This window comes from Pistacia vera, unplaced genomic scaffold (assembly GCF_008641045.1).
Source record: "Pistacia vera cultivar Batoury unplaced genomic scaffold, PisVer_v2 Contig42, whole genome shotgun sequence".
Taxonomy (NCBI): domain Eukaryota; kingdom Viridiplantae; phylum Streptophyta; class Magnoliopsida; order Sapindales; family Anacardiaceae; genus Pistacia; species Pistacia vera.
Window position 1 is genome coordinate 260,666 of NW_022196246.1, and position 137,568 is coordinate 398,233.

At 34.4% G+C, this 137,568-nt stretch overlaps 17 protein-coding genes and 1 long non-coding RNA gene across 23 annotated transcripts; 6 read left to right on the plus strand and 12 right to left on the minus strand.

The window, feature by feature from the left end:
* Positions 1-1,024: 1,024 nt before the first annotated feature.
* Positions 1,025-4,374, minus strand: LOC116142842 (PH, RCC1 and FYVE domains-containing protein 1). Its single transcript, XM_031428257.1, has 6 exons — positions 4,157-4,374; positions 3,348-4,069; positions 2,334-2,543; positions 2,029-2,139; positions 1,094-1,454; positions 1,025-1,050 (listed from the first exon to the last, which is right to left on the minus strand). Exons 2-6 carry the CDS (start codon positions 3,684-3,686, stop codon positions 1,025-1,027), a joined length of 1,047 nt encoding a protein of 348 aa, XP_031284117.1. The 5' UTR covers positions 3,687-4,069; positions 4,157-4,374.
* Positions 4,375-5,459: 1,085 nt separating this feature from the next.
* Positions 5,460-7,632, plus strand: LOC116142865. 2 transcript variants are annotated; one of them, XM_031428274.1, is made up of 4 exons: positions 5,460-5,805; positions 5,941-5,991; positions 6,333-6,384; positions 6,953-7,632. In XM_031428274.1, exons 1-4 carry the CDS (start codon positions 5,686-5,688, stop codon positions 7,177-7,179), a joined length of 450 nt encoding a protein of 149 aa, XP_031284134.1. In that variant the 5' UTR covers positions 5,460-5,685; the 3' UTR covers positions 7,180-7,632. The 2 variants fall into 2 exon arrangements, with proteins under 2 accessions (XP_031284134.1, XP_031284133.1); XM_031428273.1 differs by having other exon boundaries at positions 5,468-5,805; positions 6,950-7,627.
* A 705-nt stretch (positions 7,633-8,337) lies between these two features.
* On the minus strand, positions 8,338-9,393 carry LOC116142796. The gene is made up of 2 exons (XR_004130047.1): positions 9,242-9,393; positions 8,338-8,596 (listed from the first exon to the last, which is right to left on the minus strand). It is a non-coding gene; the product is annotated as an uncharacterized LOC116142796 (long non-coding RNA).
* A 632-nt stretch (positions 9,394-10,025) lies between these two features.
* Positions 10,026-11,305, plus strand: LOC116142843. The gene is made up of 3 exons (XM_031428258.1): positions 10,026-10,031; positions 10,143-10,194; positions 10,760-11,305. The coding sequence occupies exons 1-3, from the start codon at positions 10,026-10,028 to the stop codon at positions 10,987-10,989; spliced, it is 288 nt and encodes a 95-aa protein (XP_031284118.1). The 3' UTR covers positions 10,990-11,305.
* Positions 11,306-12,165: 860 nt separating this feature from the next.
* Positions 12,166-23,004, minus strand: LOC116142864 (plant intracellular Ras-group-related LRR protein 6). The gene is made up of 21 exons (XM_031428271.1): positions 22,862-23,004; positions 22,493-22,556; positions 22,193-22,329; positions 21,997-22,083; positions 21,427-21,502; positions 21,168-21,242; positions 20,950-21,019; positions 20,772-20,849; positions 20,609-20,669; positions 20,417-20,495; positions 19,546-19,636; positions 19,343-19,403; positions 19,192-19,259; positions 19,028-19,095; positions 18,235-18,372; positions 14,839-14,943; positions 14,338-14,462; positions 14,152-14,248; positions 13,762-13,836; positions 13,052-13,107; positions 12,166-12,406 (listed from the first exon to the last, which is right to left on the minus strand). The coding sequence occupies exons 1-21, from the start codon at positions 22,924-22,926 to the stop codon at positions 12,331-12,333; spliced, it is 1,752 nt and encodes a 583-aa protein (XP_031284131.1). The 5' UTR covers positions 22,927-23,004; the 3' UTR covers positions 12,166-12,330.
* A 5,645-nt stretch (positions 23,005-28,649) lies between these two features.
* LOC116142835 (nuclear/nucleolar GTPase 2) lies at positions 28,650-33,254 on the plus strand. The gene is made up of 11 exons (XM_031428250.1): positions 28,650-28,918; positions 29,242-29,375; positions 29,781-29,910; positions 30,016-30,176; positions 30,571-30,672; positions 30,759-30,863; positions 31,162-31,290; positions 31,442-31,582; positions 31,719-31,819; positions 32,218-32,275; positions 32,552-33,254. Exons 1-11 carry the CDS (start codon positions 28,690-28,692, stop codon positions 32,933-32,935), a joined length of 1,674 nt encoding a protein of 557 aa, XP_031284110.1. The 5' UTR covers positions 28,650-28,689; the 3' UTR covers positions 32,936-33,254.
* A 7,212-nt stretch (positions 33,255-40,466) lies between these two features.
* Positions 40,467-47,551, plus strand: LOC116142795 (MLO-like protein 11). The gene is made up of 15 exons (XM_031428200.1): positions 40,467-41,260; positions 41,985-42,042; positions 42,144-42,379; positions 42,691-42,807; positions 43,475-43,535; positions 43,738-43,829; positions 44,529-44,603; positions 45,092-45,177; positions 45,303-45,352; positions 45,629-45,669; positions 45,817-45,987; positions 46,088-46,123; positions 46,523-46,590; positions 46,682-46,742; positions 46,902-47,551. The coding sequence occupies exons 1-15, from the start codon at positions 41,132-41,134 to the stop codon at positions 47,289-47,291; spliced, it is 1,671 nt and encodes a 556-aa protein (XP_031284060.1). The 5' UTR covers positions 40,467-41,131; the 3' UTR covers positions 47,292-47,551.
* Positions 47,552-53,665: 6,114 nt separating this feature from the next.
* LOC116142868 lies at positions 53,666-55,928 on the minus strand. The gene is made up of 3 exons (XM_031428279.1): positions 55,878-55,928; positions 54,061-54,142; positions 53,666-53,922 (listed from the first exon to the last, which is right to left on the minus strand). The coding sequence occupies exons 2-3, from the start codon at positions 54,134-54,136 to the stop codon at positions 53,819-53,821; spliced, it is 180 nt and encodes a 59-aa protein (XP_031284139.1). The 5' UTR covers positions 54,137-54,142; positions 55,878-55,928; the 3' UTR covers positions 53,666-53,818.
* A 698-nt stretch (positions 55,929-56,626) lies between these two features.
* LOC116142867 (choline transporter protein 1) lies at positions 56,627-63,699 on the minus strand. Of its 3 annotated transcripts, XM_031428277.1 has the most exons (12): positions 63,318-63,698; positions 62,112-62,470; positions 61,749-61,894; positions 61,068-61,251; positions 60,396-60,469; positions 60,200-60,313; positions 58,965-59,321; positions 58,505-58,765; positions 58,321-58,404; positions 57,466-57,609; positions 56,827-57,034; positions 56,627-56,645 (listed from the first exon to the last, which is right to left on the minus strand). In XM_031428277.1, the coding sequence occupies exons 1-11, from the start codon at positions 63,503-63,505 to the stop codon at positions 56,849-56,851; spliced, it is 2,097 nt and encodes a 698-aa protein (XP_031284137.1). In that variant the 5' UTR covers positions 63,506-63,698; the 3' UTR covers positions 56,627-56,645; positions 56,827-56,848. The 3 variants fall into 3 exon arrangements, with proteins under 3 accessions (XP_031284137.1, XP_031284136.1, XP_031284138.1); XM_031428276.1 differs by lacking the exon at positions 56,627-56,645 and having other exon boundaries at positions 56,733-57,034; XM_031428278.1 differs by lacking the exons at positions 56,627-56,645; positions 58,321-58,404 and having other exon boundaries at positions 56,733-57,034; positions 57,466-57,693; positions 63,318-63,699.
* Positions 63,700-73,875: 10,176 nt separating this feature from the next.
* Positions 73,876-75,261, minus strand: LOC116142844 (aspartyl protease AED1-like). Its single transcript, XM_031428259.1, has 3 exons — positions 75,191-75,261; positions 74,549-74,625; positions 73,876-74,390 (listed from the first exon to the last, which is right to left on the minus strand). Exons 1-3 carry the CDS (start codon positions 75,259-75,261, stop codon positions 73,876-73,878), a joined length of 663 nt encoding a protein of 220 aa, XP_031284119.1.
* On the minus strand, positions 75,066-78,569 carry LOC116142813 (vicilin-like seed storage protein At2g18540). Its single transcript, XM_031428221.1, has 8 exons — positions 78,050-78,569; positions 77,736-77,781; positions 77,308-77,357; positions 77,170-77,211; positions 76,663-76,776; positions 75,871-75,949; positions 75,698-75,769; positions 75,066-75,606 (listed from the first exon to the last, which is right to left on the minus strand). The coding sequence occupies exons 1-8, from the start codon at positions 78,538-78,540 to the stop codon at positions 75,559-75,561; spliced, it is 942 nt and encodes a 313-aa protein (XP_031284081.1). The 5' UTR covers positions 78,541-78,569; the 3' UTR covers positions 75,066-75,558.
* A 410-nt stretch (positions 78,570-78,979) lies between these two features.
* LOC116142837 (pentatricopeptide repeat-containing protein At4g21705, mitochondrial-like) lies at positions 78,980-81,597 on the minus strand. Of its 2 annotated transcripts, none has more exons than XM_031428252.1 (2): positions 81,261-81,597; positions 78,980-80,391 (listed from the first exon to the last, which is right to left on the minus strand). In XM_031428252.1, exons 1-2 carry the CDS (start codon positions 81,507-81,509, stop codon positions 79,171-79,173), a joined length of 1,470 nt encoding a protein of 489 aa, XP_031284112.1. In that variant the 5' UTR covers positions 81,510-81,597; the 3' UTR covers positions 78,980-79,170. The 2 variants fall into 2 exon arrangements, with proteins under 2 accessions (XP_031284112.1, XP_031284113.1); XM_031428253.1 differs by lacking the exon at positions 81,261-81,597 and adding an exon at positions 80,754-80,935.
* Positions 81,598-82,134: 537 nt separating this feature from the next.
* Positions 82,135-83,936, minus strand: LOC116142793 (expansin-A12). The gene is made up of 3 exons (XM_031428199.1): positions 83,372-83,936; positions 82,756-83,065; positions 82,135-82,534 (listed from the first exon to the last, which is right to left on the minus strand). The coding sequence occupies exons 1-3, from the start codon at positions 83,517-83,519 to the stop codon at positions 82,219-82,221; spliced, it is 774 nt and encodes a 257-aa protein (XP_031284059.1). The 5' UTR covers positions 83,520-83,936; the 3' UTR covers positions 82,135-82,218.
* Positions 83,937-86,314: 2,378 nt separating this feature from the next.
* Positions 86,315-87,787, minus strand: LOC116142821 (F-box/FBD/LRR-repeat protein At4g26340-like). Its single transcript, XM_031428232.1, has 2 exons — positions 86,851-87,787; positions 86,315-86,748 (listed from the first exon to the last, which is right to left on the minus strand). Exons 1-2 carry the CDS (start codon positions 87,625-87,627, stop codon positions 86,332-86,334), a joined length of 1,194 nt encoding a protein of 397 aa, XP_031284092.1. The 5' UTR covers positions 87,628-87,787; the 3' UTR covers positions 86,315-86,331.
* A 149-nt stretch (positions 87,788-87,936) lies between these two features.
* On the minus strand, positions 87,937-89,649 carry LOC116142822 (E3 ubiquitin-protein ligase RMA3-like). Its single transcript, XM_031428233.1, has one exon. It carries the CDS (start codon positions 88,910-88,912, stop codon positions 88,124-88,126), a length of 789 nt encoding a protein of 262 aa, XP_031284093.1. The 5' UTR covers positions 88,913-89,649; the 3' UTR covers positions 87,937-88,123.
* Positions 89,650-96,543: 6,894 nt separating this feature from the next.
* LOC116142823 (thioredoxin) lies at positions 96,544-97,907 on the minus strand. Its single transcript, XM_031428234.1, has 2 exons — positions 97,553-97,907; positions 96,544-97,080 (listed from the first exon to the last, which is right to left on the minus strand). Exons 1-2 carry the CDS (start codon positions 97,794-97,796, stop codon positions 96,767-96,769), a joined length of 558 nt encoding a protein of 185 aa, XP_031284094.1. The 5' UTR covers positions 97,797-97,907; the 3' UTR covers positions 96,544-96,766.
* Positions 97,908-108,859: 10,952 nt separating this feature from the next.
* Positions 108,860-109,435, plus strand: LOC116142845 (dynein light chain, cytoplasmic-like). Its single transcript, XM_031428260.1, has 2 exons — positions 108,860-109,156; positions 109,277-109,435. Exons 1-2 carry the CDS (start codon positions 108,860-108,862, stop codon positions 109,433-109,435), a joined length of 456 nt encoding a protein of 151 aa, XP_031284120.1.
* A 2,226-nt stretch (positions 109,436-111,661) lies between these two features.
* Positions 111,662-114,916, plus strand: LOC116142829 (3-deoxy-manno-octulosonate cytidylyltransferase, mitochondrial). 2 transcript variants are annotated; one of them, XM_031428241.1, is made up of 8 exons: positions 111,662-111,984; positions 112,264-112,309; positions 112,831-112,917; positions 112,983-113,107; positions 113,364-113,509; positions 113,635-113,686; positions 113,818-113,928; positions 114,718-114,916. In XM_031428241.1, exons 1-8 carry the CDS (start codon positions 111,757-111,759, stop codon positions 114,808-114,810), a joined length of 888 nt encoding a protein of 295 aa, XP_031284101.1. In that variant the 5' UTR covers positions 111,662-111,756; the 3' UTR covers positions 114,811-114,916. The 2 variants fall into 2 exon arrangements, with proteins under 2 accessions (XP_031284101.1, XP_031284102.1); XM_031428242.1 differs by having other exon boundaries at positions 113,370-113,509.
* Positions 114,917-137,568: the final 22,652 nt, after the last annotated feature.

Consider the following 137,568-nt stretch of genomic DNA (forward strand, 5'->3'; position numbering starts at 1 on the left):
ATAACTTTGTCATATGTAAGCCCAAGGCTACCAAACCCCATCCACCCAAAGCCATAAACAGAACCATTATCAACCAGAACAAACGTTTTCCTCTTTCTTGCACACACCTACAAGATGAAATAAAACAATCCCAATAAAGTGGCATTAAAGAGTAGAATAGAGTAGCATTGAAGGCAAATCTTCTAATTCTTACATGGACAGAATTCTTTTTCAGATAACAAACCAATAATTCATAACAATTAAATGCTACCAATAAATACCTTTTAGGTTCAATAGTGAATTTTTTTTTAATAACAATGCTTTTTTCCGACCCAGCTGTTTAATTTTATAATCATAACAAGAAAGCGGAAAAGGTGAATTCAGTTATGATGTTTGAATGCACCTATATACCTGATTCTGATTATGGGCTCAATGGTTAACCAAAGTTTTGATAACTACACTTTTTCTGATCCAGTTGTGTAATTTTATAATCAAAAACAGAAATTGGTAAAGGACTTCAATTTGATGTTTAAATGAACACAGAACCAATAAATTAGGAATCACAACTTTGGTCTGATAAATGCTGCAGACCTTGGTCCACTTGACAAGATCATGAAGGCACAAAGGTGGACCAACAGTAACAGATGAAAGAGAATATATCAAAAACACTAGTGGAGACGGAGACACATTTTGTGGGAACCTGATGCTGGGAGGAAAAAGGCCCCTCCCGATGTATTTGACACTGAAACTGGAAGGAATGAAAGCACAATTTTCATTCTTGCCCTAATTCCTACAAATTAAGTGTGTCCTATTACAATCGCTAGAATATTGCATTTGTGTTAATAAACAACATGCAGGAAAGCTACTAGGTATTCTCTTTCGTCAGGAATGATATACTGGATGAATGAACCTAACCTGGATAGCTAGTTGGCTCTTAAGGCTGCTCAAGAGTTCTGGAATAGTCTTATCAATCTCATCACCATGGCCTAGAGCACCACAGTAACCTTTGCCCCAAGTATATACCTGCAACCACCAAAAACCAAAGTCAGATATTCACCAAATCCAAACAAACTAAAGAAAGAAAAGATCTCAGGGAAAAAACTAACAAATCCACTGGAATCAAGCGCCACTGCATGCTCATCACCAGCAGAGACACGGACCACATGAATGCCCTTTCTCTTAAATGTCTGGACCACACGTGGTTGGAACTCATTATGCTGTTCTCCATGTCCAAGACAAAAATTAGAACCAGAACCAAACGAGTAAACTTCCCCATTTCCAGTTACAGCCAGGACATAACTTGGACCAGCAGCAATCTGAACTACAGAGCCAACTTCCTCAATCGATGCAATGCTTCTGGGTGTTGGCCTGTCTACAGTGTCACCATGACCAAGCTGGCCGTGTGTGTTGGACCCACATGTGTAGACATGACCTTGTCTTGTTAGGAACACAGTGAAATTAAGCCCTGCAGCAACCTGAAACAACTTCTAGGTTTTAGTATAGACTGAAATCATTGTGAGTGAAAACACTAACTTAGCCAATATCATGTCCCCTAAAAAAACTAAATTCTGTACTGGAAGGCCTAAAATCCACCATAAAATCATAATTAAAATTCAGTCACACTTCTAATCACGTCTTCAGTATGAGAAAAGAAAAAAAAAAAAAAAAAAAAGGTGATAACAGAATAAATCAAACAGGCCTTAAAACATTAGATAAGGTTCAATGTATCATAAAAAGATGTGGCTTTTGAAACCTACAGGCAGACAACCACTAGGACAGAGCTAAGAAAATACAGCATCAATTAAAGACAAAACAATCATGATCATTAAATAAGGACATAATGCACTCATGACACTATATAAAGGTCAATAGTTCCCACCAATTATAACATTTCCTCTTATTAGCTGGTATATAGAAGCAAGGAGAAATACAAACACGTCTGCAGACCCAATAAGGATAGAGCCAACATGTATGACATCTACAATTTTCAAACTATAATAACATATAACCAATATATCTACAAGAAAACAGAACTGATATGAACTCTACCTGCTTGCAAGGAACTCCCTTCAGTGCTTCAACACGCCTAGGCCTAAATATGGGACGGCTTGTATCTCTATGACCACAACAATAGGATGAATTATCTCCACATGTAAAAACCTGTGCCAATAATGGGATATATCATATGATTGGGTGAGGTACTATTCGAATGAAACTTTGTCAAACGATAGCAAATGGAGCAGAAAAGGCAATATTAGAAAAAGAATTCAGCTTCATAAGAACAATAACAAAGAATTAACTTAATTCTTGCTTTAAAATTTTCACATATAGTGGCCGAAAAATGAGTTACAAACCTCTCCAGATTGCAAAATGAAAGCGGCATGATTTTGGGTGGCTGAGACTTGGACCACATTTGCTGCATATGGAAAATTAATCCGTGCCAATGCTCCACATTGTGTTGTTTCAGGACCATGACCAAGAACACCACATAAACTGGAACCACAAGAGTAAACTGATGAATTGCTGATCAGCAATGTGTGATACCTTCCAGTTGTAATCTGCATCTGCTGATAAAAAGCAACAATTTAATATAACTTTCTGTAACCATCAATCAAACGTGGAAAAACTTCAATTCATTGGTCTTTTTTATTCTGTTTGGGGAGAAGCACAAGAAAATTAAACATCTGATTGATGTGGATCATAAAATTAGAAAAAATAAAAAGGGTCCTCCTATCTTGAAAACCCATGGGATATATTTTCAAGTAAGCAGCTACAAAAATCCTTTCTTAACAGATGATGTAGTATTATTTTTGCAACTTCTGTTTTCTAGTCCCGCAACAATAATCTGTATGGAATGATAAATTATTATGTTAATTATTCACAATCCTTCTTCTTCTTCTTTTTTTCTGATAAATTCCCTTTACTTTATTCTAACCAAGAACAAGATTACAATGCAACAATAATCTGTACGGAATGATAAATTATTATGTTAATTATTCACAATCCTTCTTCTTCTTCTTTTTTTCTGATAAATTCCCTTTACTTTATTCTAACCAAGAACAAGATTACAATGTTCCTGCTCATGAATACCACAAAGCACAAAGGTAGGATACAAGATATTGAGAGTAAGACGGTAGCTTATTAGTTAATTTTTAACACAAAACAGGAACAAATATGTAAGACCATAAATAGCATATTCCTCTTTATCACTCGAGTTTGCATAACTATAACTGCAATCCTAAAATATGAGGATATTAATAATATAAGTAAACTGGTATTTTGTATTTAAATCCTCATTTTCTAGATAAAGTTATAATTCATTAATTCATAAATCAGAAAAGCAAAAGCAAATATCAAAGAAATAGTACATTGCCTGCTGAGGTTTCAACCATGTCAGAAGAATGCTCCACAGACTGCAAGAACCTCAACACACGCTTCCAATTCTCATTACACCGATCAAAGAGCTCTTTCTGCACTTTCCAACTCATCCCCGCATATATGATATGTGATGCACAAAGCTGAAACGCCGCAAAATCCACCAATGACCGGAATTTATGGGGGTACAACCCATGACTCCCTCCAAAAAGTTTAGAACTCAACTCTAGACATACTAGATCAACTGCACTAAGCCGCCCCCTTATCAAAATCTCAAAAATCAAATGAGAGGGCAAATCCTCAATCGAAGCAGACCTAAACCGATCAGCCATTTGTCACAAACTTTAACTCGACTCCACACAAAACCCCCTAATACTTTTATCCTTCAATCTCCAAAGTTGACAACTAATCTGCTTAAATGAGCTCTAAATTTCAAACTTTCAACAATAACAATACAACCAAAGAATAAGTAAATTTGAGACCAAACTAAGACAGTTACAGACAACAACTATAAGTCAAAAGATCAAATTTTCAGAAGAAATCTAAGACAATTTAAACAACATATAAAAAACACATCCAAGGGCAGAAAATTATACGAAATTGAGCTCAATTGGCACACTGATCGGAAATAATAAATCATCAGAAGAGACCAATCGCAATTCACAACCCAATCCCCAATAAATTGTCGTACATTCAACGAAATTCAGACACTCCCCTGCAGATTCAGCACAAATAACTCAATCAATCACATATTAATACAGCTATTACTGTAATCCCATTAATAAAAATATCGAAACTTTACCAATAAAAAGCAATAATTGTCAACTTTTCGGTGCCGATCTCAGCTTTTTAGCTCTTGCTTTCACCGAAAAATGGGAAATGAAGATTAAAAAATCGGGAATTCAATTTGAAAAAGTTAGGGTTTATAGATTATTAGCTGTCGTTTGAATTGGCAAATGAGAAGGAATCTGTGTGGACTTTAGTAAGTTTCTGTGAGAAAAGTTCTCTTGGCGTGTTTCGTTGATTCGACTCGTCGTCGTTTTATTTGTTTATTTAATTTGCAGGATTTTCAACCCCTCTTAAGGTTTAATCAAATACAATGTCCCCCTGTAATTTCATAAACAACAAAAATCCTCCAATTGTTATTTAATCGCTAGTATCTCGTTAGAGTTTATAACATGGTGAATTAATAAATATTTACTTAAAAGTAATGTTACAACCATCGATGGTAGTGTACTGAATGACGTAGTAAAATCCTGACCATTGATTAATATTAAGTTAAAACTAATCAACGGTCAGAATTTTGTTACGTCATTCGGTGCACTACTGTCGGTGGTTGTATTATTTTCCTTTACTTAATTGTCTTTGTACCATTTATTTAACATCAAATAATTAATGGTAGGTTGTTCTACATACTTTTCGACAACCCGACTTATGCCACCTGTCTATACCCCATACCAAGATCCAGTAGTTAGTATCATCGCACGTGTTAATCCCATAGAAGATGACTTCACCAACAAGCTCATCAGTATTAAGCATAAGTGTTCAGACATAAGTATAGACGGAGTTGACTTAGATCTAGATTACGGGGATTATGCGTGTAATATACCCCGTAATAACTACTCCTAACCATTGTTAGACATGTATAAAAGAGAGACATCACCTCTATTTTGGAGGATTCATCGTTCATGCAAGCACAGGAAACCACTTAGAAAAAGAGTTTAAAAACCTCTTGTTTACTCTTGGTTGTGGATTTTTTAATCCAATCTTAGCTAGTTATTTATATTCACGCATACATCCAACCCTATCCGCCATGGTCGATTGGGTATCTTTGGTTGTTACGAGTTTTTGTAACAACATAGAGTATTTCTGTTATTTCTCTAACTACAGGGGACATTTGGTAATATGACTATATATGAGGGAAATTATTGTAATTAACCCTTCTCTTAACTGCGTTGTGTACTTGTGTTCTGTCAGAGAATGGAGTGACACGTGGCGGAAAGAAAAGGAGAGTTAAGTCACAGCTACTGTTTCAAAGACCGGGAGAGAGGCGTAAGCGTGAGAGTAAAGAAAAACTTTGCACACGCGATTTGGAATAACCAGTGACGTGACTTCGACTGTTGAAGATTTGGCGCGTGTACTTAACTTTTAGATTTTTCATTTTATATTTCTTAAAAAATTAAAGGTGGATAAACCCTAAACCCCTAATCTGCCGCAAACCGCCGGCGAAACACCACTCTATCTCAACGCCTGTATCGCCGGAGAGCTCAACGGCTGGCCGCCTGGAATCTGTAGTGGTCTCGAGAAAGTAATTGTTTGTTTGTATAGGTAATGAAGGCGGATGCAATGCAGCATGGTGATGATGAGGAAGAAGAAGAATTTGTTTTGCTTGATCTCGATGATTTACCTGAGGAATTTGATATTCCCCCAAACGCGCCCTATGTGCTCTCTGTAAGTTAATCTGATAGATTTTTTGGAGAAAATTTTCCAAATACTTTATGTGCTATGTTATTGTCTGTTAATTATACAGTAGTGAATTCTTTATGTTTGACCATTTTATTATGATGGATTTCAATTGCATTGCAGGGGCTGGACACTTTGAATCCAGTATTGATCATTGATGGCAAGTTGAAACTAGTGAGTTGATGATGGCTTTGCTAAGTTCTGTGTTGTGCTTTTTGTTATCTTTCTCTCGTTGAACCAAGAATCAGATTACAAATTTAATTAATTATTTAGGATTGAAATAAAATCATACATCTAATATTGTTATGGAATGTCAAACTATTGAGGAAGGACCTGAGAACTTGATGAAAATTAGTGAAATTTAGATTCTTGGTTTTGTTTAGAAGTTAGGCTTGTTGATGGAAGTATTTACCTACTGTGGATTACTTTATCCATAATTTATGAATTAACATTTCTTCTATCAAAAAATAAAAAATAATTGTGAATAACGAGCTCTTGGTCACCACTCTTTACAGATTGGAGAATATGAAGAAACAATTGGAACATGCTTTGTTTTCTCCGAAAATGGTAAGAAACATTTCATTTTATAGTTTATGCATTTCCTTTTATTCTACTATGTAAATTGAATTTACTAAGGGTTTTTATCAGTTATATTAACATTACAATCTAATTTAAGACAAACCAAATTTCCTTCTTAGATGTGGTATCTTTAGGTTATTATTTGTTTTGATTGAGCTACCAAGGAGTGGAAGGCTTCTGTGTTTTAGTTACTACTTCCCTTTGTTCTTTGGGAAGACAAAAGTGACATTGTATAATTGAACTACAGAATCGTGAAATTCCTGCAGCGTGAGAACATTAACTGCCAGAAGAAATTTCTATCCTTGGTTCCAATTAGTTTCTGAATATAAGTAGTCCCTAGTAGAAGCAGAGTCACTGTACTGGTTCATTTTGTAATCTATATATCATTGCTCAAGCAGGTGTCTCCAGTAGATGAACTAGTATTGATTTATGGGTTGATTAACTCCCAACATGTTTTGAAGTAGTGGGTCCGTAAACACTTATCTTGAATTGGTCACTTTATCTTGTTTGTTCAAGTGTTAATGTGCTATTATATTTATGTTTATCTTTGTAGAAGCTGCCCCTGAGGTTCATGAAGTAACAGGACCATCAGAGGAAAACCTCTTTGCTGGCAAACGTATAGTAGATTCAGATCAAACTCCTAGAAAGCAATTGGAACCAGTTGCTCACCTGCATAAGATTCTTAAGTTCAGAATATTTGTTGATGATGATGATGTTCAAGGTGCGACTCCTGAACCAAGAATTGAAATTGAAGAAGGGAAAACCTCAACCCCTACTCAATGATATTTAACATGCATTCTTCCTAGCGAATAGAAAGTAGTTGACTAGATTCAAGCATATTCATGCTCAGAAGTTGCACAGTAATTTTGACAATTAACATGATATATCCCATAGTAACTAGGTTTTGTGTGCTGCAATCACTCACTCTCTATGGTATATATAACTCTAGTCTAAGATAGGAGGTTTCTGCTGTATAGCTGATTGTCCATGCAGATCTTTTTAGTCAGTTGTGAACCTCAATGTCTACGATATTGCCATGAGTTGAACGTTATTGAAATCCACATGTAAAGTTTTATGAGTTGGAAATTTGTGTACTATGATGTCCTCGCAATTGATCACTTCCTTTACTCCAGATAGTTCTTGTTTGGTGTACCACTATCTTCATTTTCAGGTCTCAGCTGATTTTCTTCCCAGCGCTGATTCCTAATTCAGTTATTGAATGAAGCAGATTTAAGATGGTGAACACATAAAAGTTTTGATTAAATTCAGTTAGTGAAGTATACAATAAATGTCAAATGGGAGGAATAAATCTTGTCATTTTTAATGCAAATAATTCCAAAGCAGAATGAAATACTGGAGGAATATAAAAAAAAGCAGAAATACGATGTGAAGGCTTCTAGAAGACTAGAACCCTTTAGGCAAGAAAGTATCTGCAGGCAAAACGCCATACAATAATGATTTGCTTACAATTGAATCATACGGTCAGATAAAAATTGCACAAAATTTATATAAAATGATTACTCTATAGAAAAAAATGACAAAAAAAATTATGTAAAAGGATTACTATGTCTTTTGATTTTTGGCTAGTTGTATGATTCGGTTATATGACTCAGTTGTAAACAAGCATTATTCAACGCTACAACTTTGATTTCACCTCAAATACTCAAATAATGCAGTCCCACAAATTTCACCCATAATGATTAAGAAGTACCATAATTTCACCCCAAATGAGGTAATTATGGAATCAAATGAACCTTTACTTGTCAAATAGAACCCGTACTCTTGTTAGTTAAGAAGGAAGGTCTATCTTTAAAACATGGCATTCTAATGAAAATGTGTCAGTAAATTTGCCATCACCGAAGAGTATGAAATAAAAACCAGAAAGCCAGAGGAAGGGGAAGAAGATTGGATGTCACACAAACAGAGGAGGGAACCGAGCTATAAAACCAATGAGTGTATGTCATTGAAAACCAGAATGATAGAATTCCTCTTTTACTCGTTACAAACCTTTAACACTCAAGTGGAACAAGCATATGATCTGTTTCAAATTAAAGTTTCAATCAGAAAACGTATAAAATACAAATGTTGACCCAACCAAACGAAGTGAAGAGAAAGATGATCAGATTATTGCTCTGGAAGTTTGTCCTTCAAATATTTGAGAACCGCTTTGGTGCCTCTGTCCAAAATCGTCCTCTGGATGCTACAGAAAAGACAAAAGATGAAGATAATAAAAATTAGGACGGTTTATCATTCTGCTTGAGTTACCAGTAAATTCCTATATGTCATCTTTCCGAAGTTCACATATTAAAATTATTTCAACCATGTCAAATGTACATATTACTGGGTTTCATTTGATTTTACTAGGCCATATTTTCACTTCATTCGACTCTGGCTCACAGTCATTTTCAATTGGAAAGTTCCGGTATGCTTTGTATACGCTGCTATAGATGTCGGGGGAAAGTAAAAGTATACATAAAAGAGTAATTTACAACCCACGGAAAGTGAAAGTATCCATGAAAGAGTGATTTACAATCCAGGGAAATCAATTTATCTTTTCTACAAATCAAAATGCCAATCCTATTGAAAGTACGACATTAATTCTATCAAGTCGGTGATTGTGGCCATTAATTTGATTTTTCTTCAAGATGTTTTCCAATATGTTTTTGCTTCCTTGTGATCTTTCTAATGAAACTCATAAATTGATTATAAAATGCTAGTCTACACATCAAAAGTCCAATGAAATTTCACCCTGCACTAAAGATAAAATGTACGATCTCATTTTCATGAGAACTTTAACAAATTTAAAAAAAAATAAAAAACAACAACATGGTGATTAGTAGCATACCTTCTCAGTGGATTTCCATCAAGTCTCAAAGCCTGGAGGCTGGGTTCTAGTAAACCCTGGTGAAACAAAAGGAAAAAAGAAGAAAATCTTTAGCATATTTAATGAAATCGAATATGCACAACATATCATGTGATTTAGTAGATTATCCACCACAAAAGATTCTTAAAGATATATTGCACAATTTCTTAACAGATTAGAAGAAGCAGAAGGCAAAAAGTTAAAAGTTTGATTAATATAGTAGAAAATCTTTCAAGTAATCAGCTACTCATTAGGAGTCGAGTAAACTAAACCAACTGCCATACTACCAACTGTATCAAATCTTTTGACAAATGAGAATGAAGAGAATTTAGTTATCTCATCAAAAAAGAAAGCAGAGTTCAAACTGCAGGCCAAGGGGCTTTATAGGACCTAAAGCAGCTTTCATCATATTTCACTTTGCATGATGTGAAGATCAACTTCCCATTACTAATGCAGCAACATGTCTCCTATCCACGAGGTTTTAATGAGGGTTGTGAAAACAATAACCGTTGCATTGTCACAGTTATGACAGTTCCTGTTTTGCTAAATAGTTATCAGATGCCTTGTAATGTGAACACATTCCTTCACTCTTTTGGGTTAGTGCGGTGACATTGCCATTTTACATATTATCAACCAGTGTTTTTCTATAACCAATCAACATCTAATATTGTTATGGAATGTCAAACTATTGAGGAAGGACCTGAGAACTTGATGAAAATTAGTGAAATTTAGATTCTTGGTTTTGTTTAGAAGTTAAGACTTGTTGATGGAAGTATTTACCTACTGTGGATTCCTTTATCCATAATTTATGAATTAACATTTCTTCTATCAAAAAATAAAAAATAATTGTGAATAACGAGCTCTTGGTCACCACTCTTTACAGATTGGAGAATATGAAGAAACAATTGGAACATGCTTTGTTTTCTCCGAAAATGGTAAGAAACATTTCATTTTATAGTTTATGCATTTCCTTTTATTCTACTATGTAAATTGAATTTACTAAGGGTTTTTATCAGTTATATTAACATTACAATCTAATTTAAGACAAACCAAATTTCCTTCTTAGATGTGGTATCTTTAGGTTATTATTTGTTTTGATTGAGCTACCAAGGAGTGGAAGGCTTCTGTGTTTTAGTTACTACTTCCCTTTGTTCTTTGGGAAGACAAAAGTGACATTGTATAATTGAACTACAGAATCGTGAAATTCCTGCAGCGTGAGAACATTAACTGCCAGAAGAAATTTCTATCCTTGGTTCCAATTAGTTTCTGAATATAAGTAGTCCCTAGTAGAAGCAGAGTCACTGTACTGGTTCATTTTGTAATCTATATATCATTGCTCAAGCAGGTGTCTCCAGTAGATGAACTAGTATTGATTTATGGGTTGATTAACTCCCAACATGTTTTGAAGTAGTGGGTCCGTAAACACTTATCTTGAATTGGTCACTTTATCTTGTTTGTTCAAGTGTTAATGTGCTATTATATTTATGTTTATCTTTGTAGAAGCTGCCCCTGAGGTTCATGAAGTAACAGGACCATCAGAGGAAAACCTCTTTGCTGGCAAACGTATAGTAGATTCAGATCAAACTCCTAGAAAGCAATTGGAACCAGTTGCTCACCTGCATAAGATTCTTAAGTTCAGAATATTTGTTGATGATGATGATGTTCAAGGTGCGACTCCTGAACCAAGAATTGAAATTGAAGAAGGGAAAACTTCAAACCCTACTCAATGATATTTAACATGCATTCTTCCTAGCGAATAGAAAGTAGTTGACTAGATTCAAGCATATTCATGCTCAGAAGTTGCACAGTAATTTTGACAATTAACATGATATATCCCATAGTAACTAGGTTTTGTGTGCTGCAATCACTCACTCTCTATGGTATATATAACTCTAGTCTAAGATAGGAGGTTTCTGCTGTATAGCTGATTGTCCATGCAGATCTTTTTAGTCAGTTGTGAACCTCAATGTCTACGATATTGCCATGAGTTGAACGTTATTGAAATCCACATGTAAAGTTTTATGAGTTGGAAATTTGTGTACTATGATGTCCTAACAATTGATCACTTCCTTTACTCCAGATAGTTCTTGTTTGGTGTACCACTATCTTCATTTTCAGGTCTCAGCTGATTTTCTTCCCAGCGCTGATTCTTAATTCAGTTATTGACTGAAGCAGATTTAACATGGTGAACACATAAAAGTTTTGATTAAATTCAGTTAGTGAAGTATACAATAAATGTCAATGGAAGGAATAAATCTTGTCATTTTTAATGCAAATAATTCCAAAGCAGAATGAAATATTGAAGGAATATAAAAAAAAAGCAGAAATACGATGTGAAGGCTTCTAGAAGACTAGAACCCTTTAGTCAAGAAAGTATCTGCAGGCAAAACGCTATACAATAATGATTTGCTTACAATTGAATCATACGGTCAGATAAAAATTGCACAAAATTTATATAAAATGATTACTCTATAGAAAAAAATGACAAAAAAAATTATGTAAAAGGATTACTATGTCTTTTGATTTTTGGCTAGTTGTATGATTCGGTTATATGACTCAGTTGTAAACAAGCATTATTCAACGCTACAACTTTGATTTCACCTCAAATACTCAAATAATGCAGTCCCACAAATTTCACCCATAATGATTAAGAAGTACCATAGTTTCACCCCAAATGAGGTAATTATGGAATCAAATGAACCTTTACTTGTCTAATAGAACCCATACTCTTGCTAGTTAAGAAGGAAGGTCTATCTTTAAAACATGGCATTCTAATGAAAATGTGTCAGTAAATTTGCCATCACCGAAGAGTATGAAATAAAAACCAGAAAGCCAGAGGAAGGGGAAGAAGATTGGATGTCACACAAACAGAGGAGGGAACCGAGCTGTAAAGCCAATAAGTGTATGTCATTGAAAACCAGAATGATAGAATTCCTCTTTTACTCGTTACAAACCTTTAACACTCAAGTGGAACAAGCATATGATCTGTTTCAAATTAAAGTTTCAATCAGAAAACGTATAAAATACAAATGTTGACCCAACCAAACGAAGTGAAGAGAAAGATGATCAGATTATTGCTCTGGAAGTTTGTCCTTCAAATATTTGAGAACCGCTTTGGTGCCTCTGTCCAAAATCGTCCTCTGGATGCTACAGAAAAGACAAAAGATGAAGATAATAAAAATTAGGACGGTTTATCATTCTGCTTGAGTTACCAGTAAATTCCTATATGTCATCTTTCCGAAGTTCACATATTAAAATTATTTCAACCATGTCAAATGTACATATTACTGGGTTTCATTTGATTTTACTAGGCCATATTTTCACTTCATTCGACTCTGGCTCACAGTCATTTTCAATTGGAAAGTTCCGGTATGCTTTGTATACGCTGCTATAGATGTCGGGGGAAAGTAAAAGTATACATAAAAGAGTAATTTACAACCCACGGAAAGTGAAAGTATCCATGAAAGAGTGATTTACAATCCAGGGAAATCAATTTATCTTTTCTACAAATCAAAATGCCAATCCTATTGAAAGTACGACATTAATTCTATCAAGTCGGTGATTGTGGCCATTAATTTGATTTTTCTTCAAGATGTTTTCCAATATGTTTTTGCTTCCTTGTGATCTTTCTAATGAAACTCATAAATTGATTATAAAATGCTAGTCTACACATCAAAAGTCCAATGAAATTTCACCCTGCACTAAAGATAAAATGTACGATCTCATTTTCATGAGAACTTTAACAAATTTAAAAAAAAATAAAAAACAACAACATGGTGATTAGTAGCATACCTTCTCAGTGGATTTCCATCAAGTCTCAAAGCCTGGAGGCTGGGTTCTAGTAAACCCTGGTGAAACAAAAGGAAAAAAGAAGAAAATCTTTAGCATATTTAATGAAATCGAATATGCACAACATATCATGTGATTTAGTAGATTATCCACCACAAAAGATTCTTAAAGATATATTGCACAATTTCTTAACAGATTAGAAGAAGCAGAAGGCAAAAAGTTAAAAGTTTGATTAATATAGTAGAAAATCTTTCAAGTAATCAGCTACTCATTAGGAGTCGAGTAAACTAAACCAACTGCCATACTACCAACTGTATCAAATCTTTTGACAAATGAGAATGAAGAGAATTTAGTTATCTCATCAAAAAAGAAAGCAGAGTTCAAACTGCAGGCCAAGGGGCTTTATAGGACCTAAAGCAGCTTTCATCATATTTCACTTTGCATGATGTGAAGATCAACTTCCCATTACTAATGCAGCAACATGTCTCCTATCCACGAGGTTTTAATGAGGGTTGTGAAAACAATAACCGTTGCATTGTCACAGATATGGCAGTTCCTGTTTTGCTAAATAGTTATCAGATGCCTTGTAATGTGAACACATTCCTTCACTCTTTTGGGTTAGTGCGGTGACATTGCCATTTTACATATTATCAACCAGCGTTTTTCTATAACCAATAAAATAAAATAAAAAGTGAGAAATTCCATATACTGACCAGCTCCGGGGGAAGTGCAGAAATGTTATTGTCAGACAGGTCAAGCTCAGTAAGTGAAGTAAGGTTTTTCAACCCCTGCATAAAAAAATTAACAAACGTTTTCAAGGATTCCAATGGCATTCAGTGCCCCAAAAAGAGATAAAATTGAAAAAGACTTCATTGGGGATAAGGATTATGAACTGAAGATATTTGCAAGAATAAACAGTCAACCAGGGTCTAAAAATACAGAATATTAGACTATACAGTCATAACACTCAATAAAATTACTAAAAATTGACTTGAGTGAAATGAAAGAATTCCTAAATCAATACTGAGGCATCAATTTCTAATGCTTTTAAGAAGCACAAAATTAAACAGTCGAAAGATCTTCGAACAGATAAGTAACGTTACCTCAGGAATTGATTGAAGTGAATTTTGACTCAAGTCAAGGATCCGCAACTGCTGTAAGCTCAGTATATCTGATGGAATTTCACGAAGCTGGACTCGTCTGTGAAGTCACTAGAGCATATAAATACCCTAAAAATTGGAGATGTATGGCACGTATGTCTATACAGGCCATATTTGCAGCTTACTGACCTCAGGTAAAGCTCCTGCAACAGCGGTAAGCTGGAAAATGCTGGATTCTCCGGCAATGAAGCTACATTATAACTCAGATCTAAGATCTGAAGCATAGGAACTACTTTAAATCCATCTGCTGGAACCTATAGATCAAGTAGCCACACCAAACCAAAATCAGTAGCAGAAAGATGCTTCCAATTACATGCATAAGAATCAGGAATAGATTTGAGTTCTGTCCTCAATTTGAAAAAAATAACCTGGTCGATGTGAACGTTGCCTAAACAGTGAATAAGATGAAGAAAGATAACTACAATACAACGATTGATTGCTCCAGTTCTAAATTTCTCGTTGAAAGAACGTTCTCATGAGAATTTGTAATTTACAAAGCCTATCAAGTTTGGCAGAACATTTAAACTTGCAAAGATAGAAACAGATCAAGCAACATGCCAGTATCATGTTTGACTGCATCACCTTGTTTTATTTGGTATAAGAAAGAATCATCAGTTAGATCTACTTTACCTGTCTCAGAGGATTATTGTCCATCTTCAGCCACGAAAGTTTAGAAAGTGACATCAAAATTGCAGCTGGCCAATCTTTAATCTTGTTCCGAGATAAAATCAAACTCTGCACATCCAGATAAATATCAATATAGATTAAGCTGTGGTTTCAGATCATCAGAAAGGTTTGTTACAGTACACAAACTCCTGCCCAACTCAACCCCCAGGCAATGGCTATCAGTTACTGATTATTAATGACTGAAGTACCAAATGCAGGTGTATATTGCAACAGATAAATAAACAAAGAATTATTTAGCTATATATGAACAAAAGAAAACAATATTTGGTAACAGAAAAGAATTAACCAACTGCTCACACCTATATTTATAAGAAATGGAGTCTGTTAAATATTAAAAAAGCCCTATAAATTTATCTAACGGGATGGTGAAGCAGATGCTTTTTTCTCCAGATACTGTAGACATCAAACAAAAAAAGCTTCCAAATTGCCTTTTTACCTTCCTACCATATTAAAAACTCAAAAAAATAATGTTTTGAAAAATTATTAAACCTTAGAAGTTAGACCCAGATCCTAACAGTATAGGACTGAAAAAAAAGGCTTAAATAAAGGAGTTTGACAAAATCCATGGCTTTCTGGTGTTAACTTACTAATTACTAGAAATTTAGGCTAAAACCAACAGAGATAGCAGTCACTGAAGCAGTATTCAGACTGAACTAAGGAAAGCAAACAGTGACTAGATAAAAAAAAAAAAAATCACCTGCAGGGAGACACACGAGGAAAGTTCAGGTGGCAGCTCTTGAATGGAATTCCGAGAAAGATCAAGTTTAATGATTTCACCTGATTCCCATACTTCTGATGGGACAGCACTCAAATTCATACCTTCCAAAGAAAGTTCCTGGATGTATAAAATTTGTAACCTCAATTTACAGATATAAAAATTAAATGCAACGTGAAGTTTGAGTTGTCAGCAAAGATAACAGTTATATAAAATAAGGAGGAAGAAGAATGTTGCGCATAATCAGCAAAACTCGACAATAGAACTTAAATGCAACTTTGGATGCCTCAATTTGCCATGTCTCACACTCAAAAAGTGAAATAAGCCATCACATCCAATTTAACACAGCTTCAAATACCATGAATAGCGTGCTATGGATGTCAACATCATTAATGATGCTGGCCAGTCAAATAAAAACAAAGAAAGAATGAATATTTCCTTTAGTGCCATGTAAGATTAGATTTAGGATCTACACCAACTACCAGGTCTATTTATACCACTGAACACCTAACCAAAGCCAAAGATTCTCTGGTATATGTGAATGGCAAGTGATGAATAATCTTTCCACAGAAAGGTCAAAGTTGGTTGACTCTGTTAATTTTACCCTGTTTAGTCATGAATAATGTTCTACTCAAACCCACAAAACAACTCAGATTTCGCTTACATCACGTGAAACAATACAACATTGAGCCTTAGGAAAGCTTAAGTTTTCTCAGAAAAGAAATCCAAGAAAAAAAAAATAATAACAAACAAAAGAAATTACAATGAGCAGTACCTTTGAGGTAATAGACAATCGAGTTGCCATGGCAAGCACATCTTCTTTAGCTGTACTGGCTTCAGAATCTGCAGGAGAAGCTTGGACTTATAATTCAAATGAAATAAATTGATTACTATAGGAAGACTAGATAGGATGAGATTTTTTGATAAAAACAAAGATACCTTCACTCTCCGAAAGTCTACTTCGAAGAAACTTCAGTAAAGCAGGTGTAGGTCCAGAAACCAATGAGCTGGTAAGTTCAGAGTTGTCAGTTGGGAAAATAGGTACTAACAGAAGCATCTAACATAACAAAAGACAAACAAAGGTTCACACCTTCTCAAAGTTCTCAAAGGATTGCCCACAAGCAACAGTTTCCGCAGACTAGTCATTTTACCTACACAATGGATAAATTACTCATTACATATTTATCATGGGAGACATAAAAAATTTGTCATCTATTTGTTAAGCTAATGAATAATAAGTTATACACATATATTATAAACATAGAGATTCCTATATTAACTTGCTAACCTTACCAAGCTCAGGAGGCAATCCAGTCAATGAATTATTAGAAAGATCCAGGACTGAAAGACGCAATCGGCATGCCTCCACTGGGTACTCCTTCAACTGCATGGATATGACTACTTAAAACTTCCTCAAACATGAAAAATTAGTATTGAGCAAGAAAGAATGAATGACAGGTTTGGGAACAGTAAGCTCTTCATGAGGTCAAGCATGTTCCTAAACTTGAAAAATCACAGGCATATAACAAAATCCAGAATTCTGTTTGATTTTTTATATGGGATCTTACTGAGCCAATCAAATCATGGTAAACCATTAGGGATCAAAAACCCATCGAACCCAGTTGACCTGTTGCACCAGCAAATTTAGACTAGATCGCAAAATTAACTTCTACCAACTGATTAATCTTTTATTTCACAGATTTTTCCTCATATTCCAAGAGAAAGATTAGAAAACCAGAAATCCCACAGTTGAGACATTAGTATTTACCATAGAAGCAGTCAAGTGTAACAGTCAAATATTAGTTTACAAGCATTTATTCTATTTAAATTTAAAGTTTGACTATCACAGTTAATAGTTATATGTTGCTACTCTAAATCTTGATACTACAACAATAAGTTTTAAATAAATTATTATTACTAGACTCTTTTACTTAGTTTTCTGATTCTTTATATTCTCTGTGTACATATTTTATTTTAGAAACAAAGACTTTTATGTATTCGACCTAATTATTATGCCTAACCGTTGGTTCATAAATTAAAACACTTAACCATTGACCAATCCCTTGGTTGGATCAGCACCCAGTTCCAGTCTCATGCAGTTAGGGTTGTCGGAAATACATTTCAGAAAAAAAAAAAAAAAGAAAAAAAAAAAAGAACTGGATACCTGGTTTGAATGAAGATCGAATGTCCCCAACTTCGAAAGCATCCCTATCTCCCCTGGTAATGTAGACAATGCATTATTCCTGAAAATTTGAGGTCCCATATGCGAAATGAATGTCAGAGGTGAATATTTTTAAGAGAATACTCTTATCCTCGAAAATCTAAACATGTCTTTGAAACGATGTTAGAACATAACCCCATATAGAATTCCATAAGGGCACTGCAGCCAGATATTGAAGTTGGGATTGAAGAAATTCCTGCATAACTCATACACGAAGAGTTATCAGGAGGGTTGAAGGAAATAAGTTGATCATACTCATATATGAATATTTAGCATACTAGTTCTTTCATTTACTCACTGTTCTGATGAAGATCAAGACGAATGAGCCTTGAAAGCCTCCCGATGGTTTCTGGAATACCAGCGCAAACAGTGACTAGATAAAAAAAAAAAAAAAAAAAATCACCTGGAGGGAGACACACGAGGAAAGTTCAGGTGGCAGCTCTTGAATGGAATTCCGAGAAAGATCAAGTTTAATGATTTCACCTGATTCCCATACTTCTGATGGGACAGCACTCAAATTCATCCCTTCCAAAGAAAGTTCCTGGATGTATAAAATTTGTAACCTCAATTTACAGATATAAAAATTAAATGCAACGTGAAGTTTGAGCTGTCAGCCAAGATAACAGTTATATAAAATAAGGAGGAAGAAGAATGTTGCACATAATCAGCAGAACTCGACAATAGAACTTAAATGCAACTTTGGATGCCTCAATTTGCCATGTCTCACACTCAAAAAGTGAAATAAGCCATCACATCCAATTTAACACAGCTTCAAATACCATGAATAGCGTGCTATGGATGTCAACATCATTAATGATGCTGGCCAGTCAAATAAAAACAAAGAAAGAATGAATATTTCCTTTAGTGCCATGTAAGATTAGATTTAGGATCTACACCAACTACCAGGTCTATTTATACCACTGAACACCTAACCAAAGCCAAAGATTCTCTGGTATATGTGAATGGCAAGTGATGAATAATCTTTCCACAGAAAGGTCAAAGTTGGTTGACTCTGTTAATTTTACCCTGTTTAGTCATGAATAATGTTCTACTCAAACCCACAAAACAACTCAGATTTCGCTTACATCACGTGAAACAATACAACATTGAGCCTTAGGAAAGCTTAAGTTTTCTCAGAAAAGAAATCCAAGAAAAAAAAAATAATAACAAACAAAAGAAATTACAATGAGCAGTACCTTTGAGGTAATAGACAATCGAGTTGCCATGGCAAGCACATCTTCTTTAGCTGTACTGGCTTCAGAATCTGCAGGAGAAGCTTGGACTTATAATTCAAATGAAATAAATTGATTACTATAGGAAGACTAGATAGGATGAGATTTTTTGATAAAAACAAAGATACCTTCACTCTCCGAAAGTCTACTTCGAAGAAACTTCAGTAAAGCAGGTGTAGGTCCAGAAACCAATGAGCTGGTAAGTTCAGAGTTGTCAGTTGGGAAAATAGGTACTAACAGAAGCATCTAACATAACAAAAGACAAACAAAGGTTCACACCTTCTCAAAGTTCTCAAAGGATTGCCCACAAGCAACAGTTTCCGCAGACTAGTCATTTTACCTACACAATGGATAAATTACTCATTACATATTTATCATGGGAGACATAAAAAATTTGTCATCTATTTGTTAAGCTAATGAATAATAAGTTATACACATATATTATAAACATAGAGATTCCTATATTAACTTGCTAACCTTACCAAGCTCAGGAGGCAATCCAGTCAATGAATTATTAGAAAGATCCAGGACTGAAAGACGCAATCGGCATGCCTCCACTGGGTACTCCTTCAACTGCATGGATATGACTACTTAAAACTTCCTCAAACATGAAAAATTAGTATTGAGCAAGAAAGAATGAATGACAGGTTTGGGAACAGTAAGCTCTTCATGAGGTCAAGCATGTTCCTAAACTTGAAAAATCACAGGCATATAACAAAATCCAGAATTCTGTTTGATTTTTTATATGGGATCTTACTGAGCCAATCAAATCATGGTAAACCATTAGGGATCAAAAACCCATCGAACCCAGTTGACCTGTTGCACCAGCAAATTTAGACTAGATCGCAAAATTAACTTCTACCAACTGATTAATCTTTTATTTCACAGATTTTTCCTCATATTCCAAGAGAAAGATTAGAAAACCAGAAATCCCACAGTTGAGACATTAGTATTTACCATAGAAGCAGTCAAGTGTAACAGTCAAATATTAGTTTACAAGCATTTATTCTATTTAAATTTAAAGTTTGACTATCACAGTTAATAGTTATATGTTGCTACTCTAAATCTTGATACTACAACAATAAGTTTTAAATAAATTATTATTACTAGACTCTTTTACTTAGTTTTCTGATTCTTTATATTCTCTGTGTACATATTTTATTTTAGAAACAAAGACTTTTATGTATTCGACCTAATTATTATGCCTAACCGTTGGTTCATAAATTAAAACACTTAACCATTGACCAATCCCTTGGTTGGATCAGCACCCAGTTCCAGTCTCATGCAGTTAGGGTTGTCGGAAATACATTTCAGAAAAAAAAAAAAAAAGAAAAAAAAAAAAGAACTGGATACCTGGTTTGAATGAAGATCGAATGTCCCCAACTTCGAAAGCATCCCTATCTCCCCTGGTAATGTAGACAATGCATTATTCCTGAAAATTTGAGGTCCCATATGCGAAATGAATGTCAGATGTGAATATTTTTAAGAGAATACTCTTATCCTCGAAAATCTAAACATGTCTTTGAAACGATGTTAGAACATAACCCCATATAGAATTCCATAAGGGCACTGCAGCCAGATATTGAAGTTGGGATTGAAGAAATTCCTGCATAACTCATACACGAAGAGTTATCAGGAGGGTTGAAGGAAATAAGTTGATCATACTCATATATGAATATTTAGCATACTAGTTCTTTCATTTACTCACTGTTCTGATGAAGATCAAGACGAATGAGCCTGGAAAGCCTCCCAATGGTTTCTGGAATACCAGTCAGCAAATTTTTTGCTGCACAGATAGCACCCATTTCAAAATTGCTTTTGGTGTAAAAATAGGAACTGAATATTATTGAACCATGTAACAAAATAGCAAAGTTGCAGATAATTACAAGCAATGAGTTCTGTAAGCATGGACCAGGATGCAATCACATTGTCAGGTAAAGTTGTTAGTTTGTTACCCTGACATCAGAAAGAACAAGCATTTCATAATCTTCTATCATAGATTACACATATGAGCCCCAAGTACATCAAACCATAATTAACTAGAAATGAGACAAAAAATAAGGGAGAGACAAAGGGAGAAGCTACAAATAGATCTTGCTAATACCTCTACATCCAGTTTTCTCAATTTTGTACAGTTCGCTAGATCTTCTGGCAAGCTGGTTATAAAATTGTTCGACGCCTGGGAAAAAATTAAACGCAGCACATCATCGTAAGCTATCCCTGTGACTCCTAAAAACGAGCATGATATATTTTTTGTCATTTCTAACTACATACCAAGATTTAACAATATCAAAAAAGTAATAGGACAGCCCATTAACAACCAGATAACCTCACACTCCTCACTCCATCATGATACACATTACCTTGAAATCAGATAAATCTAAACATCTTCCAAGTGAGCTTGGTAATTCTTTAAGCTGATTGCTCGAACAATCAAACCTAGAGATCACATAAAATTGAAACAATCAAACACTGAAGTTAAAAATCCAACTCTATGTTCATTAATTTGAGCTCCCAAAACAGATTAAAAGTATAAACAGATAAAAAGAACTTAAAAGTGCTATAAATTACTAAAATTAAAAACCATCACAACTTATAAGGAACACCACATCATTTTCAATGTCTAAGAAGTCCTTAAAATTGCCAACATTTAACAACTGTCTCTCCTTCTCTGGTCCATGATAAGGAACTGGTTTAGCATACGATTTGCAACATAACCAAAACATTAAATCTCTTGAAACCCAGACACATTACACAGATGTTTCTACTTATCTTCTAAGCTTACAGAACGGAATTTTCAATATACAATTTCATATCAAGAGTACCCATAGTAATACAAAAATAATATTTTAGTGCCATGCTAGACTTTCTTTCGATCATCTATACTGAAATAGATAACCCAATCGAAGAGAGGAAAAAAGGAAATTGCATACTTGACAAGTGAAGTTGCTGATCCAATCTCGTCAGGTATTTTGTGTATTGAGTTAAAGGAAACATCTAAGGATTTAAGCAAGTGAAGCCTGTTCAATATACAGAAAAGAAATCAAACATTATACATTCAACCAACATTTAAACCAGCAGAACATTTTCTATAAGTAAAACAGTTAAACAAGTTTCAAGAAAACTCACTCTCCTATTGCAGCCGGAAGTTCAGAAAGTTGGTTGTGGCTAACATTCAGCACAGTAAGTAGAGGCAAATTTCTCAGGTCCTCTTTCAATGCTTCAATACTATTATGAGCCAATATCAGCTTCTGTAAATCCACAGCCTACAAATAACCAATTCAACCATTACTCTCGTTTCTATACACATTAAATTTGCCCACAAAACTTCATCTAACAAGTGAACCGAAACTTGAAATCTTCATTTCACAGAGCAATATTAAAAATAATAATAATAATAATTAAAAAATATGAATAAATAACAAATACCTCCCACCACTTGTCACCCTCTCCAGCAGTATCCAAATTTTGATATACCTCATTCGGTACATCCCTGACAATTGAAACAAAAATTACAAATATATCACTAAAGGAATTGAGTAGATTATAAACATTAAAATTTCAATCACTACTAAAAAAATTCTACAATCTTAACAAGTCTAATGCTGCTTTAAAAACTACTAAAATGATTCAAAACATCAACTGCAGTTTTTTTTTTAATCTAAAATGGCGACATAATGAAGGGCCAAATTTCCATCACCATAACTCACTTCACTGCCCTGCATTCTTCATGTTAAACAAAATTTATGAATATTAGAGTGATGAATTAAGGGAAAGAAAATGAAGATTGAGAGTTGCCTGAGAGCGCGATTTGATAAGTTGAGAGAACCGGAGGTTCGAGCAGCTTTGAGTATCCGATCCATTCTCGGTTAGTTTAAGATTCTCCGACACGAAGACATTTGAACTGTATTAACTCAGTTTCAGATCTGCATGACAAGTAATCTAATTCAATGCACTCCCTTAGTTGTTTCAAAATTGTAATAATAGAAAACAGATGAGTGTCTTTTCACTCAATCTCTCTAAATAAATTTTTATTTCTTTTTAATAGATTTCTGAAATATTGTATAAAACCTCAAATTGTTTCTAATTAATTAAAAATAAACCGAGAAATTTTAGTTCACAAGATAATAAAAGCTGGTTTGATTGTGATTACACGGCTAAAAATTATCTTAAATTCATTAACGCTTTTGAAATCTGGTAAATTAGTTATATCTCAAAATGCTTTTTTCATAATTTTCTATTATAGACTATTTGTAAGAGTAAACGACATGTTTCATAAATGTCAAGTTCTCACCCTTTTATAAATTCCAATTCTTAACACTGTTATGACTGTTACAGATAAAGAGGTGCTATTACCAAATTACCCTCCCACTTGTATAAGATTCAAACTTCATCCCCTTCCGGAACACGCTGCTTTTCTCTACTCTCCCCGCCTCCCTTTTTTCTTTTTCTCCCCAAGAAAATTCTCTTTCTCAAAGAAAACAGAAAAGATTGAGACCGGACCTTTTCATCTCCCCTGAACTCTATCTTGCCAAATCGCGCAAGGTAACTAATGATACCAAATTGTTAAGGTAATTTTTAAAGAAACAAGCTCGTCTGTACATTATATGAAAAACCCTTTCACACCCTGGTTAGGCTCTGGTTTAATTGATTAACTGGTGTTATGCCTCAAAAGTCAAGCCTATGTCAGCACAATTAAGTCTCTTTGTAACCAGCTACCAAGCCCAATCTCCAAAGATATTCTCACCAACTTTATCTCATTTCAAAGAGATGAATGACGAGAGCTTCCATGTGTCAAGGCAGTTTGCAAAAGCTCTCATTGCATTGAGTGCAAATGTGAATAAATGGATTTTCTCTTCCCGAAGAAGGGAGGCTGGTGGCTGGGCTGAGATTGTAGCTGCAATTCTTTCTCTCTGTAAAAACACTGTATTTCTTCATCTTTGTATGCCTTACGGGCAAATTCATAGAAATAGGGAGAGATCAAATAAAATAACAGTGGATGTAGGAGTCGCTTGTTGCATCCGAACCACTATAAAAACCCCCTCTTGCCAATCTTTCATTTATATTTTCTGCAAAATATATAATCTCAGCTCCATATTCAAATCTCATGGATCCATCACGTGTGATTCTTAAGTCCGCTTAGCGCTTCTCACGTGCGAGTCGTTGGCGTCCAAAATCAAGCGTCAACAACTGTGAATCGAGTCAGGCATTAGAAATCCAGCTACAGCTTTAAAGGCTTTAGGAGCTTGATTTTAGGAAAGAAAGAACCCAAGCTTATGCTGAATCGAGATAGCAAGCTACCTTGGTCTTCTTTAAGTTCCAGAGATTCAGATCAAGGGCTTTAGCAGTTCTATGAGGCTAATTCAATTCAGTCTTTTGAAGCATTGAAATAACCTCTTCCCAACCTCTGCTTTTTATGGCTTGTTTGCTGCAAGTAGTTTTCTCTTTTTGTTAAAAATTCTGCTACAATTGAGAAAAGAATTTGCTTAGGTAAGAAGAAAGAATCAAAAGAAGGATTACACTCGGCCGGAGGCGATTTGACCGGAATCGCACCAGGTCGCATCTCCCTTCTTCTTTTTTGTCATCTCCCCCTCCTCTCGCCTTCATCTTCTTCATCTCCCATTCGGCCAAATCGCATCCGACCGGGTGAGATTCCGACCGATTTCCGCCGTCGGATGCGATTTGGCTGGAGTTCATTTATCCGTGCGCCAACCGAGAGAAAATCCCTTCTCCACCATCACCAAAAATAACCAACAGCAACATACAAATCAAGATAACCCAAATAAATCAAGATCATCACATTTGCCACTTACCCTCGCCATTAACCACCAGAGAAACCCAGCCACCGCCTTTCTCCATTTGAAACTCAATTTTGCCACCATTCCAATAACTGAAGAAAATAGTATAAACAAGCGCATTTGATAGAGAAGAGATAGGCATCAAGTTCTGAAGCAAAAAAAACTTTTTATTTCTTCACATAGGCAGATACAAAAGAAACTGTAGATATAGAGAATAAACAGAGAGTCACGAAGAAGAAAAAGTGTAGAGAGAGAGGGAGAAAACGATAGGAACAAAGAGGGAGAGAGAGCACGGTGGAGGAAACGAGAGTGCATGGAATCGGAATCTGGCATTTAGTAAATGAAAATATTAAAATATAATAAATGACAATTTTAGCTTTAACTATTGAAAGAAACGAAACTCTGTTAAATTTAAGGGTGAAAATTAAAATTTATGAAACCAGGGGTGGGAACTTGACATTTCACTAAACCTTGGTGTGAACCATCGTTTACTCTTTTTATAAAGAAATATTTATTTAAAATATCTTTTTAAGAGTTAAATTAAAATCTAACCTCCCTAAATTGGTTTAATAAATAAAACTTTTCACCTCATTTCTTTTTATTTTTACACTTTCCACTCTAACAATTAGAAAAAGTAATTTTAATATTCGAGTGTTAAGAGTCTAATCAACTTTAGAAGTCTAACACTAGAGTCGACTTTAGTGTTAGAGTAAAAGAAATTTATTTTTTTAATTAAAATAATTTTTATATACATTTATTATTCTTATATAAATATATTTTATTTCTTAATTTCTTTAATAAAATATAATTAATTTATTTATTGTTAGTTTAAAAAAATTATGAAATTTAATTTCTAATAATTATTTAGAGAATAAAATCGTTGTTATGCCTCAAAAGTCAACCTATGTCAGCCAATTAATGTCTCTTTGTACCAGCTACCAGCCCACATCTCCAAAATATTCTCACCAACTTTACTCATTTCAAAGAGATGAATGACGAGAGCCTTCCATGTGTCAGGCAGTTTGCAAAAGCTCTCATTGCATTGAGTGCAATATTGAATAAATGGATTTTCTCTTCCCGAGAAGGGAGGCTGGTGCTGGGCAACTCTATCTTGCCAAATCGCGCAAGGCAACTAATGAAACCAAATTGTTAAGGTAATTTTTAAAGAAACAAGCTCGTTTGTCACATATATATGAAAAATTCTTTCACACCCTGGTTAGGCTCTGGTTTAATGTGATTAACTGTGAATCGAGTCAGGCATTAGAAATCCAGCTACGGGCTTTAAAGGCTTTAGTAGCTTGATTTTAGGAAAGAAAGAACCCAAGCTTATGCTGAATCGAGATAGCGAGCTACCTTGGTCTTCTTTAAGTTCCAGAGATTTAGATGAATGGCTTTAGCAGTTCTATGAGGCTAATTCAATTCAGTCTTTTGAAGCTGTGAAATAACCTCTTCCCAACCTCTGCTTCTTATAGCTTGTGTGCTGCAAGTAGTTTTCTCTTTTTGTTAAAAATTCTGCTACAATAGAGAAAAGAATTTGCTCAGGTAAGAAGAAAGAATCAAAAGAGGAATCACACTCGGCCGGATGCGATTTGGCCGCAATCGTACCCGGTCGCATCTCCCTTCTTCTTTTTTGTCATCTCCCCCTCCTCCTCTCGTCTTCATCTTCTTCATCTCCCATCCAGCCAAATCGCATCTGACCGGGTGAGATTCCGAGCAATTTCAGCCGTCGGATGCGATTTGGCCGGAATTCATTTATCCGTGCGCAAACCGAGAGAAAATCCCTACTCCACCATCACAAAAAATAACCAACAACAACATACAAATCAAGATAACCCAAATAAATCAAGATCATCACATTTGCCACTTACCGTCGCCATTAACCACCACAGAAAACCAGCCACCGCCTTTCTCCATTTAAAACTCAATTTTGTCACCATTCCAATAACTGAAGAAAATAGTATAAACAAGCGCATTTGATAAAGAAGAGATAGGCATCAAGTTCTAAAGCAAAAAAACTTTTTTTCCTTCACATAGGCAGATACAAAAGAAACTGTAGATATTGAGAATAAACAGAGAGTGACAAAGAAGAAAGAGTGTAGAGAGAGGGAGAAAACGACAGGAACAAAGGGAGAGAGAGCATGGTGGAGGAAAAGAGAGTGCACAGAATCAGAATCTGGAATTTAGTAAATGAAAATATTAAAATATAATAAATGACTATTTTAGCCTTTAACTGATAAAAGGAACGAAAATCTGTTAATTTAAGGGTGGGGATTTAGAATTTATGAAACCAGGTGAGAACTTGGTATTTCGCTAAACGTTAGGTGAAAAATGTACTTTACTCTTTTTATAAAGAAATATTTATTTAAGATATCTTTTTAAGAGTTAAATTAAAATCTAACCTCCTTAAATTGGTTTAATAAATAACACTTTTCATCTCATTTCTTTTTATTTTTACACTGTCCACCCTAACAATTAGAAAAAGTAATTTTGGGTGCGTTTGGTTCATTATTTTGGATAGGATTTTGGGGATAGTTGGATAGGGGAGTATTACGAGGTAAAATTTTAAAATTTATGAAAAAACCCCCAAGGTTTGTTAAATTAATAAACACCCCAATATATTAAAATATTGTAAAATGACAAAAACACTCCTACCACCCGCAGTGCCAGATTCTGGTCACTACCGTCAGAATCTGACAGAAAATTGGATAACCACACATACCCGATCGGATTTGGTGGGTATTCAATCGATATGACCTTTTCCGGCCATATCCATGGACTTTTTCGGCCATATCCACCATGGATATGGCCGGAAAAGGCCAGATCTAAGGTTGAATGTGGCCGTCGACGGCCGAGAAATTCCATTTTGGCCGTCAGTGATGGCCAAAGATATGGTCGTCGTTGTCTGTCAACGATGGCCAGATCCACTGTAGATCTGGCCATTACCGGCTATTTCCAGTGGTGGTGTGACTATTGTGAGAGAGTTCGGCTACCACCAGCGGTGGTTGCCGGAATCTGGCAAGTATTGGTGGACGGGGGTTTTTTTGTTAATTTTTAAACTTTTTTGGGGTATTTATGAAATTAATAAACTTATGAGATCTAAAAGTAATTAAAAAATAGACTAATATTTCTGGAATAATGTGCTAAATAATATTTGAAGAATAAGATTGAGAATACGGGTATATATACGAGTCGGTAGAGTCTAATCAACTTTAGAAGCCTAGCACTAGTCCGACTTTAGTGTTAGAGTAAAAGAATTTTTTTTAATTAAAATAATTTTTATATACATTTATTATTCTTATATAAATATATTTTATTTCTTAATTTCTTTAATAAAATATAATTAATTTATTTATTGTTAGTTTAAAAAAATTATGAAATTTAATTTCTAATACTTATTTAGAGAATAAAATCACTTTAAGGATAGAGTTGTTAACGGAAAAAACAGAGAAAAAGTTGGATGAAATATCTTATTTATTAAACTAATTTAAAAAAAAAATCATATTTTAATTTGTCAAAAACACAAAAAAAAAAAAAAAACCTTTTAAATAGTTTTTTATTTTATAAATCTTATACATTAAAGCTTATTTCGTAATTTAACTAAAAAAATTCGTAAAATTTTCGGCTACGTTCTTCAATTTCGGGTTGTAAGCTCAACCCGATAAACTGAAGAAAAATAGAGAAGCCCAATTCGAAGTCCAAAAGTAGAAATTGGGCCAACGTTCAACAGACCCAAATCCGATCCAGCCGCATACAAATATCATTCACCGAACACCGTCTTCTCCCTCTTCAAAAACCCTAATTTTGTAGGGTGGGGTAAAGTACGCAGAGATGGTGAAGACGAAAGAGAAGAAAGTCAATGTGTCGGGTAAGCCGAAGCACTCGCTCGATGCGAACCGGACGGATGGGAAAACGGGCAGCCGTAGCGCCTCTACGGTTCGCCGCCTCAAGATGTACAATACGAGGCCAAAACGCGACCGTAAAGGAAAAGTTTTGAAGCATGAGTTACAGTCTAAGGAGTTGCCCAACACTCGCATACAACCTGACCGCCGTTGGTTTGGTAAGTCCAGTTACTATGCACTATTTTGTCAGTTATTTATAATTTATGTAAAAAGTGTTTTTTTTTTAGAAACGCTTTTCGGTTTATAAGCTTTCTGAAAAAAGCACTAATGTAGTGTAGTGTTCATGCTGAAGGAACTTCCAAGTTGATGCATAGCAGCTAAACAGTATAAAATGAATATGTGAAAACGCTTTTAGTGGTTTCAAAAGCACTTTGAAATGCTAATTTCATTGCTAGCTAGTATAGATGCTTCTGATTTATAGTATGTCAAAATGCTGATTGCGGACGGTTCTTTTATCCAATTTTGCCTTTTTTTCTTTTAGGGAATACACGTGTTGTAAATCAGAAAGAGCTTGAATTCTTTCGCGAGGAGCTCCAAAGCCGAATGTCAAGTAGCTATAATGTCATTTTGAGGGAGAAAAAGTTGCCATTTTCTCTCCTGAACGATCACCAGAAGGTACGAATCTGTTACTCTAGGAGTTCCTAAAATATCATTTTAGTCCTTCTGGTATCTTGTTTTCAATATCTTAACCCATTGTTCATTCAAGGTTGAGATGTATAGATGTGTTAGGAGATGGAACCCCATGACTTATAAGTTTATGAAGCTGTGCAAGATGCATTTGTCTAGTCTAAATATGGTTAATAAACATTTTCCCAATTTTGACGGTTCATGAGTTAAGAGTTCTCGGTAATATATGGGAAGCTAGTATGATTAAGTTGGCAGTCAGGAGATATCTAATGTTAATATTCTAATGTGTTATTTTCTCAAATGGATGTTGATATAGAGCACAGTTTGAGTTTGAAAGTTTCTTATTGTCATTTGCTTATTTGTTTTTCTTTCCTTCTTGATTGATGTGTACAGCAAGCCAGAGTTCACCTTCTTGATACTGAGCCTTTTAAAGATGCATTTGGACCAAAAGGAAAGAGAAAGCGTCCAAAGCTATTGGCAACAGATTATGACTCTTTAGTTAAGAGAGCTGATGGTTCTCAAGGTAAATCATTGTTGCTATTATCACTGTGTTGTTTCTTTTCATTTTCTTGATCTCAAAGCTTAAATTATTTTGCAATTCATGAATTTGGTTTTTTTAACTCTGTAGATGCCTTTGAGCAGAAGTATGGTGCTAGTACATCTGCAGAAGGAAATGAGGGAGATGGATTTAGGGATCTGGTTCGGCATACAATGTTTGAGAAGGGTCAAAGTAAGCGTATATGGGGTGAACTGTACAAAGTAATAGATTCATCAGATGTTGTTGTTCAGGTGATGTTTCTTCTGCTTCTTTTTTTTATAATTAATTTAAAAAAGAGAAAGCAAGTGAATTATTTGTGCATGTTACATGAGTTCATTAACTTGCAATTTGTTAGGACATGATATTAAACTTTGGAGGTCCTTTTGGTTTTTTTCTGTGAACTCATGATACGCAATAGTTGTAATTGTATCTTGTAGAAGATATTGCTACCAATAGGTGAGAACATTTGTTTGCCCATTTAAACAATTTTACTTGTTCTAGATAATCAAAATAATTAGATATTTCTCAAGCTGATCCATGAGATGATGAGGGGATGAGCAACCAGAATTTTTCTGCTGTAGCTACAAGAGATCATAAATAAATATGAAACCTGTTTTCCATCTATTTTTATCTTTTCTGTTGCAGGTTTTGGATGCCAGAGATCCTCAAGGTACTAGATGTTATCATTTAGAGAGGCATTTGAAGGAGCATTGCAAGCATAAACACATGATTCTTCTGTTAAACAAGGTCAGTTACAAATTTCATATTCATTTGAGATTCTCAGTATTTCCCTTTTTTCCCTTGAGTTTTTGTTAAAATCTCTCTTTTGACAGTGTGATCTTATTCCTGCTTGGGCTACGAAAGGATGGCTTAGAGTATTATCCAAGGAATATCCGAGTTTAGCCTTTCATGCTAGCATCAATAAGTCTTTTGGCAAGGTAAATTGAATGTATTCATTTAATTTTGATGTATACTAGTCATACTACTACTATTATATGGGAATCTCCCATGTCCTTCCACTTCTTGGAATACTGTGATTCCCATCATTCCAAGCATCTGTGTAGTGATTAAATTGAACTTGCTTTCAATTCTATATCCCATTGAGAATTGAATGCAGGGTGAAGACTTTGCACAAAAAGCTTGCTTCTTGCACAATGTTACTCTTTATGGTGTTGCTTCATCTTTTGTTTCTGATCTTGAAGTTGCTTTCCTAATTTTTAACCTCTGTTTGTTCAGGGTTCTCTGCTATCAGTCTTGAGACAATTTGCCCGCTTAAAGAGTGACAAGCAGGCTATATCTGTTGGTTTTGTTGGGTATCCCAATGTTGGAAAGTCGTCAGTTATCAACACACTGCGTACAAAGAATGTAACAGTCCTCTTCTCTTCTAAAGCTTCTGATGTATTAGTCTTTGTAGTGGTGGGAATTGCTTTATATTCTGTCCAATGGTGATTTGGTGTGTGATGGTAATCCGGTTCAATTATTGATAAATTTGTTTCTTTAATTCTCTTTTTACAAGGTATGCAAGGTTGCTCCTATTCCGGGGGAGACTAAGGTGTGGCAGTATATAACACTCACAAAAAGGATCTTCTTGATTGACTGTCCTGGAGTTGTTTATCAGAGTAAAGACACTGAAACAGATATTGTACTAAAGGGAGTGGTAAGTTTCCTTGTATTTGTTTAATCCAATCAAATTAAAAATGTAGTATCCCTTGTTTCTTTGTTTGTTTTGTTGAAGTGTTTTGTGCTGTATAAGTTATGCGTATTTAATTTTGGACGATTTTTGCCCTTTCAAGGTCCGTGTAACAAATTTGGAGGATGCTGCTGAACACATAGGAGAAGTCTTAAAACGTGTCAAGAAGGAGCACCTCAAGAGAGCATATAAGATAGCAGACTGGTAAGCTTCGTTTTTGTCTATAATTGGAGTTATTAGTATTTGTGTTTCATTCTTCATGAAATTTCCAGAGCATTAAGGCTTTTCCTTGCGTTTTCTTCTATGCATTAGATGTACACTTTTTGTTGAAACTTGATTGGGAAAATAATAAAACTAAACCTTGCCATAATATGTGAGAAAACTGGCCTAGTCCATTTCTTACTATGTTTTCTCTGTGATATTTTGATAATTGTAAGTTTTTAAATGGTCTTGGTTTGTGTGAACCATAATTATGACTTTTAGCAAACAATGCAGAGTCCCAAATTTTCATTTTACCGTAATATGATAACTATTTTCAGTTGATTTAATCTTTTGAAGAGTTGCAATATAGAAAACTAACCTTTGTTTATTTCTTTTGTCAGGAAAGACGAAAACGATTTTCTACTTCAGCTCTGCAAATCAACTGGTAAGCTTTTGAAGGTATGTTTCCCCATCTTTATTCTAGATATTGATTTCAGAATTTATGATTATACCATCTGAAAGTTTTGGTAAAACCCTCGATTAGGATTGCATCTAGGGAGTCTCCTCTTTATCAATTTTTCTTTTTCAAAAACTTAAAGCTGTATTCATCCATGGTGGTTTTATGCATGTCATTCAAAAATATCTTGTCACAAAAATATAACTAGGAGATTATGGATTAAGTAAAACCATCAGCATTTTCACTGGCTTGAGTTCATATTTGATATGGGTGTCCAGGGTGGTGAACCTGATGTAATGACAGCGGCAAAGATGATCCTTCATGACTGGCAGAGAGGTAAGATTCCTTTCTTTGTTCCGCCTCCACGACAAGATGAATCCACGGATGAACCCAATGTGTATGGGATAACTGAGGAGGCAGTTGCAGATAGTAATCAAGCATCTGCGGCTCTCAAAGTCATCAATTCTGTGATGTTGTCCCAGCAGGAAAAAAGTGTTCCTGTTCAGAAGGATCTCTTCAGTGAGGATGAATTGAATGTTGAACTTGAGACAGCAAATCATCCTCAAGCTAGCGATGATGACACTGATGATCATCCTGCAGCCTCTAACGATGAAGATCAGCTTTCATCTTCTGACACTGAAATAGATGAAGATCAGCCTTAAACAAGTGACTCCTAGATTGCTGTCCTAGCAAACAGATGAAAAAGCCTGAGAAAACCGGGTTATTTTTATATGAAAAAGAAAATGGAAAATTCAGTTTTGTAATCTTTTCTTTTTTAATATTTAATTTTAAATTAAGTGAAATTGCTAGTATTCCAAGTGAGTTGTTAGTTTATAGGCGTTCTCATCAAGCCCAAAGCTAAATTAGAGAGACTTGTGTCTTCGTTTCCTTTCGTGAGTTTGGTTGAGCCATTGGGTTCTAGCAAAAAGTGTAGACAAATTTGAGTATTTATAAAGTAATTCCATAAAACCCTTTTCATGATGGATTTTTGGTAGCAATAATATTTTGTTTATGACTGGGTTATACAAACGATAAAAAATTTGCATAAAATTTATGTAAAATGATTATTCTGTTTTGTGTTTTTTTTATAGTTTGTATAATTTAGCTGTATGATTCAGTTATAAGCATAATATTATTTTTTAGAGGAGATTATTGTTGTAAATTCATCGTAAAGGCCTTTTCATGATGGTTTTACGATAACAAACTACCGTCTTGTAAGTGTATGATGACATTCAATATCTGCCGTTCCATTAATATATAAATGACATTCATTATCATACCTCTGAAGCATGCTCTAAAAAGGAAAAACCATCCATGTGAGAGAACTGGAGCTATTACATCCTACAAACAGCAACCCTCAAAAGTCTTTTCAAAGAGCTGCAAATAGTGGGTGGCGCGGAGATTGAAATCAATGGTTTAGGTAAGCTGAGTCAGTCACAGCTGGGTTCTGCTAATTTACATGCAAATTAAAGCTGGTGGCGATAATGTCGTTGTAGCTGAACAGAAGAAACAGCCTGATCCTGGGGACCTGTAGATACAAAAAGAGGGTCACAGTTATATGTGCTAAGTTTTGCATGGGCGGCAGCTACTGTGTTCTTGTCAATTGTCACCATCTTCAATTTAGCTTTTTAGACAAAATTTCACTTGGTCAATCGACACTGCATACAAGTGCACATTGTAGNAGCATTTATAAAGTAATTCCATAAAACCCTTTTCATGACGGATTAACGGTAATAATAATGTTTTGTTTATGATTGAGTCATTGTACAAAATTTATGGAAAATTATTATTTTGTTTTTGGTTTTTTGTTTATTTGTATGATTTAATTGTATGGAAACATAACGGGTGCGTTTGGTTTATTATTTTGGGTAGGATTTTGGGGATGGTATTGGATAATTGGATAAGGGAGTATTATGCGATAAAATTTAAAAATTTATGAAAAAGCCTCCAAGGTTTGCTAATTTAATAAATACCTTAATATATTAAAATATTGTAAAATGACAAAAACATCGTTACCACCTATAGTGTCAGATTCCGGTCACCACCGTCGGAATCTGACCGGAAAATAGAAATGGCCACACATACCTGTCGGATCTAGACTGTATTCGATCAGTATGGCCTTTTCTGGCCTTATCCACCACGGACCTGGTCGGAAAAGGCCAGATCTAAGGGAGGATGTGGCCTTCGAAGGCCGAAAAAGGCCATCTTTGGCCGAAAGCGACGGCCAAAGATATGGCCGTCGTTGTCTGTCAACGATGGCCAAGAACGGATCTGGCTAGAAAATGCCAGATCTGGCCATCATCGGCAATTTTTGGTGGTGTTGTGACTGTTTTGATAGATTCCGGCTATCACCGACGGTGGTTGTCAGAATCTGGCAAGTATTGGCAGATGAGGGTGTTTTTGTTAGTTTTTAAACTTTTTTTCTAGGGGGTATTTAATGAAATTAATAAACTTATAAGGTCTAAAAATAATTTAAAAAAATAGACTAATATTTTGATAATAACGTACCAAACAATATTTGAAGAATAGGATCCAGAATATGGATAAAAACAATAAGTTAAACGCACCAATATTATTTGTATGGTAGATTATTTTAAAAGCCTTCTCATGACGGGTGTACGGTAACAAACTACCGTCTTGTAAGTGTACGATGATATTCAATATCTGCCGTTCCATTAATGTATAAATGACATTCATTATCGTACCTCTGAAGCATGCTCTAAAAAGGAAAAGCTATCCATGTGAGAGAACTGGAGCTGTTACATCCTACAAACAGCAACCCTCAAAAGTCTTTTCAAAGAGCTGCAAATAATGGGTGGCACGGAGGTTCAAATCAATGGTTAGGTAAGTTGAGTCAGTCACAGCTGGGTTCTGCTAAGTTACATGCAAATTAAAGCTGGTGGCGATAAATGTCGTTGTAGCTGAACAGAAGAAGCAGCCTGATCCTGGGGACCTGTAGATACAAAAAGAGGGTCACAGTTATATGTGCTAAGTTTTGCATGGGCGGCAGCTACTGTGTTCTTGTCAATTGTCACCATCTTCAATTTAGCTTTTTAGACAAAATTTCACTTGGTCAATCGACACTGCATACAAGTGCACATTGTAGAGTCATTTCAGATCGATAATTAGAAACTTGTTTAGATTCCCTCTGTTGAAGAAATGGAAATCCAACTACCATTTCCGCAGTGGATTGAATAATATTGATAGGGAAAGTTTTAGGACCCTTTAATGAAGACCATCCAGATATATAGTAAATCATAAAATGATTCAATTTAAGTAAAAAGTACAAATGCTCATGGGTCTCCTTCGTTGAAGCAAACAAAGATTTAATGGCCATAATCCTCCGCGAGGTTTGATTGAATAACATAAATATCCCTAATGTTTTTAAAAAGAACATAAATAAATGATAAGAGGGTAATTTAGTAAATATTTATTAACTCGTAATAATATATTTTATAATAATTTAGTGAAAGTTTACAAACAATAGAGATTTTTGTTATTATATCTGTTGATGCTTGATTTTGATACCAACTAAACGCACGTGTGAAATGTTGAATTAACTCAGAAGACACACGCGAATGAGGGTATGAGAATGGATAAGAAATGGAGAATAATATTTAAAGTGGTTCGGATGCTTAAACAAGCGACTCCTACGTCCATTGATATTGTATTAATATACTGAGGTTAGGTCGCGTTCAGTGAGCTGATCTAAAAGTGATTACAAAGAGAAAATGAGTATGCTATTCTAAAGAGAATTTAGCTAATCCCATAAATGGGAGATGAGTCATTTATTTATAGTGGGATGAATTGAGGTAATGATTAATAAATCATGGAGTGGGTCAGATTGCCGTCCACATCCTTTCTTGTGCCCCGTTATTCACCTATTCGAGTGATTTGCTGGAGTCTTGCAGGGATTGGACACGTGTATCACCTCCAGCCTTTCACCAGCCTGACGCACACCTACTGCACTGGCAGGAGCACGCCTCTTGCGTCAGCGCACGACGTGGCTGCATCTGAACGGCTGCTGGACTTACCTAAGCTCTGACTACTTACGCTAACAGGGCTTTGGTCAGCCCTACTTTTTCAAGCATAACAATATCAAATTTCAATAAGTTTATAGTTTTTAACTTTATAATAAATCATAACATATTTCTATCTAATCATATTTATTAATTATCAATTAAGCGTATTATATAAAACAAAATTATATGTTGTGATCTCATAGATTTTTTTAACTAATCCCTGGCTCTCTGTGGTCCATTGAATATCCTATAAGTCTAATGGGTCAAATAAGTTACAAATGTGCTAGGCTTAGACGAATACTTTGTAGGACTCGAACACAAGATCTCTGGATAACCTATCTAGATGGTTAAAATATTGTCATCCGACCATAAGGCTAGTGATTTGATTATAGAAATCTTATTGAACAAAAATTGTGATATTCTTCCTTCATTGATAATAGTTTTGGCTCCGTTTGGTTCAAAATTTAGGGGTTTTGGGAAAAGTTTTTTGAAAAAAGTTAAAAAAAAAATTGAATTGGGCGGGTATTACGATGTAGAATTTATAAAATAATAAAATACCCTTTATGTTTGTTTTTTTACAAAATACCCCCTATAATAAAACATTAAAAGTTAACAAAAATACCCCTAACCCACCCTCAAACACCCCCAGCCGGCGACCACCACCGGAGGTGGCCGGAGTCGCCTTATGGGCGCATGACCGGTTGGATCTTGCCGGTCATGCACCGATATGGCCTTTTCCGGCCAGATCCACCGTGGATCTGGCCGGAAAAGGCTAGATCGGCGCACTACCGCCAGATTCAACCGGTAGTGCGCCATCCTACCAGATTCCGGCCATTTTTCGGTAGTGGTGGCCGGAATCTGGTAAATGTGGATTGTTGGGGTGTTTTTATAATTTTAAAAAAAATATTTAGGGGTATTTAATTAAATTAACAAATTTAGAGGGTTTAAAAAAAAATTAAATAATATTGAAAATAGTATTCCCAAAAATGAGAGATTTTGGGTATTTTACTGTTTAACTTTTTTGGGAATACCAAGAGTAGTATTCCCAATCTTGAACCAAACGGAGCCTTTGCTTTTTTGAAGAGTATTATGATAGTCTAAAAAAAAGGGTTTCAGATTAATTAATGTTTAATGAAGGGAATTAAGAGTAATGTTACATTTCTTAAATAAAGAAAGGCCAAATTAAAATATGCACAAGCGGCTAGGTAATCGTTCACTGAGTTGCATTGCATGTGGAATACATTGTATCATGTGTTGTGGTTGTTAAGAACAATAATATGCAACTAATATATTATTAATTATGAGTAAATGACTTTTTCCCACCCAAGGTTTCCCTTAATGACACTTTTTCATCCAAAAAGTTTTAAAATACCACTTTTTCACCCAAAGTTAATATTCTGTTACTATCTAAAACCGATTCTAACGACGAAAATTCTCTCCATCACCACCATTTGAAACTTTGGTCTCCTCTCTATAAAACCCCTCTCACTCCGGTACTTAATTTCTCACTGATTTCTAACCATCACAAAGCTAAGATTTTCTATTCTTAGCTAATTTTCGGTTGATTCCACGGCGAATATTCAATTAGTGATCACCATTTAATCCACTAGCATTTACTTTACAAACCCGTCTAACCTTGGCTCATAGTAACTCGTCAAACGTCAACTGAAAAAATAAAATTTATTTTCGGTATTAACAAAATATAAACTTTGGATGAAAATAAATTGGTATTTAGAAACTTTTTGGGTTAAAAAACATCATTCTGGCTCGTTTACTTTATTAATTATATAGGGCGGAACCCATTTTGCTTTTTTTTTATTTTTTATTTTTTATTTTTTTTTATGTTTATGTTTAATTAATTAATTTGGTTTTGATGGGTGGAAGTGGGTTCAATTCAAGGCGCCAATCTCTCCTTTATATGCGTATAGAAACTAGAAACAAGACATAATAATTAAATTGGTATTGATTTCACTTTGAATTTTTTTCCGCAAATTAATGAGCTTTCCAATTTTCAATGTCTCATTTATACCACCAAATTAGGAAGCCATCAACTTCATCAAACCCACCTTTAATTAAGAGATTAAAACATATAATTAATTACTTAAAACTTTTTAGTAACTTGTAAATTAGTTAACCCACTTGAATTAATCATCATTTATCAACTAATTACTCTTTAATGATGTCATTTTGCTTGTGCTTTACTTTTAAGTTTTTTCTTATAACAGGGCGGTTGGTTAATTTTTTTCCTTTTGGTGATCAGGGTGTTCGAGTCAATTTGTGCACGTCTTAATTATATCTTATGACCCTTTGAACACCATACAAACCTAAAGGGTCAAGTGAGTCACAATGTGATAGGTGATCTCACTATTCGAACCCAAAAAGTTAATTAAAGCAGTAAACCTTCTTTTGACTACTAGGCTAACCCCTTGGTTGTGGTTGGTATTTTCTCATTAAATTAAAATGAAAATTAATTTGATTATGTGGGTCTAAACCAAACTTTATAATACCAACATTAATTCAATAGGTAGAAAATTAATAAATGAAAATATGAATTTGATATTCTTGCATTGAATAAACCACTTAGTCAACACCATGTGTTCGCAATACTATTAAAACAATACCCACTTATAAATTACAATAAATACGTTTAAAGTTAATATCAATCTATTTTTTCTTCTTTTACTTAAAATTATGATACTAATAAATAATCATGTATTAAATATAATTCATTGGTTTATAAGCTAACTAATTGACATAAAAATATATTAGTAAATAATCACTAGATGTCTTGATAGTAAAAGAGTAAAATAAAATTTTACGAACTCATGAGTTTGAATCCTCTTATACACTAATAAGGGTGATCCTTACAATTCTTATCCAATCAATAGTGATTAGGTTTCAGAGATTTAATTGAGGTATAAAAAAGTTATTCTTAAAAAAAAAAAAAAAAAAAAAAAAAAAAGTAACAAAATAAAATTAAAGAAAGAATGATTCACACACTTTTAAAAGTAGAAGAGATATATTAAACAACTAAGTATCGCTAATTGCATGGCACGTGGAATGATTAGTGATGGTTATTTATTTTTGATTATGATTAACAATAATTTTGGCGTGGAATCCCAATTTTGCTTTTTTGATTAAAAGTGATGTTTAAAGAGGTTTCTTTAATTAATTAGCATATGATTTGACCAACTTGAATGTGACTTGTAGTATTTTAATACGTTAATTTCTCCTTAAAGTACGTCTAGAAAATTATATTCTATAGTCCATACTGCATTTAAATTATTAATACTCACTTTTATTGTCAAATTATTAATTTATTATAAAGTCCAAAAGAATTAATTCAATTCATACCCATCCATTCACACATTTGTTTATCCTTGACGTCCCATGCTATGGGTTAAATTAAATTTGCTTTAATTAAAATCTAATTTTTTTAATATACATACTTTTTCTTTTATCTTTTTTTTTTTTTTTATATTTTGTTTCAATATTATCCTAACCTAATAGGACAAAATATATACATGTTAAGTGGACTTTGACTTTTTAAGGATTAATCTTACCAGCATATCACATGTTACATTTTGCAAGCTCCTCTTGTGACACCGTTTTTATTTTTTTATTTTTAATAATTAAAATCTTTTTATACACTGATTGCGGCCTCTGCATGCGATGCCGCTTACGTCATACATGTAATAATTTTAATATATAATTTGTTAACTTAAAAAAATATTTAGGACTTCGTATACCTAATAATTATTCACAATTTTTAATTATAAATATTTGTATACATTATGAATTAGGATTTTATTATTTTCTTATAAATATACAATAGGAATTAAAGTTTTATTTTATAATTTAATTGAGGTATGTATAAATTGAACAAAAAAGAAAAACCTCCAGCATCATTATAAAAAAATATTAAAGTTGATTTTATTAGTAATAATATTTAATTGTTGAATATTTTTGTTTGAATCTAGTGAGATTCTAGTGCGTCGGGTCACTGCATGTTCCTAGTTACGCATAAAAAGCGGTGATTTTTTATTCTAAATATTAATTTATACTTAGATACCCGCTATAAAACGACGTCGTTATACATCGTCCCTGTCAATTGCGTTTTTATTATTCAGGACTTTCTCGTGTACGTTGTAAACAGCTAAAAACAGCCAACTGGAGTAGGAAGAGATCTCTGTAACTCTGACTTACCACAAAAATTATTATTTAAAAAAAAAAGAACTCTGAGATTCTTCCAGTGAAGGTTCATTGCGCTTTTTACTCTTTTTCTTTTTTGAATTAAATAATACGTAAATTCAGAGAAAAACTCTGCGGTATTGCTTTTTAGAAACATTTTCTTTACAGCAAAGTCTACACTTCTCTAACCTCACACATGTTCTTCAAACAACTGTGCTCAGTTTTGAACCTAGAATCTTTCACCTTGGAATCTCATTTCTGTCTTGTTCCAAGTTCCAAGACCAATCTGATGTGAATGTAGCAGGTTCAAGCTCACATGAGATTGAGTTCATGTCCAAGAACTGCAAAAAGAGCTGTCTTGAAGGAAGAAGCAGATGGCTGTTTAATTTTGTGAAGACTGGAAGATAAAGAGTTAATAGTGGTAGTTAATAGTACACAGATCGAAGTTAATTTCAGAGACACAAAGTGACGTCGTTTTTGCGCGTTTTCTCTTGCTGTAAACGCGTTTCAAGTTTCTTTCGGTGCTCAAGCTCACATTTTTTGTTGTAAGAAAGCTATTTTTTTGGAGGGTGTAGGGGAAAATAGTGTTTTTTGGCTGTGAGATTTGAGGAAAATATAGCGGTTTTTTAGTAGGATTTGTTTAGAATGGAAGTGGATAATAACAAGGAATTGCGTTCATTGGCTTTAACGCCAACATGGTCTGTTGCTACTGTGTTGACCATCTTTGTGGTTGTTTCTTTGCTTGTGGAGCGCTCAATCCACCGCCTAAGCAATGTAAGTAGTTTTATTTATATCACTTAAGCATGTGTTTATGGTTAAGTTTGTTATTTTGTTCTTATATTTTTCATTGTGAAGAATTTAAATTGGGTTTGCTTTGTTTTGTTGACTTCTCTGTGGAGCTGGAGGGTCTTTGTTGAATCTAAATATACCAATTTTTAGGGCTTTACTTTGTTGCTAATATTAGGTTGAAGTGTTAAATCTTGTTTTATATCTTTTGTTTTCTCTGTGTCATAATTCTCCATTTTAGAAATTGAACTTTTGTGGTATCCTTCACTGTTTATAGGCTAGAAGAGTGTTTTGTCAAAATAGATTCAGAGTCGCTATAAATTTCTTTAGTTAGTAGGAATCTTTCAATCTTTAATTTTTGCATGATAAATTATATTTTGAAGTTTTTGTTATGTTTTTGATGTACTTTGGCTGTCAAATTTTTGACAATGTTTAACCTCTTTCTTTCCTTGTGGGATTTGTGTTTTGTTCTGCTTGGTTTTGTTCTGCTTGGATTGGAAGCGCCGTTGGGTAACAATTCCACTTTGATTGATTACTTTGAATGTAGGTTTTGGGGATGGATTATGCTGAAAAGTTTTGGTTTTCAATAATTTTTCCTCATTATTTCAACCATTGGATTGTTGCATTTGTTTGACTGCAGAACTGATAATGCTAAAACTGGAAATTTGTTATGTCCATTCTTATTTGAAATTATGCTCTTTGTCTGTCACAGTGGTTGCGGAAAACTAATAGAAAGCCTTTGCTGTCAGCTGTGGAGAAAATGAAAGAAGGTATGTTGCATTGACTTGTATACAAATCTTTATAAGAGAACTTTGTATGCATAGTATTATTATTATTTAAAAGCTTATTTTTGGTGAACTTCTATCTTCAGAGATGATGCTGCTTGGATTCATTTCACTCCTTTTAACAGCCACCTCAGCCACAATAGCAAATATCTGCATTCCATCAAAGTTTTATGATAGTAAATTTGCTCCATGCTCCAGAGCTGAGATTGATGAAGAAACTGAAGATTTATCTTCTGATGGCCGTAAACTGTTGACGAGTTTTCTTTTTCCTCATCCATATAGGAGAATGTTGAATGGATTGAATCAGAACACCTGCAAAAAGGCATGTGACTTATTCATAAAAACTAAAATCACAAACTCTTTTAACTTCAGTGTTCTATCCTTTAATACTTGTCTTTGTGAAGAGAAATTGTCAATAAACTTTATCAATGGAATTACCTAAACTCCTCGTGGCCTTTATTCAAATGACCGTTTAAGGTTCAAAGGCTGGTAATAGTGGTCGTGATAATGATGATACAAAAGGAAGTTTTATGTTTCTCTTTGACTAATTTTATAGTTTTTTTAAATATTTATCAATGTTTCTGCTTACATTTGACATGATTTATGGTAATTCTAAACTTGTTTTTTGTGCAGGGGTATGAGCCATTTGTTTCATATGAAGGTCTTGAGCAGTTGCACCGCTTCATCTTTGTCATGGCAGTCACACATGTATCTTACAGCTGCTTAACTATGTTGTTGGCAATTGTGAAGGTTCGATATATTTACTGTGATCAGGGTGAACCTAGCGAAGAAGTTTTCCTTTACAGTTGCAAATATTTTTTGTCTGGTTACTGTTTGGTGGACATATCAATGCTTTGTTCTGTGTAAATTTTATGTTGCATTTTAGAATGTCAATTTTTCATGTCCATCTTACCTTAATAAATAATGAGAATGGATGATTTTATTATTTGCATAGTTCTGAACTTTAGGCTTTCTCTATATTGTTTCTCATGTGGTGGCTCATCTAAACATAAGACTGGAAACTTCTAGAGAGCCACCTTCTGCTTAGATTTGTGATAAAAAAATAGTGAAGTGATATTAAAAAGTTCCTCTGATTGAGGAAAATGCAAATGGTTCTCAACGAAAAAGCAATCATCTAATCAAGTTTACATGTATGTATTGTTCTGATTATTTGAAAGGAAAGAGTTTCTATGACCCAAGTTCTCAATCAAATGCTGATGGAACAATATGCTTATATTGCAAGCTGCATCTTGTCGTATTTTATGTCCCCTAAATCTAGTATTTGGTTGTCTGTATGCTATGAACCAAAACATTTTTGGCCCTTTCAGTGGCTGGTTACTCAAACTTGAAATCAAATCCTCATGTTTATTTATTTTTTGAACTAACAGTTCAATCCTTTTTTTTTTTTCTGAAACAGATTCACAGTTGGAGATTATGGGAGGATAAGGCTCATATGGATCAGCATGATTGTTCAACTGGTAAGCTTCTATGCAATTTTAAAACTGTCAGCTCTGACTATTTCCTTTTGCTGTTACGGTCCTGTGATGAATTTCTCATATAGTTGCTTGCTTGAGTCCCATGCTTTTAATTTATACCTATTAAGAGAACTACTGCTGTGCTAGAATTTGCATATGGCATTGCTTGATTTCATTAATCCATCTATACTCTTTTCTGTAACAGAAATTAGAGAGATGACAATGCGGAGGCAAACTACCTTTGTCAGATATCACACATCAAATCCTTTAGTCAGGAATGGTTTACTTATCTGGGTGGTAGGTGCATAACCTCTGTTCTTTCTTCATTTACTTACACTTTGTTTAGTTTTGTAATTTTTTTTTTTTTTTTTTACTTATTATTTACAACTTTCAGTCCTGGAGTGTCAATGGCATTCAGTTATAATTTACTTGCACTCTGAATTGGAGGAGGGATTTGCAGGAAACTGAGTACACTGGGTAGCCCTAAAATTAAAAAAAAATTCCTGGCTAAATTTTTGCTAAAAAAACTGTATAGCATGTAGAGATGATTGAGATAAGAAGAATAGGAATTTGCTCTAGGATATTGGAAGGAGAAGGATATCTTCAGCACATATACTAATCATTAAGATTCTGTAAACTTCCAGCATCCTGCAAATAGATTTTCACCACCAACCAGATGCTTTAGAAGTGCATTTGAAGGGTTAATGGAGGGGATAACATGATTGGATCTACTAAAGAAGTATGAAGAGCAAAGAGAAAAGAGAGAAAGACAGTAATGTGAATGCTGACTTCCATACACAGTAGTCAATCCATTAACTTTCAGAAATCCAACTACATTCTTAAGTGGATCTGAGAAGTGTATTATACATTTTTGCTCATCTCTTACCTTGTCCAACTGAAAGGATGTATATCGTTTTGTCATCTATTGTCAAACCTTAAAGTGATTCCATTGGTATTGTAAGTTTTACTGAGATTGATGTTTTTGTCAACTTGCAGACCTGCTTCTTCCGGCAATTTGGACGTTCAGTTGTTCGTGCTGATTACCTTACTCTTCGCAAGGGCTTCATTACGGTGTGTAATTTGCTCACTTGCTGGAAACATATATTCCTCTAGAATTATTTTGCTATGATTCTTTTTGGATGTTTATGGACCTGTTTTCCATTAGGATTGTCCATGATTGTATTACAAACTCTTTTATCTGTCCACTTCATATTGTATGATGGTATCTGTGTGTTTATGGTGCTCCATAATTACTATCTTTTTTGGTATATAAAGAAAAACTACAGTGGCACATATACACACAAAATATATTTCAAAGTTCGAAGAAATCAGCGAAAAGGCAAAACACATACTCATTTATGCAAACAAATGTTTATGTAAAATTTGTAAAAAATTGTGGAAATCTGATTTTCAAGGTAGAATATCTTCTAGTTTCCAAACTTATTCGCCTTTAAAAAATTGGAATGAAGAAAACGAATCATGGAATTTTTACTTTCCTTTTACTTGCAACATCTCTGCCTTATAAATATTAACTCTTTTGTTTTTCTTTTTAATGTCAGAATCACAACCTCAGTCCAAAATATGATTTTCACAGCTATATGATTCGTTCTATGGAAGAAGAATTCCAAAGGATTGTTGGTGTGAGGTGAGGAGCACATTCAAATTTCTGATTATTTTTGTTATCGTATGATGATCAACATATGTGTTTCTTAAGTCTATACCTTTTACATTTTGCTTTCAGTAATGCCCCTTTTTTTCAATCTCTTGCAGTGGCCCCCTGTGGGGTTTTGTTGTTGCTTTCATGCTGTTCAACGTTAAAGGTATGCCATTATCTATGGAAAATGAGGCTGTGAGAGTTTGTTCTTATGCTTGCTTGGTTTTTGTTGCTTTTACATTATTATTTTCTCAATTGCTGCTGTCTGTGGCTCACTTCGACCACAGATATGAACTGCAGTTATATCTAGATAAAGAAATTGCAGTTCCCGTCTTATTCTATATCCAATTTTTTATTTTTTATTTTTTTAATGTATGGTCAAATTATATTTGGTCATCTTTAACTGTAACTCATGATTCATTGGTTCTAAACCATACTGCAGGGTCTAATCTCTATTTCTGGATTGCCATCATTCCTATCACTGTAAGTATACGAGCCAGATTTAGTTTTACAATTCTCTAGCCGTAGCTAGAGTGACTATGAAAAAGAAATTGACCTAGTTGAAAACTTTTTTGATGGCTTCATGATCTCTCATGCTTTGTTATTCTGATTTGGTATGCATGTGTGCAGCTTGTTCTCCTTGTGGGCACAAAGCTACAGCATGTGATTGCGACCTTGGCATTGGAGAATGTTGGCATAACTGGATTCTTTGCAGGAGCAAAGCTGAAACCAAGAGATGAACTTTTCTGGTTCAATAAGCCAGAACTATTGTTGTCTTTGATTCATTTCATTCTCTTCCAGGTTGTGAAAGTATTAGAACTTGTAAATGTGTTATTATTATTTTTTTGTAACGGTTTTCCTTGTTATGTGCATGGAGAAACTAACATGCTTCTTTTGGCAGAATGCATTTGAGCTGGCTTCATTTTTTTGGTTCTGGGTATATCCTCTTCCATGACTTTATTTGTATCATTTGAACTGTTGGAGATTACTTTTCTAATACCTGCTTTTTATACCAAGTTTACTCAATTACCAAGTTTTCTGCTCAACATTAGCAAACCTCAAATTGACTTAAAAAATAATTTCTACTATTAGTTAGAAGAGAATTTATTGGTGTCATACTAGGTCCCTGAACTTGTGTTGCTTTTTTTACCAGTTTGTATTTAACAAATTATGGCAATTTCAAAATAGTTATAGGAAGATATGTTTTAAGTACTTGATGAACAAGATGGGATCAGAAAGCTGGATAAGATTTTTCCGATTTCTGATAAAATAAATATGCAAGGATATAGGATATGTGCATTTTAACTAAGCTGTCTTTTTGTTGATGCATTTGCAGTGGCAGTTTGGCTATAATTCATGCTTTATTCACGATCATTTTCTGGTCTACTTACGACTTATTTTGGGGTATGATTTGATTCTAGACAGCTGTAATTTGTTATAAATGTACCATATATCAGCAGTTATGGACCTTACATCCCATGCTCTTATCTTGTAGATTTGCTGGACAGTTCCTCTGCAGCTACAGTACCCTGCCCCTCTATGCATTGGTTACACAGGTATTAAGATTAATAGTAACTAGTTCTCCCTCTGGAAACAAAGATACCAAAGTCAAAATGTATCATAAGCAAGAACTTAACCACAGTTAGTTTACTGCTTGATGGCCAATCGAAGTGATTTTTTAATGACATTGCATAATGTGTTGCCATATCTTTCAGATGGGAACAAACTATAAGGCGGCGTTGATTCCACAAAGGATTAGGGAGACAATCCATGGATGGAAGAAAGAAGCTAGGAGGAAGAGAAGGCACGGTCTTTTCCCCGATGATTCAACTATACATACAGACACAAGCACAGTGATGTCGTTAGAAGAATATGATCATCAATTGATCGATATTCCTGAAACTGCCCATGGCACTGGCAATGAAATTGAGTTACAACCTCACAACGATTCTACAACTCGCCCACCAGTTGCCAACGAGACATCAAGCAGAATCGGTACACCTCTCCTTCGACCCTCAGCATCTATTTCTTCAACGGCTACACCACCGGGTTTTCTAACAGAAGGTATTTCAAGATCATATTCTATGCCCGCTAGAAGAGAATGATAGAATATCGAGTATCGACGAAACAAAATAGAAAAAAGAATACATGTCTTGTGTACTTAGGCTTTAAATCGAACTGGGAAAGCAGCAGGTATAGTTTCTGTCTAAAGCACTCAACAATTTTTCTCTTCCTCTCTTTCCCAGATATTACGGCAGGTTAAGGGTCATTTAGAATACTCCTAGGATATAAGTTGTAACTACAATCTTGCAAATACTGAAATGTAACATATAGTGGTAATTATACAAGTTCTTAGATTCCTACATTTCCATCAAATCTTCTTTATCTTTCTTTAACAAATGTTTTTTTCTCATTCCATCTATGATTTAAGTCACATTCTACATCAAATTGGTGGCAAAATATAACGTGTGAAGTTGAGAGTCTTGAGACAATGGAATGATTTATAGCAGAAAGTGAAAGCTCAACCTGAGTGAGTTTATTATTTCAACTTATTAAAAACTACATATTATTTATAGAACTAAATGTTCCTGGAATGGGATAGTCTTAAACATGAGATCCATCCTCTCCTCGTGGGTTTGAAGAGTTTGAGCTGGGATTTTTAGGCATGGGCATGGGCATGAACTCAATTTCCCCTCCATTTTGAGGCTGTGCTGGGTCGATTTCAATGGTGGAGGCATTACTGATACCACAACCAGTATTAGTTCCATAACTTGTAACGGTACCAGTACCCATGCCTCCAGCTGACCCAGTTCCATTTCCTGAAACAAATACAGTACCACCTGAAACAAACACAGTTCCATTTCCTGAAACAAATACAGTACCACCTGAAACAAACCCAGTTCCAGTCTCTGACCCATTTCCATCAGCTTTCTCAATCATTGCATCAACACCATCTATTTTTTCCTTATCATTATTGATGACATCAAAACTATCTATTTTTTCCTTATCATTATTGATTACATCAACACTATCTATTTTCTCTTTATCATTGTTGATGACACCATCCCTATCTTGTTTTATTTTACCATCATTCAAGAGAACCCTGTGAGCAAAACTGTAGCTCAAGCATAGCAACACGAGAAGGCAATGGGTCAAATTTTGAGTTGTAGCCATTTTTTGCAAACTTTGTGCTTTGCATAATTTGCTTTTACGGGTATAAATGATTTTACAACGTGGTGGAGGAGAAAGAGAGTGAAGCACAAAACTACTCTCCTGATTTTGTTGTTAAAATCCAGGGTCATGGAGCTCGCATGTTGAACGTTTACGTGCGTGTTGTGATTGTTTCAATATATTTAGCCAAAGACAATTCCTTTAGCTTCTTTTACGTTCATGTGTTTGAGTGATGATGCCAACTGTTTCTGCAGGAATTCTTTTTCAATTCTGAAATTTATATGTTAAGGTTTTAGCTAGCATGGCAATGGGGCGGGGAATGACGGGGATTCCCCATCCTGCCCATGGGGAATTTTAGAGGCTCATCCTCACCCGTTAAGTTTTACATAACATCAATTATGAAACAAACAAATGAACAAACTATTTGAGCCAAAGAATAGTTAATTTCTTTCAACTTGAGATTCCCACATGACAAACACTAATTTAATCGTCTAAACTTAAGCTAAGGCATTGCGTTTGTCCAAATACAGACTCATTATGTTTTGATCAATTACACCAACTGAAAAACAAAACAAAAACTGTTTAGCATTGCATAATTTTTCAAAAATACTCATTATATATATATAAGAACAGGCAGCGGGGAAGGGCACTCCCCGCCCAAGCCCTACCCATCCTCAGGATGGGATTAAAACTCGTCCTTACCCGCCCCTATCCCCCAAAAAGGAAATCCTGGCGAAGAGACAACCTTGGAATTCCGCGCCCATTGCCATGCCTAGTTTTAGTTGAGTTAACAACTTTTTCCCACCCGAACAAAAGCTTATACCACTTTCCCACCTCATGCTTTTAAATATCATTTTAGTATCCAAAGCACAATTTTATTAGTAATTTCATATAGGAGGTAAGATGTCAAAGTAGTAATAAGTGAGGGCAGAATAGTCAACAAACATTTTGCAATTGAAATTAAAACTTAAAATTTCAAGACAGCGAACGCAAGGGCAGCGATCAAGACCCACGAATGACGAGTAATCAAGTACCAGGTTTTGATGGGTTTATAAGAGGAAGATCGGAGGTTAAAAGTTGGTGGAAGATTGATTTTCCAGCCGGAATAGGCAGAATCGTGCAAAAACAGTGAAACCCTAGGTGGGAGAGCAAGTAGGCGTGCAATTGGCGTGGGAAGGTTAGGGGTTTTAGAGATGGGAACCATGCAGTGAGTTGATTGTGGTCTCAAAAGGGATTTCCGAGTCGTAATCGAAAAAAAGGAAAAGATCATGCGAACCACAGTGCTTTTTAGGTCATTTCGTTACCTAAATCGTCCCTGTCACCACCAATCGACTCTCTGGATCTTCCTCTCCAAAAGCCCCATGTGCACCCTAACGTGTCACCATCATCCCTGTCGTGCACGCACGCTTGGCTAGAGAGTTGTTGAGGAATTCCCTAAACACCTGGTGGGCATGAATGGAGGTGTTTGTGGCGGGGGGGGCAAATGGTGGCCAATAATACACAACACCACAATTAAGCAACCAGGGGTGGCTACGGAGAGTGTGGGGTTGAGGGTGGAAACGGTGAGTGAGGGCGGCCGATGGAGGGTTGGTTTTCTAGTGGGGATGAATGGGGTTTGAGTGGTGGCTTTCAGGTTAAATTTTTAGTGAGAAAACAGTCGAATTGGTTCTGCAAAGGAGGGAGAAACCGAACCAGAAAGAGGTTTGTTTTCCGATGAATGGAGGGTGTAGAGGGGTTTTTTTCTTTCTAAATTACTGTATTTCCCACTCAAACCATGTGAAAACATAATATTTGGTAGGGTGTTCAAAGAACTAGTTGGAACCAGATCGGCGGGTACCCTGGGTTTGGTTCCAATTCCTACCCAGAATCAGTCGTCAAGGGTAGGTTCCGGTTCCAAATTTTTGGAACCAACTGTGCGGTTCCGGTTCCTATAGTTAGACCGACCGAAACCAGGAACCGGAACCGAGACTATATAATAAAATTAAAGATTGGGGTTAATAAAAACATTTGTGAAAAAGTAATATAAATACATTTATATTTATATTTCATAATATTTAAAGTAAGTTGGTTTGCCTTTTGAGAATCTACCTTTACAAAGTAATGGAGTTGTAATTTTGAATTTATAATTTGTAATTTTATTTTTGTTAACAAGTGCCAGGTGGGGGGGTATTTGTAAGTTTTTAAGAGTTTTTTTGCCATTTTAAAAACTTTTGAGGGGTCATGTAACTTTGAGGGTACCCAGAACCGAATCGGAACCATTGTTACAGGTTCTGGTTCTGAGTACTAAAACCGGAACCGTTGGTTTCGGTTCTGGTTCCAAATTTTAAGAAACTGTCGGTTCCGGTTCTGGTTCCTTAAAAAAATGTAGGGTACCCGGAATCGAAACCTCTAATATTTGGGTAATACAAGTGTATTTTAAAAGTTGAGGATGAGAAAGTGTCATTAAACTTTTTTGGGTGGGAAAAAGACATTAACTTAGTTTTAGCTGCAGTTAAGTTTTGCAATGAGCGAGTAACATAGACCTCCTTCAAGTCTAGTGAAATAACCAATGCTCCCAAAGGTTTGCAAAGTAACAAAATCCCTCAGTTTTCAATAAGTACCATTTTACCCTCACATGTAGCATACTTTCACAATAATCATACTTAAAAGAAATCTTACAAAGATTTTCAAACAAAGTGAGGTGGTAAAAAATAATGTAAAGTGAAATAAAGTCAAACCATTAATTCACTCTCCATTCATTTTTTGTCATATCTTTTGTATGAAGATCTTTGTAAATTTTTTAAGTGTAGTATTACTCTATACTTCTTGATTAAAATGAAAATCTTATGAATTTAAAAATGACAAGTAATTTTTGTATATTTTTTTATTCCTTTTTATTCACAGTTTTTATATAAATTTATAGTTTCTATTTTTTTCTTTTATGATTATTATTTTAATAATATATGCCTGACAGTTGATAAATTTTGTATTGAAAAGTGTGCTAAAAGTGAGGATAAAATGGTGCTTATCCAAATAAAATTGTGTCATAATTTGTTTCTCACAACATTTCTTAAAAATTGGAGTGTTTTGTTACAACATAAACCTTGGGTATGAAGGAGTATTATCACTCGTTTTAATATGATGGGTTTACTTATGTACCATAGACTTGCAAAAGGGTTATACCACGGTGCATCCGTACTGTTTAAAACATACTGACTTGAGAAAATGGCGCTGTATCCGTTGGGCTCGTACTCTTTACGCCCAGACCGTACTTGCCATTCGTCTGTTTTGCTAGGTTAGTTACCAGATGCATAACCAAAAACATTATTTGAAGTCACTTTGCATAAAATGGTGGTAAAATAGAACTATAACCTTGAGAAATGGAATGATTTAATTTCACTATTGAATCATAAATTGTAGCAGAAATGAAGCTCAGACTCTAATTATTGAGTGACTTTATTCAATTTTTTTCAAATAAAAAGTACAATTTATTCAGAGCTAAATATCTTGACTGAACTCAGTCAGTCCTAAACATGGGATTCACCCTTGGGCTGGGCTTGCCCAATTCCCCATCATTTTGGCAAGGAATGCAAGGGGGGTTGGCCACAACCGGTGTTGGATTAGCAGGAATGGGAAGGGTTTGGGACAGGGAAATGGATAGGGACGGGGAATAGAGATAGGGATAGGAAAATTAGGAATGGGATGTTAGGAATAGGGATAGGAAAATTAGGGACAGGGATATTAGGAATAGGGATAGTGGGGATAGGCTGATTAGGACAAGTATTTTGATGTGGGCAGTCTGTGTTAATACCAGTACCAGTACCAGTACCCGTTCCTGTTCCATACCTGTACCACTTCCAAAGCCTGTACCAGTACCGAACCTGCTCCAAAACCTATACCGGTACAGTGCCACTTCCACCCCAGTACGATACCACTCCAGTACCATACCAAACCTGTACCTGTACCAGTACCATACCAGTCCCAGAACCGATACCACTCCGAAACCTGGACCAGCACCTGTACCTGACCGGTGCCGGTTCCTGACCCAAATCCAGTACCACCAGAACCAAATCCAGTCCCAGTTCCTACCCAACTCCAACCACTTTCTCAATGTCCACATCGCCACTATCTACTTTTTCTTTACCAGCATTGATGACACCAGCAGTATCAGCTTTTAGTTTATCATTCAAAAGAACTCTGTGAGCAAAACTGAAGCTTAAGCATAGTAATAACAAGAAACTCGTAAAGGCAAATTTTTCTGGTGGAGCCATTTTTTGCCAAGTTTGCTGCTTTGCATTGCTCTGAGTGTAACTTTTATCAAGCTATAAATAGATTTCACAATGTACCGGAGAGGAGGAGAAAATAGAGTGAAGCACAAAACTCCTTGTCATGGTTTGTTGTTGGAATCTGGAATCATGGAGCTTCTGTGAAGAGTGATTTATGAGCTTCTTTTACGTTCATGGTGAGTAAGTGATGACGCCAACTGGTTTTGCAGGAACTTCGTTTCGGCTTCCGAAATTTATTTTGTAAAACATGTAAGCTCTAAACCCTCCAGAAGTTTTGCCACATGTATTAATCGCATCCATTTCTTCGCATGGATTTATTATATTATAATATTTTAAGTAAACTGCTTCTTTTTAAATCAAACCTGAGCTTTTTTTAAGAGATAACGGCTTTTCCTGCATCAAATAATGCCTTAATTACACTTTTTCACCAGGTACCTTTAAAAATACTTTTATATATAAAATATTATTTTATGAATAAAGAGCAAACTCAGTTTAAATAGATAGAGCTTTTGAAGAAGAAAAACTAATAAGTCTTTTGACAGTGAAAGGTTAAATTTTAATAGTTCGGATTGATTAAAATTTGACTTAGAAAAAACAGTTACACAAATCCTAATCGCTTGATTTTCAACAATTGAAAGGGTCTTCGAAAGTAAGGTTTTAAAAGATGTTACTGAGTGATGATTAGGAAAGAAAATAATGGTATTGGAGGGGTCTTCCAAAGTAGGGTTTTGAAAGATCTTAGTGAGTGATAATTAAAGAAAAGAACGATAATAATATGAAATCGCAACTATGACGGCATCGAAAACATAATATAAATTTAGATAATAAAATGGTTTTTAAAAAATATGTGTGTGGAAAAATGTCACTATGCCATTATTTAGGTTGAAAAAGTCGTTTATTCTTTCTTTTTAACATTTAATATCGTTTTGCTTTTTTTAACACGCGATGTTATATGATAAAAATAAAATAGCAAAAACTTATTGGAAGTTTTAATTCTAAACCATTAGGCAGTATGATGGCTCTATTTCATCAAATTTGTTTGGGAACATTTATCCTGATTTCCATTGGGAATTCCGAAGAACAAATAAACAAAAGCCTTTTACATGAAAAAAAAGGACCCCCAGTTTGAAATATTGGGTAGTTCTTTAAAAAGTTGTTACAAAAAAAAGTTCATTCAAATTTAGGAACATCCACCTTTAAACTTCATCTCCAGCGCCTTCTGCTTCAGCTGCTTCTAGACTTTCAGCCAACATTCGGTGTCTGTTCTGCGTTTGTCTCTCTACAGCAACCATATACAGACCTATACAAATAACAACAAATATCTATCATCAAATTCAATAGCATGTGGAAGAGTAAAAACACAAGAAATTTTAATCATTTGTCAGTTAAACAAAATATGTTAGGCAAGAATCTGACAAGAAAGGTTATCGAGACATACCAATTGCACTTCCAATTGCACAGGCCCAGAGAATCCTCATGGACCATTTATCTCCAATAACTCCCCTGGTTCCCATTTCTAGCTGCAAATATCCATCCAAGTCTGTTCAGTGTAATGACATTCTAAACTTAAACAACAATTTAAATCTGATAAAAAAGTACATGCTAATGGATCAAAAGGAAATAACAATCTTGTATGCTTCGCGCTTAAACTTTCCAACACTATTAAGTGTAGTAATGTGGCACTGGGGTTACAGAAGACATGTGCAGCTGTTCCACCATGTAATCAGTTAGAAATGCATTCAAGATGTGTGCAGTTTTAACTTTTAAATCAGTCGGCAATGAAGCTTTCACAAATTTGTTCAGCCTACCATTTGAGCCTTGGTCTAAGTGAAAAGGGCTTAACCTCAAGAATGAACACAGGAACCAATCTAAGCAAGTATTTCCTGAAATACGATATTCCTGGCAAAAGGCATGGAAAGCATTTCTAATTGGTGTTCTCACTGTCACATTAATGAAAAAACTTCAAAACCCTGAACAAGAAGTTACAGTGGGAGAACCAGCATACAATGTTTCCAACTTCAAATGGTCATATCCAAGTTGCTTTTAAATTCCAATTTTATCAACTGTTCCTTTCTCCCAAAACTGCTCTGTCATGGTTCATAGCAAGAGTTGTAAATAAATGTCATGAATACAACCTGCTGCCATCAATGGACATGGCCAAGAAGTCCATTCACCAGTTGCTAATTCCCAATTGAGACATGCAGCCCTCAAAGTTAGTCCATAAGGCCAAAATGACAGTTGCTGAGAGGCAGATGGTTAACACCATGCTTTAAATGTATCAACTAGGAAAGTAAGTCATTACTGGCAGTGAGCTTCTAAATAAGTAATTTCTGTCCTACAATATTCAGTGGAATAAAATGGTGGTGAAAATGATCTTGGCCCTTCTATATGTAAAAGAGCATAATAGGTTAGAGATTGCAGGCTGCAAATTTCATAGAGAAGAACAGCTGATAGAGCAGAATTTTTTCGTGGGTGTACGGATGTTCGACAAGGTTGGTCCTAAAGTACAATGGTCGCACATTTTTCTTGAAAATGAGCCATCAGGTCAATTACATCCAGTGAATAAATAATACTAATAAGTTAGATTTCATGAATACTCAGCATTTCCTGGGACGCTTTTCTTTCCAAGAAAAGCCATACAATTTAATAATCCACAATAATTCAAGGGAATGAAAATCTCAATCTGTTGAATGGAACACTGGGTTTGCATTCAAATTTTAAGGTCTCTTTGCCCAACAAATCAAAATAACTCAATATTCAGCACACACCATCTTAAAATTTCAAACTAATATATAGTTGAAAGAAACAACAATAAATCATCATTTCACATAAAAAAGAAAATGTTACACTTAAATTATACTTTAAATGGCACCTAAAATCAATTAAGGAGGAACATATCGCCTAAAAGATCGTTCCTTCAGATTTTCCAACTACGCTCACTAAATTTACTTTAAAGACAAGTATCTAGTTAATTTATATTGTTTCCAGAAACATACTGAAACAAACAAGTACAACACGAACTAGAGCAAATAGAAACTACCAAAATATAATCAAAAGAGCAGAAAGAAAGAATCAGCAAATTGAGTTTTTTTTTTTTTTTTTTTCCTTCTTGACAAGAAACTATGAAAGTTATATCAATTCATAAGTAGAACCGAGCCGAACCCAATTCTATAACAATAAAAACCATCTTATTTTCAAACATTCATAAGATATGAGATCAATTTCAAAAAAAAGAGAGTGGAGTCGGGAGTGTACCTTAGAAACAAGAGTTCAATACTCTTCTGCTTCAATTAACCGTACCGCTGCTAACCATAGAGGAAGTGAGAGGTGGTTTTTCGTGTTTATATATTTTTAACGGGCCTGGGCCAGCGGACGGACCCAGCCCAGGGCAATCGAACGTGCTTAATTCGAGACCCAAGTAACGAGTCAAGTACATTTTGGTCCTTGAGGTTTGGCTTTAGTTTTCAAGGTCCAGTAGAATCTAAAAGTAACACTTAGGTCCTTATTAATTATCAACTATTTGTAGAATTTATGTAAAAAGTCTAAAGTATCCCTAAATATTTTTTTTATATAATTAACAGAATTCCTCTAAATTTTTAACAAAAATGTCAATTAAGGGTTTTTTTCTTTTAAATAATCCTCGTAATTTTTTAATGTCAATTACATGAGACAAGATTAGGAGTAGTTTGAGCAAAAAGAGATTTATGAACTCTTGACTTCGAGTCTCTCTAAACACTAATAAGGGTGGTCATTAAAACTTTTATTCAACTGACAATTCTAAGATCTCGAGAGATTTATTAAGTAAACAGTTTGACTAACTTTGACTTATGTGGACATAAAGTCATAAACTTTGGAATAAGGTTCGTCTTGTCTTGTTGCCATGTCTTTGGAATCCTCAAGGACAAATTCTAGCTCCGTTGAGGTTCAGGTTCAGCTCAGCTGTATGCAACTTGACCTTTCTTGGGGATTAGCTCTTGAATGATCAAATTGTAGCATTTTGCTTTCAAATTGCAGACAGATTTACTTCTTTTTGTTTTTTGCAAAAGAACATGAAATAACATACAGGGAAGGATTAAAAAAGGCATGGAATGTAGAAATAGCTATAGAAAATGAACAAAATGATGCAAATGCAATAGCATTGCTAATATAAATAGGTTCCTGAATTCTATTAATTATATGTAATAAAGGAAAAAAAAAATTATACATTGATTTTATCTTCAAAAGGGTCATTGAGTTAGTCTCTGCATCTCATTTTGGTCATTGAGGGTTTCAATGAGAAGTGGAGGAGCATATTGAGCTGTGCCTTGGTGCTCTTCTGAGTCCTGGCAGAACGAAAGGATGATTGTATCAATTGACATCTCCACCACTCCGAAGAACAGAGTCGCCACAACATAGCCAAGACCCCAGCAAACCTGTTTAACAAGCCAACATTCAAATTATTAGAACCTAGTTTTAGTCATCAACACTGTAAAACTTATTCATGAGTCAAGGATTTTAAAAGTTCTCAGATGAGAATTGGACACCAAACATCATCCCGATCTGTACTTAAGCACAGTTTACACCTGCAACAGCTACAATTTCCATGCTGGCAAATCAAGTCAAGAACATTTTTGTGTTGAATTAACCTATGGTGTTTAGATAAGATTATTGAAGAGAAACTATGAAGCATGGCAGACATATTTAAGCTCAATTTTGCTTTTCTATTCTTAGATATACATTCTTCAATATATCTTTCAATCGTCTACTCAAATAGGCCTCCGGTTAGATTGCCTTTCTTCATTGGTTCAAGAAACACAAATTAAATTAGAATGTATCACATTTAGGATTGAATTCTAAAACTTACCAACACAGGAAACAACGGGGAGGATATCTTGTTATGAGCAGATCTGTATTTGTGGGTATCCAACATGAGGAAAGCAAAAACAGCACTCGAGAGGCTGACACACAATTTCCCAAGAAATAGAATAACATCTCCAATCACATTCACCCGCCCTATGCGAAGGATGTTATTCATGATCAATTCTGTTGCAATAGCAGAAGCCCTACAGAAGCTTTTTCCCGTAATAGCAATCTACAGCAATCAGGAACAAACGGTCAAGCAACCAACAGAAATGGGCATACAACAAAAAAAAAAAAAAAGAAAAAAAAAAAAGACTTTTTTCCGAGATTACCATTATATAGGCATTGCGGTTCACGGATTTGATGGTCCATTCTATGCCCCTCAGACAACCCCGAGAAGAATAAAATGCTGCCTTTCCATACCAGCTATCAGGTGTAGTACCACCAATTTTCATTTTGCGACGAATTGACTCAAGAATAAAGCGAATTGATTCTACAAATGACACAATCAAGGATCCAAGAGCCACAGAACCAAGACTGTATCGCAGCAGCCGTTTCATAGAGGAAAAAACTGGAAGAAATGGAATCTCTGGCTGCATTGGGAAATAAAAAAGCATTCAAGGAAAGAACACAGAAACAATTCTCTCTCTCTCTCTTTTTTTATTTTTTTATTTTTTGGGTGACAAACAGACCTAATTCACAAAGATATTGATTGATGCAAATGACATGCATGCTTGAATTTGTGCTTCTAAATATAAAATTTGTACATATATCAACATGTTTGTAGCTTACCGATGTTTCACCACGAGCCCAATAATAAGAGGCAACAGAACCTGCAATTACAGTCNATCACATTCACCCGCCCTATGCGAAGGATGTTATTCATGATCAACTCTGTTGCAATAGCAGAAGCCCTACAGAAGCTTTTTCCCGTAATAGCAATCTACAGCAATCAGGAACAAACGGTCAAGCAACCAACAGAAATGGGCATACAACAAAAAAAAAAAAAAAGAAAAAAAAAAAAGACTTTTTTCCGAGATTACCATTATATAGGCATTGCGGTTCACGGATTTGATGGTCCATTCTATGCCCCTCAGACAACCCCGAGAAGAATAAAATGCTGCCTTTCCATACCAGCTATCAGGTGTAGTACCACCAATTTTCATTTTGCGACGAATTGACTCAAGAATAAAGCGAATTGATTCTACAAATGACACAATCAAGGATCCAAGAGCCACAGAACCAAGACTGTATCGCAGCAGCCGTTTCATAGAGGAAAAAACTGGAAGAAATGGAATCTCTGGCTGCATTGGGAAATAAAAAAGCATTCAAGGAAAGAACACAGAAACAATTCTCTCTCTCTCTCTTTTTTTATTTTTTTATTTTTTGGGTGACAAACAGACCTAATTCACAAAGATATTGATTGATGCAAATGACATGCATGCTTGAATTTGTGCTTCTAAATATAAAATTTGTACATATATCAACATGTTTGTAGCTTACCGATGTTTCACCACGAGCCCAATAATAAGAGGCAACAGAACCTGCAATTACAGTCGAAGACGATGCAATGAAAAATTGAGTAGCCCAGTAGCATCCAAAGAGGTGGAAAAAGATGGCAATAGCAATATGTGGAGTGTAATGGATGCTATAACCACAGCAGCGATCACAGTTCACACTTTTTGACACAAGATCATAGGCACAGCAGTTGGAATTGCACTTATTTTGAACAACCTGGCCAGAACTGAACAAATGAAGAGCAGCTGAAATCCAGAACATATAAAAAATTGCAAGCATCAAATAGGGTATGATTGGAAAAATTATGAGTGCTTGAACTTCTCCAATGACCTTTGCAGCAACCTGAAAAGAAATTTAAGATCTTAAGCAATGAAATAAAAAGAGCATGATAAGAAAGTAAAATCATTCATACCCCAGATGACATTAACCTAATTCATTAATTAAAAATAAAGTCAAATTATGGATGCTGGTGTTCTCTAGGATAGGCAAATGTATAGTTCAAAAAGATATTTTGATAAGCCTCCTATAACTAAATTGTACAAGAAGAAGAAAAAGGGCAGCCTGGGAAATTCAGTGGACAGGGGCAACAAGGGGAATTCAGATTAGAATATACATCAGTTTGGTTCCTAAAACAGAGCTGTGCCACTGAGTTTTCACTAACAGTATTTCATTGAGTTTTGGGGTGATTTTCTGGTGTTCTCATCATATTTCTACAAGTAGCAAGTTAAATATCTTTATATCAAAAGCCACGTATCCATGTAGTCAGATGCTTTATGTCATCAAAAAGTTAACTTATTCTTGTTTTGCTTTGATCCACCTTCTTTTGAATGCTATTGTATATTTTCAAATTCCAAGCTTATAAGAGGGGAAAAAAAAAAAAAAAAAAAAATCTCAGTCTGAAGTTAAAAAAAGCCTATACATTGTTTGATATCTATCCGCTGAAAGGGTCAGGTTTCAGAGGCTGACTGGAACTGCATTAATGTTGGATGTCTTGGGATTAAATCTAAGAGCACATAACAGAGAAAGGCCAGCATGGCCACAAGGAGCCAAGGAGGACTATCCCCATTCCCCTGTTCTCTAACCCTATCACCTTCAGGAAAATAGTTGTGCATTCAAAATTAGAAAAACCCTTTCATAAACTGAAATTGAAGACAGTTTCAGCAGATCCAGTATTCTCTCTTTTTCATTTTTGTGCATAATAGAGTAGACATAGCACTTGCCTTCAGGACAGATGTTGCCATTAGGATGCGGCGAACAATAGCAATTGAAGTAAGAATGGCAACAACCATTATAAAGGTCATAAGAACAGCAACAGCACGGATATGATTTAGCTCCTGAAAGATACAAAAGAGCATTAAATCAGTGTGAGATATATATACACTTCCAAAGGTAAACTGAGTAAGTGATTAAACCCACCCGTGCAGATACATGATAGTATGGATCATGAACACCAATGATGGGGGAGATGGCATCGTTCCCTATCCATCCAGCTAGAAGAAAAGAAGACAAAATAATCAGCACAATTTTTCATCGAAAATTATTCTCACTTTTAAATACAAAAGCAAATGAAGTAGATAAATCGATACCATAATAAAAATACTTCAGTCAAACTGGTGAAAGAAATCAGAAATCTAAAATTTCTCTATGATTAAGAGATCACTATAGAAACCTCAAATTCTTAGCATTACGAAAGTAGTACAAAGCGGGAAACAGTATACTATCTTTTAGCAGTCCTTTTAGAAATGCTTACACATTTATAAGCTACATTTTCTGTAGCCATCCTCCCATTAGTACATGCAATTTCCTGAATAAATTTTATTAATGGGTAAGTCATGAACTCATATTATTTCATGACAGTCGCAGAGACTCTAACAATGATACGTTTCTTTATAACAATGCCATTAGAGAGATCTGAACTCTTGACAGCAGAACATGCACAAACTCCAAATTGCTAGCAATATGCTGTGGAACACAGCTCAACCATCATATTTATGACCATGACTTAGATATAAGCAGCATGTTCCTGATATTAAAACTCAAACTTTGGTATAGCAGCCAGGAAAGAAATGTAAAAGATATATTACATACCTTTTAAGTAATAAAACATAGTCACAGATATTATGAGAATATTAAAGAGGGAAACTGTTATCCATGGCATTGCAGCAACAAAATGCCGAATCATCAGCAGCCAAATCACTGAGAGAAACAGTGGCAAGAGTCCTCCACAGACAATCAATACTGGCCAGGACTTTCCAATATCTGCCATATATCTCTGCGAAAGCACAGATAATAAATATTACATTCCAGGATTCAATGTGATTAAACAAAAGAAAGACGGGAAGAAGAATAAAATAATTAAAGTTTGATGTAAATTTTGACAGAATAAACTACTTCAAAGAGCTCTTGGCAAACTACTCAATTGATTGAAGTAACCAGCATCTATCCATTCACTAAGTAAGCCTTCATGGACTAGGAGGTTGTCTCAACAACTCCTATTGCTTGGGCAGTGGAGTTGGGTGGCGGACAGATCCTACAACTGGTGTACCTTCAGTGCCACACAGTTATGGCACAACTATGCAAAATTGTGTTTTATCCTACCAAATGAGATTGCCCGGTGTTGGCCTGCCTGGTGAGGTCCTAGAAGTGGAGTTATGGATATGACTATAACCTTCAAGTTGTGTTATATCTTACTCAATAGCATAAATTTGACATTCATTTCTAATGTACATATTACAATAATTCCACAAGCAAAGAAAAAAAGTTTTCAACCTTTAATACAGATGATCGAGAGTTGACCGTCTTGTGAATTGATTTATCAATTATAATGTCCTCATTGATATTCACTCCACCCATCTGTTGCCAATGCTTCAAAGACAAATTTGACACACGAGCTAAGTATTGGCAGCTCCAATAAACTGCAAACATTATAATGGGAAGAGAAGATATTTATATATTGACAAACTGAAACCGTAAAAGAGTAAGCAATTCTTTTCATTAATGTCCAAAGTTTTATAGCAAAGAAAATCACAGGTAGCACAGATTCCATACGCAAATAGCATATAGAACGCATACATATGAATGTACATGTTAATATATTAAACAGCACAATCAAAACAAAATATCTTCACCTACCATTTACACTTGGAAACAAGACAGGATAACAAGGACCCTGAAGTTGAAGAGAGCTGTTTCGCATTGCTGGCGTAAGGAATTCAAAATAATCATAATTTCTATCAATCCAGTCGTCCATATTGAGACGAATTTCTCCCTCTGGATAATCACAGACCCAATTTAGTGAATCCTCAGCCGGGATAGGGCAATCCAACAAGCATATACTCCGGGCATTTTCCAACTTTAATTGGCCGTCCTTCAAACCACTTTGATAAACCTGATTAGGATTTAGCCAATATCTCAGTTCCAGTTCACGAAGGCCAGGATCCGCATGCCTGTCACCACATACGTTACCTTTGTAGTCCAACCCATATGTAAGCCTGGTAAGGCACAGTAGAATTAAACCACATAAAGTAAATTAATGAATAGAAAACAAACTCGAAAGGTACCCCAAAAAGTTTATAAACTGAGAGCAAGCAAGCAAAATATATGTTTGTGTACTCGTAAAACAGAATAACCATAAGCATAACTATTGCAAAATCTTGAACTAGTAACCAACTCCGCCTATAGTAGAATAATGCAATGAAAGGTTTTGTTGCCAAAGGTACTCGTTAGTACGTAGATTCTAGATTAATTATATGCTAATGAACCTGATGAAAACAACACCAAAATGGACTCACGTTAGAGGAATGAATACCCATTAGGGCTAAATATAATCCCTAACAATTACCATCATCTGATTGTGAGCCAATTACGAAATTTATGTGACTTTGGTTTTAACCCATATTTGCTATAAGTATAACATCAATCATGACATATAATTACAGTTGAACATAAGAAGAGCTAAAGTCCTCTAGACTCCAGTCATTCTGTATCTATTACTTCATCTCTTCACCTCGAATTCTTCACCAACCAAACTGATGAAAAGGATACTTGAACAAAGATGAGAACCCAATTGTCGCACTAAATACAACCTAACAACATGATACATACACTTTTGATAGAAAAAAAAAACCACATATTATATATTAAAGCATATGAAAAAGGTAATGAAATGGCAAAACATAAGAGACAAATCAGATATATGACTGGCAGAAAAGGAACCAAATGGTGATGACAATAAAACATACCATAAATAGAAAAAAAAAAATCAAACTTTACCAAAACAAAAAGCAACCCATATGGAGAATTATCAAGTAGATGAAGTGGGTATTATCAAAACCTTACCTTAGTGGGTTTCCTTGGTTAAATCCAAAGCTAGAGTTAACAATCATGGCCACCCAAAATGCTATAAATATAACAAGAAATGCAATATCCCTACATTTCCTGTTGTGCCTTATGATTCCACCATCAATTGGAACACTTCCATCACTTGATGGGTACCTCCCTATAACTGCTCCCAAAGGTCCTCTCATGGCTTCTTCACACAACAAACTCTCCGGATACTAAGCTGTCACTGTGAAAAATGTGATCTTTCTGCAACTAGAGTGAGAAAGAAGAGAGGTATTTGAGAGAGAAGTAGAGAGGGGAGTGAGTAGAGTAGAAGCTAGTGAAGCTTGGGTGAGTGAAAAGAGAAAAAGAAAGTAAGAGCAAATAGGGGGAGGCTTTAGATTTGGAATATTTTTAATAATTTTTTGTTTGGTTTTTAAGACAAAGATATTTGAGTATGCTGTCTCTTGAAACAAAATTAATAATTAATTAGTGTTTACAGAATCGACGCCTTCTGGCTCAGATTGGGAATCTTTTGTCGGCTTGGCTTGGCTTATGTGGGGCTTAAAGAATTGCTTATTAGTTTTATTTATTTTTTATTTTTTAATTAGAGTTTTCGAGATAGTTTACGTGTGTCTCAACTAATCTTGAGGTCTATTAAATACTGTATAAACCAAAATAATTAGATAAATTATAATATTATTATGATAGGTGGCCCTAAGGTTTGAATCTATAACTCAAAAAAGAGAATAAAATCTCTTTGATCGTCAAAACAATTTCTTGGCTATTTAATTATTTTTATTAGAGTAATATTATGCTAACAAACGAATCTTACAAACTTTCTTTCATAAACCCGATGTGACACTCCCACCACATTGCAGGTGACATTAGTAGACACGAAAAATTTATCATAAATCAATTATTAATTGTCACGTTAGGTTTGTAAGAGAAAGTTTATAAGATTTGTTTGTTATCGATCTTTATTATTTTTGTTATGGGTGATTAATGTATAATCTAGTAGAAATTAGTATTTATGTTATTATACTGGTAAATATTTAAAATACATGATTTAATTTGGAAAGTTATCCATTATCATTTTCAATTTTTTATTAAATTAGTATTTGATTATTAGAAAAAATTATTCGTCTTCATTTTATGAATTTCTTGAATCATTTTCGTAAAAAAAAAAAAAAAAAAAAAAAACCACTTAAGATTCATTTATTTAAGTACTATTCTACTACTAAGTATTAATATATATCATTTAAATTAAGAAAACTCATAAATCTCGTTAAAATTATTAATTTTGTATCTTTAAAAATATTTATTTAAACAATTTTGTGTATCTTATATTGTCTACTAAATTATTTTTAATTGCAAAATATATATATATTGCAATTAAAAGTACGGCGAGCCGTATATGGAATTGGCCAGACCGCAAGAGCAGTTAATTAATTAATTAATTAAAATAAAACCGAACCATCATGGAGCTAACAGTATTTTTTCCGCCGCTTATTCTGATAAGGACACAACTAGTAAAGCGCCTGCTGTGTGCTGTGAGGTACATATTCCTTACTGTGCAGACCGCTGATGGTCTTGGAAAGTGTTTGGGCTTCATCTCGAGATACTATCCAACGATGGCGAAACGTCGATGAGTTAAAAGGCAGAATTTTACTTTTTCTTTTTCATGGGATAAGGGTTTTGTGACTTAGTCAAATAATATTTCTGAATAAAAATATGGCTCCGTTTGGTTCAAAATTTGGGGGTTTTGGAAAAAGTTTTTTGAAAAAAATTAAAAAAAAGTTGAATTGGGCGGGTATTACGATGTAGAATTTATAAATTAATAAAATACTCTTTATGTTTATTTTTTTACAAAATACCCCCTATAATAAAACATTAAAAGTTAACAAAAATACCCCTAACCCACCCTCAAACACCTCCAGCCGGCGACCACCACCAGAGGTGGCCGGAGTCGCCTTATAGGCGCATGACCGGTTGGATCTTGCCGGTCATGCGTCGCTATGACCTTTTTCGGCCAGATCCACGGTGGATCTGACCGGAAAAGGCCAGATCAACAGCCAAATCTGGCCGTCAACGGCCAGATCTGGCCGTATTTGCTCTCAATGACGGCCAACAAACGGTCGTCGTTGATGGTCAACAACGACCGTTTGTTGGCCGTCGTGACCGACTGTTACGGCCAAAGATCTGGCCGTCAACGGCCAGATCGACGCACTACAGGCCAGATTCAGCCGGTAGTGCGCCATCCTACCAGATTCCGGCCATTTTCCGGTGGTAGTGGCCGAAATCTGGTAAATGTGGATTATTAGGGTGTTTTTGTAATTTTAAAAAAAATATTTATGAGTATTTAATTAAATTATCAAATTTAAAGGGTTTAAAAAAAGTTGAATAATATTGAGAGTAGTATTCCCAAAAATCTGAATTTTTGAGTATTTTACTGTTTAACTTTTTTGGGAATACTAAAGTAGTATTCCCAAAACTGAAACAAACTCAGCCTATATCATTTTTAGAAAATTATTAGGTAAGTGGTAGTTAGAAATTTTAAAAAAATGTTTTTTAAATTAAAAACCTTCTTTTAGAAAAATATTTATTGCATGTTTAATTAAACAATAAAATGCATTCAAATACTTTCTTAAATAAAAATAACAAAAAAAATCAATTTTTATTTTATGTATCCGAAAATTTCTTTTGAGGGGTTTATTGGTTAAGAAAAGAGTGGATTAAAAAAGTCTCGTTTTTTCTGAACCAAAAAAAAAAAAAAAAAATTCTTGTTTTTTAATAAATTTACTCTTATATTAAATTAACTTTATTTTCTATTTCTTTCTAATACTTCTGATACTCCGCTATTATATTATAAAGTCTAATTTTTCTAATGCTATTTAAATCATATTTAAAACAAAAATATTATACAATATAAATTTTTTAAGTTTTTAATTGCTTCACATATAAATTTATTGTTATTTATATTTTCAAAGTCTTGGTCAATATTTTAACTTATATTGTTTTTGTGTTGTTTAATTATGCTCTGTTCTTGGGATTATCTGTAAGAATTTTTTCTTTTAGCTCTGATTTTTTTTTTTTTTAAATATCTAAAATTTTATTTTAAGAATAACAACGGTAACTGGTAAGGGTATATAACATGAGTAAACGGAATGAAAAGCTAACTCTTTTAAAATATAAAAAACTAGAATGAAGGGAACTTATGGGATGCCATAAGAAAAAAAATTAATTTTGTATAATTAAAAATATAAAACCTTGAAGTAAAAGTATGTTAGACGAAGAATAGTATTTTATTTATTACAATTATATTCTCCTTTAAACTTGAAGATGAGACTAAAAAGGAAAACAATGGAACTAGAAATAAATTCCCTAACAAAATTTGTAGGCCTTGCAATTACATCCTCACATGGTATATAGACATGAGAGACCACAGTTGTTAGGCCATTTCAATAGGAGAATTGGTAAAGTCAACACCTTGAAAAAGGGCTAATATAAAATAACTATATTAACTATTCTTTTCATATTCACATTGAATTCCATCAATTACCAAAATACTCTCACATCTCTTTACATTCCATCATGGTTTTAAAACCCGAACTGACTCAACTGGTTGAACCGGGGCACGGGACCTTCTCCGGGTCAGGTTACCTTTTCAACTGTTTCAAGTTTAAAATCTATCAAACATACCTCTTATTAATACGCATTGGTGCCTGAAGGTTTGAAATCCAGCAAACACACCCTCTGGCCACATGCAAATCGGCGATGACCTCCCCTTTTCTAGCGACCATCCACCTTCTGACTTTCTTTGGGGCTATGACGCTTCATCTCCTGTCGCTGCGCGATATTTTGTCGTCCAACAATTTTTCTTCCATTTCCCAACGTCGATCGCTCATTCTCTGACATCGATAAGCCTCCTCAGCCACCGATCTACCTTCTCCCAAGTTCCCTTGTTGTCGTTTACGAAGATCCATAGTCATCTCGCCAAAAAAAGCCACTACAACCGTTTGACTTTCACCACTGATCTGCCACTTTCCGGCGATGCCTCAACTTGCCAACTGCTGATTCGTCCTCCCCATCACCCAATCCACCCTCCCTGGTGTGTCGTTGCCGCTCTCCCAGTTGATCGCCGATTTGATTTGGCCAGGGGTTGTGTTTACTAGATTTCAAACCTATAGGGTCTGATGGTATTTATTAGGGGTGTGTTTGCTAGATTTTAAATTTGTCAAACCATTGGTTAAACTGTCGGTTAAACCGGTTAACCCGTGACCCGGTCGCCTGAGCGGGTCACCCCCCGAGTTGGGTTTTAAAACCTTGCATTCCATAAAATAGTTTGTCTTTTATGACCGACCTTATTTAAATATATTTTTTTATAAGATAATATCATAGACTATCCTTAGGGGGCGTTTGATTTAGGGAATGTTGGATTACTAGAAAGTTAGATTACCTTGAAGATTACTAAGAATCTTTAGGAAAATGTGTTTGGTTAATTGATGGATATGTTATATTAATATGTTTGGTTGGAAGGAATAAATTGGTGGGTATGTTATTTAAATTACTGAATTGTCCTCTAATTATATATTATTATTATATTATTTTTTAATATTGTTTATTATTTGGATTATTATAACCCCCTTGTATTTAAAAACTTAGCAAAAACAACCCCGTAATAAAAGTTTGGAAAATCAACAAAGCATCCCCACAAACCCAGCCACTGCCGGTCGTCGGCAACCACCGCAGACCATTGGCAGCAGGCAACCTAACGGTGCATGGAAGGCAGGAAATGGCCTCTGTGCGTCATATGGCCATTTCCGGCCACATCCATATCGGCCCACGGCGGCCATTTTCGGCCTTCCGTGCATCGTTCTGGTGGCGGCAGCGGCTGGCCGCGGCAGGTGGGTGGGGGTGGGCTACAATTTGTTTTGAATTTAAGGGTAATTTTGTCCAAACAGTTAATTAATTGGGGTGAAATGGTAAAAGCTATATTCATATAAATAAATTCAAAAATAATGGCATTATTGTCCTAAAATTTTATCAATAAGGGATAGAATTATAAAAAAAAAAAAAAAATTACCCTGGTAATTTAGAATACCTAAGAAAATTGAAGTAATCAGATTACCTCCAATATTACCAACAGTAACTACTATTGGTGTTTGAAAATTACTGGAATCTTATATTACTTACTTGACAATTAAACGTGGTAATCAAGTAATATAAGATAATATAACTCCAATAATCCCACATTACCCCCAACCAAACACCCTCTTAAGGTTTTTAAATTTATCATTCAGATATCAATTCACATTTTTTATCATATACCACCCTCAAAATTTGAAACCTTACATGGATACCCTTTTACCCTAACTTCATTATGTTTTCGTTTGTGGTAAATGAGTAAAATGGTAACTTTGAGTTTATAAGAAAGTGTTTTGCAAACCTTACACAGTGTTAGCACAAAGGGGTATATGTGATAAAAAAAATTGATTTAAGTGTCCATTTGATAATGCAAACAGGTATCCATGATCTAGTTTGAAACTATAGCTGGGCAAGGACAAGTCCCAAGCAGGCCCAGGCCTGGGCCCGTTTGGGACTGGTCCAAAATGGGACCAGTCGCTCATGGGCCTGGGATCAAACTATAGCTGGGCAAGGACAGGTCCCAAGCAAGCCCAGGCTTGGGCCCGTTTGGGACTGGTCCAAAATGGGACCAATCGCTCATGGTCCCAGGCCCATGAGAAACTCTAAGACTCAGACCGGTCCTTAGGACTGGTCCTATGGGTCCAGGACCAGTCCTAGGACCAGTCTTATGGGCCTGAAAAATTTATTTTTCCCCCCTCGATTTTTTTTTATATTTTGGGGGCAAAACAAAAATTTGTAGGGGGTTTTTAGTATTTTTTAGGGGTAAAATTTATAAATTTTATAAATTTTTTAGGCTTGGAAGATTTTTTCTTTAATAAATTTTATAAAATTTCCTTTTAACCCCTATAATTTTTGTTTATTTTAAAATTTATAGGAGGTTTTATGCAATTATACAAGGGACTAAAACGAAAATGTGTAAAAAAAATTGGGCCCAAGCCTGGGCCCTCTTCCTTAGGCCTGGTCCCGTTTTGGGACCAGGCCTCCTAGGACTGGGTTTTGGGCCCAGTCCCAAATGCCCACCTCTATTTCAAACTATGATAAAAAGTGCCAAAAATGTAATTCTAATAATAAATTTAGAAATATGGGTTGTAAAAACAAATCAACCTTTATCTTCAACACAATTTTCTGGAACAAACCAGAGAGAATTGATGCAAAGATCATGGACAAATCGTGTGTTACATTGTTGCCATAGTCCCAACATAGTTGTCGCATTTTCAAGTCATTTATTCTGATTTTCGATTTACTAATTAGCAACATGTCATCTACATAAAGCAGTAAATACACAGGCATACCAAAATCTAAATCATATAAAAGCAACTGTCATACTCACTTCTTTTGAATCCTGTACTAGTAATGAAGGTGTCAAACCTTTATACCATTGTATAGGGGCTTGTTTAAGCCCATACAAAGATTTGTGTAATAGGCAAACACGTTCAGGACAGTTTTTGTCAATAAAACCCATAGGCTGTTTCATGAAGATTTTTTCATCTAGATTACCATGCAGGAAATCAGTTTTTACATCTAATTGTTCTAGTTCTAGGTCTAGATGTGCAACTATAGATAGCATGATCCTAATGGTTTTATATTTGACTGCAGGGGAGAAGATTTCATTGAAATCAATCCCTTCCCTTTGGGTGTAGCCTTTTGCTACAAGCCTAGCTTTAAATCTAGGAGGATCAGTAGAAGTCATACCTTCCTTTACCTTATACAACCATCGGCAGTCAATAAGCTTCTGATTTTTAGGACAGGGTACAAGGGACCAAGTCCCATTTACCTTCAAGGAGTGCATCTCCTCTTCCATGGCAGCTTGCCATTTCTTCCTATCTTTGGACCTTATTGCTTCATCGTAGCTGTCTGGTTCAGTTCTCTGAATTTCAGCACCTGTAACCAACGCTGTAAACACTAAGTCAACAAATGAGTATCTTGCAGGAGGTCTGATTTCTCTCCTGGTTCTGTCTCTGGTGAGTTGGTATTGTGCCAGTGACTCTTGTTGGGGCTGATCTGAAATTTCAGTTTGATCATCCTCTGATTCATGTTCCAGATCTGAAGTTGTAGGTGTTTGCTCTTGGTTTTCCAGTTCAGTTTGAACTTTGACCTGCTCCACCTCAATTTGTGTCCCATTATACTGATCTTGACTAATTTCCTCAGTGGTAGAGGTACCTGCAGGATTATTAGAGATTCTACAAGGAAAAAGATTTTCGTTAAAAATAACATCTCTACTTATAATGACTTTTACCCCAATGCCTCTCTTTCCCACAACCTGTACCCTTTAGTCCCCTCTTGGTAACCTAAGAATATGCATCTCAAAGACCTAGGTTCTAATTTTCCCTCACTGGTGTGTGCATAAGCAGCACATCCAAAAGCTCTAAGGTGACCTAGGTTGGGCTTCCTATTAGTCCACTTTTCTTTTGGGCATGTGAAATTAATGGCACTAGAAGGACTCCTATTAACTAAATAAGCTGCAGTATTAAGGGCCTCACCCCAGAAGGATTTTGGTAAACCTGATGTGAACAGTAGACATCTAATCTTTTCTAACAAAGTCCTGTTCATTCTCTCAGCAACTCCATTCTGTTGTGGAGTCTTCCTCACAGTCCTATGTCTAAGTATCCCTTGATCACTACAGAATTGGTCAAACTCACTATTACAGAATTCTAGGCCGTTGTCAGTTTTGAGAGCTTTAACTCTCTTATCAGTTTGGTTCTCTAATAATGTTTTCCAACTCTTAAACCTAGCAAGAGCCTCATCTTTGGTCTTAAGCAGATAAACCCAAACTTTTCTGCTATAGTCATCAACTATAGACAGGAAGTAACTGCTTCCCCCATGTGTTTTGGTTTTTTCAGGCCCCCACAAATCAGCATGAAGATATTCTAGGTTATTGGTGGCCAGGTGAGTTCCTTTCTGGAAGCTCACCCTATGTTGTTTATCTAATATGCATGTCTCACAAAAATTTAAAGAGTCAATAGAATCCTTACCAAACATACCTTGCTGGCTCAAAATGTTGAGTCCTTTCTGACTCATGTGACCCATTCTGAGGTGCCATTTTTCTGTAACAGTGAGGTTAATAGTGAACAAAGCAGAATTAACATAATTTGAACAGTAATTACCACACAGGATGTAGAGGCCATTTGGTTTGACACCTTTTAGAAATAAGTTCTTATTTTTATACACATTTAGGCAACCATCTTCAGCCTTATAGCAGCAACCTAATTCATCTAATGTGCCTAGGGAAATCAAGTTTCTTTTCAGTTCTGGTATATATCTCACTCTAGTTAATTTGACAGATATACCATTATCAAGACTTAGGACTATACTCCCAATCCCTTGAACCTTGCAGGCATTATTATTTCCCATGTAAATTGTCTCTAACTCACCAGCTTCAAACTCCTAAAACCACTCCCTATTGGGGCTCATATGAAATGAGCACCCAGAGTCTAATGCCCATTCTTTTACTTTTTCAGACCTAGATACAGTCAAGACTTCAGATTCTTGGATATCAGTTTTACTAGAGTCCAAATTGCTCTCTGTACTATTCTGTTTTTGTTTCCTGATCCACTCATAACAGTTTTTCTTCAGGTGACCAATCTTGTTACAGAAGAAACATTTCCTTGTTTCTCCTTTTCCCTTATGAGTATTCTTGTTTTTCTTTTTATTTCTAGAACCATTATTAAACTAAGAATTACCCCCAGACTACCTAGAATCTCCCTTTCCTTTCACAAACAGACTACTGTTATTTTTCTTCTGGACCCTAAGCTTTAGTTCTCTAGCCTTCAAACCTGATGTAATTAGGTCTATACTAGGGACAGTTCCAGTGTACAACAGGGCATTCTTGACAACCTGATATTCTTCAGTAATAGAATTTAAAAGAACATGGCTAAACTAGACTCATTGAGTTCTTGATCAGTGCCCTTGAGTACAAGGGTCATTTTCAAGAACTCATCTAGGTTCTCTTCTATGGTCCTAGCACTATCCATCTTATATGAAAACAGTATACCTTTCAAATAAGCAAGATTAGGGGTAGACTGAACTGCATAGAGTGATTCTAGCTTACCCTAGAGAGTTAACAGTGTCTTAGCACCATCTCCTTTTCGCAGCATGTTGTCGGCCAGATTCATGACGATGAGATTGTACGCCTCCTCATCAATTTCGGCTTTCCTTTTCAGCTTTTCCTCGGGCCATTTGGTATGATCCTTCTCCAGTGTGACTGCCACTTTATTATGTGACAAGAGTGCCTTCATTTTCTTCTTCCATGTGTTAAAATCAACTTTGCCATCATAGTGTGTGATTTCAACCCGTGTGGTACTCATTATGTGTAACTGATGGTAATGGTGTTTGGTAATTTTAACAGACAGATTTGAAGAACAAGGGTTTCACTCGAATTTGTGGTTATCACAAGAAATTAAGGGCTAAGTTTCGAAGATTTCCTAACTCTAGACCTCACTGAATCTTGAAATCAAGAAACTCCTAAAATTTTTCAAACCCTAATTTCAACAGTAAACCCTAAATTTGACGAACCCTAAATTGATGGCTCTGATACCACTATAGAGTTAATCTGCACTTCTAACACTAAAAAAATCCACCAATTTCACACTCAACACACACAAACGAAAAATGTAAAGAAGTCAAGAATAAAGACACGGATTTTTACTGTGGTTTGCTTATCCTATATAGGATAAACTACATCCACGTTGAGCTCAAGAAACCCAAGAGCTCACTGCACTAAATATCAATACAACCTGATACAAACAAATTCTACACCCCAAACTCACTCTTAAACAGGGTATCTCTCTCTCACAATAACCTAGAATCTTTCCTATGAGAACTCTAAATAGATCCTCAAGACTCAAAGGGAAACGGAGCCCTTACAAGTGATTACAACCAACCACACAAAGATTACAGTCAAGCAAGAAACGATACAGAGCAGAACCTTTTTTACACAGAATACACGAACTGAAAAATAAACTCCAACGAGCAGACTAAAATGCAGCAGCAAGGTGAAGTCGTTTTTTCATTCTGTTTTGGGGAGAGTAGATCCTGGCCGTTAGATGTTAATGTCCTTCAATGGTCTGGATTTTGTCTTTGTGATGACAAGAATAAAACGACAGCGTTGCACTAAAGGTACAACGACATCGTTTTTGTGTGATTCACTCTAACAATAATCAATACATTCTCAGGTTGTCAGATCAGCATCCTTAAAATGGAATGTCATTGAAGGAAACTGTTTAAAATCCCTTGGAAACCTATAACAAAGTTGCAAATGGAGGAGGGCATGTGGTTCATTCGAGCTGATCAAATCGATCAAAATAGTATTTAAACTCCATATGCAACTTCCAGTAGTCATCTTGATGGATATAGGTGAGAACAGTTCCGAAATCAATCAAGCATTCGCCATCGCCATTGGGGTCAAAATCAAAGGTGTGAGGAGGATCATTCAAACGTTTGTTATTGATGCAAGTAAATTTAAGTAGTAATTATCACTCGTAGAGTGATTTACAGAAGGGGTTGTCTGAACTTGGCCTCCGCGATAGCCCATGTCAATGCCAAACTTCAGAAACCCCACAGACATGTATCCTCCTTCAGGTTGAGGATCAAAAAAGCAATAGGAGAAGCGAGATTCAATAAAACTACCGATTTGTTGTATCAGAGAACTTTGGCCATGACCGAATCCCAATATCCCGGAAACACGATCGAATTGGCTTCCAGGGAAGCCTTTGCTGGCAAATGAACAACCGAATGACACATCATGAATGGTTGTAACAAGTGCATATTGTGACACAAATGTGAAACTCTCCCAAGAGGCAACACCATAAGTTGAGGATCCGTCCTTGCAATTGACGTTATAGAAACATTGGTTATTGACGCAGTTAAAGAGATGACAAAGAGGATTATCACAGGCGATCAAAAATGGTGAAGCTTTGGTGGAAACAGGATTGGCATTTGTTGGCACTGTGTCCAAGCAAGGTCAGGGCCAATGCCTAGTTGCACCAGCTAGAAGAAATGGTCAAAGAAAACATCAGGGTGCATCAATTCAGAGCGCGGAGTTTTTCCATTTTTTGGTAAGGGAAGAAAGATATTGAACCCTGGATTGCGACATGTTGGAGTACCTTGAACTCTTTCATGGAAAGTGAGGTTTCCAGGATATAAAGGGGATTCTATGGAGTCTCTGGGAATGAGTTTTATACTGAAACTTGAGGAAGTTCAGGAAGAGTAGTGATGGTAAGCAAAAAAAAGGGGCAGAAAAACTACAAAAGCTTGGAATGGATCCGTGCTTACAAATGAACAGCTGAGATAGCTACGCAGATTATGCTTATATTAACATTGGCATAACATTGAGTCAACAGAAGATTAGAGTTCAATCGAGATCAGTTTTTTACCACACTTAATGTTACCAAACTAAAGCCAAAGCAACTGCTTAGTCTGATCCATACATTAGTTAGTCATTCACTCCTGCTCAGCACCTGAAGAAAGTCCACCCTTTCCAGGATAATTTCAACTTCCTAAGAATTACTAGATGGTATGGAGTTACTGTGACATAGAACCAATCATCGCAATTTTGTCGAATAAACGAGAGTGCATTGTGCTGTGCTTTTTACACATTCCATAAAACAAATCCTAAACAGTGAACTTGTAACCTGTGAAAAATTGTTTATACTCCATTATGAAATACTATCGGAGTATAATAATTATGCTAAAGCAGCTCATATATAGAAGAGAACACAAGAGTAATTGATTTAATAACTACCTACAGTACTAGTGCATTAACCGCCAAAACAATACACCAAGGAAAATTTGAGACATCTCTGATATCTTCCGCCATCTCGTCTCACCATTGCTCACTACTTAACTCTCTTGTTTAATCATAAAAAATAACTTGATACTAATAATTTAGTATATGAATAGCAGTAGAAATGTCTATGCCTATGAATCTGCAAACATGCTATAGAGGAGAAACCAAAGTCACAAGATGGTTCAAACCTAGAACACAGCATCAATCTGCTGGTCTCTTAAATGGAGGATATGAGCACAAAAAGATTTCATGGATCTTGGTAGTGTAGAACTCTGTATTTAAACACAACCTGTAAGCAGTAAACTCCCGACAATATAGCTAACCATCTTACATGGCAACATCTGGGTCCAATCTTCTCTGAATAGCAGCTGCAGCCTGCATAAACATATTGGCAATACATCAACGATTTGCAAGAGATTGATTGATACAATGAGTGTTGAAGAGAAATCAAACATCACTTCCTCACCTCAAAGTTGCCAAGTTTGTATTGATAAGCCATCTCTTCCCTGAGCTGAGCTTGCTCTTTCATTGCTTGTGCCTTAAAATTCAAACATTGAATAGATAAGAAAGCAAAATTTTCATAGAATTTAAAGGTTTAAAAAATGAAAATAAAATTAGATTGAGATAAAAAATGCTAACCATTCCACTCTGCATAGAGCGCTTTAAAGCTTCCACCTCTTCTTCCTTTTGCTTTTCACGAGCTTGCTGCAATTCCAATCTGAAAGAGAAGAAAATTATTACCAAATGAGATGATGCAACAGTTTTAATGAGTGTGGATTGTCCTCTCATTGCAATTTTGGCATGTTAAAACCATGTGGGTTAAGAGCCCAAAACCAGAAAATTGTAGCTAGTTAAGGAAACACAACCTCGGATTCGTAAGTTGAATTTAACCTTTTATGTCACAGCATGCATGATTATGATTAAATGGAACAATTTTCTGCTCAATCCTGACCAGATAAGTAATTTGCCCATTGAGACAAACAGTAGGAAAACAAAAAATGCTCAAAAAAGCATCAGAACAAAGTTTCAGAATCAGATCACATACTTGTTAGCACAATGCAAAACCTGAAAACATATTTTGAGAATTGTCCCAATTTAGAGACACACTGCGGCAGAATTAAAACAGATAACCAAAATGGCATTTCAAAGATATTAAGTGGATTCACCATAATGATTACTTCAGTATAGTATCAACGATTCACAATTGCTTCCAAAATGTATACATATGGAATGTTCAATGCAAGAGTTCAGTTCAGATGAGAGATATATTCAAGAAAATACTGCATTAAGTTGAAGCTACCGATTCATACAGTTAAAACTGCTTTTTAATTAAAAAGACATACTAATAGTCCATGGATTAATGACAAAACTGATTAGGAAGATGATTTCAACTTCAGAAAAAATCAAATGTTAGCAAGCACCATAACATACCGACGCTGTTCTTCATCATTGAATATAGTACGTTCCTTTTGTGAGACCTTTTTAAAACCCTTCATGAATTCTTTTTCCATTTGGCGTTTGTGATAAGCATCAAGGTTATAATACCTGCCACCATGCAAACACAACCAAACATGACAAGATTAATTCAAAATTACCAAACTGATTTTTATTCATCTTCTTGATAGCATATTATGAGAAAACAATTTATGTAAACAAAATAACAGACCCCAAATCCCCAAAAAGAGAATGTGTATCTTCTAACTTCAATCTTACAATAAATCAAAACCAACAAGGTAACGGATTTATCACATGGAGAAACTTTTTTAATCAAATTTTCCATCTGTGTTGAGAACCTACATAATACAAACACCAAAAAACACCCCTAAAAGCAAATAAAAAAGTTTAAAAATTTTAATTTACATTGAAAATATTTAATGTTTCTAATACAGCACAATGAAATGAATGAAGAAAAAGAAACAGATCAGCAAAGAGCCTTACTTTTTGGAAGGAAAGGTAGCTGTGTTGTGATCCTCCATGAATCTGTAAAATTAATTAATTGAGAACTGCTGAACATAATTTCGATATCATTTTTGAGAATTAAACTGAAAACAATCAACAAATAGTTTTCATACTTACTGTTTGAACATTTGCTTCTCTTCCCAGTTCGGCAAACTTTCCAGGTTCACCTGCAACAGAAAATTATCCAAACAATTACAATACATTCGAGCTCTTTTAAACTATTAGCTGAACTTGAAAATTGACTGATGGAGACAACAGATTAAACTTAGTTTTTCTACCTATTTCAGGAACAAGAAGAAAAGCAAATAAAAAAAAAAAATGAAAATGAAAATTACAATTACAATTACAATAGCTATAAAACAAAAAGGGACTTGAAGATCTCCATTATGCAGTAACCATGCAATTTTATTTTTTCTTTTTAAACTTTCTATAACTAACATCTCCCCTCTGCAATTGTTTGCCTAACCCCTAATGATAAACAAAACAAGAATTGATAATGTATTCAGCAAGTTTGCATGGGTATTAAAAGAGTAAAGTTGAAATACCTGTCTCACTTCTGCTAGCCATGCTGTGAACTCAGGCCTCTTATTCCTACAAAACACATATTTTTTTTCCCACAGAACCTCATTAAGATATAAAAACAGAAACTTTTACATGAAATTAACAATAAAAAACTGCAGTCTACACGTGAAACAGATAATGATTTCAAAGCTATTTCCATTAGAAAACAAAAAACATAAACTCATTCAACCTGAAACCAACATAAAAACACTTCCGTTTCAACTTCCTATGCAAAAAAACAGAGCCAAAAAAGAACCAAATTTTCAAAGATACAGTATTGGAGAGTTAAAAGCATTACCACATATCTGTTTCTCTGATAATTCCATATTTGCCCCAAGAATTCGTTACAGCTCCTCTCTTACCTCTCTCCAGCTTCTCCTTCTTTTTCTTCTTTCTCTTCTCTTTCTTTTCTTTCTCTCTCTTCCTCTTTTCTTTCTCTCTCTTCCTTCGTTTCCTTTCTCTCTCCTCTTCCTTTTCTCTTCTTCTCTTCCTCTCCTTTCTCTTCCTTCTCCTCTTCTCCTCTTCGCTCTCCGACTCCGGCTGAGATTCCGACTCCGACTCCGAGTACTCGGACGAGGAAGAAGAATATTCTGACTCTGAATCTGAATCTTCGTCGCTTCTGCTACGGCGTCGTTTTCCTGATTTCCGCTTTCGTTTATCGATTTTTACGTGTTTTCTGTCACCTTCGGATTCTGAATCGGAACTTTCTCGCGACTTGTATTTCGATTTCATCTTCGATGGTGGAACTTCGTCGTCTCCTTCGTGAGTGTCGTCTCGATCTCTGGCCATTTTGGTTCAGATAGACTAAAGAGAGGGAAGGAAAGTGAAAGACGATTATAGTTTATGGTGAGACTTTGTCACTTATTTGGTTGCAGGCCCAACTTAAGCCCAAGACGAAACCCACTAAGAAATTTTCTCACATTTGTGAAAATAAACAAGCATTCAAAATATATTTTTAATTAGCATTTTTCCTCTTTCCCCTGCTAATTAGTTTTGATATTATTTTAGCAAAACTGGAAGATAAAAGGAGGATTTTTTTTTTTTTTTTAATGACAGGAAGTGTCCAAATCAGTTTATATGCACCTCAACTAATCTTCTGAAACCTGAAACTACTGGTCGATAAGAGTTTCAATGACGACAATATTAGCAAAAGGAGGAATTAATTATTATTACAATGAGTCCAAACAGTCAAATGAAAAGGAGGGAAAATAACAATATACTTAAAACAATAGTTACATGCTGTGAAGCAATCATCTTATACCAGGGCCAAGACTCATTTTGGAATACTTTCTCTGACTCTACAAACATTCATATTATCAGAATTGCTAGCATTGAGTTTATGATTTACTTCAGCTTAAAAACATCAACATGCCGAAATTAGGGAGAAAAACCTATTGAAACATTAGCCTATTGCTATCTTCAACTAAGGAGCGACTTAGTTTCCTCATCTTCAGTTATGTTTTCAGCTTTCATACTCTCCAAAAGCCCATCCACTTCTTTCCCACTTCTGGTATACGCCTTAATCAATACGTGGAACATTTCCCTGCTTTTCGGAACCTTATTTTTCAATGAGCTAATGAAAGCTTCAACATCGTCAGCATCACCGATATCACCAAGCCAGCTCAATATGCTAGAAATCAACAAAGGTTTGGGTCTCCACCGTATATTTTCTTCTTGTACAGCCAGGGCTTCTTTTATGCACTCAAAAGCCTTTTCCATATTCTGCTTATCAAGATATCCGGCCGCAACAATAGACCAACTATTTGGAGTTGGAGTCTTCCCTTTTTTGACTATGTCTCTTAGCATTGCTTCAGCATTCTCGATCAATCCCCTCTGAGAATACCCAAAAAGGAGAACATTTGGCACTCGGAAATCATAGGTTTCACAAGATGATTCCCACTCCTCGAACAATTTTTTAGATTCTTCGAGTTCACCAATCCTCACTAGAGAACCCAACATGGTTATATAATCCCTATTGATCTGCTTCTTAGAATTTCTTTTCTGGAGACCCCAAAACCTCATCATCTCATCTTTATTTCCAAGAGTTGCGTACATTGAGATAAGATTATTATAGCCTACAGCATCTTTAGATACCTTCTCTTCACATTTTTTAAGATAGATTAATGCTTTCTCTTTAAGACCCGCTTTGATATAGACACTGGCCACCGTGGAATATGTAAGCCAGTCCATGGTGATATGAGGTTGGTTCTCCATCTCTTCTAAAATATGCTCCATGCTGCCAATATCAGACCTTGCTCCATAAGCATGCATGCAAATTCTATAGCTGAAGTTGTCGGGGGAGACACCGTTTTGTTTCATATCTGACAGCACATCAGGGATCTTCTCAAATTGGCCAGTATGGTTGTACAGGCACATGAGACTGTTATAACTGAGAGCAGAGGAAGCAAAACCCAGATCCTTCATCTTCTGCAGATGGGCGAGAGACTTGTCAACAAGGCCTTCTCGGACATAACAATTTAAAAGAGCACCATAAACTTTGTCTATTTTATCTTCATCATTTAAACTATTGAAGTAACTTTCTGCCGCCTCTAGCCCTTGAACTCTACCAATCAAATCCAACTGCACAGCACGCTCACCAACTGAAAATGGTAGGCCCTTGCTGCTCATCCACTCAGAAACCTGCATCAATGAAGACAAAGGCTATATGAACAAATGTGTCCCTTAAACCTTCACATAACAAATCAGTATTTGGGATCCCAGCACAAAAAACACAGTCAGTATCTGAGTACTGTATAGATAACAACAAAATCTATATATCCAAACACATTTAACAAATTGTTATTCCATCAACACAAAAGTACTTCTTTAAATTTTCAGACAGGTATTTCTGATTTTACTTGCGGCTAGAGAATCAGCAGCTTCTTTGCCTAAATTATAACCTACTCAAAAAAATTAATACTGAATTCATATATTAAATCTGTTTAATAAGTGTATCTACCAAAACGAAGTTGTGATTGCAATGTAACCAATCTCTTATTTACCTTAACATCCAACAAAATTCAAGCCTCCAAGTCCTTTCTTTTGAAACTCAATATTCAGCCTTTGCATACAAGAGTTCATCCTCAATCCTACCTGAATTACTAAGGTTGAATAAAATCTATCTCAGTGAATGTCGAAAGTTATAAATAATAAATTGCAATTCATCTAACCTCATGGCTAGCGCTCTGTCAAAAACAGAGTTTAATAACAATGGTGAGAGATAAAAAAAAATTAAAACTGGGAACTGCCACAATATCGCATGAAAATATAAGGATTAAAATCATGAATAAGCAAACAGAATGCAATGAAAAAATTAACACCTCAAGCTATAAAAGGCCTAATTACTAATCCATTCTATCAATTTTCTACCATGAACCAATAAGTATTTAATCAAACAAATACCAATACATGTTCATTTACATAAAAAAGCATCCCTTAACCATAAAAAAATTATCAGTTTTACTGAAGAAACACATAGAGCAACTAATAATGAATTTTTGGAAGGTAACCTGAAGAGCGTGCTGGATCCTTTGGCGGGCGCGTAAATTACGGACGATATGCTGGAGTTCGGCCCCCTTGACCTTCTTGCCTTCTTGAACCCACTGGTCAAGAACTGGGACTAAACTTAAATTTGGGTCACCAAGAGGACTAATTCTTGAATAAAGATTGTTTCTTTTGGCTGTGCTGTATGCTCTTATAAAGATGGGTGGGTTTATTGCCGAGAAGTTGAGAGCTTTCTTCAAGATTGTTGATGCCATTGGAGTTGAGAGGGAAATGTTTGAGAAAATTTCAGTTGAATTTTTGGTTTCAAGGGTTTTGAGTCTTTTGACTAGGGTTTTAGGTTAGCTATATTTTGAGGTTAAAGTAAAATTTTGTAAAAGAGACAATATGATATTTGCCTCCAAATTATTGATTATTTTAATTTTATTCTATAAATCTATTTTCTATTGTCTGAAAATATAATAACGTTTTTATTATATTTATCTAAAAATAATATTTTGAAACTGAGAAAATGAAAAATATATTTTGTCCTTTTAAGCTTTTGTAAGGGCCTTTCATTAAGCAGGCCAGTTGATTCCTGGTCTGGCCCAAATCAAGGCCCACATATCTAAGTTTTTATTCTATTCAAAAAAATCAGCAAATTAATTAAAACTTTTTCTTTATCTCTTTCACACACACACACACACACACATATATATATATATATTGGTTAATAAAACAACCATATATTAAAAAAAGAATTGTAAGGACTTCAATCATTATTCTCACTATATATTAAATTTTTTATTCATCATCTTGAATTGAATAACAGATATAGAATTTTCTCCCAGTTTTAGGAGTCATCTATTTATGAATTACAAAACAACATAGAACTGTTAAATAATTATGTCCAGAACTATAAATAAAAAAACAGCCAGTTCATGGACATGCTGATTAAACTAATTAATTACTCTATCTATAAAAATGTTAATTGGAGAACTGATTTTTGGAAGAATATGTCTGGCCAAATCTCCAAGACGAAGGCACGACATTGAAGAACTGAAGTGTTCTTCGATCGACCAAAGTGATTTTAAAAGAGAGTTTTTGGTTTCGAAGATCGACGCTTGTTGACCAGTTTGCTCCCCAGTTTCTCTGCATGGCCACCCACGTTCTTGACCTTGACCCTCGAACCCATGCAGCCTTCACGTCGCCGCTACCACCCACGTTTGAAACCATCACCAAGTTGAAGTTTGATTGCCCTCTCAATGTGAAGTGGACTCCCCCTCTCCTCCTGCATGCCACCCTTCAATTTCCAAACAAATTATCAATAACTTTCTTTCCAACCAAACAGTATAAACAGTTTAAATGATGCAAGAACCTTCTTATAGCCTATTAATTGCAACTGAAACAATCAATACCAAACACTGGTGTTTGGAGTCAACTCAGCCCACTTGTCCTAGAAAATTATTCTATTATTAACCATGTCCCTTCCATTTGTTTAATAAGGCTGATGGGAAACTGTACCTTCGATAGAGGACAGGGACGATGCCTTCATTGCCTTGTCGAGCAATGCGCAAGAAAGCAGGCATGGACATGTCAAAGTGTTGGCGAGGGGGATCGCACCATCCGCCGTTGTTATTCGGAGGGCAGAAGTTGGTGGTTGTTATGGTCACCGTCGCACGGCGCAGGCACCACTTTGGATCGGCCTTGAAGTCGCACATTAGATGGTAGCAAGCACCGCACGCCTCCCCGCCTCTGTAAAGTGCACCACTCACGGCTGCTGTGTTGATTCCGAAGCCGGCGTGGATGGTATTATCATAACCACAAGCTCCCCCTAATAAATATAGGCATAATGTAAACATAAAACATGTTCAATACGTCTACAATCAAGAATTAGTGAATAAAATTCAGGAAAATGAGTTTTGTAATTCTGTATTGTAAAGTGAGTTAAAAAAATGTGCCCATTTTAGACATCAACTATTCAAATCATAACCATATACTATTATTAATACATATGAGTCATGAGATTTTTAAAAGTTCAGAAGAACTCAAATCAAAAGAGAATCCTAATTCTGAGCAAGGCCAGAATCTTGTTCTATGTCGTTTCACAAAACCCTAAATAAGATCTAAAATAGTCTACCAAGAGTGGAGGGGCTCTGGTTGGCTCCATAGAAAGTTGCATGAGCATTAAGCCAACGACTGGCTTGACAATTAATGCCCTCAAACATAACACTCACGAAGAAGAAAAGGTGCCAAAGCAACACAGAAGGAACAACTACGGGACCCATTTCAACAGGCTTAATTTTTCTCTCTAAACAAACACCAAAAGTTGGAATATTTTTGCTGAATAAATTCCTCGATGACAAACAAAAGATAGCTAGATAACTAGATATTGAAATTCTTGAAGAGGAAGCTTGTGTTTTATAGAGTTATGGACGCGGTTGTCGGTGATTATATTCCGAATGAAGATTCATTAACGTTATCTTATAAAGAGAATATTGAAAAATTTAAAAATAAAAGCGCGTTTTTTCACGTCCTGTAAAGTACAGAAACTGAGTACGGTGAGGAGTGACAGCGGTGTTGTTGAGACAGTGATCATAGAGAGCAAGGGCATGTGATGGCTACTGTTGACGATGCTTCTAATAAGTCTTTAATTTGTCGGTGACTGATCATGTTTCTGTCCTATATAGATGAAACTTTTACATTGTCCATTGATAGCTGTATAATTTATTAAATAACGAAAAATGTTATGGTTATAAAATAATATCATTTAAAAGAAAAAACAAAGAAAAAATAGAAAAAGAGAATGAGAGAGAGAAATCATTGTCTTTGTATGTCCTATTTATATGTGTCTTTGTAAAACTAGCATTGCTTTTATAATTATTCGTTCTTATGTTGTATGTGACAAGAAAAATAGGATAAGACAATTGGGATTTCGCAAATTTATATGATATATATGTTGTGAAAGATGATCTTTCAAACGTATTATATATTGTGTCAAACCTATTATTTTACCACGCACCGATTGTTAAATACAAACTGAACTGTAAGGGATTAACCTGACGATTAAAAAAATTTGTTTTCTTTATTAACTTCTTAGGTTCGAATTACTTTGAGATCACCTACTATATTTGTGACTTCCTTAAAAACATTGAGTTTGTTGAGTATTCAATAAGGCCCGAGGATTGAGTTTGTTGGGTATTCAATGGATGTCGAGGATTAGTTGAGGTATACGCAAGTTGACTTAGACACTCTAATCATAAAAAAAGACTTACCTTAAACATTGAGCTTGTTTGATGTTCAATGAACCCAAAAGATTAGCTGAGGTACGCGCAAATTGATTCAAACACCCCTGTCATATAAAAAAAAAAAAAAAAAAATCTTGCTGTAAAAGAGAAACACAAGATGTGTATATAATGTAGGTATTTTTTATTAATAATAAAAATGATGGGTGGTTTTTAAAATGGATAATATATGTAGAATCTGTTATTGATAATGTATGTATTAAATTAGATATTTGTTTAACATAATTTAAACAACTGAAATCTGAGACATTAAGGCAAAGCACATGAATATCCGGGAATCAAGTTGTTTAAAATAATTTGAAGGTCTTCCATTTAAAGATGATGCAATGAATGAAAAGAGATTAATTACAAAGGAAGAAGCCGTGAAATTATCTGTTGAAAAATATTGCATATGTATGTGTAGCAGTAGCAGTTTGCAAGTGAAATTTTTAATTTAATTATTTTAAAAGCAGAGGAAGCTTCTTATATATGTGTGAAGAGGGTCCATTTTTGTTAGTTGGTTGTAGACATTTATTGTGTGTAAGTAAAGAAATTAAGTACCATTACTATTTAGGCACATGCTGCCGATAGAAAAACTCTAAATTCAAGACAAATGTTTATATATATATATATATATATATTATAATCGGTGATATATATATATAATAGGGCTCTAATACGATATTCCTCATTTTACTATATTCTGGACTAATAGCTCTCAGCCATTGGATTTATCATTTATCCAACGGTTGAGAGTACATAAATCAAACAATATATATAATAAAATTAAACAAATCTTATATCACTGACACATCGCCCATAATCCTCATGTCTCTCTTTCTATTTCATCTACTTCTCTGTTTTGTAATCTTAATTTAAGTACAATTTTATCTCTAACTAATAATTTTTTTGAACATGATTAGTTTATTACCCTTGTTCTGAAAAAACAATTTATCTAAAATACCCCAACAACCTTCTAGTCACCGTTGACCATCGTTGCAATCACCACCATCGTTGTCACTATCATCAGAAAATGGTCAGAGTTATCTCAAATGTAAACTGTTAAACTTTTATTATGGTTCGGGTTTTCTAGCAAAATCTCAAATGTAAGAGGTTAAAAAACAATTCAAATAATAATAATAATAAAGAAAGAAAAAACAATTAAGTAATCTATATAGCATATCCCTAGAATAAAAGTTTAAAAATTTAACAAAAAACCCTAACCACCCAAGTTACTATCGACCATCGGCCACCACCGCCAGTCGTCAGCGTACAACGGCTAGATCAGCGCATGGTCGGTTGAAAGCCAACAGCTAGTTGCTGTTAGTGGTAGCCAAATTCGACCTGATTAATTTTTTTTAAGTTTAAGGGTGTTTATGTCCTAAATTTTTTTGTAAAATAGTCCATTAATATTTTTGTAAATTGTTTACAAAACATTGACATTATTGTCCAAAAAATTTAATAATTAAGGATAAAATTGTAATAAAATTAATATTACTAAATAATCTTACAATACCTAAAAAAAAATGTGGTATTTAAATTACCACCTATATAATTGACAGTGATTACTATTAGTTTTAAAATATTGCCGAAATTTTTAATTACTTATCAACCAAACATGATAATGTAAGTAATATAAAATGACATTATATCAGTAATGAGGGATAACCTCCGTCCAAATAAACCCTAAATGTTATTTATATATAATAATTTTTTTATGAATCTATAAAATAATTTTATTTAAATTTTCAATTTCTTTTTGTCCGAAGACTTGTCTGGGCTAGTCCTCTCATAAATATGCCCCTCGGGATAAAGTCTAATAAATCAATAGTTGACAACTTGTTGAGAGTCTGGGAAACTCAAATAAGTCCAGGGACAATGGAAATTCTCTATCCGAATAAAGACTCATCTTCTTCAACACTTGAGCATTTGCTAAGAAGAATCTCACCAGCTCAACCTGGTTCTTGCTTCCACGAAAATGTTCCATTCTAATGCATTCCAAATGTCGAGCATACTCTCCTCGCTTCAGTTCTCTGTTACATCTTGAAACTAAACTTCTGAATTTGTAATTGAAAAATCTTATCCCAAGGGATTCGAGAATAGGAGAGCGATCCAGCAGACAACTCAACACCCCTATATCACCATCCTTAATACTAACAGTAAGCTGCAAACGCTTGAGATTGCAAAAAGTTGGCAAATAATCCAGTAAATTTCCTCCGCAATATTGCAAAAGCTGCAAGAGAAAAATTACTGTAAGAGTAAGTTTATGCTAGAAATTGTAACAAGAGTTCGCAGAATTATCCCGCAAAGATGATTTCAGAATATGAAAACATACCTGAATACATGCGTTTGATAGGTACAGAACATTGGCATTAGAAAGCGTTTTGATGAATTTACTAGCGCAGAAACCAGTTTCCTCCTCTTTGCCGGGATGTTTTCCTAACACGATAGTTGCTTTATTTAAATTGGGAAAAGTCCCTGAACAATGAGAATCATCTGCAACTACATCTTCTCGAACAGTAAGTGAACTTGGAGAAGAAGAATTATCAATGTCGATTCTACAATGCATGAAGTATATTTCTTCAAGATTTTTGCTGTTGAGCAGTTGATCACTGAAGTTCTTGCCAAAGTGCACATCACAGAAATCAATGATCTTCATATTTGGGAAACAAAAGTTATCAGGAAAGCGAACGACATATCCGATGTTCAGTCTGAGTGTTACCAAAGACTTGCAATTGAATAAAGAAGAGGGTAAGCCATCACCGATGGCTTTGTATTTAGAGCAGAGTTGAAGCTCATGAACTCTTGCCGTAAATGCAGCACTAATCCAGGTCTCCAAATCACAACTTCTGCACGCAAATCCGCATAGAAGTCGAAGTCTAATTATACTGATTGAATTGCCACGGTGGAGCAGAAATTTATCCACGAAGTTGGTAAAGCTTTTCTCATTAGTAAAATCGGATTCATCAAAGTCAAGATGAGGAAGTGGTTTCCATAAGTCTTGCAAACTCTTTGAGAGAAGGGTTGTTTGAAGAACATCTTTTGCGGGAAGAAAAGAGAAGATTTTGTATAAAATTGAGTCGTGGAGACAACTTATTCTATCGATTTCCATGCTCTTCAGAGAGTAAAAATCAAGATAAAAAGAAGACTTGGGTCAACCGCTATTTAAAGTTTCGTATTTTTTGAGTAATAAGAGATCTCCTTATGTAATTTGGAATTCTATTAGTATTCCAGTTAACTTTGGGCTCCTTTTTATATTTGGAATTTTGGATTAACTTGGGTTTACCCGCTATATAAAGTTCTCCCTTTCAGATCAGGATCACCCATTTTCGAAAATTTTATGTAATGAAGCATGTTTCGATAATCAACCCTTCCAGTTCAGAGAGTAATGTCAAGAATGCTAAACGGAGAGAAGCAAAAATTAGAGAAACAATAATTTACAATGAAGAATATGACATTATCTACACGTGAAATATAGCAGAGTTTTCTCACAAAAGTTTCGGACTCGACTTTGGAACTTCTAGCAACATTTGTATCCCTGTACAGTAGTTAATCACGCAATCTCATAGTTTTAGTATGAAAAGCATTAAAGCTAAGAGATTATATGATTAGAACAAAAGAAGACACAGAATTAAGCAACAAAAAAGAAAGATTGATACTCTGTTAAGGGACTTGTCAATCTCCACTTCCTGCCTCCTGATTCTACGGTTGCTACTTGTCATTAGAGGATGTGAAGATGGATACGCGGACAAACTCGTGACTGAACTCCCAAAAATCCTCTCTAATACCATCCCTCCAAACATTCCCATCAGTGGGTTAACAAAGCTAATTGTTGCCATACCACTGAGACTAGACGTTGCAATGGCTGCATAACCACCGTAGTGGTGAGGAAAGTACTGTGGGTTATGTAATGACTGCGTTCGCGACTGAAAGAGATCTGAATGTAGTTGTGGAGTTCGATGTGTGGTGGATGTTGTAGTGGAAGTAATTGAAGTGTTCAACATAGGAGGCGGTCTACTGGGCACAGCCACACCCAAACTATGCTTCTTGGATTCGGATTCAGAAGAGGATGTTCCATGGCAATAGAGAGGAACCAATGAAGTAAGAGAAATGTTAGCCTTACAGACGGGGCAATTCTGCTGCGGTTTGTCAGCATCTTGAGAGGATGTTTGGACATGAAGCCACTCGTAAATGCAAGCCCAACAATATAGATGACCACAGAGGGTAACTACAGGATCACGTGCAGAGTCTATGCAAATATTGCATTCAAAACAGCTGCTTTTGTTTTCAGAGACCCCTGTAGATGCGGAGATGGAACTCAATTTCTGCTTGAGCAAATGATCTCGATCAGTTTCATAGTGAGCCTCCAGCTCAAATAAGTTCTGTTCCCTAGCCATGTAATCTGTGACAAAAATGAAATTTTCTTAGAAAGTACACACGGAAATAGACATAAGGACTAATAATATGAAAATGCATGCAGTAGACATAAACCTAAAAAGTCGAAGGCATGTGCATTGTGATACATATTCTACTGATCAATAAACAACAGGAGCAAATCATTCACTATCTACACAAATAGACAACACATGCATAATGGCCCATTAAGAAAATAAGAAATGCCTTTTTTATGTTCAAGGTCGACCACCAAATAGTCATCCTCCTGAACAAAGTACTAATCATTTGATTCCCTAAGCATCTTGACAAGCAAAAGAGAATGGAAACAAAGATGGTAAGGTTCAAAATTATATTAAATGGAAGTGATCATATTAAAGTACTGAAGACTCCACATTAGCTAAAGCAAAAATCGTTCAACTACACAATTACATAAAAGAGCAAAGAACTAGGCCTATCATCTTCATCCACACCAAAAATAAAAAAGTGAAAAAGATGATGACTGAAAAGCCAGCAGCATGATTCAAGATGGGCCCTTAAAGCCATCTGCATTTAGCTTTATCCAGCACCTGTAATATCAGAGGACCACTTGGGCACAAAGAAAGAAATATAATAGCTAACTGGGAATCCATTCTCGTGCCCTCTTCAAGTAGAAACTTTCACACAAAACATCTTAGAGCTAAAAAAGAAATTATCAAAATTGCAAACAGCATTCTTTCCTTAGTATTTTTCTCAAACACAAGGAAAATAAAATTAAACAAAATTTAAAAAAAATAATAAATAAATAGGATATTTCATTCACATAGAACATAAACTCAATCTCAATGAGTAGGGAGATTGAAGAATTTATAATCAAAACAAACTCTCCTAAATTGCATAAACTTGTATATGTTGGTCAAAAAAGAGGGGCTAAAACAGTTCAATCCTCCAACAATCTGATGAGAAAGCAATTATCTTTTTTCTTCTCTAATGATAAAAAAGAAATTATACATAACCAAGAAGACACTGATGTTGAGATCTAAAATTTCTAATTCCTTCTATGTTTTCTCAGAAACCAAACAAAGGGCATCAAAATCACGCAAAAAAGTCTTTCAATTTAAAATCGATCATATCATTCAATCAGCTTCCATCAAAAAACACACATCCAACTTCACTGAAGCTTCTAATCAAAACAGTTTCATCCACAAAATCATAATTTCTAGGGGGGGAAAAAAAAAAAAAAAACTCACCCACTCTTCAACAAACCAACACCGAAACCCAACAAGAAACAACTGAACCCAAAACTTTACAACCCAAAACTAAAAACAAAGCAATACCCAGAATCGTAAACACAGAAACGAGAACATACCGATACAGAAAAGGCTGAAACAAGTCAAAGCTACAAAGGAATGATACAAAGATAGAAAGTGAAGCTTCAAATTAGAAAGCGAAGCAAAGATAGATAAAAAGGGGCGTTGAAAGAAACGGCCGAGAGGGAATTGAGGAGATAATGAAACGAAACAATGTGTTAATACAAGTGGTTGTGTAATGAAAAGTGAAAAGTGAAGATAAACTGTTGGCTTGCAGAGGAGAGTCGTCGCAGAATATATAACAGCAGCTACAAGATGCGGTATTGGTTGGTATAAAAAAATAAAAAATAAAATAATAAAGTGGTAAGACTAAGGCCGCGTTTGGCGTGTATATATTTTATTGGGGATATTTTTGTTTTATTTTATTTTTTTTACTTTTAATGTGATTTGTGATTTACACGTGTGAATGATATTATTTTTTTCATCAGAACTTTCCATTTAAGAAGTTTCTAGTCGAATGGGATTAGTGTTTTATTTGATGGGTTTAATTTAATTAATTGATAATATTCAAAATTTCAAATAATTTATAATCTTTAATATTTATCAGTTAACTGTTCAAGAACAGTGTACATTAGTTGAGTTTAGATATTAATTTAAATTTATCAAAAAAATACCTTAAATAAGTTTATATTAATTTAACTGGATTAGGCTTTATCTAAATAAATTTTTACTTAAAATGATGAGATAAATTTGGAACCTTTTTATTATTTTGAATGGGTGGTTACCATAGTTATTTATGTGTTATCTCCTCACTTTTGATTTTTTTTTGGTAACTGGGATGTCCGAGTCAGTTTATGTACACCTCAACTAATCTTCAGAATCTATTAAACACCTGACAATCCCTAAGAACCAGATAAGTCATGATGTTATTATAATAAATAATCCCAAGGTTTGAGCCCAAAAACTCAAGAAAGATGAGCAAATCTCCTTAACCGTCAGACCAACCTCTTTTGATTAAAAACCATAAACTAATCAAGTTGCACATCTAGGGAATCGAATCCCGATCAGTAACACCAGATGTCTTGACTACTTTTGAAGGTTTCATTATGATTTAAGAACGGTTATTAATTAATATTTCAAATTAAATAAAAAAATTGGAATTACTATAATTCAACAATCTAGCCTGATTTAACTATCAGTTATTTTAAAAACAGTTTTCAAAAAATCAATCATTGGAATTACATAGTTATAAAAATTGTTGAATTAGATAATATTTATTCATTGTTAATATTTAATAAACTATGATAAGGATTTATTTTAAATTTTAGATTTTTTGAAAATATAGTTTTAATTTTTTTTATTAATTATTAGAAAAATTGAGAGAATATTTGAAAATGAAATTGATACTTGAGGAAACTACTAGAGCATTTCGTGTTACTTAATATTATTTTCAATGTTTTTTATGTGAGTGATGCTATGGGTACTAACGGATGGGTACTAATCTGTGTACTAACTAAAGCATAATACACGTACCATGCGTATAGTATCTGTACTATGTTTTAGTTAGTGCACAGATTAATACCCATCCGTTAGTAACCAAAGTATTATTCTTTTTATGTTCCACGCTAGTCAGTTATGTTGACTCATAATTAATTAATTTATTAAAACAAATCCTCTAGAAATTAAAGTATTTTAAATATGAATTAGCTAAACATAAATCAAATATTGATCGTGATTTGTGACCATCCAAAGTATGTGGCACGCCTCAACCTTTCTAATTCTTTCACCATCCATCTATGCCACCACTAGTGACATATCTTTTTTTTTTTTTTCTTTTTTTTTTTACTAAAAGTATTCGAACTAGTTTATACGCACTTTAATTAATCCTCCGAGACCCTAAAACTATTGGTCGGATAAGAATTTCAATATTATTTAGTTTTATAATTAATATAGTTTTTAATTTTAACAGTTTATCTTCCTTAAATTTACAATTTTGCTAAGTAAAATTTGTATACTTTCTTTACCCTCGTTTATTTGTTAAATATTACACTTTGACCCTCAACACGGTTTAATTTAATTAATGGATTATTTGACCATCCATCTATGCCACCACTAGTGACATTTTTTTTTTTTTTTTTTTTTTTTTTATTGACTAGAGATGTTCGAACCAATTTATATGTACTTTAACTAATCTTTTAAGACCTTAAAATTATCTGTCGGATAAGAATTCTAGTATTATTTAGTTTTATGATTAATATAGTTTTCAATTTTAACAGTTTATCTTCCTTAAATTTACAATTTTACTAAGTATATTTTTATATACATTTACTTTAGGCTCATTTATTTGTTAAATATTACACTTTGACCCTCAACACAGTTTCCGGGTTCCGCCGTGCCATAGGTGTTTGTAAGCAACAAAAGCATGTTGTCGCGGTGCAGATAAGAATGGTATGCCCTATATACGTGGCATTATTTTTATAATATGATGAAGATCGTGAGGATCGTGAGGGTTGACTAAGAAAGTTTGGACAATCTGACGATGGCCCACCGACAATGTTGACCTCTCTAGAATTTTCTCCACTTTTTAATACTTGTATTGAATCAAACTGAGTGTCAAATTACGACAATCTCCCATTTTTTTTTTATTCTCTTTCTTAATAATTCAATCACTTTTATATACAAAATATGAAAAGGGAGATTATGAATTGTTAATTTTATTTTTTATACACGTATAAAAAAAATTAAAAACAAAGAACTTTTTGAAAGAACTTAGATGAGTTGTTATTATTATTACTTTTTTTTTTTTTTTTTTTGATAATCAGAGTGTTCAAACGGGTTTACACGTATTTTAACTAATCATTGAGGTTCATTGAACACTCTATAAACCTAAATAATCAGGTAAATCACAACGTGGTAGATATCTCAAAAGTTCGAATACAAAAACTCAATAAAGAGAGTAAATTTCCTTAACGGCCGTTCGGCCAAGCCCTTGAGGCTAGATGAGTTGTTATTTTATCAATATTAGAGGATTTAATTTTTTATTAGTAGTATGTTAATTGTTTTTGGTATTAAAAAGGTTTTCAGAAAATTAAAATGTTTTTGTTTTAATTATCTGACATATATTTTGTTAGCTACCAAAACATTTGTCTCCTAATTGTTCTTAATATTCCTTTGTTGCTAATTCTTATTATTCGCTTTGTAAAGTGTATTTCAATACTCATTAGAGATATTTAATTTAATAGTGATATTTAAGTAAAAATAAAATAAAATCCAAAAAGGGCATGATTTTTATCATTTCCTAATGTTAGCACAATTACGGTTTATAGGTCTACTAATAATTCATGAAATGCTATGTTTTCAAAAATTAAAATTTAATCAAATCAGAATTTATTTAATTCATCAAGTAGGGTTTAATTTATTTTAGTCATTTAAGAAGTGAAAACACGAAATAAGATCAAATTAAAATTAGAAGAGTTGAGTTCATTATTTATTGGCTATTATTACACTTATAATTCAATTTCATAAATTTTCTCTAATAACGTTGATGTGATAACTCGTAATTGATTTTTAATGAATTTTTTTGTCACACCAGTTACAAACTGACCAATTATGATATATCATGTTGACGTTATAAAAAAAAATTTGTAAGATTAGATTATAAATATAGTATTATTTTATAAATAATAATCACAACTCTTCTTATTTTAGTTTAATCTTATCTTTTACGTGTTTCCACATCTTAAATGACTAAAATACAATATGGATATGTTATTTGACAATTTTGGTACTAAATTAGAAAAAATAATAATAAAAATCAAAATGTTTAGAAAAAATAGTAATAAAATTAAAACCTAAAAGCGCTTTAGAATTTTAGTAAAACAAAACAAGATTAAAGTCTATTGGGAAAGGGTGGGGGCGTCCATGTCTGATGTCTCAGTCTCCATAATCATTGAAGCTACCAAAAGAAATTGTTTCTTGAACTATAAAAATGGTAAAGAGGATAGGGATGACATGGCACATATTCGAGCTTATCCCAACTCTAAATTTTCAACCTAAGATTCGACACAATAAAGTGTACAAATCATTAATTAGTAAGTTTTACCATCATATATTGACTCTGGTAACGTACAATTTTAGCACTTTTTTTTTTCTACGGCGTAGAGATTTTGACCTACTTACGTGCTCTTTAATTAAGTTTTTAAAATCTTAAAACTATCAGTCTGAATAAAAATCCCAGTGAAACCTTTATTAATACTCGAATTCAAAATCTCTTAAATAATATATCTAAAAGTTCATATCGAATGACCCGATCACTCAAATATAATTACAATTTTATCATTATTGGTTCAATATTTTCTTTTTTCATTAATCTTTGGCCAGCAAAACCAATATCTTCTACCGATAGGCAAAATATCATACAACTTATCAAACAATAATATTATTTATCCCAACATTCTCATCCCAAGTAATGTGTGATCCTATGTGGTGTTAAATGCAAATGAATTAGTTATTTCATAAAGAGTAAACGACATTTTCTCACCCAAGGTTTGGCGAAGCTGCAAGTTCTCACCCTTGGTTTCATAAATTATAGATTCCCTCCCTTAAATTAATACCGTTACTTTTCTCTCAAAATAACTCCCACATCTCAAATTTCTCTCAAATAACCCTAGAGGAGATCCTGGCTAAGCCAAAAACCTGGCCTGATTCTGATTCCATTGGACCTCCCCGACACCACTATCAACATCCCCTTATCCTTCTCACCAAAACCCTTAACTTTTCCACCTGATCGCACCTCGACAAGGTGCCGAAATTTGGCTGGAAATGGGTGACAAAAGGAGAAAACCTAAGGGAGAGGCGGCGACGATCGGCAGGCAATTGTAGTCGGCGATGTTGGGGGTTTTGGTGGGGGGAAGCCGATGATGCTATTAGTGGTCTTAGGGGTGGTTTTCGGTGCCGAGACCTGTCAGAATTTGGATGAAACCCCGATTGACACTAAAACCGATGGCTGGCGATTGAGGGGGTTCAATTAGGCGGGGAGGTTAGGGGTTTTCATATAGGGGTTGAGGAGATTGTAATGGTGGTGTCAGGAGAGGTTGATTGTGTCAGAAATAAACTGGAATGGCCTGAAATCGCCGGTGGGATGAATTTGAGAAGTGAAGGGTTATTTTGAAATTTTTTTGGTGGGATGAATTTGACAAGTGAAGGGTTGTTTTGAAATTTTCATCCTTGAAATGACCAATTTACCCTTTTAATTGTTAGATTAAACAGTTTTATGTTAATTTAAGGGTGAAAATCTATAATTTATGAAAGTAGGGGTGGGAACTGTAACGAATCCCACGTCGAAAGCGTATTAGACTCTTGGCCTTATAAAAGGAGAAAATCTCTCAACCTAATAGGTTAGTCTTTTAGATGTGAAACTCCTGATCGAAACATTAAAAACCTCAATTGAATCCCACCCTTCCTTTGATTATATCTGCAATTGTTTGAATCTGTAAAAAATAAGAAAATCTTTTTTATTACATTTCTTGTTAATTTTTCTTTTAGCCATGGAACTCCATGTAAAATATGTAAACAATGCCAATGTTCATAGAAATAAACCCTTGAAGCTGTCGTTTAAAAGAAGCCTATAAAAATATGAACAGAACAAGTCCATGACTAATAAAAACTATAAAGCACTGGATGCTCCTCCCAAGCGAACTAATTAGCTATCATCAATTTCCCATGAAAGTCTTTTGACTATGGTCCTCCCTAGTACATCACCACAACACAACGAAAACAAATTTCAACAGAGGAAATTATCATTGACAATAAATAAATAAAATTCTATTGTTCTCCTGCCCGTCTTCTTCATTCCCATTTAACAAACAAAATTGCAAATTATCTAAATCATCCAACATATCCTAAGTGAATTCACCTCAATCCTAATAATTTTTAAGAAATTAAGCAGCCAAAGGAGAAAAAAGGATTGCAAAATTATGTTTAACGTTAACAGAGGAAGTGGGCTGCAAGGGATGAGGACTCCCAACAACAAAAGAACAAAAAAAATGATTCTCTTTAATTTAACCAACCCCCTCCGCATTTCTCTCTCACATACACAGAAGTAGAAGAAATAATTAGAGCAGAGATTCTACCACATTTGGCACATATAAGACAGTTCCTAAAACAGCTTTATTTCAGTTTAGCTAAATGTTGCTCACCGTATAAGCAGAGATGACAATTAAGTCCAAATTAACCCTTTTACATACTCAGAGGTCCAAACTCCCAATCACAACTAACCAAGATCTTCAACAGGAAGCAAACATAAATAAGCCAAGCGAGAGCAATCATCCATGTAGATGAGAAGAAACTTCCAAGAGAGACAATCATATAATATAAGTAAGAAAATATATAAGCAACTAACTTTACTAAGAAATCAAAACATACAGTTGCATCTAATGACTATACAGGTGCAGATAGAACTTTATTGTCAGAGCAAAGTATCTCATCTCAGGGCACTGGAAGCTACAACCCAAAACAAACAAATGCCACAAAGCGAGAATTTCCAGCAAAGGTGCTCTTTCCTTATCATGTCTATAAGAATTTCTCTATGCTGGTGGTTAAAGTGGATTTAGGAACAGCACCGATGACTGTGTCTTTCTTATCCCCATTCCTGAATATAATAACAGTTGGGATGCTCCGAATCCCATATCGAGTAGCAATTGAAGGGCTCTCATCAGTATTCACTTTGTAGCATTTAAGCTTCCCGGCATACTGTTTGGAGAGCTCATTAATTACTGGGTGGATCATCCGGCAGGGTCCACACCACGGAGCCCAGAATTCAACCAAAACCGGGAGTTCAGATTCCAGTACAAGTGATTGCCATGTTGAATCAGAGACTGCAGGCACTGTAAGTTTCAAGAAAAACAATACATTAACTTGTTTTTATTAGTAATATTCTTCTCACAATGTTGTAAAGTTGCTTTAACTAAATGATAAATAAATAAAATCAAGAAACACATGATGATAATGATGATTGTAAGCTAATACTGCACTTGATAAACGCTTTTTGGATCTTAAAAGCTCTTTCTAGGTAAGAAGCATTCAAGGGCTTTTACAGAAAGCGCTTTTACAAAATCCTCTCTATCTTCCATCATCATTCACAGACAAACAATTATTAGCGAGTTACGTTTCTAATTAACTATTTTGGATATTATGATCCAAAACAAGCACACAAAAAGTAGAAAATTTTCCACTTTTCAATTTTAAGAAAACACAAACATATTCCGGAGAAGATAAATAATTCAACCGATACTTAACAACTAAAATCTGAAAAGATAAATAATTAAACTGATAATAAAAAATAAGCACGATCCTGACCGTCAACGGCCGTTTCTTGAGCCTCGCAAACGATTCGTCCACCGCGGCCAAGTTTCAAGCTCGAACTCTGACGATGACTCACCGATCCAAACGAGCGAGTAGGAACCACTTTAAGGCCTTTGAATTGCAGCAATCTCCGCCGAGCAGAGATCGAAGAAACCGAAGAAGACGAAAGTTTGGCCGGCGAAAAAGCCGGAGAAGCCGAAGCACGTGGAACGCTGACGCACTCGAGCACGGCCGCCATCGGAGGAGATGATCGGAGGTCTGATTAACAGGAGATATGAAGAGATTTTTCTTTTTCTCTCTTTTCGGTGTTGTGTGTGTGGTTGCTGTTTGGAGTTTATTTGGATTTTAGTTGAGGAGTGTGTTTGTGGATGATGTTGAAACTTTCTCCGGTGGATGTTCTGCAGTTTGGACAAGTGGCGAATAAGGATTTGCCACGTTTGCCTCAGTGTTTAATTATTGAGAACATTTATCGAGAATAATTCCGTTATTGAAGGTTGCCTTATTATTTTTATCCATATTTTTAATCCTATTCTTTAATATTGTTTAATACGTTATTGTCAAAGTATTAATCTATTTTTTAATTATTTTTAGATCCCATAAATTTATTAATTTTATTAAATACCCTTAAAAAAAATAGTTTAAAAACTAATAGAAACATCCTGACCCATAATACTTGCCAGATTCTGACAACCACCATCGGTGGTAGCCAGAATCTATCACAACAGTCATACGACCACCGGAAATAGTCGGTAATGGCTAGATCTGGCTGTGGCTGATGGCCAAAATTGGGGTGGATATGGTTGAAAAAGGCCTTAGATCTGATTTTTTCTGGTCAGATCTGTGGTGGATATGGTTGAAAAAGGCCATATCGATCGAATGCTCGTCAGATCCGACTGGATTTTGTGGTTATCTAATTTTTTGGCCAGATTCCGACGGTGGTGGCCGGAATCTGACACTTTGGGTGTTAGGGGTGTTTTTATCATTTTACAATATTTTAATATATTGGGGTGTTTATTAAATTAGCAAACCTTGGGGGCTTTTTTATAAATTTTTAAATTTTATCTCGTAATACTTCCCTATCCAACTATCCAATATTATCCCCAAAATCTTACCAAAAATAATAAACCAAACGTACCCTATTATTATTGATGTCATAAATATTTTTATAATTTGTAATATTTGTTTGAGATTGCAATGCAAGCTTGTTTTCAGCCAAGGTTTCGCGAATCTTCCATAAATAAAATTGAGGTTGAGAATTAGGATTTATGAAATTGAGGGTGGTAACCTTGAGTCTGGCTAAATCTTGGGTGGGAACATATGTTAGAATTTTTAATTTAATTAAAATTCTAATTACCCATATTTATATTTTGGTCCAAAACCTTTATTTGTAATTTCACAAGATTTTTTAAACTATAGCAGTTATCCCTTGGCAGTTGTCTTTAATGGAAAGACTACTGCATAAAAGGGAGCAGTTACAACTTACAGGTCCGCAATTCAAGCAATTTATTTTATCCTAAAACCATCGTACTAGAAAATCACATTGAATTGGAAGAACCTACTGACTTTGAAAAGATAAAATTGTGAAGACCAAGAGACTATCTATAACAATTTGTTATGGGGAAAGGTTAGTAGTATTGATTTGCTTCAGCTGTCTTTATAATTACTTATGAACATGTATATGAATTGAGATTTTGTAATTGTATACATGTTGATTGTATGAATTGAAATCTTACATTTGGTATCAGAGCAAATTTATAATCTCTGCCAAACATGGTTGTTGTGGTATTTAGAATATATAAATTTAGCACTATAAAGTATGGTTTTGAGTGCTATTTAATTCTTCATATTTGATGGATTTTGCAATTGATGAATATAAATTGAAATTGATATGGTTCATGTGTGTGGAGACCATCAGTTCACGCCAAATTTTCAACCCATGAGTTGTCGGAAATTTGGCCAAGATCAGCCTTTACAGCCATGAAAATGGCGGCTGGAATTTGCAAAGAACGGGCTAATTTTCTGGGTTTTACCAACCCAAAACCCGGTCCATTAAAGTTAGTCCAATTCTATTATATTGAGAAATAAAGTGCAAGCCCAATTGATCAATTAAAATGTGTAAGTCGAATTTATTTAAATTGGTTAGTCCATCTCTCTTTTTTTTTTGGTAAGTATTTATAAGAAAAGGAAAGAATTTACAAGAGGCCATATAAAAAAAGGCCAACCTACCATAGGACAAACCCTAGGTTAGGCTCAAAAGAATCAAATAATCACTAAGACTACTAACAAAAAACTAAACTAGGCACCTAAAGCCAAAAGCAAAACAAAGCACCAACACAAAACCAAACAATGAAAGCACGCCTTAACCAAGGCTACCTAGCAATAGTCACTCCTCTTGTTTTACAATCTCAGGACATGACTTTAGTTAGAAACAATGCTTAGCAAAACAAAAGAAGACACAAGGAAACTCAAAAGAAGAACCCAAAACAACTTAATCTTCATCCAAGGCATCAGTCGACCAGAGCGGGAACAAAGGAAGAGGACTTGAAGACAGCCTTAAGGAGGCCCCATGAGTCCGTCAAAGTCTTATTAGTAAAGGAGGCCTTGAAGATTTTAAAGTCCATAGCTCTTTTTCTCACAATGCATTTGATCGAATCAATAATAGAACATATATCCTTACACTCTCCCCCAAACATCCTACTATTTCTCTCCCTCCAAACCCAATACACTGTAGCTCCCAAACAAAGCTTAACAATAGCATAACTGAGCTTTTTTCCTTTCCATCTTCTAGCAAGATATAAAGTATAATCATGCCAAGGTCTTACTAAATGCCCCAAATGAGCTAACTCAAGAATACTACACCATAAGGATATAGTGAATGGACAAGCAAAGAAAAGATGATATAAGGATTCTTGTCCCATATTACAAAAACAACAATTAGCATTAGAAGTAACACCATTCCTCATTAGCCTATCCTTAGTGGGAAGTCTTCCTTTTATAGCCATCCAAATAATCATAGCATGCCGAGGAATAAAATTGGTTAGTCCATCTCCTTAAGCCCAATTTCTTTAAATTGGTCAATCCAACCCTTTAAGAGTCAAATTGGATCAAACAACTAAATGGGTCAAAGCCGACTCGGACCAAGATTAAGTTGGGCCGACATGACCCAACCCGAAACTGAATCGGGTTAACCTGACCTGAGATCGGACCGAGTCAACCGACCCAATTAGAGTTGGTGGTCAAAGTCAACGATCAGCGATCAACTGTTAAACGTAATGGTCAACAATCAAAGTTAACGGTCAACTATTAAATGTAATAGTCAACTGTCAAAGTTAACCCGATTTTGACCTTGGTGCGTGAGTGGGGTGAGGTGGTTCATGTGGGTGCGTGAGTGGGTTTTTAGAGGCGCGTGACAGATCGTATGAGGTTGTCATGGCAAGTGTGGGTCTTTTTATGCATGAATAATGAACTATTCTTGTTTTAATTTATATTATTTTGTGTTATGTGCAATAATAGATTATGTCATTTTGTGATGTCCTATGATCATATATATATGATTAATTTAAAGTGGCCACAATATCTAGTTATGATAATATATGCATTAAGTAATACTAATTATGATCATATTAAAGTTAATGACATCGTTTTGTAATTAATCATGTTAATATAATCATTTTACCCACACGGAATGTTATATTTTCATGATTAATTAGGATGAAATAGAAATTATTTTTATTTCTTAATTAGCCCACAGGTATTATGAAATATTAATAATTTTTAGTTTCATTATTAAAAGATAATGCATCATAATATGTAATGTCTTTACCCACAGGGAAATTTTATGATATGTTGATTCATTTAAAATTAGTTATTTGTTTTACATTGGTAAACTTATAATTTTTGTTGATGGTTTGTACCTCATAATTTATTTAGTAAGCATATCTATTGATATACATACAGTTGATCAAAATTTGATGATGGTTGAGGACAAAGTTCCTTATTTAAGTGGTGACAACTACAAAAAGTGGAGGGAGGTTGTCCTTCTTCATTTATGGTGCATTGATCTTGACAATGCTCTTCGTAAGGAAGAGCCACCTACACCTATAGATACTAGCACTCAGGCTGAGATTGCTTTGTATGAACGGTGGGAGCAATCCAACCGTTTAAGCATGATGTTTATCAAATCTCACATTATGAGTAGTATTTGTGGGTCGATACTGGAGTGTGAGAGTGTCAAGGATCTGATGGATGCTATTTATGCTCAGTCTGAAACATCAGATAAGGCATTAGGCAACACCCTTATGAATAGACTAACATCCATGAAGCTCACCAGTATTAAAGGAGTTCATGAGCACATAATGATAATGAGGGACATTGTTGCTCAATTGAGACCTCTTTAGATGGTGATTAATGATGATTTCCTAATGCATTATGTCATGAACTCTCTCTCATCTCATTATACTCCTTTCAAGATATCCTAGAACATACAAAAGGCTAGATGGTCAATCAATGAGCTTTTAACCATGTGTCCTCAAGAGGAGGAGAGATTGCTTTAGGAAGTTAGTGAAACTACACATCTAGTGACAGGAAATGTCAAGTACACTTCAAGCAAGAAAAAGAAGTGAAAGGGAAAAGGCAAGTTACATGAGGTTGCGAGCAAAGGAAATAAGGATAACACCAAGTGTTTCTTATATGAAAAGAAGGGACACATGAAGAAAGATTGTCTTAAAAGAAAGACCTGACTTGACAAGAAATATAACTTCACATCTATTGTGTGTTATGAATCTAATATGATTTGTGTTTCTCATAATGATTGGTGGATTGATTCTGGTTTTACAATTCATGTTTCTAATACCATACAGGGTTTTCTAGATCAAAGGAAATCAATGGGAAGTGAATGCAGCATCTATTCAGAAAACAAGATGCCTTCACGTGTTAAAGCTGTTGGAACATTTAGACTTATTTTAAGTACTAATTTTATTTTGGATTTGGAATGAAACTTTTATATTCCTAGTTTTTCTAAGAATTTAATTTCAGTTTCTAAACCTGTAACTTGTGGATACCCTTTCAACTTTTATGGTAGTTCTTTTAATTTAATTAAGAACTCATCTATTGTTGGAAATGATACTATGGTTGATGGTTTGTTTAAAATTCATTTAAGTGATACCGTTCCTTATAGTTTAATGACTTCACATGCTAGTACTAGTATTAAACGTACTGCTATGAGTGAAAACTCTTTTTTTCTGTGGCATGGGAGATTAGGACACATTTCTATTGATAGGATTAAAAGGTTTGTAAATGCTAGAGTTTTTGAAATTTTTTACTTTACTGACTTTGATACTTGTATAGTCTGCATTAAGGGAAAACAGACTAACAAATCCAAGAAAGGTGCTAGGAATAGTTCTGAACTTTTAGAAATCATACACACAGATATTTGTTGCCCTAACATGAGCTCTAGTGGTAAGAAATATTTCATCATTTTTATTGATGATCACTCACGATATATGTATCTCTATTTGCTTCATCATAAAGATGAAGCATTGGATGCTTTCAAAATATATAAAATAGAAGTAAAGAAACAATGTGGAAAACAAATTAAGATTGTGAGATCTGATAGAGTGATGAATATTATGGTAGATACACTAGTATAGGACAAGCACTTGGTCTATTTGCTGAATTTCTTCAGTAGCAAGGTATTGCTGGTCAATACACCTTGCCTGGCACACCATCTCAGAATGGTGTAGTAGAACGGAGAAATAGAACATTAATGCATATGGTATAAAGTATGCTGAGTAACTCCAAACTTCCTCATTCCTTATGGATTAAAGCTCTTAAAACTGTGGTGTATATATTAAACTGAGTTCCAACTAAGGCGGTTCCCAAAACGCCATTCGAGTTGTGGAAAGGTTGGAAACTGAGTTTAAGTCATTTACGCGTTTGGGGTTGTCCAGTTGAAATTAGAGTTTATAATCCACTAGAACAAAAGTTTGATCCTAGGACTATTAGTGCATATTTTATTAGATATGCTGAGCAATCCAAGGGACATAGGTTTTATTGTCTAAACCATTCCGGTAGAATTATTGAATCAAGAAATGCCAAATTTCGTGAGAATGATGTGGTCAGTGGTAGTGATCAACCCAGAGACTTAGTCTCTGAGAAAATTGATGTTTCAAATAATGCTCTTACATCAAGTAAAAGATTGGTCATTCATCAACAATTTCTACTGATTATGTAGTGTATATGCAAGAATATGACTGTGACATAGGTGTTAAAGATGACCCAGATGCATTTTCAGATGCTATGGATGATAGTAAATCTGAATTGTGGTGTAATGCCATGATTGACGAGATAACTTCTATGGCGGATAATAAAGTTTGGGACCTTGTTGAGTTACCTATGGGAAAAAAACCTATTGGTTATAAATGAGTATTTAAAACCAAAAGTGATTCATTAGGCAACATTGACAGATACAAGGCTAGACTTATTGCCAAGGGGTTCACGCAAAGGGAAGGGATAGATTATTAAGAAACATTTTCTCCAGTTTCTAAAAAGGATTCCTTCTGCATCATTATGGCATTATTTGCCCATTTCGCTTTAGATTTACATCAAATGGATACGAAAATAGCTTTCCTCAATGGAGATTTGGAGGAAGAGGTTTATATGAAACAACCTGATGGGTTCATTTCAAGTGATGGTCAGCATTTGGTTTGCAAGCTTCAAAAGTCCATTTATGGATTTAAACAAGCCTCCCGGTAGTGGTATTTAAGATTTCACACTGTTATCTCTTTATTTGGTTTTGTAGAGAATGTTAAGGATTGGTCTATATACCATAAGGTTAGTGGGAGCAAAATCATCTTTCTTGTGTTATATGTAGATGATATTCTGCTTGCAACCAATGATTTGGGTTTGTTGCATGAGGTGAAACAATTTCTCTCTCAACAGTTTAGTATGAGGGATATGGGTGAGATGTCTTATGTCATTGGCATTAAAATTCATAGTGATAAGTCTCAACATGTTTTGGGACTATCTCAAGAAGCTTATATTAATAAAATTCTTGATAGATTTAGAATGAAGGATTGTTCACCCAGTGTAGCACCCATTGTTAAAATTGACAAGTTCAATCTAAACCAATGTCTTATGCTTGAGATTGAAAAGAAACAAATGAAAACCATTGCTTATGCTTCAGCTGTTGGAAGCCTAATGTATGCTTAGGTTTGTACTAGACCTGATATTGCTTTTGTAGTTGGCATGTTAGAAAGATATCAAAGTAATTCAGGTTTAGATCATTAGAGAGCTGCAAAAAAGGTCATGAGGTATCTTCAAGGAACTAAAAGTTTTATACTTACATATAGACGGTCTGACATTTTGGAGGTTGTCGGATATTCAGACTCAGACTTCGCTTGTTGTGTTGATTCTTGGAAATCAACATCCAAATATGTTTTTATGTTAGCTAGAGGTGCTATATCTTGGAGAAGTGCCAAACAATCTTTGGTTGCCACTTCTACCATGGAAGCTGAGTTTGTTTCCTATTTTGAGGCTACTACACAGGGCATTTGGTTGAAAAGTTTCACTCTTGGGCTTGGAGTTGCTGAGTCTATCTTTAGGCCAATAAGGTTGTATTGTGACAATTCAGCTGCTGTGTTCTTTGCTAAGAATAATAAGAGTGGAAGTTGAAGTAAACACATCGACATTAAGTACTTAGCAATAAGGGAGCACATTAAAGCCAAAGAAGTGCTCATTGAACACATACATATCTAGCAAATGATTGTTGATCCTTTGACAAAAGGCCTGTCACCAAAGACGTTCAAGGACCTTGTAGTTCAAATGGGACTACGTCTCGCTTTGTGACTTTGAAAGGTAATACTTTCGTTCTCTGAAACTTTGTATTTTAGTTTGTTTTCTCTTTAAGTTGTATACATTTTGCTTAGAGAATAACAAACATTCTAGAGGACCTGGAATGGACATTTGAGGTTTGTTCATAGTGAATAATTCACAATAACGAGTTTATTTAGAAGAAGAAAATTGCATAGTAATACATGAAATGTAATACTTGTTTAAAAGGGACTTGCCGCTGCGATTCATCCAATTTTATTTTTTTGATTAAACATAGAGAATGTAAAGTTACTATGTGTGGACTGTGATATAAAAGTTTGGATCAAGTGAGAGAATGTTAAAATTTTAATTACATATTTACTATTTGGTCCAAAACCTTTATTTGTAATTTCACAAGAGTTTTTAAACTGCAGCAGTTATCTCTTGGCATTTGTCTTTGATGGAAAGACTATTGCATAAAAGGGAGCAGTTACAGGTCCCTAATTCAAGCGATTTATTTTATCCCAAAACCATTGTATTGGAAAATCACATTGAATTGGAAGAACCTGCAGACTGTGAGAAGACAAAATTGTGAAGACCAAGAGACAATCTACAACAATTTGTTATGGCGGGAGGTTAGTAGTATTGATTTGCTTCCGTTATCTTTATAAATACTTATGAACATGTATATGAATTGAGATTTTGTAATTGTATACATGTTGATTGTATGAATTGAAATCTTACACATGTCGTTTACTCTTCAAAACATTTATAATCATATCTATGACCATAATCAGTCTGAAATAAGTAGAGTAGTTTATTTTCATCAACCAATAGATATTCAAAACACAATCCAGGATCTATTTCTGCTTTTGCAGCTAAGTAGGCAATAGTAGTCTTTGAATCAATGTCTTTAATTTGAGCACGACGATGACAATCTGGACTGTTTTGCAAATCCTTTCTTGTAAAACCGACTGTAGCAAAAGCTCTCAACTTGATCAACCATGTAGTCCATCACTTGAGAAGCTTTCACACCCACATGTCCAAATGATTTTCAATGAAATAACCAATATTTATTATGTGTTTTGATCCAATGTTCAAAGATGGATCCATTAACATGTGTTTTGCTCCAAAAAACTAAGAATAATAACAAAGAAATTTAAATACATTAGATAACTTATAATGTTTTAAGAAGGGGGGATGAAGTTAACTACCTCTAGGTAATCGAGTGCTTTGATAGGGACTCTTGGGTATATTACTCAAAAGGTCTTGAGTTCGAGTTCTTTTGCGGTTGATAATAGGGGTAACCACTGGAGCTCTTATCTGATCGGTAGTTCCAGGTTGCTAATAGGGGTAGCCACTGGAGCTTTTACCTAGCCGATAGTTTCAGGGTCTCGGGGGATTAGTTGAGGTGCACATAAACTGACTCAAACACTTCTGGTCATTTAAAAAAAAAAAAGGCAATGAAGCTCTTACTCGGCCGGAAGTTCCAAGGTCCTAGGTTTAAAGATTAGTTGAAGTGCACGTAAACTAACTTGGACACCCTCGGTCAGGGGTGTGCAAAACCGGATATCCGATTCGGTTTTGCATTTTTCTGATCTGATCCGAAAATTCGGATCAAGATGAAACCTGATCAGAATCCAAACTAGTTTTGATTCGAGCCGAATATTCAGATCGGATAAACCGGATATCCGGCTTTATCCGAATTTGCATGAAAAATATCAATTTTCCCCCTGAAATTTTGCATTATTATTTAGTACCTTTACCACATCATAATTTTATTACATTTTGACTGCCAAAATTGTCATTGTATTTAAATAGTCCACATACTTTACCACTTTTCACATAGGACCTCAAAATAACTTCTTAAAACTTGTAGTTATGGACAAAACCGGATTGGATCCAGATATCCGGTTTCTTTGTAGAGCTGATTCGGCATCCGATCCAAAAATCCGAATCTTCCAAAAATTGATATCCAAATCCGATCCAATTTTTTGGATATTTGATTTTTTTGGATCGGATCAGATTGGATGCAGACCAGATGTCGGATATCAAATTTTTTGCACACCCTTACCCTTGGTCATAAGAAAAAAAGAAAGAAAATTTAATAAAACAAAGAATTTAGTACTTACATGCTGTTGGTCGAACTTTTTCTATTCCATAAATTTCATCTCCATTTTTTTATAACCAAATTAGGATTTATGATTAAAATAGAAAATAAATTTTTAGATTTATAGTACAAGGTTTTATTATGGATGGAGTTTATGCAGTATGCACTACTCTTTTATGTCTTAAATAGTAAGAATAAAATGGTAATTTAAAAATATAGTCTAAAAAATAAAACATGGGGGTCAATAGCATCACTATTTCATAGTATTATATATGTGAGATGAATTGACAAAATTGTCCTTTTACAATTTAAGTTTTAACGCTTGAATTAAAAAAATGGGAGTAATATCCAACGTTTTCGAAACGAAGCAAAAATATCTTTTCACGATAAACTGGAGTTAAAAATGTCATCCCTGCCATAAATTATTTATATGTAATAAGTAGGGGTGAACGATTTTGGGTACCCTACATTTTTCGGGGGAACTGAAACTGGAACTGTATAGTATAGATTCCCAAAAAAGGGAACCGAAATCGAAATTGAAATCAAAAGGTTCCGGTTCTTAAATTCGAGAAACTAAAACCTGAAATACAAGTTCTGTTTCCTTATCCGGGTATCCTATAAAAAAATCAGTTACCCCCTATTAGTTTAAAAAATGACAAAAATATCTTAAAAGTATACAAATACACCCCTAACAAATCAATAAAACTTACATTTAGTAGTTTTCAACTTTTGATTAATCATTTATTTGTGTTCAATGTGACTCGTAAATCCTCTAATCTCCAGGCAACACTTGAATTTAATCAATTTATGACAATTCACATAAAATTTCTCAATTAAAACCAAAACACAAACAGGTTCCAAGTAGGTTCCAAGCCGGATACCTGCTTTAGATTCTTTTCCTAAGTTTCATTTTCGGTTTTGGGTAGGAATCAGAACTGGAATCGTACAGTGTTGGTTCCAATAAAATGGAACCGAAACCTATCCGCACAGTATCAGTTCTGGATAGATTCTGGCTTCGGTTCTACCAGCAGATTCAGGTTCTACCCATTACTCGTGCTCACTCTTACTTGTTAGGGGTATATTTGTATACTTTTAAGATATTTTTGTCATTTTTTTAACTAATAAGATTGAATAAACGAATTTTGGAACATGAGAAATTGATTTTGACTCAGGTCAACAAAATCAAACCATACCATTTCCATGCCTTCCTCGTGTCAGTATTTGTACTCACAATCCCGTCATATCCAAACCATTTCCATTAAACTTACAAAAGAGTGCCTAATCAAAATACAACACGTGTACATATCTGTATGGACAAAAGTTAACCACCTCGCAGCCAGTACGCAAACTTCCTTGTATATGAGTGTTTCCCCCTCGTTTACATGGTCAAAGTTTCAAACCAAAATCAATACATTTTCTTCAACAACTCTCACACAACTGCCAAACCTTCTTCAATGGAAAAGGAAAAACAAGTTCATGCAAAACAACCCCATGAAAGGCGTGCCACAGAGGAGGTGAAGTTAGCCGCCACCGCGATCAGCCTCAACGTGCGGTTGAGATCGTCGGACATGCCGGTTTGCATGCAACAACGTGCTCTGCATTTCGTCAGATCGCTCGTTGATTCAGCCCCCAAAAATTCGCGCCCCAATCCCACCCACCTGGCTCGTGCCCTCAAAAAGGTTCCTTTTTTTTTTTTGTTTTTTGTTTTTTTTTTGTTTTTGTATTCTGAACCTCTCTCCTTCTTTCAAGTTTCAACAAAGTCTGTTTGAATGAATGTTTCGTCGTTTGTTTTATCGTAGGAGTTTGATTTAGCGTACGGGCCGGCCTGGCATTGCGTGGTGGGGAAGAGTTTTGGGTCGTTTGTGACTCATTCGCCCGGTGGGTTTATGTACTTCTCGCTTGACTCGCTCTGTGTTCTCCTCTTCAAAACAGAAGTTCAGCTTATCAAAGAAACTTAACTTGTTTTATCTTTCTTATTATTCTCTTTTGGAAAAGAAACAGTGACCATTGTTGAATGTGTCAAGATAGGCGGTTTGTCTTGAAATGTTCATTCACATGAACTTCAATGGAATTGTCTAAAGTTGCTGTTTTGGTAGCATACAGTCTGAATTTGTCCAAGGTTCTTACCAGTAGATTTTGATTATTTTCTCTATTGTTTTTGTTTTTTGCATTAAAGTTCAATCTTATTTTAGTCACTTACTCATTAAAAAACATGCATATTGAGAAATAGCACCTCAGAAATGGAGATGAACTCAGCTGATGAAGATAAAGGACAATTGGCTCTGTCTACGATCTTTAGAAACCACCTTCTGTATCTATTTCTTTTTTTTTTTTTTTGGAGCTAAAAATTGTTCATGATCTTGTGTTTTTCAACAATGATTTTAAACTCAGACAAGTATTTGTTTGAATCCAAAGAAATACAGAAACCTGTAAAGCATTCTGTTTTAGGAATTAAATTTAGTCTTGTTCTGAATGAGTTTTAAGCAAAGAAATGTTTACCCATACAAGTGTGGTCCATAGAACCATAATAATGGCGAGCGGCTGTGAGAAGAAAATCAAATCAAAGTTTCAGACCTCCACTCCACAATCAATTTTGAAACTTTGAACCCCAGATGGTGATTTGATTACACTGCAGCTGACAATACGCGAATGGGCAAACAGAAAATCATGTTGGGTTCCATCCAAAGACTAATCGCAAATCTTTTACTAAAACTGGTGGGCAAAATAAGAGAGAGAGCGTGGCTAGCTTGGTCTTCTTGTAGAGTTGTAGTGTCTGATGTTAGGTAGAGGCGTCCTATAACTTCAGCGTTTAGCTTTTCCAATGTTGATGTCTCCATCTATCTTGTAGTTAACGTTGAAGAAGTAGCGCCATTAATGAGTTTGACTGGTGTGTCAGTCAGGGTCTGATATATCATATATATTCTCTTCTGTCCCGCGCCATTCTCTTGGCCTTTGAAATCTGTGTGCCCTTCCATTCAACATGAATGTCACGATCAAGTTCAGTGGACAGTGGGTAACGTCATCCCATACTGTTCGAGTACTTGTCCATTTAGGCATGGCAATGGGGCGGCGCGGGATGGGAATCTCATTCACCGTACTCATCTCTATTTTCAAAATCATTCTCTACCCGTCTCATCCTTGTTACGGGGATGACATAAATTTCTCTTCACCACCTTAAAGGGAAATATTAGAGGTCTGTCCTTGTCCCGTTAATTTTATATAAACATAAATTAATTTAACATTACCAAACACAATAGTTAATTCTCGTCTACATGATAAATACTTAAATTAATCGTTTAAACATAATTAATTATACATAAATATGGGTTAGGATTTATTCTTATTCAATTGTTTAGGGTGAAAAAAATTAGAAAAATATGGGTTTATATAGGTAGGATAATTGTGTAATTAGGTAAAATGTAAGGATATTAGTGAAAAGTAAATATATATATATACATTTTTTTAATTTTATATATTATATACGAGGCGGGTTGGGGAAAAGGCATCACCCACCCCCGCCTCATCCCCGAGGACGGGGATTAAAACACCCCCCACCCTTGTCCCTATCCTCGAAAAAACTGGAGCTTTCCCGCCTCATATGGGACGAGGCGGGATGGGACGGGTCCCTGAAATCTCGGGGAACATTGCCATGCCTATGTCTGTTAGAGCTTTGAGAGGGAAGCTTTACTTGCTTTAGTAACTCCGTTGCTTTTAATTCACAAATATTTTACATTTGATATGTTTATTTAACGCTTTTTTTTAAGAGTACAATACATAATTTTATTTTTAGTAAATCTTATTCTTAATTAATACAATTATTAAAATATTTTTTAAATAAATAAGACACAATTTAGTAATTATTGTACATTAAAGAACGGACCCATAATATATATATAATTTCGAATTACTCATTTATTTTAACAATGAAAGCTTAATCAATAAAAAGAATTACATTATTTCTGAAACTTGATATAAATTTTGTTATTTAATTAAATTTCGGGTAGATTAATGTAATTAACTCTTTTTGATGAGATTTTTTTTGTTCTTATTCGCTGCTTGAGTCCGATTATCAATTGGGCATCGGTTTCCGGTGGACCGAGCTGGAAGCCCACTAGCCCCGTCGGCCCATGTGGCCCAGAAAAGCTCCCGTCCTTCTCTGCATTACAGCTGCTGCTGCCGGGGAGAAAATTGAAAGAGAGGTAACAAGAAGAAATAAAAACGAACACAATACTTCAGTGAAAGTGGCCCAAAGAGAGTGTGAGAGCTAAATCTGATCCCAATGTCAATTTGTTCATCGTCTGAATCTTCATCTTCCTCAACTAAATCATGGATCGTGCACGGCATTGTGGCCGGAGCAGCCATTGCTGTAGCCATCGGAGCACGCGCTTATCTGGGTCAATCGAAGAAGTTGCGGAGTCGGGTTGTGGGCATCATACCCGCCCGTTTCGCTTCCTCTCGGTTCCAGGGCAAACCCCTCGTTAATATCCTCGGCAAGCCCATGATCCAGGTTCCCTTTTGGCTTTCTCAATTAGATCCCTCTTCAAAACATTTTTTTTTTTTTTTTTTTAATTTCAATCCTTTTTAATTTAATATGAATTGGGTTTGCAGCAGTATTAAAAACAATTCCATAATAAAGTTTCATTTTTTTTTTTTTTATCCATTAGTTTTGTAATGAAGAAGCTTCTGGTGATTTTGGTTATTTGTGTGAAATTATAGGTTTTAATAGTATCTTAGGATCTAGTGAACTGAAGCTGTTTGACTCACTGTTTTCGATGGTGTCTTGCAGAGAACATGGGAAAGATCCAAATTGGCAAACACATTGGATCACTTGGGTATTGTATATATTTCCTTGCATGATTTTTGTGTCAATTAAATGATGCACTATGTTAAAATTTGTGGTTCATGTAATATCAACTTTGTCCTTGAGATATGTTGGTATTGCTTTGAGCTATTCAGAGTGAGTACTCGTGGAGAAGTTGTTTTTGAATTTGATTCTGGATCCTAAATTCAATTGCTAGCTTCTGTTAGTTCAACATTCTGTTTGCATCACATCTAGATACGAGTAGTGCCTTTTGGAGTAAATTTCCCCTCTCTTCGTTGTACGATTATTTTGAAGGCGAGACATCCTTAGGTTAACAATGTTGTTCAACGTTTCATTTGGATATAGTAGTGAACATAGCTGAAATTATAAAAGATAGAGCGTTTTCTGATGTTACAACTTTTAATATTAGTTCTAGCAAATCATCTCGAGCTTCTGGTGTTTTAGATTTTATTTTGTTATTTTATCTCTGTGCTTGTTCCTATGGCTGCAGTCTGTGTTTCTAATGTCTCATTTTGTGCTCTTATGATCTAGTTGTGGCAACGGATGACGAAAAGATTGCAGAATGCTGCCGAGGATTTGGCGCTGATGTGATAATGACTTCAGAATCTTGCCAAAATGGTAATAATTTCACTGCAAATTTTATGTCATGATTGGATTTGCTAATAATCTTGTTTAACTTGTAGGTACTGAACGATGCAATGAAGCGCTAGAAAAACTTGATAAGAAGTATGATATTGTAGTCAATATTCAAGGGGATGAGCCTCTTATAGAACCAGAGATAATAGATGGCATTGTTAAAGCTCTGCAGGTATTTTTTTTTTTTTAGCATGCATATGCTTTTATTTAAGAAAAAGAAGTTAATATGGCCCATCATAATCCAAATAATTCAGAGAAAGTTTCTTTGAACAACATGATGTGTCCTTTGACCTTACTTTGTCATCCTGATATAGGTTGAGTGAGCTTGACTATATGTTTTACAAATCTGTAGTTTGATCTCTTGACTGTGTTATCATATTCGCATAATACTTTATGCCTTGAGTTCATGTTGAAGTTGACTTGTTCTGCTGCAGGCAGCTCCAGATGCAGTTTTTAGCACTGCTGTCACATCTTTAAAACCTGAAGATGCATTTGATCCAAATCGAGTGAAATGTGTGGTGGATAATCGTGGTTATGCGATTTATTTTTCAAGGGGACTGATTCCATATAACAAGTGAGAATATATATCTCTGCGTGTACTTTGTTACTATTATTATTATTATTATTATTATTTTATTTTATTTTATTTTTTTATAACGTCTTGGGCTGGTTGATGAACTTGCCTACTACTTGATACAGGTCAGGAAGGGTTAATCCACAGTTTCCATATATGCTTCATCTTGGAATTCAGGTGTCAAAATGGCTCCACCCTTTTCCTTTTCTTGAAAGAAAAAAAGAAACTTTCCTCTTGTTGTGATGGTAACATTATTGTCATATTATGTTATCTTCCAGTGAATTTATAGTGTTTTATTGTTGGGCCAGAGCTATGATTCAAAGTTTCTGAAGATATATCCACAGCTTCAACCTACCCCTCTTCAACTAGAAGAAGATCTTGAACAGCTGAAAGTTCTTGAGAATGGGTATAAGATGAAGGTATAGTAGACTTCTTTTCTGTAATTGTGCCTTGAGTGACTTCTTTTATATTAAGTCATCAAACGATAGTTTCAGTAATGCATCAATTTTTTAAAACCTACTGTCAGAAGTGTTTGGATGTGTCATGGAAATTTGATCATTTGGATGTCTCCTTAATAGCATTGCTAGTAAACTATTTTCTTTTTGATCATTTCTATGACCACATAGGTTTTAATCCTTATTTCATGTTATAACCTGTTTGGCGACTGCATTGTGTAAGGTGGAGTAATATTAATATGCCTAACTTATATGGAAGATTTTTTATTCCATGTGGCTTGAAATACTGCATTGCAAGAATGGCTATATGTTCATATTATAAGTGTTCAATGTAAATATTTATTCTGGTCCACTCATAGAGGTTTGGATCTTTAAAAAGCAATCAGTTATTATGTAGTCTGAACAAGGTTTCAGATGCCCAAAAATATAGGCTCATTGTTAACAGTGCAATATGCATTGATGCCATGTCGTTGTATTGGAAATCGTTCTCTTTGCTGCACTTAATAATATATAAGCTAGTTCATTGGAAATTTTGAAGACGGGGGTGTATCTTCTTTTTCAGGCCATCAAGACGTTCTCATGGTTAAGTACTTCTTTGATTGCACTGCCGTCAAAATCATACTACTTTTCATGAATGAGTCTTCTAAAGAATTACACAGAATGTTTTGGGGCATTTCTTGTCAGAATACAAAATTGGGGCATTTCTTGTCAGAATACAAAACCCCAAAAGTTGAACCATATGTTTTTTTGCAGGTGATAAAGGTTGACCATGAAGCCCATGGTGTTGATACTGCTGAAGATGTTGAGAAAATAGAATCATTTATGCGTGAGAGAAACTTGTCTTAGTTTTCCACAGCAGAATCAGATCATGAGGAAAGGAATCCAGTTTGTATTTTCTAGCAGAGAGCTTCTCCATCTTGTATTTTAGATTGATTTTAGTGGTGTGTTCTTTTTCTATGCAACAGTCTGTTCAAGGGAAATAAATTCATTGATTTTCCATGCCATGTTTTCCCTTGTATTGTAGTTACGAGTTTGGTTTTTTGTTTTAATGGGTCTACCCATACCAGTAATCATGAGAGGTCTATTTTTTGAGTTAATTGATTCTGTGGCTGCGTAGAAGTCTTATACATTTCTTTTCTCCAGTTCCAGTTAAAATGTACTGTGAATATGTACCATATTGAAGGAAATGTTACAACAATGGATAAAGGAAACAGGAGAAAAATATAAGTTTGATTTATTGTTTAGTATGCAGCAACAGGTTTTATTCAAAGGATTCAATACAGTTTTTCATTTGTGTTTTCATGCGTTGATTTTTTTTTTTTTTTTTTTTCTAAATGACTTTTTCTCTTGATCGCTCATCCTCGAACAGCTTCCATCCATGGAATAGTTTGGTTTGTGTTGGCAGGGATACAAAAGATAGTTGAACACGCTTATGTATAATGGTTTGGAAGGGTTTGTAGGACATTTTCATGTGTAAAATGTTGTCATTTGGCATGCATTCTTTTTCTAAAATTAATAAATGGTTTAAGGAGCCAATTTCTCTGTTTTGTAATTCAATCTGTTGTTTTGGGACTCGGAGAGATGAGGATTTTTGTTTCTGTATACTTCAGTTGGATCAAAATCATACATTGACCCAGGCCAGTAAATAGTACTGAGAGTTTTGTATTCTGAATGAGAATGAAAATTACCTTGAGAAAATGCTTTCAAATGAGACTGAGGCCATGAACAAATTGCCTTGAATGAGTTTGCAGAGTGAAATTGAGAGCTTAATAGTTGGGCTAATGACTAGTGTTTTAAAAATTAAAATTACAAGATTATGTTGACATTCATTAAAGTTTATACCTCAAAAATACCAGCTTTGTGTTATTGGTATTATGTTATCAGTTTCTCGTTCTAATTCTATATTACAATAATCTTATGAAATGTATTTTTGTAGTATCCTTATCTATGGAGTGTTTGGATTATCTATTAAAAGGAGTTAATAAAAATTTAATTCAAATTTATCAATATTTAGATTTTTCCCAGGGTTCAATATCTTTGCTGAAGCTATTCGTGTTGATTAAGTTCAGTACAGTTGAAGTCATTCTTTTGTTGAAACTTGTGCTCTAATTTGCTTTTTAATTGTTTATGTTTTCCTATGCATCACCTAAAGATGAAGGCAAAGATAAAGTGAAGTTCCTTCGAAAACAGAGTATTCCTTCATTTTCATTATTTTATTTTAATTGGAATGCTTTTCTTCCTTCTCTTATCTGGCATCTGAGCTTTGATAATGAAAGCGAAGAAAAGGATCTTGTTACGTGCTTTAGTCATCCTGGAATATCATTCTTTTTGCTTTATGCATCATTGAGTTGGACGTTGTAAGTTCTGTTTTCAAATTTTCAACCTCATTGGTGACCAGAATTTGCTAGCTCAGCCGCATTCCAAGGGTAGCATTCATTTGGGTATGGCTGCTTTCCATTTTTTACTTCATTATTTACTTTTTCGGATATTGTTTCTATTCTGATTTTTCTTCTAGTATCAATCCTTGCACTTTCAGTTGTTTCAATCTTATTTTCCAAGAATAGAATTGGTAGATTAAACACAGCCAAAAATTAGAGGAATTAGAATATGAATGGAATGGAATTGATTTCAATAGCCATCTGTCTTACTCATCAAAGATATAATTGAACTCAGTTATACTAATTGAATTCATGAATAACTGAAATAAAAATAATATACACATACAAGCCTAAACAATATTCTTTGACTTTGAATCCCTTATTATTTGAGTAATATACACATACAAATTATGCATAGAAATTTTTTATTGCTTCGTTATTCATTATTATTTATTTAATTTGTTTATTTTTATGTTTATTCTTTGCTCCATAACTATGTGTATAAAGTTGGTATGTTTAATGTTTTCTTATCTTTTCTCACATCTTGCTTTCTTCTAGAAAAAGAGAAAAAGAAAATGCAAAACTGTCCCCCTTTTATTTCCTAAATTCTCTACCATTTAAAATGTTATGATCAAGCAACATCTCTGTTGTCATATTCAAGTAAACTTTATTTTCCTTCAGTTTATCCTCTCTCATTTTTCGTTTTGCAGGATATTATTACCATCTCTAAATTTGTGGCATTTGCGTTCATATGCCTATATTCAAGTGAAGTTCTGAGTAGTATTTGGGGGCATCTCCTTACGGAAGGTACCAAAAACAAATTTATGCATTTGTAATTTTGGGATAAAATGTTTTCACTTTACTCATCATGAATTTGGTCATTATATACTCAAATCTTCATGCTCTTTGTTTATCATAGACTTTATTAAGTTCTAACAATAAAAGCTCAGGGGCGGATAGCATCTTATGTAGGAAGAGTAGGATTAGTTTATTAAATCTTCCTACGTCGGTTCTCCTTCGCTGAATAGAATGAAAAGAACTCGACTCCTAGCGAGTTTGTCGGAGAAGAGGCTTAATTAGGTGAATGCTTCCACTAGGCCACCGGCCACCAGCCACCAGCCACTGGCCAAGCCAACCACTATCCACTACAACTCTTTTCTATGTTATGCACCTTCACACCTCTATACCACCACCGTGTTGAACACCATGCCCACCACCACACTTGTTTTGTTAATTTTTTAGTGTTGAGTTATTTAAAACACTTATTTGTATTTGTGTTAAAGATTGATCATCGACTAGACAGCTATAACTCTTTCTTCCAAAGATGAGCATATGAAATGATATCGAACCTGTATGTGTTTTGTCCTAGCATGGTAGACTAGCTATTTTGCTAGACAAATGACACTTTGACTATCACAATACAAAACGCTATTCTCATAATTCTAACCTAGTTCTTCTAGGAATTGTTGTAACCATATCAGCTCCTTACTAGCTGATAGGAACCACTTCCAAATTGATAAGAACTGAGCTGGGTTTTGGGTATTTGATAGGAATTAGACTGGGTAGTGGTGTAGGGTTCTTAATAGAATAAAGTGTGGAATTATTGTAACCATACATAAGACTGTCAATCATTAATGCATAAGGTACCTAGGCCATGTAGTCTTACTCATGCTTTGTTATAGGTGATTGATCTTTGGATAGTTTAAAGTGACTAACCAAAGGTATATTTATTGGCTTTGTTCCATCCATGTTGAACCTGTTGAGTACTTTTTGTATATACTTTTCTTGTGACAACTTCAAGAAACTTTTGGCCTTATCTCTAGTTATCTTCATACCAAGGTTTTGTAGCTCCCAAAACCTTCATAACAAATTCCTTTGACAATTGCCTTTTTAGCTTGTGTCTTTCTTGTTTACAAGCCTTTGCAATCAACATGTCATCTATATATAGTAATAAGATGATATAAGAGTTATCAAGTTTTTTGAAATAACACTCGTCTACTTGGCATCTTAGGAAACCGTTATTACATATAAACCCATCAAACTTTTTTTACCATTGTCTAGGCGTCTGTTTTAGCTCATATATGCTCTTTTGAAGTTCACACACCATTCTCTCATTTCTTTGTACTTTAAAATCTTGTGGTTGTTGCATATAAATTTCTTCATCCAATTCTCCATAAAGAAACGATGTCTTTACATCTAACTGCTCCAGATGAAGGTCTTCTTTTGCCATTACCCCAAGTACTGTTTTTATTGTAGTCAACTTGACAACTGGAAATTTCAATATAGTCAATGCCTTCTTTCCGTTGAAATCCTTTCGCGACTAATCTTTGCCTTATATCGCTAGCTACCATCATGTTCCTTTTTCATCCGATAAACCCATTTGTTTTGTAATGCCTTCTTCCCTTGTGGTAGCTCTGTTAACTTTCAGGTTTAATTTGTTAATAATGAGTCCATCTCATTCTTCAGAGCTAGCTTCCACTTGATTGAGTCATCAACTTGCATTGCTTCTTCATAACACTCTGTCTTCTATTCACTACCATCAGTTAGTAAAATATAATGTAATGAAGGGGAGTACCTTTGTGGTGCTCTTATAGTCTTGGAAGATCTTCTGGGTTCAAACACGAGCATTTGTGGTTCAACTTTTGGAGCTATATTTTATTGATCTTCGTGGTCATTGTTTTGCATGTCATTCATTGGGAAGTCTTTCAAAGGAACTTCTTGTTGAGCCTATCCTTACACATTACATCTTCGTTGAAGAAGACGTCTTTGCTCCTCATAATCTTGCATTTTTTGGTCATCCTAGAAATGATAAGCAAACTCGATGTAACCATAATTAATGAAAAAATATTTCTTAGATTTAGCATCAAACTTTGTTCCAAAAGTATAGTTATTGTAAACATAGGCTAAACAACTAAACACTCTTAAAAAAGAATATTACCTCTTTGCCATTCCAAACTTCTGTTGTGATCTTGCAATTCAAAGGTACAGAGGGTCCTCCATTGAGCAAGTAGGCTAGGTATTAATTGCGTCAGCCTAAAATGTATGTGGTAGTTTAGCATGTAATCTCATGCTTGGATTTTGTTCATCATTTCGACGATACCATTCTGTTGAGGAGTTGCAGGAATGATCTTCTCCATCTTGATCCCATTATTTGCACAATGTTCTTTGAACCCTTCATCTATGTACTCTCTCCCATTATTTGATCCAAGCACTTTACCTTTAAATTTGTCTCATTCTTAACCATGCCTTTCCACCTTTTAAAAGTATAAAAAACATAAGATTTATTTTTCAAAAAAATAGACCCATACCTTTTTGCTCGTGTCATCAATGAATGTCACATAGTACTTTGAGCTTCCAAGTAATGACAGGGAGTGGGTCCCCACACGTTTGTATGAACAAACTCCAACTTTTTTGTCTTTCGTTCCCTTGCTACTTTGGAAAAACTCACCATTATTTGTTTGTCAAAGATGCAACTTTCGCACAAATTGCGATCAATTGACTTCAACTTTAGTAGTTTTTCCTTTGATTGAAGCTCTCTCATTTCTTTCGCTCTTATGTCGAAGTCAACCCACAAACTTGATGTAACACTGGCATTTGAGACTGCAACTGAATCTCTACAACTATAAGTCATGTAAAAGTTCCTTTAGTAACTTTTCATGCACCATCCACAAAGGACACATTATGCCTTACATTGGCAAACTTCCCTACTGATATTAGATTGCACATCAATCTTGGTACATGTTCTACTTTCTGGGTTTTTTCACACATATATGTTTGTCATCTTCAACCTAACATCACCTATACCTACAATATCTAAAAGTTATCCATCTGTTAGGTATACCTTTCCATGACTTTCAACCACATAACATTTAGAATTTCATCATGTAGAGTGGTACGAAATGAATCTTCTAAATCTAAAACCCAAGAGTCAATAGAACTATCAACAAATAAAAGTATAACATCTTGCACCTCTTCAGTTACGACATTGGTGGTGTCATTGTTGTTCTCCTTTTTCTTTGGTGCTTTGCAATTCCTCTGTATGTGGCATTTATTGCCACAACTTTAACATACTATCTTTTTCCAAAACCTAGACTTGCTTCTTCCTTTCCTTGATTTTGATCTTCCTTTACCTTAGTTTGAATTTCTATCGTAGCCCTTACCTCTTGTTTCAACATTCAAAGAATTTGATGTCGTCTCACTTGAATCTTTCCTGCTTTTGGATCTTCCTTTGCCTCAGTTTGAATTTATATCATAGCCCCTACCTTTTGTTTCAACATGCGAAGTATTTGATGTCATCTCACTTCAATCTTTCCTGCAAACCTCCTCAGAGAGAATTTTATCCCTAACATAGATGAATTTTAATTTCATACTACCTGTTGAATTATTAACTACTGCTCTCATAGGCTCCCAAACTATTTGATAGGGAGGCCATAAGTATGAAGACATTCTTCATCAAAATCAATTTTTACAGACGACAATTGAGTAATGATTGTATGAAAATCATTCATATGCTCTGTCACCGAAGTACATTCTCTTATCATCAAATTAATTAATCTTTTCATAGAAAACTTCTCATACATATCAGAAAAGATTTCCATCAACCTTGTTGTGGTTGTCTCATTCACCACGATACTTTTCATGTTCTTGGTCAATGTCAATTGAATGATTCCCAATACTTGTCTATCAAAGAGTGTCTAGTCGTCATTTGACATTTCTTTCTTTGGGTTTATTTCCTAGAGGTAGATGTAATATCTGCCATACAAATGACCTTTAATCCCATCTTCCAAATGCATAATATGCTCCATCAAAACTATTGATCCCAAGCACAATCTTCCTTCTTCTCAACCGCGCTTTCTTCCTCAAATCGGGGCTCTAACACTAGTTGTTGTGGGAATCATGCTAGCAAATTTAAATCGCTATGAAAGCAAAAATAAAGCGAACAAGACAAATAATCAACCACACACACAAAGTCACTCTCCGTATGAGAGCTATGTCCACTTTGCTACTGAGCAATTTCACTTTGAGAAGAATAAAGATTACAAGAGTTTTTACAAGCCTCACAAATGGCTCTCTCACTTAACCTCTCTTTAGTGGCTCACTCTTTAATTGTGGCTTTGCCTTCTAATCTATCAATACCTACTCTAGGATCTGATCTTTTTTTATGGTAATACCTGATAACTATTTCTAATAGGACTCAAATCTTATATTATAATAGAATTTTATTTTAGTACAATTATTTCCTATTCGATTGTATTCCTAAAGAAAAACATTCTATATAGAAACAATTAGAAACCCATGTTCTCTGCAATACTAGTTTGTTGAATTAGTTCGACAATCTCAACAATTATTTACTTTTAATATCGTTTGTTTCTGACTTTTGCTTGACCTCAAATTGTAATCCTTCACTTTCAATATTCGACTTGATTTTTAAAGAAAAAATAAGAAGATTAGGGTTAGGGAAGGATTTAGGATTTAGAATTTGAGCTTGCAGATAGAATTCTATGCCGTATGAACTCTTTTATGCAATTAGTATGCTAAAATCCTAGTAGAAGTCAGTTGAATTGTGTAACATGGATTGTTAAACATGAGAACGATCATATAAAACAATATAAATTAAGATACAAACATTTACTTATTTGCTTATGCAAGATACATTTTCTTGATCTTGATTTTGTCCCTTAATTCTTTACAATCCAATTCTTTATTTTCAAGAATCTCTTTAGTGACATACCTTTAAATCCTTTCATTTGTTATCTCTAATATTTCTGTCATCACAGGATATTGTTGTCTCTAAGATTGTGTATACAATTGGCTTCTATATTCTGAAAGTGAAGTTCTTGGTAGTGACTGAAGTGATCCCGTTGCAGAAGGTATGGAAAAACTCTTTAATGCACTTTTTATCTTGTTCATTTAAGGTTATTTCTATTGTGACGAAAAGATACTTTAAATATTAAAAGCTCAACCATATATATGTTCAATTCAAGCTCAAACTGTGGTTTCTTTTTTATCCTTTTGTTTTATGGATAATTGAATTTGAAATTGTGTTTGAATTGAAAAAGAGTATAGTGGTTTGTTAGATATAAAGATACAGTTTTTTTTTTTTTTTTTTTTTTTTTTTCCACATTGGTTTAAAAAGAAAGGAGATTGTTATAATGTGCACTTGTCTGCTTGGAATTGTTTTTACTTTATATGAAGTTGGACATGCAAGTTGTGTTCTCAAATCTTCATTCTCATTGGGGATAAAGACTTTTGTAAAGAACAAGCTTGGGTGCATTTCTAATAACTCGATTCAGGTATGATTACTTTTGACTTTCAACTTCTTTTTTTTGTTTTTTTTTTTTTTTTTAATTGAATGAATTGAAATTTTAGCTATATCTCTTAACTTTCAATTATTTCAATTTGCTTCCAAGAAAAAGAAAGATTAGAATTTAGAAGATCAAGAATTGGGAAAATATCAAAAGTACTTTGAATATTATGTGGAATTAATTAACTTCACTAACGTCTATTAACTCGTTAAAGATAGGTGAAGTCACTATTGATTTATGAAGCAATAGAATGAAAACTAGATACAAATAAGTCACTTATGAATACATTTCTTTTTATTTATTATATATTAATTTTATAAATATCTTGATCCTTTATTTTTTTTTTTCCTGTCTTTCATTCTTGACTGAAAATTAAAGGAGAATTTTTTGTATGTTTTTGTTTCAAGCCTTATGTTTCCTCCATTGGCCTTATTGAAGATAGAACTCACACCGCATTTACTATGCAATTATATTGCTCAGAATCCTATTTGAAGTTGTTTGAATTTTACAATGTGAGATTGTTCAATCATTAGAACATCTTATGAAGAATATGAAATTGAAGGGCAAACAACTTATTATTTCTTATGCAAGATACTTTTTCTTGACCTTGATTTCCTTTTTAATATTTTTCTCCCTTAATTCCCTACGATCAATACTATGTCAAGTATAGTTTTTTCAAGTTCTATTTACATAAACTTTATTGTGTCAGTCTGGCTTCATATATCTATAATGATATTCAAGTGAATTTCTCAGTAGTGATCGAAGTGATCTCGTTATAGTAGGTTGGAAAAGACTTTAATGCACTAATTCTCTAAATTCTTCATTAATGATATTCATCGTACCATTAGATATTCTACTGTGATGCAAAAAATACTTGAAATTCAATAAAGCTCAACCATATCTTCATAATATAAGCTTAAATCTGTTGCTTTTTTTTTTTTTTGTTTTTTTTCCTCTGTGTTAGGGATTATTCCATTACAAATTGATGTTGATTTGATGGAAACTTATAGTGTTCCTAAATATGAGAACATTAATGTTGAATTGAATAGTTCCGCTCCATTGACAATCCTTTTCTGACTTCAGTTTTAAAGAAAACTTATGGATGAAAGGCTCTTAGTATGATTGGCTAAGTTTTAGAACTTTCCTTATTGTTCTTGGTGATCCTCCTATTCTCTTGTTAAAGAATATAAAGAGAGCTGGTTATAAAGTGCAATTGTCAGCTTGACATAGTGTTTGTACTTATTTGAAGTTGGAATTGGAAATTTGATCTTGAACTTCATGCTCATTGGTGATCTCGGAAACTAGGTAAAATTAGGTATGACAATTTATGATCTTTAACTCTTATTGCAATTTTTCGATAACTTCAACTACATTCCTTTCACTTTAAATTATTTCAATTCATTCCAAGAAAATAAAAATTAGAAGTTGGCAAAATATGAGGACTTTTGAATATTGTGGAAGTCATTTATTCCTGTCTGTGTGACTGACTAGGTAAAGATAGTTGAATTACATTATTTTATGAAGCTTATGTATTTTTTTTTTTTCTAATGAAAGATCTTGTCTTTCATTTTTAGCAACAATTGAAAATCGATTTGTTTTTTGTTGTGTTTAAGTTTTATATTCCTTTATTTGTTCTTATTTGTGTATCATTCATGTTACGAATGAGGAAATTTAAACTCTCTAAACTTGGGACCTTTTAAGTGTGTTCAGTGAAGTTCTCAGCACCGAGGGAGAAAATTTCCTCTTAAAGGTAGAAAAGCAATTTTATGGATTAAATTATTTTTCAAATAGTTGTTTATGATGAAAATTTACTTATATTTTAAAAATTAAAAAAAAGGAAATCTAATAACTCTAATGATTCCAATAAGAAATGAATTTGATTTTGAGCCAAACATGCTGTTTCTTTAGGATTATATGTAAATAATGCTTCATTATAAAAGGAAAACACAAATTTTCAGTGCAAAAGCTGAGAAGTAGCATCCCCAATGGTTTTCTATTGATTTCTATTTATGAATTTTGTGAAAACAGAACCATAAGACATAACATTAATATTTCTTCAAATGACAAGGTGGAATAACATTGAATCTTGATAATTAAAACAATTAAAATTAAAGAAATAGTATATAGAATAGTTTATTTGATGCTAAAATACTTGTATCTGTATAAACTACTTTGTTAATTATCCTCTTCCTCTTCCTTCATTTGTTATATCATACCATTCCATCTTAATATGCAATTTATCTTCATATATCTTTAAGTGAATTCTTTAATGCACTAATTTTATCTTAATTTTTTCTAAGATATTCGCACTGTGTAGATATTATATGTTATTAAAAAAAAAAAAAACTTAAAATACTATAAAGCTCAATCATATATATCTTCAATTCAAATAAATCTGTGGTTCTTTTTTCATCCTTATTGTGTTGTGGAGATTCCAATTTGAATTGATGTTTGAATTGAGGAAGAATAGTGGTTTGTTAGATGAAAGAAGATATATTGGTCTCTTTCTTTTTTTTTTTTTTGTTTTTTTGTTTTTTTTTTTTTTTTTTTTTTAAATAAAAAGAACTAATTGGTGTTTTTACTTTTACCATGAAGTTGGATATTGGAAGTTGTATTCTCAATCTCTACTCTAATTGGTGATCAGAGATTTTGCTAAACGTCAATTCAGGTATATATAACTATTAATGATCTTTCAACTTCAAATATTTATGATCTGTTATTAATTTTAACTACATTTCTTTCACTTTCAATTAATTTAAATTCCCTTCCAAGAAAAGAAAATTAGAAGAACAAGAATACGGAAAATAAAAGACTTCTGAATATTATGTGGAAGTTATTTTGTTAGTTGTGTGTTTGATTAGTTAAAGATATAGTTGAAGTTACTATTGAATTTTATGAAGCTTATGCATCTTTTTTTAATAATAAAGATAGATCTTGTCTTTCATTCTTGAAGCAAAAATTGAAAATCTTGAATTTATTTTTGGTTTTGTGTTTAAGCCTTATGTTTTCTGTTCATTTATAGGAAATTATTACACTCTAAACTTGTGAGGCATCTTTAAGTGCTGGTTCAAGTAAAGTTGTTGGCATTGAATGAGAAGATTTCCTCTCTAAAGGTACAAAAGCTGTTTTCATGAATTAACAATTCTTCAACTACGATGCTTAATCGGATATGTCTGTTACAATGAAAAATATTAATTAGCAATTTCTAAATATTAAGAAGGAAATCTAATCACATCCTCAATTCCAATGATAAATTGAACTTTGATTTGAGCCATTTCATGCTGTTTCTTTAGGGTTAGTCACAGCCGATGGGGGCAAGCAAGGCCTTATGCCCTCATTGAACTTGGGAAGTTTTGTAATATCTTGGCATTGTCATTAATTTTTAATTTTTTTTTTTTTTTGTTAGAAATGTCAAATATTTTTTAATTTTGTTTCATTTTTTTATCTTTATCTTGTGAATATTGTCACAACCTTATTTGGATTGAGTGGCTTTAGTGCACAAACAAGAGATTGAACACTAGGTAAGCCTAAATAAACCCACAAACTCTCAAAGAAAAATAAGAACACGAAAAAAAAAGATGAAGAGAAAAAACTCTATTTTATTGCTCTCAATTGAATACAATGCTTGGAATGAATAAAACCTAAGCCTAGCTAGCCTTTATATAGTATTTTACAAGTAGATCTAATGGTTCAGATCCATACATATCCATTAAGATGAATGTCTAGGATTAAGTGTACAAGCAATAGAATCATAGTCCTATCATATTGCCTTTTTGGGTGAGGATTATCTTGGAATTCTAGAATGATATGACATCCTCCCCCACCTAATTGTGTGACGCCCTTGTCATACTCACTAAGTTGTCTCGACTTTTGAGCGCATGTTGACGCATGCCTCTGTCATCGCTTCCTTTTCCGTCTCTTTCGTTGATTCCCAGTCGCATAGTCTTGCCTCCATGCATACTTTACGATATCACATTGTAGCATGTTTATCCTTGTGTAGCTCGCCCTTGCTCCCAAGTTTTCATCCCCCACCAGTTGCATGGAACTTAGATGAATCGCATTAGACTTTAATTTAGCTATTGTAGGATTAATGCATGGACCTCTATCTATTATGCAAATCACATTGCTACAAGGCGTCACCACCACATTGTATTGCCTCATGAATTCCATGCCTAACACGATGTCGCATTCATCCATTGGTACTGTTGAGAGATTCACCACTCCCTTCCAATGGTCCAAATGTAGCTCTACTCCATGAGCTATGCCGTCAACAAGTATGGCTTCTGAGTGCACTATCTTCAACCTTCCTTGCTCCCTTTCAAGATTAAGACCTAATCTCTTGGCCTCCCCAGTTCTAGTGAAGTTATGAGTTGTCCTTGTGTCAACCATAACTTTAGCTCTCTTGCCATTCACTCGTGCATCTAAGTACATCAATGACCCCCCTTTTGGCTTGAGAGGTGCAGAACATACTTGCAGGGAATTGAAGAGTTGTAGGCTACTGATCATTTGTGCATACTTTGAAGTCTCACATTCCACAAACATGGCATTTAATGCTTTCTTCTGTGAGCAATCTCTAAGCCAGTGATCCCCATTGCAAAGAAAACACCTATGGCTTAGCTTTCGCTCACTTCTCATTTCCTTCCTTCTATCCTTCTTTGGCAATGACACAGAGAACCTTCTCCTTCGCTATCTTCTTGCTCAGACTGAGAGTTATTGGTCTTTGAATAGTTACCCTTTTGGAAACCCTCTAGTGTTTTAGCAATGGTAAGTGCGTTAGCCATATACTTCACTCCTCGCCTTCGCTACTCCTTGGAGGCCTAGTGTTGCAACCCATCCGTGAAGTTAAAGAGAAGATCAACTTGACTCATGTCGTGAACCCGTAGCATCAGTGCAAAAAAGTCTTACACGTATTCTCCTATAGAGCGTGTATGCTTCAACTCCTTCATCCTCTTTCTGGCATCATAAGACACATTCTCTAAATAGAATTGTCATTTCAATTCCTTTGTGAGATCCTTCCTAGTATCTACGAAACAGGTTCCCGTCTGGATTTATGCAAACTTTCGATGCCATCAACTCGCTGCAAGGTAGAAAAGATAAAAAGTAGCCTGATTTACTTTTTCCTTTTCCTCGGTCAGTTTATTACGTCAAAGTATCTCTTCATGTGCCAAAGTAAATTGTCTAGCTCTTTTGCATCCCTCTTCCCATTATACTCCTTAGGTCTAGGAGTTTCGACACGTGATATCACCACCATACATGAAGATATGATCGATCCCACTGTGATCTCCTTCTTATAGATAGCCTAGTCTGTTTTCATTTCTTCCAAGCCCATCTTCACTACCTCAACTTGAGCTTGATGCTTAGCCAATGTGTCAAACACCTTTGCTTTGAAAGCTTTGATGAAGTCTATGGTCCCCTGTTGATTCTCTATGATACTCTTACTAACAACATTGAGGATAGAATCTCCAATTCTCTCTAACTTGATGTTAACTTCTTCCACAAACTGATCTAATCGATCTAGCTTCTCATCATCGTGCGCCAACGCCAACACATGTTTTGCTGAACTGGTTTCTAGAGATATCAACACATTATGAGATCTTGATTGGCCTCGGGATTGCTTTCCTTGTTGGTGAGCACACTATTGCTCACTGCTTGAGTTAGTGTCACTTCTTGCCATCGTTCCCCTCTTTGAGATGTGGTATAAAACCCAAATAATTCACAATAACCTTGGATAATAGTAAGTGCTAATATGATTCAAATGCACTAGGAAAATTCTCAGGAAAGATGAAAGATCTTGTAATTAGTGGCTAAGTTTTAGAACTTTCCTTATTGTTCTTGGTGATCCTCCTATTCTCATTGTTAAAAAGAATATAAAGAGAGCTTTGTATAAAGTGCATTGTCAGCTTGACTTAAGTGTTTGTACTTATGTTGAAGTTGGACTTAGAAATTTTGATCTTGATCTTCATGCTCATTGTGGATCTCGGAAACTACGGTAAAATTTAGGTATGACAATTTATGATCTTTTAACGTCATTATTTGCAATTTTTCGATAACTTCAACTACATTCCTTTCACTTTCAAATTATTTCAATTCACTTCCAAGAAAATAAAAATTAGAAGTTGGCAAAATATGAGGGACTTTTGAATTTGTGGAAGTCATTTATTAACTGTCTGTGTGACTGACTAGGTAAGATAGTTGAAATTACAATTATTTTATGAAGCTATGTATTTTTTTTTTTTTTTTCTTCTAATGATAAAGATCTTGTCTTTCATTTTGAGCACAATTGAATACGATTTTTGTTTTTTGTTCTGTGTTTAAGGTTTATATTCCTCTATTTGATTCTTTCATTTTGTTAGTCATTCGATGTTACTGTACATTTGTAGGAAATTTATTACTCTCTAAACTTGTGAGGCATCTTTAAGTGTGAGTTCAAGTGAAGTTCTCAGCACCGAGGGAGAAAATTTCCTCATTAAAGGTAGAAAAGCAATTTTATGGATTAAATTATTTTCAAATATGTCTGTTAGATGAAAAATATTACTTAATAGTTTAAAAAATTTTAAAAAGGAAATCTAATAACTCTAATGATTCCAATAAAATGAAATTTGATTTTGGCCATAACATGCTGTTTCTTACGATTAATATGAGAGTAAAATAATGCTTCATTAGTAAAAAGAAAAGCAAAATTTCTGACACATTTTTCAGTGCAAGCTTGAGAAGTAGCATCCCCAATGGTTTTCTATTGATTTCTATTTAATGAATTTGTGAAAAACAGAACCATAAGACATAACATTATATTTCTTTCTCAAATGACAAGGGAATAACATTGAATCTTGATAATTAAACAACATTAGAATAAGAAATAGTAATTATAAGTTTATTTGAATGCTAAAATACTTGTATCTGTATAACTATCTTTGTTAATTATACCTTCCTCTTACCTTCATTTGTTATATCTATTACCATTCCCTTAATATTGCAATTTATCTTCATATCTTTTAGTGAATTCTTAATGCACTAATTTTTCTTATTTTTCTTTAAGATATTCGCCACTGTGTGATATTATATTGTAATTAAAAAAAAAAAACTTAAAATACTAATAAGCTCATCTATATATCTTCAATTCAAAGTATAAATCTGTGGTTTCTTTTTCATCCTTATTGTGTTGTGGAGAATTCCAATTTGAAATGATGTTTGAATTGAGGAAAATAGTGGTTTGTTAGATGAAAGAAGATATATATGGATCTCTTTCTTCTTTTTTTTTCTTTTTTTTTTTTGTTCTTTTTTTGTTTGTTTTTTTTTTTTTTTAAATAAAAAAGACACTAATTGGTGTTTTTACTTTTACCATGAAGTTGGATATTGGAAGTTGTATTCTCATATCTCTACACTAATTGGTGATCAGAGATTTTGCTAAACGTCAATTCAGGTAATATAACTATTAATGATTTTCAACTTCAAATATTTATGATCTTATATTTTAATCTACATTTCTTTCACTTTCAATTAATTTAAATTCCCTTCCAAAAAGAAAATTAGAAAACAAGAATACGGAAAATAAAAGACTCTCTAATATTATGTGGAAGTTATTTTGTTAGTTGTGTGTTTGATTAGTTAAAGATATAGTTGAAGTTACTATTGAATTTTATGAAGCTTATGCATCTTTTTTTAATATAAAGATAGATCTTGTTCTTTCATTCTTGAAGCAAAATTGAAAATCTTGAATTTATTTTTGGTTTGTGTTTAAGCCTTATGTTTTCTGTTCATTTATAGGAATTATTACACTCTAAACTTGTGAGGCATCTTTATGCTGGTTCAAGTAAAGTTCTTAGCATTGAAGAGAATTTCCTCTCTAAAGGTACAAAGCTGTTTTCATGAATTAACCATTCTTCAACTACGTGCTTTAATCGGATATGTCTGTTACAATGAAAAATATTAATTAGCAATTTCTAAATATTAAGAAGGAAATCTAATCACATCCTGAATTCCAATGATAATTGAACTTTGATTTGAGCCATTTCATGCTGTTTCTTTAGGTTATTCACTTTATGATGAAGTTGGACATTGCAAGTTGTGTTCTCAAATCTTCATTCTCATTGGTGATAAGAGACTTTTGTAAAGACACAAGCTTGGGTGCATTTCTAGGATAACATCGATTCAGGTATGATTACTTATGAACTTTCAACTTCATTTTTTTTTTTGTTTTTTTGTTTTTTTTTTTTGTTTTTTGTTTTTTTTTTTTTTTAATTGAATGAATTGAAATTTTAGCTATATCTCTTTAACTTTCAATTATTTCAATTTGCTTCCAAGAAAAAGAAAGATTAGAATTTAGAAGATCAAGAATTGGGAAAATATCAAAAGTACTTTTGAATATTATGTGGAAGTAATTAACTTCACTAACGGTCTATTTAACTCGTTAAAGATAGTTGGAAGTCACTATTGATTTTATGAAGCAATAGAATAAAAACTAAGATACAAATAAGTCACTTATGAAATATACATTTCTTTTTATTTATTTATATATTAATTTTATAAATATCTTGACTCCTTTATTTTTTTTTTTTCCTGGTCTTTCATTCTTGACTGAAAATTTAAAAGGAGAATTTATTGTATTGCTTTGTTTTCAAGCCTTATGTTTCCTCCATTTGGCTCTTATTGAAGATAGAACTCTACACCGCATTTACTATGCAATTATATTGCTCAGAATCCTATTTGAAGTTGGTTGAATTTTACAATGTGAGATTGTTCAAATCATTAGAACAATCTTATGAAGGAATATGAAATTGAAGATGCAAACAACTTATTATTTACTTATGCAAGATACTTTTTCTTGACCTTGATTCTCCTTTTTAATATTTTTCTCCCTTAATTCCCTACGATCCAATACTTTATTGTCAAGTATATGTTTATTCAAGTTCTATTTACATAAACTTTATTGTGTGCAGTCTGGCTTCATATATCTATAAGTGATATTCAAGTGAAGTTCTCAGTAGTGATCGAAGTGATCTCGTTATAGTAGGTATGGAAAATGAACTTTAATGCACTAATTCTGTCTAAATTCTTCATTAATGATATTCATCGTACCATTAGATATTTCTACTGTGATGCAAAAAATTACTTGAAATATCAATAAAGCTCAACCATATCTTCAGTAATATAAAGCTTAAATCTGTTGCTTTTTTTTTTTTTTTGTTTTTTTTCCTTCTTGTGTTAGGGATTGTTTCCATTACAAATTGATGTTTGATTTGATGGAAACTTATAGTGGTTCCTTAAATATGAGAACATTAATGTTGAATTGAATGAGTTCCGCTCCATTGACAATCCTTTTCTGACTTCGGTTTTAAAGAAAAGCCTTATGGATGAAAGATCTTTAGTAATTAGTGGCTAGTTTTAGAACTTTCCCTTATTGTTCTTGGTGATCCTCCTATTCTCTTGTTAAAAAGAATATAAAGAGAGCTTGTTATAAAGTGCAATTGTCAGCTTGACATTAAGTGTTTGTACTTATGTTGAAGTTGGACATTAGAAATTTTGATCTTGAATCTTCATGCTCATGGTGATCTCGGAAACTACGGTAAAATTTAGGTATGACAATTTATGATCTTTAACGTCATTATTTGCAATTTTTCGATAACTTCAACTACATTCCTTTCACTTTCAATTATTTCAATTCACTTCCAAGAAAATAAAATTAGAAGTTGGCAAAATATGAGGGACTTTTGAATATTGTGGAAGTCATTTATTAACTGTCTGTGTGACTGACTAGGTAAAGATAGTTGAAATTACAATTATTTATGAAGCTTATATTTTTTTTTTTTTTTCTTCTAATGATAAAGATCTTGTCTTTCATTTTGAGCAACATTGAAATACGATTTGTTTTTTGTTCTGTGTTAAGGTTTATATTCCTCTATTGATTCTTTCATTTTGTTAGTCATTCGATGTTACTGTACATTGTAGGAAATTTATACTCTCTAAACTTGTGAGGCATCTTTAGTGTGTAGTTCAAGTGAAGTTCTCAGCACCGAGGGAGAAAATTTCCTCATTAAAGGTAGAAAAGCAATTTTATGGATTAAATTATTTTTCAAATATGTCTGTTATGATGAAAAATATTACTTAATAGTTTAAAAATTTAAAAGGAAATCTAATAACTCTAATGATTCCAATAAGAAATGAAATTTGATTTTGAGCCATAACATGCTGTTTCTTTACGATTAATATGAGAGTAAAATAATGCTCATTAGTAAAAAAAAATGCAAAATTTCGACACATTTTCAGTGCAAAGGCTTGAGAAGTAGCATCCCCATGGTTTTCTATGATTTCTATTTAATGAATTTGTGAAAAACAGAACCAAAGACATAACATTATATTTCTTCAAATGACAAGGTGGAATAACATTGAATCTTGATAATTAAAACAACAATTAGAATAAAGAAATAGTAATTAGATATAGTTTATTTGAATGCTAAATACTTGTATCTGTATTAAACTATCTTTGTTAATTATACATCTTCCTCTACCTTCATTTGTATATCTATTACCATTCCATCTTAATATTGCAATTTATCTTCATATACTTTAAGTGAATTCTTTAATGCACTAATTTTATCTTAATTTTCATTTAAGATATTCGCCACTGTGTAGATATTTATATGTAATTAAAAAAAAAAAAACTTAAAAATACTAATAAAGCTCAATCATATATCTTCAATTCAAAGTATAAATCTGTGGTTTCTTTTCATCCTTATTGTGTTGGGGGAATTCCAATTTGAAATGATGTTTGAATTGAGGAAGAATAGTGGTTTGTTAGATGAAAGAATATATATGGATTCTCTTTCTTTTTTCTTTTTTTTTTGTTCTTTTTGTTTTTTTTTTTTTTTTAAATAAAAAGAACTAATTGGTGTTTTTTACTTACCATGAAGTTTGATTGGAAGTTGTATTCTCATATCTCTACACTAATTGGTGATCAGAGATTTGCTAAACGTCAATTCAGGTATATATAATATAATGATCTTTCAACTTCAAATATTTAGATCTGTTATTAATTTTAACTACATTCTTTCACTTTCAATTAATTTAAATTCCCTTCCAAGAAAAGAAAATTAGAAGAACAGAATACGGATAAAAGACTTCTGAATATTATGTGGAAGTTATTTTGTTAGTTGTGTGTTTGATTAGTTAAAGATATAGTTGAAGTTACTATTGAATTTTATGAAGCTTATGCATCTTTTTTTAATAATAAAGATAGATCTTGTTCTTTCATCTGAAGCAAAATTGAAAATCTTGAATTATTTTTGGTTTTGTGTTTAAGCCTTATGTTTTCTGTTCATTTATAGGAAATTTACACTCTAAACTTGTGAGGCATCTTTAAGTGCGGTTCAAGTAAAGTTCTTAGCATTGAATGAGAAGATTTCCTCTCTAAAGGTACAAAAGCTGTTTTCATGAATTAACCTTCTTCAACTACGATGCTTAATCGGATATGTCTGTTACAATGAAAAATATTAATTAGCAATTTCTAAATATTAAGAAGGAAATCTAATCACATCCTGAATTCCAATGATAAATTGAACTTTGATTGGAGCCATTTCATGCTGTTTCTTTAGGGTTGTCACAGCCGATGGGGGCAAGCAAGGCCTTATGCCCTCATTGAACTTGGGAAGTTTTGTAATATCTTGGCATTGTCATTAATTTTAATTTCTTTTTTTTTTTTTTTTTTTGTCAGAAATGTCAAATATTTTTTAATTTTGTTCATTTTTTTATCTTTATCTGTGAATATTGTCACAACCTTATTTGGATTGAGTGGCTTTAGTGCACAAACAAGAGATTGAACATAGGTAAGCCTAAATAAACCCACAAACTCTCAAAGAAAAATAACACACGAAGAACAAAGATGAAGAGAAAAAACTCTTTTTATTGCTCTCAATTGAATACAATGCTTGGAATGAATAAAACCTAAGCCTAGCAGCCTTTATATAGTATTTACAAGTAGATCTAATGGTTCAGATCCATACATATCCATTGAGATGGATGTCTAGGATTAAGTGTACAAGCAATAGAATCATAGTCCATCATATTGCCTTTTTGGTGAGGATTATCCTGGAATTTTAGAATGATATGACATCCTCCCCCACCTAATTGTGTGACGCCCTTGTCATACTCACTAAGTTGTCTCGACTTTTGAGCGCATGTTGACGCATGCCTCTGTCATCGCTTCCTTTTCCGTCTCTTTCGTTGATTCCCAGTCGCATAGTCTTGCCTCCATGCATACTTTACGATATCACATTGTAGCTTGTTTATCCTGTGTAGCTCGCCCTTGCTCCCAAGTTTCATCCCCACCAGTTGCATGGAACTTAGATGAATCGCATTAGACTTTAATTTGGCTATTGTAGGATTAATGCATGGACCTCTATCTATTATGCAAATCACTTGCTACAAGGCGTCAGCACCACATTGTATTGCCTCATGAATTCCATGCCCAACACGATGTCGCATTCATCCATTGGTACTGTTGAGAGATTCACCACTCCCTTCCAATGGTCCAAATGTAGCCTACTCCATGAGCTATGCCGTCAACAAGTATGGCTTCTGAGTGCACTATCTTCAACCTTCCTTCTCCCTTTCAAGCTAAGACCTAATCTCTTGGCCCCCCAGTTCTAGTGAAGTTATGAGTTGTCCTTGTGTCAACCATAACTTTAGCTCTCTTGCCATTCACTCGTGCATCTAAGTACATCAATGACCCCCTTTTGGCTTGAGAGGTGCAGAACATACTGCGCAGGGAATTGAAGAGTTGTAGGCTACTGATCATTGTGCATACTTTGAAGTCTCACATTCCACAAACATGGCATTTAATGCTTCTTCTGTGAGCAATCTCTAAGCAGTGATCCCATTGCAAGAAAAACCTATGGCTTGGCTTTCGCTCGCTTCTCATTTCCTTCCTTCTATCCTTCTTTGGCAATGACACAGAGAACCTTCTCCTTCGCTATCTTCTTGCTCAGACTGAGAGTTATTGGTCTTCGAATAGTTACCCTTTTGAAACCCTCTAGTGTTTTAGCAATGGTAAGTGCGTTAGCCATATACTCACTCCTCGCCTTCGCTACTCCTTGGAAGCCTAGTGTTGCAACCCTCCATGAAGTTAAAGAGAAGATCAACTTGACTCATGTCGTGAACCCGTAGCATCAGTGCAAAAAAGTCTACATGTATTCTCCTATAGAGCGGTATGCTTCAACTCCTTCATCCTCTTTCTGGCATCATAAGACACATTCTCTAAATAGAATTGTCGTTTCAATTCCTTGTGAGATCCTTCCTAGTATCTACGAAACAGGTTCCCGTCTGATTTATGCAAACTTTTGATGCCATCAACTCGCTGCAAGGTGAAAAGATAAAAAGTAGCCTGATTTACTTTTTCCTTTTCCTCGGTCAACTTATTACGTCAAAGTTCTCTTCATGTGCCAAAGTAAATTGTCTAGCTCTTTGCATCCCTCTTCCCATTATACTCCTTAGGTCTAGGAGTTTTGACACGTGTTGTCACCACTATACATGAAGATATATCGATCCACTGTGTCCCTTCTTAAGATAGCCTATCTGTTTTTCCTTTCTTCCAAGCCCATCTTCACTACCTCAACTTGAGCTTGATGCTTAGCTAATGTGTCGAACACCTTTGCTTTGAAAGCTTTGATGAAGTCTACGGTCCCCTGTTGATTCTCTATGATACTCTTATCAATAACATTGAGGATAGAATCTCCAATTCTCTCTAACTTGATGTTAACTTCTTCCACAAACTGATCTAATCGATCTAGCTTCTCATCATGGTGCGCCAACCCCAACACATGTTTTGCTGAACTGGTTTCTAGAGATATCAGCGCATTATGAGATCTTGATTGGCCTCGGGATTGCTTTCCTTGTTGGTGAGCACACTATTGCTCACTGCTTGAGTTAGTGTCACTTCTTGCCATCGTTCCCCTCTTTGAGATGTGGTATAAAACCCAAATAATTCACAATAACCTTGGATAATAGTAAGTGCTAATATGATTCAAATGCACTAGGAAAATTCTCAGGAAAGATTGAGGGTCACAAACAGTCCCGCTTAAAACTCAGCCTCCTTAGACTTTTATCGTTTTGTTGACAAAAATTTCCTAGACATGCACATGAACAAATAGATACTCACTATACTAAACCAAAGCTCTGATACCAACTGTCATGACCTTACTTGGATTGTGCGGCCTTAGTGCACAAACAAGAGATTGAATACTAAGTAAGCCTAAATAAACCCACAAACTCTCAAAGAAAAATAAGAACACAAAGGGCAAAGATGGAAAGAAAAAAACTCTATTGTATTGCTCTCAATTGAATACAATGCTTGGAATGAATAAAATCTAAGCCTAACTAGCCTTTATATAGTATTTTACAAGTAGATCCAATAATTCAGATCCATACATATCTATTAAGATGGATGGTCAGGATTAAGTGTACAAGCAATAGAATCCTAGTCCTATCCTATTGCCTTTTTGGGTGAGGATTATCCTGGAATTCTAGAATGACGTGACAATATGGAGTGTACCTACACAAAAGCCCCTCTATACTATCATAATTAAAATTTATTTTCAATTATTTAAAATAGCGATATTAAATAGTTAATTGTTTTTAGTACTGAATTAGTCTAAATTCGATCAAACACAGCCACCATCTTTCCTTACATGGCGAAATCTGGCCTGGCTGCTGGCCACGTAGTCAAATTGTATTCAGGAGTGTCCGGATTTGGCCTGGCAAGGCAAAATCCAACCAACACGACCGCCGGCCATGCCCAACCACGCTGCATCACCCCTCTTTTCAACCTTAACAAGCATCTTTACATCTCTGCACCACCACCATGTTAAACACCATGCCCAGCCCCACTTTTGTTTTCGGAGTTTATTATCGTTGAGTTTTTCAAACACTTA

Bases quoted from the DNA above. Each gene is read 5' to 3' on its own strand.
- LOC116142837 (XM_031428252.1), bottom strand. From the start codon at position 81,509: ATGGCATCAACAATCTTGAAGAAAGCTCTCAACTTCTCGGCAATAAAC. The intron at 80,392-81,260 runs GTTACCTTCCAA...TCATTGATGCAG, and splicing joins GGATCCAGCACGCTCTTCAG to GTTTCTGAGTGGATGAGCAG.
- LOC116142867 (XM_031428277.1), bottom strand. From the start codon at position 63,505: ATGAGAGGACCTTTGGGAGCAGTTATAGGGAGGTACCCATCAAGTGAT. The intron at 62,471-63,317 runs GTAAGGTTTTGA...GTGCCTTACCAG, and splicing joins AACCAAGGAAACCCACTAAG to GCTTACATATGGGTTGGACT. The intron at 58,766-58,964 runs GTAAGCTACAAA...TTCCCAATGCAG, and splicing joins GGGCTCGTGGTGAAACATCG to CCAGAGATTCCATTTCTTCC.
- LOC116142793 (XM_031428199.1), bottom strand. From the start codon at position 83,519: ATGGGTCCCGTAGTTGTTCCTTCTGTGTTGCTTTGGCACCTTTTCTTC. The intron at 83,066-83,371 runs GTAGACTATTTT...TATATTTATTAG, and splicing joins CCAGAGCCCCTCCACTCTTG to GGGGAGCTTGTGGTTATGAT. The intron at 82,535-82,755 runs GTACAGTTTCCC...TGGAAATTGAAG, and splicing joins GTCCCTGTCCTCTATCGAAG to GGTGGCATGCAGGAGGAGAG.
- LOC116142844 (XM_031428259.1), bottom strand. From the start codon at position 75,261: ATGGCGGAAGATATCAGAGATGTCTCAAATTTTCCTTGGTGTATTGTT. The intron at 74,626-75,190 runs GTAGGTAGTTAT...CTCAAGTTTCAG, and splicing joins GCGGTTAATGCACTAGTACT to TATAAAACTCATTCCCAGAG. The intron at 74,391-74,548 runs GTACTCCAACAT...GCTTGGACACAG, and splicing joins TTTCCATGAAAGAGTTCAAG to TGCCAACAAATGCCAATCCT.
- LOC116142845 (XM_031428260.1), top strand. From the start codon at position 108,860: ATGGTCAAAGTTTCAAACCAAAATCAATACATTTTCTTCAACAACTCT. The intron at 109,157-109,276 runs GTTCCTTTTTTT...GTTTTATCGTAG, and splicing joins TGGCTCGTGCCCTCAAAAAG to GAGTTTGATTTAGCGTACGG.
- LOC116142823 (XM_031428234.1), bottom strand. From the start codon at position 97,796: ATGGCGGCCGTGCTCGAGTGCGTCAGCGTTCCACGTGCTTCGGCTTCT. The intron at 97,081-97,552 runs GTCAGGATCGTG...TGAAACTTACAG, and splicing joins TCAAGAAACGGCCGTTGACG to TGCCTGCAGTCTCTGATTCA.
- LOC116142835 (XM_031428250.1), top strand. From the start codon at position 28,690: ATGGTGAAGACGAAAGAGAAGAAAGTCAATGTGTCGGGTAAGCCGAAG. The intron at 30,177-30,570 runs GTGATGTTTCTT...TTTCTGTTGCAG, and splicing joins CATCAGATGTTGTTGTTCAG to GTTTTGGATGCCAGAGATCC. The intron at 30,673-30,758 runs GTCAGTTACAAA...CTCTTTTGACAG, and splicing joins TGATTCTTCTGTTAAACAAG to TGTGATCTTATTCCTGCTTG.
- LOC116142843 (XM_031428258.1), top strand. The intron at 10,195-10,759 runs GTAAGAAACATT...TTATCTTTGTAG, and splicing joins CTTTGTTTTCTCCGAAAATG to AAGCTGCCCCTGAGGTTCAT.
- LOC116142822 (XM_031428233.1), bottom strand. From the start codon at position 88,912: ATGGCTAGGGAACAGAACTTATTTGAGCTGGAGGCTCACTATGAAACT.
- LOC116142868 (XM_031428279.1), bottom strand. From the start codon at position 54,136: ATGGGAACCAGGGGAGTTATTGGAGATAAATGGTCCATGAGGATTCTC. The intron at 53,923-54,060 runs GTATGTCTCGAT...TTATTTGTATAG, and splicing joins TGCAATTGGAAGTGCAATTG to GTCTGTATATGGTTGCTGTA.
- LOC116142829 (XM_031428241.1), top strand. From the start codon at position 111,757: ATGTCAATTTGTTCATCGTCTGAATCTTCATCTTCCTCAACTAAATCA. The intron at 112,310-112,830 runs GTATTGTATATA...CTTATGATCTAG, and splicing joins AAACACATTGGATCACTTGG to TTGTGGCAACGGATGACGAA. The intron at 112,918-112,982 runs GTAATAATTTCA...TTTAACTTGTAG, and splicing joins TTCAGAATCTTGCCAAAATG to GTACTGAACGATGCAATGAA.
- LOC116142864 (XM_031428271.1), bottom strand. From the start codon at position 22,926: ATGGATCGGATACTCAAAGCTGCTCGAACCTCCGGTTCTCTCAACTTA. The intron at 22,084-22,192 runs GTGAGTTTTCTT...TATATTGAACAG, and splicing joins CTTCCGGCTGCAATAGGAGA to GCTTCACTTGCTTAAATCCT. The intron at 21,503-21,996 runs GTATGCAATTTC...TGTGATCTCTAG, and splicing joins TCAGCAACTTCACTTGTCAA to GTTTGATTGTTCGAGCAATC.
- LOC116142865 (XM_031428273.1), top strand. From the start codon at position 5,686: ATGAAGGCGGATGCAATGCAGCATGGTGATGATGAGGAAGAAGAAGAA. The intron at 5,806-5,940 runs GTAAGTTAATCT...ATTGCATTGCAG, and splicing joins ACGCGCCCTATGTGCTCTCT to GGGCTGGACACTTTGAATCC. The intron at 5,992-6,332 runs GTGAGTTGATGA...CACTCTTTACAG, and splicing joins TTGATGGCAAGTTGAAACTA to ATTGGAGAATATGAAGAAAC.
- LOC116142842 (XM_031428257.1), bottom strand. From the start codon at position 3,686: ATGGCTGATCGGTTTAGGTCTGCTTCGATTGAGGATTTGCCCTCTCAT. The intron at 2,544-3,347 runs GTACTATTTCTT...TTTTATCAGCAG, and splicing joins TTGAAACCTCAGCAGGCAAT to ATGCAGATTACAACTGGAAG. The intron at 1,051-1,093 runs GTGGATTTGTTA...TTCTTTCTTTAG, and splicing joins TGCAGTGGCGCTTGATTCCA to TTTGTTTGGATTTGGTGAAT.
- LOC116142795 (XM_031428200.1), top strand. From the start codon at position 41,132: ATGGAAGTGGATAATAACAAGGAATTGCGTTCATTGGCTTTAACGCCA. The intron at 42,380-42,690 runs GCATGTGACTTA...TTTTTTGTGCAG, and splicing joins ATCAGAACACCTGCAAAAAG to GGGTATGAGCCATTTGTTTC. The intron at 46,743-46,901 runs GTATTAAGATTA...CATATCTTTCAG, and splicing joins TCTATGCATTGGTTACACAG to ATGGGAACAAACTATAAGGC.
- LOC116142813 (XM_031428221.1), bottom strand. From the start codon at position 78,540: ATGGCCAGAGATCGAGACGACACTCACGAAGGAGACGACGAAGTTCCA. The intron at 77,782-78,049 runs GTAATGCTTTTA...TGTGTTTTGTAG, and splicing joins ATCAGAGAAACAGATATGTG to GAATAAGAGGCCTGAGTTCA. The intron at 75,607-75,697 runs GTGAGGAAGTGA...ATGTTTATGCAG, and splicing joins ACAAACTTGGCAACTTTGAG to GCTGCAGCTGCTATTCAGAG.
- LOC116142821 (XM_031428232.1), bottom strand. From the start codon at position 87,627: ATGGAAATCGATAGAATAAGTTGTCTCCACGACTCAATTTTATACAAA. The intron at 86,749-86,850 runs GTATGTTTTCAT...TTTCTCTTGCAG, and splicing joins TATCAAACGCATGTATTCAG to CTTTTGCAATATTGCGGAGG.